At 36.4% G+C, this 129312-nt stretch overlaps 5 protein-coding genes and 2 long non-coding RNA genes across 9 annotated transcripts; 5 read left to right on the plus strand and 2 right to left on the minus strand.

Annotated features, from left to right (window-relative positions):
- The first annotated feature begins 6062 nt into the window (after positions 1–6062).
- LOC130641632 (uncharacterized) lies at positions 6063–10634 on the plus strand. Of its 2 annotated transcripts, none has more exons than XM_057448513.1 (4): positions 6063–6595; positions 7763–8865; positions 9510–9932; positions 10212–10634. In XM_057448513.1, exons 2-4 carry the CDS (start codon positions 8697–8699, stop codon positions 10430–10432), a joined length of 813 nt encoding a protein of 270 aa, XP_057304496.1. In that variant the 5' UTR covers positions 6063–6595; positions 7763–8696; the 3' UTR covers positions 10433–10634. The 2 variants fall into 2 exon arrangements, with proteins under 2 accessions (XP_057304496.1, XP_057304497.1); XM_057448514.1 differs by having other exon boundaries at positions 6063–6557.
- Positions 10635–11082: 448 nt separating this feature from the next.
- LOC130641633 (uncharacterized) lies at positions 11083–13347 on the plus strand. Its single transcript, XR_008982492.1, has 2 exons — positions 11083–11296; positions 12585–13347. It is a non-coding gene; the product is annotated as an uncharacterized LOC130641633 (long non-coding RNA).
- Positions 13194–18089, minus strand: LOC130641630 (uncharacterized). Of its 2 annotated transcripts, none has more exons than XM_057448511.1 (6): positions 17542–18089; positions 16179–16231; positions 15627–15983; positions 15214–15408; positions 15060–15135; positions 13194–14970 (listed from the first exon to the last, which is right to left on the minus strand). In XM_057448511.1, exons 1-6 carry the CDS (start codon positions 17543–17545, stop codon positions 13364–13366), a joined length of 2292 nt encoding a protein of 763 aa, XP_057304494.1. In that variant the 5' UTR covers positions 17546–18089; the 3' UTR covers positions 13194–13363. The 2 variants fall into 2 exon arrangements, with proteins under 2 accessions (XP_057304494.1, XP_057304493.1); XM_057448510.1 differs by having other exon boundaries at positions 16179–16415.
- Positions 18090–21939: 3850 nt separating this feature from the next.
- LOC130641631 (uncharacterized) lies at positions 21940–81703 on the plus strand. Its single transcript, XM_057448512.1, has 8 exons — positions 21940–22083; positions 25333–25466; positions 25555–25620; positions 25848–26055; positions 28691–28881; positions 38484–38534; positions 49500–49586; positions 80205–81703. The coding sequence occupies exons 1-8, from the start codon at positions 22026–22028 to the stop codon at positions 81456–81458; spliced, it is 2049 nt and encodes a 682-aa protein (XP_057304495.1). The 5' UTR covers positions 21940–22025; the 3' UTR covers positions 81459–81703.
- LOC130641634 (uncharacterized) lies at positions 66727–69669 on the minus strand. Its single transcript, XR_008982493.1, has 2 exons — positions 69444–69669; positions 66727–67155 (listed from the first exon to the last, which is right to left on the minus strand). It is a non-coding gene; the product is annotated as an uncharacterized LOC130641634 (long non-coding RNA).
- Positions 81704–98552: 16849 nt separating the features above from the next.
- On the plus strand, positions 98553–101714 carry LOC130642293 (uncharacterized). Its single transcript, XM_057449382.1, has 6 exons — positions 98553–99043; positions 99120–99738; positions 99807–100942; positions 101048–101100; positions 101261–101346; positions 101448–101714. The coding sequence occupies exons 1-6, from the start codon at positions 98553–98555 to the stop codon at positions 101712–101714; spliced, it is 2652 nt and encodes an 883-aa protein (XP_057305365.1).
- A 5745-nt stretch (positions 101715–107459) lies between these two features.
- LOC130642294 (keratin, type II cytoskeletal I-like) lies at positions 107460–108180 on the plus strand. The gene is made up of 2 exons (XM_057449384.1): positions 107460–107654; positions 107776–108180. Exons 1-2 carry the CDS (start codon positions 107460–107462, stop codon positions 108178–108180), a joined length of 600 nt encoding a protein of 199 aa, XP_057305367.1.
- Positions 108181–129312: the final 21132 nt, after the last annotated feature.

Genomic DNA, 129312 nt, shown 5'->3' on the forward strand with positions numbered 1-129312 from the left:
TTATGTATTTTTCATGAATTATGAAGGTATTATGCAGTATTATGCAGTATTATGCGATATTACGTTGGTATGGCCATCGACAGAAAATTTATGTATTTTTTATGAATTGTGAAGGTATTATGCAGTATTATGCAGTATTATGCAGTATTATGCGATATTACTTTGGTATGGCCATCGACAGAAAAAATATGTATTTTTTATGTAACGACAGAGAGTATTATGAAGGTATTATGCAGTATTATGCGATATTACGTTGGTATGGCCATCGACAGAAAATTTATGTATTTTTTATGAATTATGAAGGTATTATGCAGTATTATGCAGTATTATGAGATATTACATTGGTATGGCCATCGACAGAAAAAATATGTATTTTTTATGTAACGACAGAGAGTATTATGAAGGTATTATGCAGTATTATGCGATATTACGTTGGTATGGCCATCGACAGAAAATTTATGTATTTTTTATGAATTATGAAGGTATTATGCAGTATTATGCAGTATTATGAGATATTACGTTGGTATGGCCATCGACAGAAAAAATATGTATTCTTTATGGAACGATAGAGAGTATTATGAAGGCATTATGCAGTATTATGCGATATTACGTTGGTATGGCCATCGACAGAAAATTTATGTATTTTTTATGAATTATGAAGGTATTATGCAGTATTATGCAGTATTATGCGATATTACGTGGGTATGGCCATCGACAGAAAATTTATGTATTTTTCATGAATTATGAAGGTATTATGCAGTATTATGCAGTATTATGCGATATTACGTTGGTATGGCCATCGACAGAAAATTTATGTATTTTTTATGAATTATGAAGGTATTATGCAGTATTATGCAGTATTATGCGATATTACGTTGGTATGGCCATCGACAGAAAATTTATGTATTTTTTATGAATTATGAAGGTATTATGCAGTATTATGCAGTATTATGCGATATTACGTTGGTATGGCCATCGACAGAAAAAATATGTATTTTTTATGTAACGACAGAGAGTATTATGAAGGTATTATGCAGTATTATGCGATATTACGTTGGTATGGCCATCGACAGAAAATTTATGTATTTTTTATGAATTATGAAGGTATTATGCAGTATTATGCAGTATTATGAGATATTACGTTGGTATGGCCATCGACAGAAAAAATATGTATTTTTTATGGAACGATAGAGAGTATTATGAAGGCATTATGCAGTATTATGCGATATTACGTTGGTATGGCCATCGACAGAAAATTTATGTATTTTTTATGAATTATGAAGGTATTATGCAGTATTATGCAGTATTATGCGATATTACGTGGGTATGGCCATCGACAGAAAATTTATGTGTTTTTCATGAATTATGAAGGTATTATGCAGTATTATGCAGTATTATGCGATATTACGTTGGTATGGCCATCGACAGAAAATTTATGTATTTTTTATGAATTATGAAGGTATTATGCAGTATTATGCAGTATTATGCGATATTACGTTGGTATGGCCATCGACAGAAAAAATATGTATTTTTTATGGAACGATAGAGAGTATTATGAAGGCATTATGCAGTATTATGCGATATTACGTTGGTATGGCCATCGACAGAAAATTTATGTACTTTTTATGAATTATGAAGGTATTATGCAGTATTATGCAGTATTATGCGATATTACGTTGGTTATGGATTATTAACAGAAAAAATATGTATTTGTTATGTAGCGACAGAGAGTATTATGAAGGTATTATGCAGTATTATGCGATATTACGTTGGTATGGCCATCGACAGAAAATTTATGTATTTTTTATGAATTATGAAGGTATTATGCAGTATTATGCAGTATTATGCGATATTACGTTGGTATGGCCATCGACAGAAAAAATATGTATTTTTTATGTAACGACAGAGAGTATTATGAAGGTATTATGCAGTATTATGCGATATTACGTTGGTATGGCCATCGACAGAAAATTTATGTATTTTTTATGAATTATGAAGGTATTATGCAGTATTATGCAGTATTATGAGATATTACGTTGGTATGGCCATCGACAGAAAAAATATGTATTTTTTATGGAACGATAGAGAGTATTATGAAGGCATTATGCAGTATTATGCGATATTACGTTGGTATGGCCATCGACAGAAAATTTATGTATTTTTTATGAATTATGAAGGTATTATGCAGTATTATGCAGTATTATGCGATATTACGTGGGTATGGCCATCGACAGAAAATTTATGTATTTTTCATGAATTATGAAGGTATTATGCAGTATTATGCAGTATTATGCGATATTACGTTGGTATGGCCATCGACAGAAAATTTATGTATCTTTTATGAATTATGAAGGTATTATGCAGTATTATGCAGTATTATGCGATATTACGTTGGTATGGCCATCGACAGAAAAAATATGTATTTTTTATGTAACGACAGAGAGTATTATGAAGGTATTATGCAGTATTATGCGATATTACGTTGGTATGGCCATCGACAGAAAATTTATGTATTTTTTATGAATTATGAAGGTATTATGCAGTATTATGCAGTATTATGCGATATTACGTTGGTATGGCCATCGACAGAAAAAATATGGATTTTTTATGGAACGATAGAGAGTATTATGAAGGCATTATGCAGTATTATGCGATATTACGTTGGTATGGCCATCGACAGAAAATTTATGTACTTTTTTTAAATTATGAAGGTATTATGCAGTATTATGCAGTATTATGCGATATTACGTTGGTATGGCCATCGACAGAAAATTTATGTGTTTTTTATGAATTATGAAGGTATTATGCAGTATTATGCAGTATTATGCGATATTACGTTGGTATGGCCATCGACAGAAAATTTATGTATTTTTTATGAATTGTGAAGGTATTATGCAGTATTATGCAGTATTATGCGATATTACTTTGGTATGGCCATCGACAGAAAAAATATGTATTTTTTATGTAACGACAGAGAGTATTATGAAGGTATTATGCAGTATTATGCGATATTACGTTGGTATGGCCATCGACAGAAAATTTATGTATTTTTTATGAATTATGAAGGTATTATGCAGTATTATGCAGTATTATGCGATATTACGTTGGTTATGGATTATTAACAGAAAAAATATGTATTTGTTATGTAGCGACAGAGAGTATTATGAAGGTATTATGCAGTATTATGCGATATTACGTTGGTATGGCCATCGACAGAAAATTTATGTATCTTTTATGAATTATGAAGGTATTATGCAGTATTATGCAGTATTATGCGATATTACGTTGGTATGGCCATCGACAGAAAAAATATGTATTTTTTATGTAACGACAGAGAGTATTATGAAGGTATTATGCAGTATTATGCGATATTACGTTGGTATGGCCATCGACAGAAAATTTATGTATTTTTTATGAATTATGAAGGTATTATGCAGTATTATGCAGTATTATGCGATATTACGTTGGTATGGCCATCGACAGAAAAAATATGGATTTTTTATGGAACGATAGAGAGTATTATGAAGGCATTATGCAGTATTATGCGATATTACGTTGGTATGGCCATCGACAGAAAATTTATGTACTTTTTTTAAATTATGAAGGTATTATGCAGTATTATGCAGTATTATGCGATATTACGTTGGTATGGCCATCGACAGAAAATTTATGTGTTTTTTATGAATTATGAAGGTATTATGCAGTATTATGCAGTATTATGCGATATTACGTTGGTATGGCCATCGACAGAAAATTTATGTATTTTTTATGAATTGTGAAGGTATTATGCAGTATTATGCAGTATTATGCGATATTACTTTGGTATGGCCATCGACAGAAAAAATATGTATTTTTTATGTAACGACAGAGAGTATTATGAAGGTATTATGCAGTATTATGCGATATTACGTTGGTATGGCCATCGACAGAAAATTTATGTATTTTTTATGAATTATGAAGGTATTATGCAGTATTATGCAGTATTATGAGATATTACGTTGGTATGGCCATCGACAGAAAAAATATGTATTTTTTATGGAACGATAGAGAGTATTATGAAGGCATTATGCAGTATTATGCGATATTACGTTGGTATGGCCATCGACAGAAAATTTATGTATTTTTTATGAATTATGAAGGTATTATGCAGTATTATGCAGTATTATGCGATATTACGTGGGTATGGCCATCGACAGAAAATTTATGTATTTTTCATGAATTATGAAGGTATTATGCAGTATTATGCGATATTACATTGGTATGGCCATCGACAGAAAATTTATGTGTTTTTTATGATTTATGAAGGTATTAAGCAGTATTATGCAGTATTATGCGATATTACGTTGGTATGGCCATCGACAGAAAATTTATGTATTTTTTATGTAACAACAGAGAGTATTATGAAGGTATTATGCAGTATTATGCGATATTACGTTGGTATGGCCATCGACAGAAAATTTATGTATTTTTTATGAATTATGAAGGTATTATGCAGTATTATGCGATATTACGTTGGTATGGCCATCGACAGAAAATTTATGTGTTTTTTATGAATTATGAAGGTATTATGCAGTATTATGCAGTATTATGCGATATTACATTGGTATGGCCATCGACAGAAAATTTATGTGTTTTTTATGAATTATGAAGGTATTATGCAGTATTATGCGATATTACGTTGGTATGGCCATCGACAGAAAAAATATGTATTTTTTATGTAACAACAGAGAGTATTATGAAGGTATTATGCAGTATTATGCGATATTACGTTGGTATGGCCATCGACAGAAAATTTATGTATTTTTTATGAATTATGAAGGTATTATGCAGTATTATGCAGTATTATGCGATATTACGTTGGTACGACCATCGACAGAAAATTTATGTATTTTTTATGAATTATGAAGGTATTATGCAGTATTATGCAGTATTATGCGATATTACGTTGGTATGGCCATCGACAGAAAATTTATGTGTTTTTTATGAATTATGAAGGTATTATGCAGTATTATGCGATATTACGTTGTTATGGCCATCGACAGAAAATTTAAGTACTTTTTTTGAATTATAAAGGTATTATGCAGTATTATGCAGTATTATGCGATATTACGTTGGTTATGGATTATTGACAGAAAAAATATGTATTTTTTATGGAACGATAGAGAGTATTATGAAGGTATTATGCAGTATTATGCGATATTACGTTGTTATGGTCATCGACAGAAAATTTATGTACTTTTTTTGAATTATAAAGGTATTATGCAGTATTATGCAGTATTATGCGATATTACGTTGGTTATGGATTATTGACAGAAAAAATATGTATTTTTTATGGAACGATAGAGAGTATTATGAAGGCATTATTCAGTATTATGCGATATTACGTTGGTATGGCCATCGACAGAAAATTTATGTATTTTTTATGAATTATGAAGGTATTATGCAGTATTATGCAGTATTATGCGATATTACGTTGGTATGGCCATCGACAGAAAATTTAAGTATTTTTTATGAATTATGAAGGTATTATGCAGTATTATGCAGTATTATGCGATATTACGTTGGTATGGCCATCGACAGAAAAAATATGTATTTTTTATGGAACGATAGAGAGTATTATGAAGGCATTATGCAGTATTATGCGATATTACGTTGGTATGGCCATCGACAGAAAATTTATGTACTTTTTTTAAATTATGAAGGTATTATGCAGTATTATGCAGTATTATGCGATATTACGTTGGTATGGCCATCGACAGAAAATTTATGTGTTTTTTATGAATTATGAAGGTATTATGCAGTATTATGCAGTATTATGCGATATTACGTTGGTATGGCCATCGACAGAAAATTTATGTATTTTTTATGAATTATGAAGGTATTATGCAGTATTATGCAGTATTATGCGATATTACGTTGGTATGGCCATCGACAGAAAAAATATGTATTTTTTATGGAACGATAGAGAGTATTATGAAGGCATTATGCAGTATTATGCGATATTACGTTGGTATGGCCATCGACAGAAAATTTATGTACTTTTTTTAAATTATGAAGGTATTATGCAGTATTATGCAGTATTATGCGATATTACGTTGGTTATGGATTATTAACAGAAAAAATATGTATTTGTTATGTAGCGACAGAGAGTATTATGAAGGTATTATGCAGTATTATGCGATATTACGTTGGTATGGCCATCGACAGAAAATTTATGTATTTTTTATGAATTATGAAGGTATTATGCAGTATTATGCAGTATTATGCGATATTACGTTGGTATGGCCATCGACAGAAAAAATATGTATTTTTTATGTAACGACAGAGAGTATTATGCAGTATTATGCAGTATTATGCGATATTACGTTGGTATGGCCATCGGAGGGAATTACGGTCACAGTTTTGTATCTCAAATTTTCAGCCTCCTGATTGGCTAGAGATGCCGTACGGGTTGTGGTGTACGTAACGTCCGTGAAAGTAAAAAGGCAAACAAAGATGGCAGAAAAGATGTAGCGTAGCTGCAAAATTCCACTGGCATCAGGCACAAAAAACGCGAAGTAAGCTGTCTATAGCTAACACACCTGAAGATAGGAATGTAAGCCTTTGTTATTATCGCCTTTAGCTATAACTTTTTAAGTTGATGAAGCTAAATGTGTCGAGAACTGACTAGCCCAATCAACTTCCAGCACCTTCAAATAGCCCACATCCTCACATCAGTCTCAGTTAGGTTAACCTATCATCATCATCATCATTCCTGGCTTAACGTCCGTTTTCCATGCTAGCATGGGTTGGACGGGGTATATTAATGACCCTCTTCCAATCTGATCTAGACTGTGTTAGATCTAAACTCAACTTCCGCTGTATCAAGTCTGTCCTTATAACCTCCTGCCAAGTCTTTCTCAGTCTGCCTCTGGGCTTTGCCCCAGGAACTATCAAGTCTCTACACTTTCTTACCCAATTATCCTCCTCCATTCTTTCCAAGAGCCCCAGCCAATTCAATCTTCTTATCTGGATAACATCTTTAATTCTACTGATACTTATCCTGCTTCTTAGCTCATCTGAACTCTTTCTGTCTCTCAGACTGGCGTTACACATCCACCTAACCATTCTTATATCATTCCTTTTTAAAAAGTCAAGATCTTCCTGCTTCACTGCCCATGCCTCACTACCGTACAACATAACACTTCTTACACAGGGCAATGGTAATATTTACTTACACATATGGAATCAACGCCAATATATATCTATATCCATCGACAGCAAAAAGTAATACCAACATCTTGTGGATAGTTCATGTGTATGAAATCTGTACAATAAATGAATTTCCAAAATTACTCAAAATTTATGAATTTTTGTACACATGCTATTTAGTAGGTAAAAAAGCGAAACCACAGAGGGCTAAATGAAATGTAAATCGTAGATTTTTTAGAGGCAAGATCTAAAAGGCACTGGAATTAATCTTTTTAGTAAATAGTTTTTTTTTGATTTATTTCTATGATTACTTCAATTCTTTGCTTTTATGTGTTTATTGTGCTTAATGCGAAATCAAAATAATGAGTTGCACAGAAAGTCATTTAAACAATATATACTCTATTTAATTTATGGACTACTTATTATTATTGAGATACAAAAGGGTAGAATCTGAACCGAATAAAGGAAAAAAAGTTTTTGGAACCTAGGGGTCATGGACCTGATCCTCACATTATATTGGATAACCTCTATTTGCACATCAATCATTTATATTTTGTTATTTTTGTTTTAGTCTAACATCAAGCACCAGCAGGTATGTGTGAATATGCAGTTTGTGATGGAATTTATTCATTACAACCTGATTGTAAGAAAAACAACCGATTAAAACGTTATGATGGAAGAACAGCAAAATAGCATATTATAAGCATGAAAGTCGTTTTTGTTCTATGGTAATAGTTGTTGTGATTGTTATAAATAAATATATATAAAAATGAGTAAAATTTGAAAAACCAGAAAGAGACGATTGCTGTAATAATATCTCCTATATAATTTGAAAAAAGTCCGTCTGGGTGTGAGGCAAGGTAAATTATATTTTCTACAATTTTCTTTGCCTAAAGAAACATCTTCTAAAACTATGTTCTGTATTTTGAAACTTTAATTGTCTAAAACAAATCACATGATAAAATGAAATAATTTCATTAGCTGGGAATTTTGGCAGTTTTACCCTAATTTAAATTTGCTAAAGGTTTTTTAAAATGGAATACGAATTTATGTTTTGCGTTTGAATGACGTTTTTATATGTCGAATATCCCAAATAGAAATTACTATCTGCAAGGAATCTTTTTACTCCTTGATGGTTACTCATGTTTCTAATCAAATATTGGTAGAGCTTAGAGATATTTTATAATTTTGTTGTTTTGTACAACCTATACTCAATTTATTTTGTTTTGTAATTATCTAAAAAATAGAAAGTAACGAGCTGTGACTATTGAAGACTGTTTACTTTTTGTTCTCATTTTCTTGTAATTTGAGTTATTGTCGTGAGTTTTGTGAAAAATAATACCTTAAATTTTGTTTTATGGTAAAGAAATATTGTACACGAATTCGTTTTTTTATTCTTAACACCAGCAGGTTTAATGTAGTTATATTTCCGTTTATTAATTCGACCTGTTATCCCCTTTCACAGAGATAGTTATTTTTTTAATTTCATAGTTAGTAAGTTAAGTATGGACGCCATAAGTACGGATGAAGTAGAATATGATGCAATGCTGACATCATTAGAAGAAGTTCCAGAGGTGTTAGTTGAAGACATGGAGGTTGCTTCCAATGTTATTATTGACAGTGGTTTAGAAGATACTAATTTCAGTATCACGTCAACAGATCTTGCCAACTCGTGTAGGTGATTAATATACTGTCAACTCCCGAAACTCTAAACAACTCGAAATTTTATGACCTCCAACACTAGCGTCGTTATCATGAGTATTCCTTAAAGATAATACTTACCCGTTAACTCTGACCTCGGGTACCTTGCAAACCGCTCTTAAGCCTACTCTTAGTTATAATGTTCAGTAAATCGAACTGTTCACTGAGGAAAGTAAAATTTACTAAAACGACGAAAAGAAATTATTGTAAACATTTTAAGTGTTAACTTTCCGGTTGGATATAATGTATTGCATACTTACGCAAAGTTAGTACGCTTTAAGATTATCATGCTAAACTGTATCAAGAATGCATTACCATACATAAAATTGAAGCATGTTCCACTCGACAGTAAAAAGATTAGAGTTAGAGGGAGTTGACTGTAGTTTACATTTTCTTCAAAGGAAGCAATATATATATAAATATTTTTCATATTTTCCCACTTCATATCTTGCGACTAAAAGATGGCAGATTTAAGAATGTTGATACATATTGTCAGTAATGTTAACCCATCGTTCACTACTTTGCTAATATGACAACAGCTAAACTTTGCGTTGTCACCATATTAAAAGAATTACTGAGTATTGTGTTCTATATCATATTTACCTTGTCATATTTAGCCCATTCAGTGGAGGCAGAGACAGATAAAAAGAAAATCGCATTGGCAAATTTAAATAAATGCCACGAAGCGTTAGATTTGGAAACTTCAATAACAACGGCAATGCTTTCATCTTGTTTTAAAGCGAGCAACGCGATAATAAAAGCAGAGGACACTTGCTTGACAATGGCAGCATCTGGTTATTATGATGATGTGTTTTATTGCTCTGTTTTGCAAATAGAAGTACCAGTTGGAAGAGTTTATGTGTGCCGCCTTTTTGAATCTGGTGGATTTCAAGGGTATTTTCATAACGAAGGGCAGTGTTTTATTCAGCAACGCTTAGGTTTAACGAATGACCTGTTACCCTACCATGTCTATACAATGGATGATGTCAACATGGAAAAAATCAGATCTAGAAAATTATACCAAACAATGCGCAATTCTGGTAATTCGTATTAAGTAATCGTTATTATAATCTGGTAGAAGAGTGTTTTAAATTTAAGGTAGAATAAAAGAAAGTTGCAAGGCTTTTTTTATTTCCAAATCCATTTTAGAAGTTGATGTATCGCTGCAGTTTCTGCGTATCTTGGACGAATGTGCTTTTCTTAACGCATCATACTTTCCAATAACCAAGTTGCGATTGCTTTGTCAGATTATTGAAATTAGAAACAAACTTTTGCTGTCGTAAATTATAATTTAAAGAGCCGTATCTTTATTTCTTTAGAAAATTGCAACGAAAAAAAGAAGAATGTAACTTCAAGGAATATAAAAGGCAACAAAAATAGTTTTTACAATACTATGAGCTCGATTATGCCAACCATACAATCAGAAAAAGTGAAATGTCTATTTGTTTTTGGTATTACGTTGCACAACAGCCAAAAGTTTGAGGCAAATGAAAATAAAATTGAGAATCGGTACGTATGTAACCTTGCGCGCATGCGATGAAATGATTATACTGAATTATCCTTCTGTTTCCTATTATTTCTGTGTTTTTTTTTTGTATTTTAGTCACGTTATATGCGATAATAAAGAAATTTGTTCAACACTCCAACCTCAAATTGTCAAATATCGTTCCAAGTCACTTTTTCACAAAGCATACGGAGATGTCTCCTTCAGCAATATCCCTCTGTGATTTCTCTGAACGATCAGTTTTCTATTATTTCATCTTTATCAAACCACCATCAGTGGGACTGGCCTGCTAGTTTCTCACAATTGAAGTATGAACAACGGTTTTCCACATCTATGAAGTACTATCCCGGGTCACCAAGAAACCGGATCATACAAGCATGGTGTTACAGAAATAACCCAGGAAATATAATTGACGCGTGCCTGAAAAATTTGTTCGGTTCCAAATGCGAAATTCCGTATTCAAAAAAGAGGTCTGGAGAACCTTATCGGAAACGATATCCTGTTGCAGTAAGGTCAAAACAAGCGGCAACTATAACACCAGCCATTTATCCAAACTTGGCAGATGATTACGGAACAAATCTTTATAAATATTTCTGTGGTGAATTATTCCGTCATAACCGTCTTCACTGGAGATTAAGAAACGAAAATAAACAAGTTGTTGCTATGGGTGGTTACAACAGCTACCACACCGTTACAGTCACAGTTTCGTATCTCAAGATTTGTCCCATATATGGTGAAATTGTGTCCATATAAGGCAAATGTTTTCGTCTAGGAAAAAAATAATGGCGCGACAGCTGCAGCAGAATGTAAAGGCAGTTCTGGCTCGGATTTTAAACGTTCCTGCTGAAAAAACTGAATATTATGGGAGTCACAAGGAATGCTAACTATATACAACAGGATGTATGTATAGTTACCTTTACTTTTTACCTTTTTTGGTAGCTAAACATTTTTTGTTGAGGTAATTACAACACAAAATCTATAGCTAGCTAGCTAGCTTTACTCTAGCCTAGCTGATGACACAATACAGGGTATAGTCACCCAACTTTCCTTTTTCTTTTGGCTAGCTTAATGGCAATTTGCATAAAAATGTAGCTGCTATGTTGCCATCAGTGCTATTGTAGCTCTGCAGCTACAATATCAGCACTCACTGATGATACGCACTCTAGTGTAGAGTACTCCAAAGCCTTTCTAATGCACTTCAAAAGGACATGTACTTTGTACACATAGGTGTTATTAAGTATGAGTGTTACTTAATCCTACTAAATAAATGCGCTTATTTTACATGGCTTGCCTCACAAATTTAAGGGATATACCCTGTCTATTACTTCCAGGAAAGGCCTGGAAGTAATATAGATGCGGAGTCTTAGAGTATTTGTGGCGCCGTAGATTAGTGGTTATAGCTGTGCGGGAGACCAGGGTTCGATTCCTCTTGACAGCGATTCAACATGGGCGAGTGAATGTTACCATAGCCCCGGGTTAACCCAAGCCATGTGAGGGAATTTGGAGAGATAGCACACTGTGTGGGCCGTTGGATGTTGCCAGGAGTTGTCTGGTAGAGCGTGGGCCCTAATTTGGTCTGCGTAGGTCAAAATGAGCATTAAATACTCGAGGACTCTCCATCTAAGCCATGGCCCCTCCTGGAAATAATAGACAGGGTATATCCCTTGATATTTGTGAGGCTAGCCATGTAAAATATGCACATCTATCTATCTATTTAATGCTCATTTTGAGTTACGCAGACTTTTTGATAAAGCCCGACTCCCACCAGACATAAACATTTCAGAAAAAACGTGTCATGAACTGTTGTGTACATTGTAACATGTTGCGCATTCGAAGCGGTAGTTGCATTCATTTCGTTTTTATCTACTTAACTAAACGTTCTCTTGTGGTTAATTAAAAAACTGCTGGTTCTCTGTTGGTTAGTTCAAAATACTGCTGGTTACTGCTGATTCCTACTTTAGGAAAAGCAGCCATGCCCCAATTTCCCTCACATGGCTTGGGTTGTGATAACATTTTCTTGCCCATATTAAATCGCTACCAAGAGAAATTGAGCCCCAGTCTCCCACACAAATTGTGAGAGTTAAAACCACTAACCTACGGCGCCACAATAATTATTTACATATTTGGCGATTGACAATGTGAAACTGTGTATTTATTATTAGATAATATATTTTCCTTATTTGTATAGCTTGGGAAGAAATGACATTTGCGATGTGAATAATGAGACATGAAATGGATCTACGAAAAGATTGGCATACAAATTTAGCAGCACATTCTATGGTCATAGAGGAAGACAATATGTTACCTTAGTTATATATATTTTTTTCATTTGTTATATATCTTATACTCAGTAGCAGCATGAACACTGAATATGAAAAAGCTAGACACGAAACTTATAAAAACTTAAATTAATCTTTGTTCCAATGCAGTCAAGCATGTATATATGTAAACCAAAAACATATTTGCTTTATTTTATGTATATAAAATAGTTTTATTGAAAGCACTTCTTTTCTATTCCTAAGGCAGATTTTCAAATAGAATTTATTAAGTATTTAAACACATTGAAGTCAGTAAGAAGTCTGTGTTAAATATCAAGAGCTTTGTTAGCTGAACTTTGACATTATATATAGAAAAAGTTATTAACACCTTTTACACCTACACACACTACATATCTTGGTAAAGTCGTAACGATGTTAGCTCCTTGGTGTGAACAAGGCGATAAGATCAGTGACAATAACAATTTCATGACAGTTAGATATTATGTCAACAAAATTATGAAACAAACAATGATAGAAGCTCCAGTACAGTAATTGTATTATAATATACGTGGATATTTTTTACTTTTGTAAATATTCAGGCTTCTATATAAAATCACGCACCATATTTAATAATAGATTTTAGGCTTAGCACTTTTGTAACCTGATAATGTTACTTTATATCGTTTTGCACAATCTTCTTAGTCAGTGTCTACTCAAACGCACCGTAGTAACCAATCTTCATTCTAGTCCGGCTACTATTAAAAACTTTAATGTTCCACTGGTGTATGAAGAATTGAACGTAAAACGTAAAATGCGCTTGTCCCATTAATTTTGCCGAGGCTTTAATTCTTTGCAGAAAGCTGTTAAATTGTTCACAGATACTTGTGTTCGGTGAGTTCATTCCACTTAACCTGCTACTGTTGTAGCCTTGAGAGCATTTATGGCTGAATCCGTGGAACACGTCATGAAAAAAACGCGTGTCTTGAAAATACCCAGATTCTCGATTTTTGGCGTACTCGCTTAAGCCACAAGCAAAATCGTAAAAAATGGTTTCGGGCCCTTTTTCCAAATGGGTATACAATGATGCCAGTGCGTCCTTTCTTCCTTCACTTCCTGTTATAATGTGAAACCCAAGACAGTGACCATGATAAGGACAAAACCATAAAAAAAGATATGTTGTCCCTTTTTTTGACACGTCCGGGTACACCTTCCGACATTTAACATCTGGGGTGTCATCATTTGCGGTGTCTTTTATTTCCCTTTTATCCATGGAAAAACTTCGCATTTTTCTTATTTGCTCTCCATTCTCAGTAAAGTAGTACGCTCGACCGTACTTCGCCGGGTTATAAGTACCTTCTAATTTCTGAGTTGGTGCAGGTGGAGTATTAAAAGAATGTATAGATTTTACACGCTCGCATACGTGTACGAAAAAGCTAAGCGTGTCCTCGGGAATCGTCCCATTATGAACGAGGAATGATTGTATCATTAACCATGCCATCTCAGGACAATATGTCTTAACATCTTCGGCAAACGCCAAAGTGTCCATACTGCTAGTGCTAAAAAAACTGTTCAGCTTTTCTGCTAAAGCGATAGGACATATGACATCAACGGAACAATCAGTAAACAGCATCGATAACAACTTGGCGGCGGCCAGTTGTTCGTTTCGATCTATACCTTCCTGTTGTATGTTAAAAACGCGAGAAATAAAAGGTACAACTCGATCATCAAGTAACTGCACATATTCTTTGAACATAAGTGACGAAATCTGGTTGTAATCCCCATCAATTATAAATCGACACATTTGTTGAAAAGTGTCTCGCGCCAATTTGCAAAATGCTGCGGTGTTGTTCATGGATGTGGGAATAAAGCACCGATCCAATCGTCTCAGTTTCGTTTCCAAAATTTCAGATTCGTTGGAGCGTTCAATGGGTGAAACAAATGCTTGTTTAAAATTTAATCCAATTTTCGTTCCATCACAAGCAAGTGAACTGCATTTTCCGCCGCACCAAGAGCAGGACATACGAAAGTCGATTTTCATATGCGATGCCCATGCAAACCACCACGCAATAAAAGTCCGACTGGACATAAAAGATTTGCCTGTCGGAAACAGGCGCTTGTACGTTTTATTCATGCACATGGTAAATCCTGAAAATGTTTGTTTTCCGCTATTTACAGCATCAACAAACATCCAACCAATTTCATATCCGGCACACGTGTGAGCGGAAAGCCTGAATATACACTCATCCTCTCCAGTCCATGATCTCATGCATGTACCTTGAAGACATTTTCTTTTCCAGACTTTTGCTTCTACGGCGCCTAAAAAGATTGGATTGGTAAATCTGGCTATTTTGATGGAAAATGGCTTCGTTTTGGAAAAGGGCTTCTCAAAATTGATAATCTTTTACCTAAGCTTAAAAACAGCGTAGTCTTTCCGACTTCTTCCAATAGACCATCTGGATTTTCGTCAGACGTCCATCCGGCCTAAGTATCAAAACATATTAACCTTAATCAACTAATTGTAAGAGAGTAATAGTTTTTCTAAATGGTTGAAAAATTTACCTGGCAAGTACACGTTCCATTAGCACTAGGAACGAACAATGGGAAAGTTTCTGGTTCTTTAATATCTATTCTACTTCGTTGATAGAATTGTATACTTAAGTTGTTTGAATCTGGATTGGAATCAACAATTTGAGTAGAAGGACAATTCTTGCCAAAGGTCCATAACCCACATGCAACATCAAATATATCTTCCCACTACGAAGAAAAGATGTGTGTAAAATGCCGAATGTCCATAGATTCAAAATAATTCTGACAAAAAATGTTTACTTTCTAAAGTCAAGCTCAAACTTTGAAGGATTTTTTTTTTTACTTTTTTCTCAATTTTTAACGTTGCTTTGTTTCCTCAAAAAATTATTTTTTAAGTCTGCTTTTATAAGTACATAGGTTTGGCTGTAATAAGTAAAACTAACAACCTTTTCAGAGGGTAAAGTATCATCTTCATCACTGCTATCACCATAGTTACCATCATCAACCTCGATATCCATCTCCATCCTCGTTGGCACTTCGTCAAAACTTTCTTTTAGCAATTTAAGATGTTGACAAAGTGATGAACAATCAGTTAAATTTCTTACATTTCGTTTTGTTGATTGGTTCTTTGATAAACGACATTGAGTTGAGTGACATGTTGCGATTTGTTTGTGAGTCTTATCAACATTACACACTGTAACAAATTCAACTTGATCTGCAACAATAGAAAAACGTTTAACGCCTGTTTTGGCGGGAAGTGAAATGACTTGATCGTTCGTACATTCAAGAGCTTCCAGAACAATCTAAGATTTTAAATAAAAAAAATTAAAACAGACTTACACAGATTTATAACAACCCTTTCTGTCAGAGTTTCTTATTGACACAACACATATAGTTAATTAAGGAGATTATTTTCAAAATTTGACCCCTTATGCTACCCAATAATTTGTCCGGTATTTCTTACAAATGTAGTTACAAATGAATATAACAAAACACACCTGTTTGTTAATATGTTCTGGAATAATCGCTGATTCGTTTAAACCGTCAAAATCTACAAATATCAATAATTCCTTCATTAAGCGACAATGGCAACACGTGACCCTCTCTCTCGCATTTGCATAATTTCCATGATCAACATCGATTGAGGCTTGCAGCGTACTAAAGATTTTACATTGGCATGTAATTATCGGTGTCGTCTCCGTTTTTACCGCAGTAACATGAACGTATTCATAATTCTAAAAATTCGGGAAATATAACGGACATTAAAATGTTATTTATAGATGGAGAACATTTTAAGGCAAAAAATCAGTATAAATAAAAGTTGGAAAAAAATTAATAGCTCGTAACCGTGTCTGTTGTTACCGTCCGTCTATGTCTGGCGTATATTGTTATGTAATGATTGCAAGAAGCTGAAAAAATGTACATAGCGATTACATAGAGAGTTGAAAACAGCTAAATTTAAACAAATTGAAATAAATTTGAACGTTAAGAGAAAGAAAAGGTTACCATAAAGTCTCCACTGTAGGAGGGAATTACGGTCACAGTTTTGTATCTCAAATTTTCAGCCTCCTGATTGGCTAGAGATGCCGTACGGGTTGTGGTGTACGTAACGTCCGTGAAAGTAAAAAGGCAAACAAAGATGGCAGAAAAGATGTAGCGTAGCTGCAAAATTCCACTGGCATCAGGCACAAAAAACGCGAAGTAAGCTGTCTATAGCTAACACACCTGAAGATAGGAATGTAAGCCTTTGTTATTATCGCCTTTAGCTATAACTTTTTAAGTTGATGAAGCTAAATGTGTCGAGAACTGACTAGCCCAATCAACTTCCAGCACCTTCAAATAGCCCACATCCTCACATCAGTCTCAGTTAGGTTAACCTATCATCATCATCATCATTCCTGGCTTAACGTCCGTTTTCCATGCTAGCATGGGTTGGACGGGGTATATTAATGACCCTCTTCCAATCTGATCTAGACTGTGTTAGATCTAAACTCAACTTCCGCTGTATCAAGTCTGTCCTTATAACCTCCTGCCAAGTCTTTCTCAGTCTGCCTCTGGGCTTTGCCCCAGGAACTATCAAGTCTCTACACTTTCTTACCCAATTATCCTCCTCCATTCTTTCCAAGAGCCCCAGCCAATTCAATCTTCTTATCTGGATAACATCTTTAATTCTACTGATACTTATCCTGCTTCTTAGCTCATCTGAACTCTTTCTGTCTCTCAGACTGGCGTTACACATCCACCTAACCATTCTTATATCATTCCTTTTTAAAAAGTCAAGATCTTCCTGCTTCACTGCCCATGCCTCACTACCGTACAACATAACACTTCTTACACAGGGCAATGGTAATATTTACTTACACATATGGAATCAACGCCAATATATATCTATATCCATCGACAGCAAAAAGTAATACCAACATCTTGTGGATAGTTCATGTGTATGAAATCTGTACAATAAATGAATTTCCAAAATTACTCAAAATTTATGAATTTTTGTACACATGCTATTTAGTAGGTAAAAAAGCGAAACCACAGAGGGCTAAATGAAATGTAAATCGTAGATTTTTTAGAGGCAAGATCTAAAAGGCACTGGAATTAATCTTTTTAGTAAATAGTTTTTTTTTGATTTATTTCTATGATTACTTCAATTCTTTGCTTTTATGTGTTTATTGTACTTAATGCGAAATCAAAATAATGAGTTGCACAGAAAGTCATTTAAACAATATATACTCTATTTAATTTATGGACTACTTATTATTATTGAGATACAAAAGGGTAGAATCTGAACCGAATAAAGGAAAAAAAGTTTTTGGAACCTAGGGGTCATGGACCTGATCCTCACATTATATTGGATAACCTCTATTTGCACATCAATCATTTATATTTTGTTATTTTTGTTTTAGTCTAACATCAAGCACCAGCAGGTATGTGTGAATATGCAGTTTGTGATGGAATTTATTCATTACAACCTGATTGTAAGAAAAACAACCGATTAAAACGTTATGATGGAAGAACAGCAAAATAGCATATTATAAGCATGAAAGTCGTTTTTGTTCTATGGTAATAGTTGTTGTGATTGTTATAAATAAATATATATAAAAATGAGTAAAATTTGAAAAACCAGAAAGAGACGATTGCTGTAATAATATCTCCTATATAATTTGAAAAAAGTCCGTCTGGGTGTGAGGCAAGGTAAATTATATTTTCTACAATTTTCTTTGCCTAAAGAAACATCTTCTAAAACTATGTTCTGTATTTTGAAACTTTAATTGTCTAAAACAAATCACATGATAAAATGAAATAATTTCATTAGCTGGGAATTTTGGCAGTTTTACCCTAATTTAAATTTGCTAAAGGTTTTTTAAAATGGAATACGAATTTATGTTTTGCGTTTGAACGTTTTTATATGTCGAATATCCCAAATAGAAATTACTATCTGCAAGGAATCTTTTTACTCCTTGATGGTTACTAAAAAATAGAAAGTAACGAGCTGTTATTGTCATTGATCTTATCGCCTTGTTCACACCAAGGAGCTAACATCGTTACGACTTTACCAAGATATGTAGTGTGTGTAGGTGTAAAAGGTGTTAATAACTTTTTCTATATATAATGTCAAAGTTCAGCTAACAAAGCTCTTGATATTTAACACAGACTTCTTACTGACTTCAATGTGTTTAAATACTTAATAAATTCTATTTGAAAATCTGCCTTAGGAATAGAAAAGAAGTGCTTTCAATAAAACTATTTTATATACATAAAATAAAGCAAATATGTTTTTGGTTTACATATATACATGCTTGACTGCATTGGAACAAAAATTAATTTAAGTTTTTATAAGTTTCGTGTCTAGCTTTTTCATATTCAGTGTTCATGCTGCTACTGAGTATAAGATATATAACAAATGAAAAAAAATATATATAACTAAGGTAACATATTGTCTTCCTCTATGACCATAGAATGTGCTGCTAAATTTGTATGCCAATCTTTTCGTAGATCCATTTCATGTCTCATTATTCACATCGCAAATGTCATTTCTTCCCAAGCTATACAAATAAGGAAAATATATTATCTAATAATAAATACACAGTTTCACATTGTCAATCGCCAAATATGTAAATAATTATTGTGGCGCCGTAGGTTAGTGGTTTTAACTCTCACAATTTGTGTGGGAGACTGGGGCTCAATTTCTCTTGGTAGCGATTTAATATGGGCAAGAAAATGTTATCACAACCCAAGCCATGTGAGGGAAATTGGGGCATGGCTGCTTTTCCTAAAGTAGGAATCAGCAGTAACCAGCAGTATTTTGAACTAACCAACAGAGAACCAGCAGTTTTTTAATTAACCACAAGAGAACGTTTAGTTAAGTAGATAAAAACGAAATGAATGCAACTACCGCTTCGAATGCGCAACATGTTACAATGTACACAACAGTTCATGACACGTTTTTTCTGAAATGTTTATGTCTGGTGGGAGTCGGGCTTTATCAAAAAGTCTGCGTAACTCAAAATGAGCATTAAATAGATAGATAGATGTGCATATTTTACATGGCTAGCCTCACAAATATCAAGGGATATACCCTGTCTATTATTTCCAGGAGGGGCCATGGCTTAGATGGAGAGTCCTCGAGTATTTAATGCTCATTTTGACCTACGCAGACCAAATTAGGGCCCACGCTCTACCAGACAACTCCTGGCAACATCCAACGGCCCACACAGTGTGCTATCTCTCCAAATTCCCTCACATGGCTTGGGTTAACCCGGGGCTATGGTAACATTCACTCGCCCATGTTGAATCGCTGTCAAGAGGAATCGAACCCTGGTCTCCCGCACAGCTATAACCACTAATCTACGGCGCCACAAATACTCTAAGACTCCGCATCTATATTACTTCCAGGCCTTTCCTGGAAGTAATAGACAGGGTATATCCCTTAAATTTGTGAGGCAAGCCATGTAAAATAAGCGCATTTATTTAGTAGGATTAAGTAACACTCATACTTAATAACACCTATGTGTACAAAGTACATGTCCTTTTGAAGTGCATTAGAAAGGCTTTGGAGTACTCTACACTAGAGTGCGTATCATCAGTGAGTGCTGATATTGTAGCTGCAGAGCTACAATAGCACTGATGGCAACATAGCAGCTACATTTTTATGCAAATTGCCATTAAGCTAGCCAAAAGAAAAAGGAAAGTTGGGTGACTATACCCTGTATTGTGTCATCAGCTAGGCTAGAGTAAAGCTAGCTAGCTAGCTATAGATTTTGTGTTGTAATTACCTCAACAAAAAATGTTTAGCTACCAAAAAAGGTAAAAAGTAAAGGTAACTATACATACATCCTGTTGTATATAGTTAGCATTCCTTGTGACTCCCATAATATTCAGTTTTTTCAGCAGGAACGTTTAAAATCCGAGCCAGAACTGCCTTTACATTCTGCTGCAGCTGTCGCGCCATTATTTTTTTCCTAGACGAAAACATTTGCCTTATATGGACACAATTTCACCATATATGGGACAAATCTTGAGATACGAAACTGTGACTGTAACGGTGTGTCGACAGAAAATTTATGTATTTTTTATGAATTATGAAGGTATTATGCAGTATTATGCAGTATTATGCGATATTACGTTGGTATGGCCATCGACAGAAAATTTATGTATTTTTTATGAATTATGAAGGTATTATGCAGTATTATGCAGTATTATGCGATATTACGTTGGTATGGCCATCGACAGAAAATTTATGTACTTTTTTTGAATTATGAAGGTATTATGCAGTATTATGCGATATTACGTTGGTTATGGATTATTGACAGAAAAAATATGTATATGCTATATAGAGAGGATGTCGGATAATGCGTTTTTATTTGTCGGGTCCATTTGGTTGGAGAAGTATGACTGAACGTCTGTCGGACTTTTAATATCGATAAAGTATGAAGGGTACTAGTTATGTTGTACGTCGTGTGTCGGGACCACTTAGCCCGGTGCTAAATGAAGTCGTTCCCCTGGTCTGTGTTAAATCTAGTGATGACGACACAAGATATATCGCATTTGCTTTTTCCTTTCCTCAGCAATGGCGGACGCGAAGCCAATGGTTATGTGGAAGTGTGGTATTTTTTAATTCCTTATATCCTTCAAAAACAACATTTTTAGTAAAAAGGAATGTTTTTTTCTTTATTAACTATATTTTACTTACCTAGTAAGCACAGCTTGTTTTTGCTCGGGAGGTAACCTTTAAAGTTTTAGGTGCTTCATTAATTTAATATAAGATATGTATTTGCGTTAAATTAATGTTATTGACGTTGTGATGTTTAATCAGTCGATTAGCATTTGAGACATGCGTTATTCGTCGACTTCAAAGAAAAATGAATGCATCCACTTTGCCTGTCACAGACAGACACACTCTCTTTATTATTATAACAGATTATTATTATTATTATTATTATTATTATTTGATAATATAATTTATGTATCTTTAATAAATATGTGAACAATTTTGTCTTAATTTTTTATTTGGGGTTATGATTATTTAAAAATGCTGAATATATTAATGTATATGTGTAATGTCATCATTCTGTCAGTGACTCTTGACAGTATCAACAATAACTTTTTGTCATTTACACATATATACTCCCATCTTCATCTTAGATTTGTTTGCAATAAAATGTTTCTTACTCTTTTTCATAATCTCCTTAGCTATATTTTTTCTTTTTTAATCGCAATTTAATTTTCATGAAGTTCCTTAAGCGAATATATATAGTTGTTTTTTTTGTTTTGACTATTATAGTTTGTTAATAATAAGTCATATTAAGCAGTGATTTAACTGAAATCAGCATGGACATAAACAGATGTGGTTAAAATACCAACAAGTTTCAACAAAAATGTCATCATTTGACCCAAGAGAAGGTGGGTTGTCTTATATGAGTACCATGAACATTTTTTATGACAGTGATGTTATGAGGTTTACCATGGCAGTGTTTTTGCGTTCTATGATTCAGTTTTGATTGTTTTTAAACCATTTACAGTAATGTTTTCACTTTCTATGATCTAGTTTTACTGTTTTCTAAAGGATTTATGGTGATGTTTTTGCTTTCTGCAACCATTTTGTTGGTTTTTAAATGATATACGGTACTGGAATCAGGACACCTAACATCGTGAGCGCGTATCATGCGCGACACGAATAATCCGCGATCCTATTGTGACCATCGCGATAAAAAAAAATGTTAACAAAGAGCTTTGCAATAGTCATGATGTATAAAAAAATAATGATGCTATCACAATGATGGATTGTGAATAACATTAAAAATATTAAACAATAGATGTGTATAGCTAATCTTGTGTTTTTGTTTTTGTTTTTTTACATTTAAAAATTCTTTTGCATCTTGTATTTTTATTAGAAATTGGATTTTAGAAATAAGGTGACTCCAACTTAATTACTTGTTCTATGGGCGAAGTAGATAGTAGTTTACGGTCTGTCGGTCGGCAAAATAACAATAAATTTATCGAGAATGTATAAATGGTCGGAACAACAAAAAATAAAAAAAACAACGGAGGAGGGTGTTAAGACAAGCATATTTTCTATGTATGTATGTTTTGCTTGTATAAGCGAATGTTAAGTTAGCGAATGTCTGATTTTATGAAAGTTCATGGAAAAATAAGAATGTATGGTCGGAACAACAACAAAAAAATAATAATAATAAAAAACAACGTAGGAGGGTGTTACGACAACCGTTTTCTATGTATTTTTGCATGACGCACGCAGTTTATATTTTTTAGTTGCGAAGGAAAAATAATAATAATTTGTCTCAATAAAAAAATATAACTAGTACTCAAGGTGAAAAGATAAAAATACTTGCATGTTAAAAAACTTGTTTTCAAAAGTTATGCAGCAAGTTCTTTTTGTGTTGTTTTGAAAGCTGTACAGTAAGAATTATTCTTGTGCTGTTTCGAAAGTGATACGGAATATACCTGAGTTGTTTTGAAAGATATACAGCAGGTTATACTTATAGGCTGTTTCGAAATTTATATACAGCAAGTTATTATTTTCCCATTTAAAATAATAAAGTACAAAAAAGTAAGTGTTCTTTTAATGTTTCTTGAGCTGTCTTAAAAGAAAATTAAAATTTAAGTGCAAAATTGCGACATTAAATTATATATTTATATGCATAACGGAGGAGAGTGTTACGGCATGCGTATTTTACGTTGCTTTAATTATTTTTCTAATATCATTGAAAAAGATTTAATGATATTAATTATTTTTCCTAATGATATCGACTAAGAAATTTAAGATTTTAGCAAGCAGCATAATTTTAAACATATATTAATCATAACGTAGGAGGGTGTTTTGACATTCATAATTTTTTTTTTCAGGAGATGGGATAAGAAAATGTTTGTTTGTTGATATTTTTATTATTTTTTTTATCATGAAAGTTAGGGTCGGCGGGCCCGTAGAACAACTAAATAAGTTAGAGTCTAAACAAGAAAAAAGCTTACGACAACGAAAATATTTTTGATTTTAAAACAAACAAAAAACAATTATTCATATTTAATTGCGTTATTCTCTCATGACATTAATTACGTGATTTTTATAATGTTTAAAAGTGTATCATGACATTATTCTGTCATGACATTAATTACGTGATTTTTATAATATTTAAAAATGTATCATGACGGTCGTGATATGGATCACGAAAGTCACGATACATCGTGAAAGTCGACCCCACGATGGATCGCGACTTTCATGATGCTAAAAAATTTTACTATTGCGACAGCATCGTGAATCGTGCGCGATGCGCATGATACACGATCCACAATGTTAGGTGTCCTGGTTCTAGTACTGTACAATGATGTCTTTACTACATATGATCCTTTTAATGGTAAACTTTTTCCTTATGTCAAAACCAAAATAATATTTTAAAATAATTTTCCTTAAGGGGAACTCAGAGGTATAAAATGATGTTGGACTTATATTTATAGAGTTTAAAAAGTTGGCTACCAAGTCTTTTTAATTTTTTTTAAAAGCTCTTTTCGTTCTCAAGATATTCACTTTTAAAAAATTTCAGATTTAATCTAAACTTCTTTAAATTTCATTCCACATTAACGATTAAGCATAAAATTGTTGTGTTAATTAGAAAAATCAGGCAGCAACTTGATAAACTTCAAGACCTTAGTTCTATCAAACTTTGTTTCAGTTCGCCTATCAGGACAGAATTACTTTTACAAATTCCTTAATCAGTAATTTTACATCCCTAAAGTGTGATATAAAAAAACAAAAACAAAACACAATTTACAATACTTTGCATACAGTAAGAAACAATTGCTATAGGTAATCAAATTAGTCATTTGAATTGTTTTTTTAAAGCAATTTAAATGGTTTAAAAAACAATTCAAATGAATTTACCTGTTACTAATTTGGTTACATACCTATAGCAATTTGAAATTAAAAACCAACAAGATTATTTTAAAATAATGGAAACTTTTTTGCAGAATTTTGAACAAATAAGGTCACTTTATATTCAAACAAACTTTTAACATGTGGAATAAGATTTGCACAAAACATGTTGTATAGACTTTTGCAAAAACAAAATTCAAAGTTTAAATATTGGTAAATTGCTTTAAGCTGCTTTGTATAAAAACAGCTTTTTAAAAACAAAAAACAAAAAACACTTTAAGCTATGAATTATTTTCCTTTTTACATAAAGTAGCAAAATTATTTAGGATTAAAATTCACCTAATGTTGCAAGGTTTTGTTCCTCATTAAAGTCATACTCTAGCAATCGCTCATCAGAACAAAACATAATTGTCAAAAACTGATTAGTTGATTGAGAAATTCCAAACCTTTGACTGTTTACAAAATGTCTGTGAACCCCCAACTGTCTAAAGCAAAGCAGTAATAATAAAAGTAAACATATTACCATTATCTATTATATACTTGTGAAACTAATTTTAACGATATAACCAGTATAATGGTATTACCCATGACACAGGTTTTAATATTTTCTTGAAACCTGCACATTTCTTTTAACTGTAAGACTTTCTTGTGGTAGTTTTACATTTATCGCTTTTTATGTTTTACATTCCTACTATTTAGTAGTTTTTTGACTATAATGTGAAGTACCAAGACCTAAATTATTTTCCTTTTGTATTTATGTTCAGTGATGCAAGGCAGAGATGGTGTAGTAACAAAGCACCCACTAAAACGATTTGAACCAACATTGCGTACATCACTTCAAGTTGTTATTCCAATGAATTTGGAAAGGTTGAAAAGGCATAGAATTAACATAAAAAAGGTAAAGTTTAGTCTTAACTTTGTAGGACATGTGTGCAAGAGGTAAATGGTTCAGTTTTGTTTAAACTTTCAGTGGTTTGTTTTTATAGTTTGCATATTCAAAGAATTGGACAGATTTAAACATGGAACAAATAAATGCATCTAGAACAGCACAGGTATTTCTTATAAGTTTACTTTAGCAAGCCCTTATTTATCCTTTCGTTTTGAAACTTTTGAATAATAAAGGCTTTAAATTTTACCTTCGGAAAAATGAATTTATCTTTCACTTTATTTTGACAAGTTAAATTTTTGTAAGTTTCTGTTATGACTTATTTAAAATCAAATATACAAGGCCTTAATTGTCAAAATTTCTATTGTCTGTTATTTGTACTTTCCTGTGTAGCAATTACAGGCCACAATTCGTGACCTTGGAAAAATAAAATATCAAATAAATGAGGATGACATAAACCAATTTGAAAAGCTAATTAGTCCAATGAAGCATGAAGCATTGGCAGCTTTTCATGAGTTCAGTTTGCTGCAAATCCTTATAACCTCAGAAGTGCAAAAGTCAATCAGTTTGAGTAATAATGGTGATAACACAAAAGTTGAAGGTAGGGTGTTAGTTTTGATAAAGCACGAAAATTGTTTAGGTATCGTTCTACAGTTAACACTGGATTTTGTGCTTATTATGTTATACATGTTCGTTTTGTGTTCAATATGTATGTTCCCCTAATGTTTCGTTGTTCTTTTATGGAGTATTGACTTGTGTGTTATGGTTGTGTCTCAAGTGTGCTATTTTCATTGATAGAATGTATATATGTAGTTTTTTCACATTTTTTTTTTATTTGTTCCCACTCAAAAAGTCAAGGTAGAAAGTTTGAATCAAATTTCAAAAATAAAGTTCTTTTTTATCAAGTTTCACACAATTTATGGCAATTCAAGAAGTTTGAAAAAGATTTAAATAACTCAACAATGTTCAATCCTTTAAAGCCCTGTAAAGAATAAATTGGTATACATTTGTTAATTATAGTTATTGTTTATTTTCAAATTTAGAGGTTTTCTTAGTATTTTCATATTTTCTGTGTATTTATTTTAGTTTGAACCTTGTTTGATGAAGTTACAAACATTTCTGTCAGGATTTTTTGCCATCCCAAGAAAACTAACAATTGTGAACAGATTAACACCAATAAGATAGTTTCTTTCGTTTATATTGAATGCTTATTAGCTACCTAGTGTAAATGGAATATTAAAATGTGCTCATACTGTACTCATATTGTAATTCTTTTTTTGTTTGTGTCTGAAAGAAATTTCCGATGAATATGTTGGAGGTCCAATCTTTTATGTCGGTAGTAAGGGTTCGTCTCCGAGATCGTTTCAAAAAAAAAAATCATTTCAAATCGTTTCACTTTTTAATTAGCATAGCATGTGATACGAATTTGAAATGATTTTAAAGTAATGTTTAATTTTTTGAAATCGTTTCAGATCGCGTTTCACTATTTTGTAAATCGTTTCGTTAAAAAATAAAATCGTTTCATAATCGTTTCAAGATTGTTTTATTATATTTACTTGAAATCGTTTCACATACCATAATTTGTTGCAAAATCGTATCATTATGATCGTTTCAGTATATTTATTTTAGATCGTTTCAAAATCGTTTCAAGGTGTTTCTTTTACATTCTTTTAACATAAAAGAATAAAAGAAATTATTAATCTAATAAAGGTCTCTCAATAAAATACGCGCTGTCACATGGGTAAATTTCCACATCGTAAAAAATCGCGTATATAAAAAACATTATTTATAAAGATTTGCTTTTGGAAATTTTTAAAATGCGATCTAAAAAAGCATTTCTATCGCCGCTTTTCGTTCTTAAACTTTTAAAATTCAATCTCAAGAAGCTTTTGTATCGCCTCATTTTGTTCTTAAATTTTTAAAATGCAATCTAAAAAAGCATTTCTATCGCCGTTCTTCATTCTTAAGTTTTTAAAATGCGATCTAACGAAGCATTTCTATCGCCGTTCTTCGTTCTTAAATTTTTAAAATGCGATCTAAAAAAGCATTTCTATCGCCGCATTTCGTTCCTAAATTTTTAATATCCGATCTAAAAAAGCATTTTTATTGCCGCTTTTTGTTCTTAAACTTTTAAAATGCGATCTCAAAAAGCTTTTTTATCATCGCATTTCGTTCTTAAATTTTTAAAATGTGATCTAAAAAAGCATTTCTATCGCCGCATTTCGTTCTTAAATTTTCAAAATGCGATCTAAAAAAGCATTTCTATCGCCGCTTTTCGTTCTTAAACTTTTAAAATGCAATCTCACAAAGCTTTTCTATCACCGTATTTCGTTCTTAAATTATTAAAATGCGATCTAAAAAAGCTTTTCTATTGCCGTTCTTCGTTCTTAAATTTTTTTTAATCGCAATATTTTCCATTTTAAAGGAAATTGTTAGTTTTAAGAAAAACTGTTTATTTTTAGTTTTGAAAAACTGTTTTACGATATTTACTATAAAAGATGTTGCTGATGATGTCGATGTGGTGTTGAATAAAAGAAAGAGAAGCAATAATTTTACATTTATATATAAGTTTAATTGGTTTTTAATTAGTACAACATTTTTCAAATTTTTTTTCAATAATTTCAAAGACTTTTACATCGTATCACAAATATTTTGACAATCGTATCAAATCGTTTCAGAATTTTTTCTAATCGTTTCAAAATAGTTTCAAAATCGTTTCACAATCGTTTCATTTTTACGTAGTTGATACAACATCGTTTCGCAAATAAAATATGAAACATTTAATTCGTTTCATGATACGATTATGAAACAATGTAAAAAAAATATTGAAACGATTTCCATAAGATTTCGTGTCAAAACTGAAACGATCTTGGAGGCGATCCCTAATTGAAAAATGTCACAAGTACTTCATGTTTATTTTATGAAAGAAATTACATTTCAAAGGCTGCTCTTTAAAAAATAAGACACATGTTGGAGAACATTTAAGAGGCTTTCAAAAGTTTAATCAAGTTCAAAATAATTAATTTTGACCAGAATCAACCCATATAAGCCATACCAGTATCATCAGCATTGTTGATTTGTGTGTGATAGAGAAATGGTAGTAGCTATCTTTTAGCAGTTGGATACATTTATTAGATCAAGTTGAAGTTTTAAAAGTCATAATTTGACCCATGGCTTTCAATATGTCGTTTACACTAATTTTCGTCATAATTGTATAAATTGTTGCTCTTTTTTAGAAAATATTACCACTGCTCAGCTGATCCACCGTCCATTTGCAACATCAGAAAAGGATCTTGATGAATTTGCTGAGTTATCAATATTTTTTCATGATAAACCAGCCAGCAGTCAAATACAACTTGGTGATCACATGGAGGATGATGTGAAAGTGGAACTTGCGGTGTGTCATTCTTGGGACCAATTACGTGATGTAAGTCTTCTGAGACAACCTTTTTTATTGATGGGGGGGGGGGGGGGGGGGCTCAACTTCTTCTCATAACTTTTTATGGAATAATATTTACGCCTTTAATTTTCCATTAAGCTGATCCGTAGATACTAAAGTAGGAACCAGCAGTAACCAACAGTAACCAGCAGTATTTCGAAGTAACCAACAGAGAACCACCAGTATTATGAAGTAACTACCAGAGAACCAGCTGTTTTTTAAGTAACTACAAGAGAACCAGCAGTTATTATTAATTTACTCCAGATAAGGCAGCCACGCCGGCGCAAAGGTGTTGTGATTTTTATGCACAACACTTCATGACCTTAAAACTACCAAATATGATAAATAAAAGGGCACCTAGCTCCCAGGGCTTTTTTCTGATACTTTATGCTCTTGCCAACTAGCTGCTTTTAAGTTGTTTTCACGAGGTCTAATAAATGCATTCCGCGAAGATTAATTTTCCAAATATAAATAAAATTTGCGGAATATGCAATAATTAACCAACTTAAGTTAATTATTTATTTTTTTCGCCTAAAGTCAGTAATGGAAACAAGAAGAACTGAACGAAAATAGTTTTTTGAGGATTAAAGTTCTTTCCTTAAAATCAAATGCAACACGTTTCAAGGAAAAAACGTTTATATCGAAAGTATAATTTTTTTACTTAAACAGAAACTATGTAAGAAAAACAAACGTATATTTTCTGCTGGATGCCACAATGTTTCTCCACAACAATAATTTATTCGAACTTTACTTTGTCTACCAAAAGAAAAAAATATCTCGTTCTTGACCCTCCTCCGTATAGCATTATATTTGGTTTACAATACACAAATTGCAAAATGAGAATCCTTCGGTCAAATACTTACTCTGATTAAGTGGATAATTATTCTTAGGAACCGTGGAAGGAAGTGTCTAATCGCTGCGAAAAATAAACTAAAATTTGATATGGATTCCTGAACAGTGGATACAATGGTAGTAGAGGTATCTCTCATGCTTGATGACTTCATACAATGCAGTTTAGTAATTCATTCAATTCATTCGAACCTTAACTCCTACCACAAGAAAACAATGTCTCGTTTGGGACTCTCCTCTGTATAGTGTTTTCCATTATATTTGGTTTACAATTCAGCCATTAGTTCGTTATTTAAAATATTAATTTTGTTTTTGTTAATTCTCCTGTGTGGTTTTAAAAGCCTTCTGTCTCAACTGTTGCATAAAGCTCGAGTCACACCAGATATAAACATTTCAGAAAATGGGTCATGAACTGTTATGTACATTATAAGATGTTTCACATTCGAAGTGGTAGTTGCGTTTATTTCGTTTTATCTATGTAACTGGTGGTTCTCTTGTGGTCACTTAAAAAAACTGCTGGTTCTCCGTTGGTTACTACAAAATATTGGTGGTTCTCTGGTGGTTACTTCAAAATACTGCTGGTTCCTGCTGGTTATTGCTCGTTCCTACTTTTAGTAAAAGTGAAGCTGATCCCCCTTTCTGCTGATGCAAGTCTGCTCTAATGTCAAGTCATTTTTTTATCTAGAGAATGACTGGGTTCTTTGCAGTAAAAAATTTCCATTTGAAATTCAGTGTAAACCTCAGGATGAGAGTTCTTTAGTTTAAGAAGGTTATCATGTCAACATACAATCCACTGAGTGTAATTTGTATGGTTCAGGTACTCTCAACTTCGCGGGGGACTTCAGCTCGAACATCCAACCTAGGTTTGATATAACACAACCTGTGTGTTTGGTACCATCAAGACAAAAAAACACTGATCGAGCAAAACTTATCTTGTCTCGGTTTCCTTGTTGTCTCTGAAGATTTGACTGCCATAAAAAATGTTAATCGAGATTCTTTTGTTAATTTTGTTAATTTGAAGCTTTGTAATATTGTCTTGTTTAATGTGCTTAAATGTTGCTGCAACTCACGTGAATTTATCTTCAAGAAAAGATTTGTTTTTGTTTGTCCATGTTGTTGCCAAACTTGTTAACAGTAAGTAAGTAGAAGGATTACTTATATCTTATATGAAATTAAACTCAGAACTGTTTATGGCGTTGATCCAAAGGCCGCAATTTATAAATGCATCACAATTTAAAGTCAATCAAGAACAGAACATTCCGTGTATGGCCATGACTAAAACTAACTACTTACATTTTGTTGGTCTTCCTTTTACGATGGTCTGGCTTGTCATAGTACCTTTACTGATGTAGCTAGGAAGCTAAATACTTATTTTTGAATTCTTGCATTTTATTAGGTAATAGTCGTAAAACTACTCTTACTTGTACTACAGCTATCAAGCTAGAACTGCACAAAATAGTGCTTTTATTAGAGTCCTTTTTTTCAGAAGTCGCCAGCAACAAAAAACTTTTATCCTGCCCTGTGTAATTTTATCAACGAGGGTGCTGATAAGCCACATACACTGTAAAAAGTACAGGCATTTTGGGTGAGTAAAATAACTTCTAAGGGAACCTTTGTGAGGCTACTATCAGGTATATATATAAAAAGATATTTGTTGAATCATGAAAAAATATTGTTGTTCATTGCACGGAACAGTCAACTTGAACTGATAAATTAACCAATAACATAACATAGTTAGCCCTTGCAGTATAACTAGATGCTACCCACAGTAGGTTACAGGTTTCTTTGTTTTCTTCAATTTTTCATGTTTTTTCTTGAAATTATAATATGATGTTGTTGATTTATCAAATATGACAAATTTATTAATTGAGTGTTTACCCTTTTTTGTATCAACTTGTTGAATTCAATTCAAAAACAATGACCAATCAATTTCCTCGATAATAAACAATCAAATTTGTATAATTCAATAAATCGATTTCGACAAAATAAGTCCTGTATTGTCCACAGGTTTGAATCAGAGAAGTCTTTCTCGGTCTGCCTCTGGGCTTTGCCCCAGGAACTATCAAGTCTCTACACTTTCTTACCCAATTATCCTCCTCCATTCTTTCCAAGTGCCCCAGCCAATTCAATCTTATCTGGATAACATCTTTAATTCTACGGAGACTTAGCCTGCTTCTTAGCTCATCTGAACTCTTTCTGTCTCTCAGACTGGCGTTACACATCCACCTAACCATTCTCATATTATTCCTTTCTAAACGGTCAAGATCTTCCTGCTTTACTGCCCATGTCTCACTACCGTACAACATAACACTTCTTACACAGGCCTTATACAACCTACCTTTTACCTCAATTGACAGGACTCTGCTAGTCAACAAAGGAAGTAACTCTCTGAACGTTTTCCAAGCAGAAACTATTCTGCAAGTAACACTTCTTCCAACACCCCCTTCACTGCCCAACATATCACCTAAGTAACAGAAGTTCTCAACTATCTCTAACGAGCCACTGTTGTACATCATTAAAGCTGGAAATACTTCATTCTCTATAATCTCACCTTTGCAACGCTTGCATACAAACTGAATGTCAGCTCTTAACCTTCCACTGATACTACTGCACTTCTTATGTACCCAATGCTTGCAAGTCTGACAAAAAATTGAGTTACTACCAACCCCTTTCTTGCAACTCTACAAGGCCACTTTCCAACTACAAGGTCACACTTGGCTGCAATGCTACTAATCATGACTTTAGACTTTGCTGTGTTTACCTTTAGCCCTTTCTCTTCTAGTCCTTTCTTCCACTTCTTAAACTTTTCAACTAATTCTTCCATTGACTCTGCTATGAGAACCAAATCATCTGCATACAATAACTCCCATAGACAACCTGTTCTGAACTCCATCGACAGCGCTTCTAAGACTAGAACAAACAGCAAAGGACTAAGTACAGAACCCTGATGTACACCAACATTTACACTAAATTCATCACTAAGTGAATCGTTAATCCTGACACGACTTCTAGCATTGCTGTACATAGACTGTACCATCGTAACTAGTCACTCATCCACACCTAATTTTCTCATAGCTCACCAAATAACTTTACGTGGCACTCTATCAAAAGCTTTCTCTAAATCTACAAAGGCAAAATAGAGATTCTTTCTCTTTCCTAAATACTTTTCCTGAAGCTGTCTGAGTAAAAATATTCGTAGTGCCACGCCCTGGAACAAAACCAAATTGCATCTTATCTATATCAATTCTTTCTCTAAGTAACTTATCAATCACTCTTTCAATAACTTTCATTACTTGATCAACCAACTTCAAACCTCTATAGTTACCCCTTTCTAATGCATCACCCTTGCCCTTGAAACAATTCACAATACCAACTTATTAAAAAAACATACATTAGGTACATGTAAACACCTGTAAGGGAAATTTTTTGCCAACTGTGTTATTATAAAACAAAAACTTCAGCATATCTGATTGGCATAGAAATAACAATTTTATTCTGCTTGTCAATTCCTTCTTTTCTTTCAAAAGGGTTCAAACCATGTGCATCCCTTTCTTCTATTTATGTGCCTTTGTTATTTGAAGGAAAAACCATTGTTTTAACGTGTTTCGTATACTTCAAGTATGGCTGACACAAAAGGAAACTCTTTCAACAGTTTTAAATTATAATGTAAGTGAGGTGATAGGCCGCAAAGTTATTATTAAGGATGGGACTATTACTCTTTTTTACAACAACTAAAGAAACAAATTGCTCAGGAGCGACTCTCCACAATGAGATAGAGGCAGAGGCGCAAGCGAACTGCTATGGCGCTGAGGACATAAAGATGAATACCATGAAGTCGAACACATTTAGTACATATTTGATGAAAGCAACACATGCTAGAGGATGGGGATCGTGTCAAGACATGGCAGTTCAACAAGAACCTCACCCAACCTCTCATGGGTGCTATATTGGCGAAAATCACCCCACACATAGACATGAGAGTAAAGGTTGTGTACAGTTTTAGTTGCACAATCACAAGGGGGGATCATCTGCCTACTGGAAGAGCACAGGCAGAAAGGCATTCTCAAGCATGGCGGATAAGGAAGCCTTCATAGAGCAATGTGAAATACAGTGCCTCGATCTTGAAGATGCGGAATTTTGAAGCGAAGTTTTCTTACCTGCAGTGAGAACCATAGAGACCGCATGTTCATACGATGGGAAAACGTCTTCAGCCATGTGCAGATAAAAAACATAGGTGCAAGGGAGCCACTGTTGGGTTGTGGTTCATTGCCAGACTGGCTAAGAAGACTGGCAATGGATGAACAGACAACCTATGCTTTTGAAGACGTTTGGCAGTTGAAAATAGGGCTGACGTAGAACGTTGAACAAAACGCCTTTCAAGGAAGCCCTCAAACCAGCATGCAAACACTCTCAGAACCCAAAACTAAAACGTAAGAATGTACACCCTACTAAGCTGGTAGATATGAAAGACATCGCCAAACACTTTACCATCAACAGAGTCTGAGCTGAAGAACTCAAAGAAAGCTTCTTGGAGGCTTGATCATGGACAGAATCAACATAAGAAAGGGATAGATGACATCACCCTATGTATGTTGGATGGACTCTACTTTTAGTACCTCAAAAAGATTGAGATTTTGACGAAGAATTTGGAGTGTAGAGTGTTAAGTTCAGCACCAGAAGACAAGGGGAACGGCTACAAAACGACAATCATCTGTAAAGGTGAGAAAGTGAAGCGAATGAAGATCAAGTCAGAGAAGGTCTTTTATTTGGAGAATTTATGCTGCCTTGCAATAGATAAAGTATATGTCAATGGAAACAGGAAGACATATACACCACTCTGTGGGAAAGGTAGAGAATGTGTGATACGGGAAAGAAAAGAGGAGCTCAAAGTAGACGGGTATGAACAACAGACCAATGCTGTCTACGAGTATCATGGCTGCAAATGACATGGGTGCTCATGTCAGACAGAACCCAATACATACTGCTACAAGAAGACTAAGAAAGGGAAAGCTTTATGAAAGCCTAGGGTATGACCATTTTTATATAAGTCACAATTTTTGCGAAGCAAAAAAGCATGCCAAAGCAGCTGGGGGCTTTTTTTTGGGGGGGGGGGGGGCAGGGGGGAGGGTGGGGGCGATGTAAGCCCCCCTAAATGGAGTGCTTGGATAACTTTTGGAGAAATAAAAGTGTCACTACGTTTCTCAGTCCAAAAACTAAGCTTTGACTGAACTGAAATTTTTTTGATAGGCACACAAGGCTTTTTTCTTTTTTTGTGAGGTTTCTTTCGCTTTGTACCATTAGGCACAAAAATTATAGGAACAAAATGATTAGATTTAAAGATGATACTTGAGTCAACATTAAAACTTTGTAAACAAAATAAAAATGTAAATGTCCTAAAAAAAGGAGTGGAATTTATTGGACTGATTATACAATTAAATAAAATTTTATCCTTTAAAGTCACCACAACCTGGAAAATATGTATTAATGTTAGCCAATGACACTGACGACAAAGCAAATATGCAAAGTAAGCTACACCACTTCTGATTTTTACAGTTACTTAACAGAGCACGAAGAAGCTGCAGCATCAAGAGCTTCGAAAAATGTTATCATTCGAAAAATGCTATCAACAGATTTAAATATTTTACCTTTGTGTTCTTTAAATAACGACAACAAAACAGGGTGCCTACTGTAATATTCAGAACACAGAAATAACTCCAATGACATTAAAATTCTAAGATCCTCAACCAACGAATTGTCACCAACAAGTAGGATGGAACCAGAACTATACAAGAAATTTCCAGTACTTTTAAAGCTAAATAAACACATACTGATCAACAGCTTTGTCAAAGCTATAGAGCTCCCATCTTTAAACTTTTATTTTTTTGACAAATCAACGGCTAGCAAGCACTGTGGGAGAGTGACTGAAGTTTGTTTACATTTGGGTTTAATTTAATTCAGCAAATCTTATCAAAGTTTAGCTTACAAGACCTATTGTATAAATTGACCTTTTATTATGCCCATAATCACTGTGACGTGGCAGACAGCTGCTAGCTACCTTAAAAGCAATGGAACAAGCTGAATAATTAAAAGACTAAAAAATATACATGGTTACTTAGCTGGCTAGCTATGATACAAAAAGTGTGAAAATAAGTAAAAACTTAACACCCTTACCTCCAGGCTACTGCACACTTGTTAAGTCTTTTCGTAAAATCTTTGGAAGATAAACTTCAGCATTAAAATTTCTCAATATGTTGTTGTTATTGATTGAGTCCAATATATGTTCGTTCGAGAAACGAAGGAAAATTCTTAATTTTATCACCATATTTCAAATATATATCTTGTATGCTAAACAGACTAGCTCAAACATGTTCTCTGCAGCCATGTTTTAACGAGAAAAATAAAATCAAGGGCAAACATATTAACCTTATCAAGGATCTGAGAGATCTTGGCCACTGAAGGGTCTGCAAGATGACATTACTGGTATCGGTTCTTCTATGTTTACAAAATTTTATACTCGCCTAAAAGTAATAGTGCTTTTGGCTGACCTTGAAATTAGGAATGTCAGTCAAAACCCAACAACCAACCAGAACAGCCAAATCAGCCGATTTGACCAATCAAATCAACAGAAAATATACGAATTCTAGTCGCTTTTTGACTTACATTGGCAGAAACGGCCAAAGGCAGAAGACAAATACACCATCCACAACCTAGTACACAGACCACGTTAATTTGATAAAACGCCACACGCGCAGGGTCCGGAACAAGATGCAAACAGTTAGTATAATTGCTATATATTGTCGTGATTGTAATTTTGTCTCACAATAATAGTTTTTATACTCAGGGAAAAACATAGCAAAATCGATAGTCATCCTGGAAAAAAGTATACTTTTCAAAGCAAAATTCAGGGTAAAGTATGTAGTTTTACAAAAAAACCCTGGAAGCAGCATTTGTGTCTGAACCCTGTTCTAATCCAAAATCCTGAATAAATGACCAGGGTAAATTTATATGCTGTATGCTGAGCACCATGCTTTACTTATGATAAATCGGATAGACGGTAGGTTAATGTTTGAAGCTGATCCACTTCAATCTTTTGTCTGTTTAAAGGGCACGCAACAAAGTGCTTAACACTGCACAATATTTAAGAGCACTTTTCCCGCACTGTTTCAGAAGTCAATCGTTTTTGAAACTTCTATGAATGCTGGAAGGGCTACAGTGTATAGTAATTATAATTTTATGACTTTGAACACTGAGTTTGCTTGAATCCATGCCATTTTTAGCTTGAGTACATATTTCTCTTATCAGGAGCTATTGTGCCGCTCACGTCGTACATACAGTAAATTTTTGGTTTCTCCATCATGATTTTCATTATTTCGCCTGCCTTAAAATCAAAGACACCCAAAAATGCTTTAAAAAAAGCCAGAAAAAGAAAAAAGAAATTTATTTTATGCATTACTTATTATAGGATACACACATACTTTGACTTATGTTGCCTTTTAGGTACACGATCCAAAAACAAATTATTTATTGTCTTAACCCTAACCCTAACCCAACAATAATATTGTTATAGCCAGGGGCTAATTTTTAAATGTACAGACTTGATGGAAGCATATTAGATAAGACTCGTTTTCGTGTGAATGTTTACTAAATGGAGAATGAAAGTACACCGCACAAGGAAAGAAGCTCTGAAAGTTTTGAAAACAACGTTGTGCTAGTACTTTGTATTTATTAATTTTTTTACCTGAATTTCGTTAATAGTTAATAGTATGTATTCTTTATGTAAAATAACTTTCAGTTTTTAGCAGACTTTACTGTTGTTTGCTGTGTTTCGCTTTAAAATGACCAAAACGCGTCCCTACGAAACTTACACACTGCTGTTTTTAGTTCTTACCAATCACTGTGTGCATGATAAAATGAATTGCAAAAAAAGGGTGTATATAATTGCGCCTGACTTGTATTTTTATTTTATTTTTTTCATATTTTAAGTGCCACCTGTTGCCTGAATGTGCAGAGATAAAATAGAAAGAGTGGGCTTAAGATGATTGCGAATGTCCGTTTCTCTTTTTATAAAAATGGTTTTCTTAATATTTGGAATTTTTTCATCCTGCTGGGTTTCTTAAACGTTTTTTTAAAATTTTGCTTATTTCTAAGTTTTCTGATACACTGGTTTCGTATGAAAAACGTGTATAGCTTGGAACAGCTACAAGGTGTTTAACATGATCTTAGATGATCTAGCATTAAGCTAATTACTTCACAATCGCCATCAGGATTTAAATAAATACAAGAATACCTGCTAAGACTAATTCAGAATCCTTGTAAGATATTTGTGAGAACTTCTATGAAAATTACAAGAAGGAAGATTCGTCAAGACTAGTTCCAAATCCTTGTAAGATTTTTAGACGAACTTTTAAAATCTAGGAACATTAGAACAACAGTCAAGACTAGTTCAGAATCATTGTAAGATCTTTGTAAGAACTTGTAAGGTCTTGACAGAAATATTGAACAAAAGATCCACCAAGACTACTTAATAATCTTCTTAGTAAATCTTTCTGGAACAAGATCTTTTAGAGTTGATAAGATTCTTGACAAGATCTTTTATGCTGGTTTTTGTTAGGAAAAATAACTGAAATTATGTAGGGAAGTCAGTAGTTTTGGTTTTGTTAAGGTGTGAACATCCTGTTACAGAGTTTGGTGGGTTTAGTTTATGTGTATGTAATGTGTAATTCTTTGTCATGTTTTTATAGGATTTAATGGAATTAAATGGATTAGTTAACGATTTTTCTGCTGAAGTACATGTGAGTATTTCTTTGTCGAACATATATTTTTACATTTACTGTAAATACTTAAACTTGCACCCCTTTTAATTAACTGCCCCTCTTAATTAAGCATCCCTTTGATTAAATGCTCCCGCCCTATTTTAGAATTTTTTTTAAAATAAGTACAACTCTTATTCTGACAGCCCAAGTTGTCTAATCGATTATGACCAAAGCAGGCCTTGCCATAAGTTTCAGCACTCTCTTGGCACTTAAAACTGAAGGACTTACAATGCTGGAAACAATGCTACGAATTACAATGTCAGAAATTCGTTGTTGAAAACAAGATACAGGTGATAATAGTGGAGATGCAACGGTGGTTGGTGTAAAGGGATCTAGCAGAACGAATAGGATATCGCACTTGTATATGACATTTTTTTGGTTGTCCAAGGCTACAAGTTCTCTGTTGTCACTTCACATGCTTCACAAATAACTTGTTTTTATAATCTTTTTGTCTTCCCTTGAAGATTCATCACTGCTAATTTTGTTTGCAATTTCAGCTACCATTTTGTCAAATTTAAGTCGATTTGATTGGTTTAATTTTTTTTTTTTCGCGAAACAGAGAAAAAGGTGAAAATTTTTGTTTTGATATACTGCGCATGTGCAAATCGGAAAATTTTTTTTCAGAGAAAAATTTTTTTGAGTGTTAATGGGCCTTTAGTTTGATATTTGATGACTTTGAATGGGGGCACTTATTTTAATTTTGACAAGGGTAATTGAAAACAACTGAAAAAATATCTTAATTGAACGCGCAGGGGCAGACGTTTTTTTAAAACATGAACTGGATTAACAAAAACACATGCTTGCTTGCATTATTCCAAACCAACCTTTAGTTTACCTGTTATAGTATGGAACAACCTTCGTATGAAAAAATAAGGAAGAAAATTAAATAAGAAAGGCCTAGGAAACTATTGTTGTTTTAGCAATCCATGTTGTTTGTCCTTTTTTATATTTACTGACTACAGGCTGGCTATTGCTTACAAGTTGCTGCAGTTTTTAAAGAATTTGATCCTTAGGTTGCTTATAAGACGTTGCTTATAGCACTTTATACTTATTAAAATCCTGTCAAACTTTCCCTAAATCATACTTTTTCTCCAAATTTCTGAATTAGTTTAAAATTTTTGGAAGTAAGGGATTAAGAACATGGTTTCAAAGTTGCATACGTATATCCCTAATAATAATAAATCCTAATACAAAGACAATTTTATGTTCAATACTATATAGTTTCATTAACGATAAGCAATTGTGAAACTTACCCAGTTTGATTTACGTGGTGAAAAATGACTGACGTCACCAGAAAGTCAGCCATGACGTCACCTGAAAGTCAGCCATTACACACCGTGTGTGTAACTAGAGACCACCTGGGACCAATTTGGGTAAGTTTCTCAAACCTGGGTTCCCGAATCTGTTTCGGAATGGACGGATTGTTGACGTCATCAAAAAACATTCACACCCCAATATCTGCAACCGTTTGTTAAAGATACATGATCCTATACATTTTCTTGATCAGCGTTTCAAGATCTATTCGATGAAGGCATCAGGTATATAAAATTCTAAAAAAACATTTTTGGGGTGTTTTTGTGGCTCTTTGCTGTCGTCAGCAAAATTTTCACACCCTTATATCTCCTTAGGCGTTTTCTAAAACATATGATCCTATACATTATTTTTATCAGCTTTCGAACCGCTAAACATCACAGGCTAACACAGATAAACTAAATTTCGCCACAAAAGTTTTGTATATACAATGCTGACGTCAGTAAAGCACCTTAAATGATCTATTTTTCCGAAAAAATATGTCCATTTTGCTAGCAGGTTTACTTTGTTTACATCACGTGATGAAAACGACTCAATTTGATTTGCTGAAATAAATTTAACAGCTAACTTTCGAAATATGGTGTCCTCCTGTGACCAAAAAAAACCACCAAAAGAACGATCCCTTAAAAAAAAATCAAAAACGCGTTTAAAAAAACACCTAGCCAGCATATTTGTTTACATACCTGCCGCGTAACTAATGTATTTGTCCTAAAATTCAAAATGCTACATAAAGCTGTAAGCATAAATAGCTAGCTTTAGATTTAGCTAAATGTCCCCAGTTTAAGTATATTTAATTTTTAGCCTTGGAGGCTAACAGTAGCTAAGACACATCCTATGGCTAACTGTAACCTATGACTTATGTTGTTATTCCTCTTTTTTAATTATCAATAGCTAGCTACCTTAGTTTCCAAACTTTTCTTTTTTATGAGGATAGTGTGATGTATTTTTATGCCCATAGAGTATAATTTTTTCACATTTGCTGTAAAATTTACAAGGGGACCACGTGCAATATGACAAGTGGAATAAATTTTTTTAGAATTTAAAGCATGTGTGTTATTTTATTGTTTTGTTTCTGACATCCTGTTAAACTTTTGTCAGCCAACATGTAAATTGCCAGGTTATTTTTACAGTGTGTTGTAGACATTTGATTAGAAATTTTTGTGGGTTTATGACTTTATTTTGATTTATGAGAGAATGGTATGGTTGTTCGTTTTTTTGTTCGTGTTGCAAACTTGTTTTTGAAAATTTTGTGCAAATTTATGTGGAAATGACCATATGCAATAAACAAATTTTTGTGGAATTGGACTCCACTGTAGGCTGTTGTGTAAGCTAATGGCTTTTTTATATTATTCGTATTATAAACTTTTGTTGGGGAGAACTAAACTTTATGTGATGTCATTTTTGCTGGAAGAAAATTCCATGGTTTCACGTTTTTGTTAATAATTTTAAAATTGTAGTACTAACTGTGTTTGGTGATGATGAAAAAATTACTAATTGTTCTGACTAAAACTCTTTTGTGTTTGATATTTTATGAAATGCCTGATTTTTATATAATTTGATGTGTTTCATAACCTTTTTGTGGAAGATTTATGGGCAATGGCAATATAGAACATGTTAAATGAACTGATTTTTGTTGATTTGGATGTGCTCCTCAAAAACCGATCTATTTTCCATTGTGTGTTAACTTTTGTGAGGATGGAATATACACTATGTTTTCCAAAAATAATATCTATGTTGATTCAAAATTTACTCCTTATTCTTTTTTGACATTTACGTTTAAAATGGTTGGTAAAGGTCAATACAGATCATCATACTAAGAAAAATTTTTGTGTGTTCTTAACCAGTTAATTTTTACATTTTGTGTATATTTTTGGGGAACAGGATAGTATGCAATTGAATAAATGATTTTCCAGATATAAATTTGATGTTTTTTAGCACTTCTGATTAAAATATTAAAGGTTTTCAACGTAATCAAACGTAATCACTTTATAGGATGTAAATATTTAAGTTGTGTTATTTCTGACTTCATTATTATTGTTGGTGTTGTACATGATTCTATACATTATTTTGATTAGCGGTTCAAGCTCTTCACATTGGGAGCAACATGTCAACAAATTTTAGGAAAAAAATATTGTGTATTGATGGATTTTGAAGTGGATTTTACAGTGCAAATTTCTAAAGAATTTTTTTTTGTATTTTAGAGGACTTTACTCACGTCTGAAAAATTTTAAAATTTTAAAACACTTCATCTCCTTATCCGTTTGCGAACACATATGATCCTATACATTGTTTTTATCAGCGTTTTAATCTGTACGCATTACAGGCAACAGATAAACTACATTTCGCCTTTTTTTTATTTTTGTATATACACTGAAGAGGTTAGCAAAACGTGCAAAAAAACCTAATCTTCTGCCTGAGTGGATTCTTCCGCCGGCCTTATCCACTAGTCTCTATAATAGTACAGAGAGTGTATGTACATGTACAGTGAGTATGTTTGTTTTTCTTTAAAGTGTCGAAAAATGCATGTCTCAAATGCTAGTCAACAAACTCAACATCGCGACCTCAATTTCACTACTTTAACGTCAATATATTACTTTAAATTAATGAAGCCATTACAGTGCACTTAAAACTTTGAGGCCAAATAACTTGGAAACGAGGTGGTGACGTCAGTCATTTTTTACCGCGTGGGTCACTAAGGACCACCTGTTCTCATTTTAGGTAATTTTCTCAAATCTGGGTCCCCAAATCTTTTTTGGAATGGACGGATTGTTGACGTCATCAAAAAGCCTTCGAACCCTTATATCTCTGCAACTGTTCGTCAAAAGTGCATGATCCTACACATTTTCTTGATCAGCGTTTCAAAATCTATACGATGAAGGCAACAGGGGTTTTTCAGGTTACTCATTAACCGTCCATCAAAAGCACATGATCATATATACATTATTTTGACTAGCGTTTCAACCTCTACACATAACATACATAGAATAAAAAAATTTAGCCAATTTTTTTTATCTGCACTGCACTGCCGACGTCAGCAAAACATCAAAAACAACCTATTTTTTCATTGTCCTTCTGCCTAAGTGGATCCAATAATCCAAGGCTCCCAATTTACATTCACAGGATCGGTCAATAGGTTAGTGGGAACTTTGATGGGGTACTTAGTGAACTGTAGGAAGGTCACGGAAATATGCTGAGTCGTACTCGCGTAGAGGTCTTGATGCTCCAAGTTAGTTACACCGAGAGGCCACTCACCTCTGTTGGACTTGTACTTTGCTCTCGGATTATATGAGTAAATGTTCATGTTTGTTTAAAGAAACATGAGACAGCTGTAGATTACAGATATAGAGAACCCTACGATATTTGGGGACTACCTAGGGCAGGACACAACGATCTCTCTAAAATCGATCAGTATCCGCCCTGCGTGGCTGAATCTTTTCAAAAAAAGAACAATATCAAGATTCATAAAGCGGTGTCTGGGTCGACCGAAGATGGGAACTTTAATGTTGGGGCTTTTGAAGCCCTCATCACGATCGAGAAGGGTCTATATAGGATCGAGGATCTCGCTGCCATAGTCAACGACCAAGCAAGGAACAGGATCAAGTTCTTCGTATTCAGAAATGGAGTGTGCAGGGTTAGGGTTAGCAAGGGGTACTTTGCAATAGTCGATAAATCACTGTTGGACCTTATGGGTTATAATCTTCATATCGAAGCAATGTTTACCGAGGGAGACCATGACGGCTTCTACAAGACTGACGTCTACCAGCGGCTGAGACTCACTTGTCACCAGCTCGATGAGGATGACTGCCTGCTTAACGGAGAGAAATCTAAAACTCTTGCCACCCTACCGACCACAGAGGTAACTGCCTGGGGAGATATGTTGACGTGGAGTTTCGATAACCCTGTTTACCTTCCTCTTAAAGGTTCAACAGACAGGCTGGAGTTCATGTTGACGGATGAACATCATCATGATAAGAACGTCTTGTTCGTGGGAATAACTATGCACCTATTGATAGATAGAATAAATGCCGGACATTGTTAAGGTTTATCCGAGCGTACCGAGTGCACCTGCGTAAGAGAGGCAGGATGATAGTTCACAAGTCTACAGACTGAAGAAAATCGAAGAAGTGGAGAAATACTTGCGAGCCTAGATTAGGGAGAGGGACAAACTCGCTAAAAAATTCAAAAGGCATGATACGTGGGTTAGATATATGGATCACTGGCTACTAGCGGTAAGTGTGATAACTTCCGGTGTTGGCATTGGTTGTATACTCTCAGGAATCGGTGTACCACTGGCCGTGGCTATGGGTGGAATTACGATTGCCGTAGGGTTGGGACAAGCGGGTCTGCGGAACGCCGGGAAGAGGTTGGGTGCAAAGAGTAGGAAGCATGAGCGCATCAGATTACTAGCGGAGACTAAGTTGCACTCTATCGTTGACTTGATCTCGAAAGCCGTGGAGAATGGTGTGATCAACGACTACGAGTTCAGCCTAATCATGCAGGAAAAGCAAAAGTACATGGTGCTGAAGGAGTAGATCAGACAGTGTGTCAAGAAGAAAGTGGACTCTATCAATGAACGGGAACGTATGCAGCTTGTAGCGAAAGGGCGTGAGGAGGCGAAGGACAAGCTTCTGAAAAAACTTCAATCTGCGCAGTATGTCAGCGGTACTTAGAGGAGCCGCCTGCTTATTCATAAATCTAGTGTGTTGTTCAACATACTAGACGATTTAGAGTACTTCTCCAGTATATCGATCGATGATGAGGTCACCATCTTGTACCACACGTTGCTGCTTTTCGGAGAGCTGTCTTGAATATTCATCGATATTCTTCTCCCAAGCGAGTGTGACGCAAGGTTCGCAATAAGGGCCGTCTGTTTGTGTAGAAGCGTCCTTGTACTTGACCTTGCGAATCGCTTTGAGAAGAGGACCCCTATTCATAGTTGAGTAGTTACGGATCTCCAGTGCTTTCGCTTCCTTTTACAGTTCGGGAACGTTCATGTTTGTTTATGTTGAATCTCAACATAGAACCTTGATAATCCACTTACAACTCAGTGACGCTCTGGGCGCTGATCAGGTAAACCCGAAGGTTCACCTGATTGAATGTCGTCTCCTACTCGAGGTCTACAGAGTCATCGGATGGTAGAGAGTCAAAGTTGTCGGCTTCATCGTCCGAAAAATCTCCTTCATCCACATCAATCATCAGCGATTAAACTGTCTTTTCTTGGTTTCATTTGATAAAGTTTTTCCAACAATATTTTTTCTTTTTCAGTTGAATTAAACTGCTTACACAGCATATCCTTATGGGTGGTTCTAACTTGATCAACATGACAAGCACAGTGGTTTCGCATCTCTTAGGTTGTTTTCAGATATTTTACGCTTGTCCTTAGGTTGTTCTAGCCTGTTCCAGGTTGTTCTTACAGTCTCCGGTAGAAGAGAAGACTCGTGTTTATTGTTCAAGATCTGGCGATTTCAGGCCAAAATTGCAAAATAGACTTTGTAAAATTAATTCTTGATAGAAATTTACTTCCCTTGACTTCGCGATTATTTCGACTTGCAAAGGTTTTTCCTACGAAAGTTTCTTCCTTCAAAGTATTTATACTTTATCAATTTATCCTTTTATCAATATATTTTCCAGAAATAATAAAATAAAATAGATTTCGCGCAGAAAGATATACACAATTTACAAAAATAATCCCTTCATAAAATATAATGAATTTAATATATACAGGAATTAAAAAACTTAGAAGATATCTTTCTTCTCCACTTTACTGATAAATGTAAAGCTACATTCACACACACACACACATTTTTTTGGCGTAAGGACTTTATTTTAACGTAAAGAACGTAAGAAAATTTTGCATTACATGAAGTTTTCATTCACATGATGTACGTTTTTTGTTTACACTTGTTACGTAGTTAACAAATATCAAGTAGCCTTTTTACCGATGTGCAATACAGTATACTTTTACTAAGCGCTTAGCCCAATGTTACGATGGGCTGTTTCCTGTGTTTCTATTCAATCAAAGTTGCAATACAGTTTTTTGGAAAAGGGTTTGTACCTATATGGGTGTGTAACATTGTTTACCTGTACTTAGCACTCAGCCTGGAGTAACATTTATTTTTGAACTTTCATTGGGAACATTTTTCGAAAAATAAAAAACCTTGGCCAGCTGTTTTTGCTATGATATTTTATTTCAGCTAAATATGCAGAAAATTTTTTTTTGTAATATATATTATACCTGAAACACCATAATGTTGTGTGCGATTGTACTTCTACTAGAGCATTCCACCTGAATGTATACCACAGTTTCGGTTTTTATTAATTGCTCCACTGGTTGTTCAACGTTGGGTAACACTTTTACTTGTGGCTTAACCCGTCGTTTCGACGCTGCCCCTCCAGCTAGTAAGATATATATCATAGTTAAGCGTGTTTTATTTTTCTAATGTTTACTATCCATTCAATGAAAATTTGACGGCATATGTAAAGAATAGAGACTTTGAATTTTTTAAAGTAGTTATATAAAACCAATTTTCACAAAAGCAAGAACTTTTTTGTCCTAAAATTTCATAGTCACTAAAAAGTGCATTAGCCTTTCTTTATTAAAAATGAAAAAGAGATATTTAATCACATTCAACACATCAAAATGCATCGAGACTGCTTATCGCTATGGTAGCTTCAACTTAAATTTTAGGGCAAAAAAATCTATTAACTATTTGATCACGTCGCAAGAGATATGCGATCCTCGATGTTAAGTTACATTTTTTACAGTACTGTTGTACATTTATTGTACATTGCAATTTCTAGCTTCACACATATTGCATTTTATCGCTTTAGAGTTTAGGACAAATTCGCCACACTTCTTTCGACAGTTCATTGTGTTTTGTACTCAGCTGGTTTGAAGGTTTTTTTTTGGTTCAGAAATAATTTTTTTTGTTAACTATTATTTTTAATACACACCGTTCCTTGTCAGTTACAATTTTATTCTGTTGATGTACTCTGGTTATTGATAACTTTATTGGAAACGCAATTAACAGAACGGTGAATCTATTATGATTTTGCACATAAAAATATCAAAAAATACAGCAGACCATCTTTTTTATAACGATTTTGGATCAGTGCTGATAGGTGTTCACAGAAGAATTTCAGAAATAAGAACAACGATTAGCACACAGAAGAAACATATGTATCGAAATACAGGACTTTATTTTAAACATCTTAATTTAGTAAATATTATTAATTGTGGTGCAAAAGTATTTCATCAAATGGTTTACTGAGCTGACAGTCGTAGGTTTCTTTGCGTGGACTAATTTTTGTAAGGACACATTTAAAGTTTTATGTCTAGTGTACTGGCTGTGGTTGACTAAAAAGGATTAAAGTTTTTACATGTTAGAGATAAAATACTAAACATAATAGGATATAATAGAAAGAAAATAGAACTATTGCAATAATTCTAAAGGCATAAATTTTACTGTGTTATTTAAAATTGGACGGTCACGCTCAATTAATGAGCTCTCCACCAGAGTAAGTTTAAAATCATTAGACTCTTCTGCAAGTATTGAGAAGTTGTGAAAGGATGCTGGAGAGTGATTACAAAACATCAAATGTTCGAGAACGGTACTGGCCTGGGGACCAAGTTTAACGCGTTTACCTGTAAGTGCAGAAATACCTAAATGCTCAGACATACGGACTTTAAAATGGCGTTTTGTTTTGCTATAATAAGTGGCTTTGCAGCCACTACACTAAAAGCAGTAAACGAGTCCGGAGCGTAACGATTCGGGCATTCTGTCCTTAAGGCAAAGCAGCTACGTAGCTTCCTCTTGGAAAAAAATATAAGTTTAACACAATGCGCCAATTTCTGGTTAAACCAACGGTGCAAACGTTTTCTAATTTGTAAGGAAATTTTTCCTAAAAAAGGTAAAACAAGGACTAACTCTTTCTTAGGATCAAGGGACACTTCTTTCTTCGGTTCGTAATTTCTGCTCTTGAAGATTGAGACAGAATTCAAAAACCTAAAGGCGTTGGCGAAAGCTTGCTGAAAGATATATTTTGGATATGTCGTAAATTTCGTCGTTTGCTCTACCAACAAGGATTAAAGTTGCCAGACCTGATTCTCACTGTACTTAAGCTTTCCTGTAACATTAATTTGGCTATGTAGATTGTGCCAAATATTATTTTCCTTCCAATCAAAGACAAGAACAGTTTGAGGTTTTTCCGTCGAATAACAAAATTTAAGTATATGTTAGAAGCTAATATTACCAAAACTATAACGGATTATCTCGCATGTTTGATAGGCTGTGTGTTTAATTATTTAAGGAAGACAGACATCGTTTAAGTAGTCAGAATGAATTAAGTAGTAGTCTAATGCCAGGCATTAACCCTACTTATGAAAATTTTCCAGGTCGAGCTTATCAACATTTGGCCTAAAAAGATAATGACAAGCTCATTTGATTTAAAATTTTCTTAGCATGTGCATTGGTTGTGTAGAAATGACTTTGCTCAAAAAATGTCAATAGAAAAATGTAATTTTTCTTCGTTATATGGTAAATTTGTTATTTTCTTTGAAAAGGGTCATCGCCCCATCATTCTGAAACTCAGAAAGTATAGCTATTACGAATTCATTTATATTGGCCTGAAAGCTCCCCATAATACCGTTCAAGTCAATTATCCACTTTATACTCAACTTAATGCTTTTTGATATTCACGAAATGGGTTTGAGGATGCTCAGTCATGACAATATAACCAGTACAGTGTAACTGATGAAATTCTTTGATCATCTTTTATATGTTGTCAACTGCTTGACTGATATGTGAGAGAATTTATTTCCTAGGAAGAGAAATAACAAACCTAAAACGGTGAAAATACATTCATTCTGTAGTGTTACATCCAGCGCGCGATGCAGAGTCTCGTTAATTTTTTATCAAATCCTGAGCTACAGTTGCCATTACATTTTTTATGTTTACGGTAGCTCTTCGTGACCCCCAAATGTTTCGAGGATAATTCTTTCCACAACAGTTGGACTTATTCCGCAGTTTTAGGCAATGTTAATTTCCAGTAACTTAAAGTATCTCATAATAACACAATCTGGCTTGATGGATTCTCGCATTCTTGCTTCTTCTTTTAAAACAAGAAGAGCTACCCAAGACAGTAATGTTTCAAGATCAGAAGGAGACATATAGTATTGAAAAAACCGTTTATGATCATATAGTTTTAAATCCTTTATCAGTAAATGAAACTCTCTCTTCTGCTTTCGTTCTGGGTATATTTGGCGTACCCAGAATCTATTTTTATATTTCCTACCCTTTAGTTTATTCTCCAAAGCCAAATACTTTAAAAGCTTATAATCTTTGCCTGCAATAATCAATAATAAACAATCAATAATCTTAGCCTGAACTTTATTTTGTTGTTTACATTGTAATGGCGCTTTTGGCACCATTTTCCAAGTGAAAATAAAATGTATTTGGCGTAGCGGAGACGTCCATTGCGCTGAACTCTGAGCGTGGAATATCACGCGTAGTGAAAATCCTGCTTAATACCCGTTTTTGTAACTCGACCATTTCGTCGACTCATTTCGTCGAATCTAATTTTATTATTTTTAACTTTTTTTAGCTTATTTTCTGTTTGTTTTTTATCACTTAGGCTCAGCAGGAATATGTGGACATTATTGAAGATAATGTTGATGATAGTCACAAAAACGTTCACAGTGCAGCTACGCTACTGGCTCAGGTAATTAGTTGAGTAACAATAAAACAAACATTTTGCTAACTAATTTGTTGGCTGACGATAACCTTTTCCGATTGGGAATGGCTGCTTTAGAAATACCGATCCTGCCTAAATTATCAGCTCAGTTCCTCTTCCTCGCTGATGTGTAAACCATACGTAGACACATAAGACACGATGGCTTAGCCAGGACACTTAGCATAACACCCAGAAAAAAATTACGCTGGCTCACAAATGAATTGCTGCGGTCAGAATGCTGACCGCGTTTTTGATTGGGCACTTCTATCGTTTTTTGCTCGCATGACTATTATCGGGAAAACCCTTTTCTTCTTTAATGTTATGAGGGAGAATGGTCTTATACTCACCCAAACAAACATGATTAATTCCCAAATTATTTAGGAAGGTAAGATTTGGCTACACTTCCTTTGTATCCAGTGGGTGATTTTAATTTGGGGTTTGCTCTGAGAAATTATTTTGTGTTTATTCCTAGATTTGAATCGGGAATTTGCTTTGGCACATTCGTTTGCATCTAAGCTTTCGTATAAAAAATAGATTTTGATATCCTCGAAGATAGCTTGTTAACGAGCGAAATAATTGTTATGGTATCAGACAAATTGCACAATCATTAATTAGGCAGAAGTGCTTAGTGAGGAAAGCAAGTTGTCCACCTAAAAATGTTTTGTTATCATGAACAACTTGTTACAAAATAATATGACAGGCAGCAAAAAAGATTAACATATTTCCATTGCGTTGTGTCTATTTAAAAAAGAATGTTTAATGTGAAAGTATCCAGTTTCATTTTTTTTATTATGGAGGAAGGGTTGATGTATGTAGGATTGTTTTTAATTCTACTTACACACCTCATCTTTCTCTGTGTTAATAATAGCTGTATTCTGTCTACCTATTAAAAGCGTGTTAGCTAATTTTGAAGTTACAGATATCAAATGCGATATATTTTTACCGACTTTGTTGTGATCACTCGCATGTAGTTAGTCAATCACAAGCCCTTATTCTTATGAATAACCAATTAAAGATTTTTACAGTCTTGGCATGCCGATGAAGCCATTATGAGTAAGACTGTTTTGATTTTGGAAGTTGGTCATGTTTAGTGTTAGGTTTGGACGTCTATTTTTGACTTCACTTAATTTGCCACATGCTGTTTTCCTCCGGATGTACGGCACGGTTTACATGAACCTAAGTGCTCAAACTGACGCTCAACCGCAGGAAAGCTTTATCATTGTAAGCGTTCCACTGAATCTTTAGAAACAACGTATACCTGTACTAAAGCTTCCAACCCATTTGTACAATATTGGTTACCTGCACTTAAGCACTCAACCTAGCGTTTAATGTTTCATTACTGGTGACTTGAGCCGTATAGGATGATATATACTTACAAGTGGGGGGACACTTTGTCCCTCGTGTGTACAGGCTTGTTAGAAGCATTTATGATTGAGATGAGTTAATTCATAGGTCAGAAGTAAAAAAAACTGAGTAGCATGTTTTTCTATTATGGGCGTTGTCCCTGGATGACGTTAAAAGTATGAAAATCAGGGGGTAAAGCTTACATAAAACTTGTTTCATTTTTGTGTGAATGTATTCAAAAAGCCCTCTAGTTTTTATTATTTGTTTGGATCACTACTGGCCTGATTTAAAAGACACCATTACATTCAATGACTGATATAAAATTGTAATTGTCATTCCAGAAACAATACCTCGTGCTTGTAACCCCCTAGAAATAGTAAAATGATAGTCAAAAGCCCATTTCTGCGAAAAAAAAGGTTTTGAAAAGTATTTTAAACGTTGAAAAAATATTATATACTATAGAAAATGGAAATATCATTAAGCAAAATCTAACCATTCGTCACGGGCGTCGGTTTTTGCACAATCTACACATTTGCACAAGTCTGTGCACCAAATTTTTTTTTACACTTACATCGATTGTTAACGCAAAAACAACAGTTCCAGAAGTGCCATGGGAGCAGGTAAGTTGTCAGTCGTAATGGGTGTCAACCCCGAATCAACATCTTCCCATCCATAATTAACTTGAAGGTAAAGAGAAGCGAAATTGTGCTAGAATCAACAGATGTTTTATGCATTATTCGCCTTTTTATATCCTCTCTTGCCTTATTTATTGTTATTCTTTTAAGGTTTTTCTTGATTTTTATATAAGAGCTTTTTATCCTGGCCAACATTATTGTGTTATCTTCACCAATTTGATTTTTACTTAGCTACATCTGGGGGTTGTAGCTGCTGCCCGGCGCATATCAACTATATTAGGCTACTTTTAGCCTAATACGGTTGGCTACAACAAATTATTAATCAATAATTCATATGCTGAATGCATTTAGGTACAAAATTTATATTACAGTAAAAGTTGTAGCTACAACCCTGGAAAAATATTTCGTTTTTTATGTCATAATTTCCTTTAACTGTTCCCCCTTTCTCCCAAAGTCAATGTTGTTTACCTCTAGGTAACTGGAGTACTTCTGCAAACATCAACTAAGCCAATACGATCTTTAACATTGACTTTTATGGGAAAATGGAAACTAAAATAAAATTCCCATTATATTTCAGGATTGTAGCTGCAACTTTTACTGTAATATAAATTTTGTAACTTTGGGAAAGTCCAAATTTTGTTGATTCAATGATAGAACAGTCTCCATTAACCTGTGATACTTAGGGTTTATTTTTTAACCGCAATTAATTGATTTCCGCCAGCACCACGCGGGGCGGAATCTTTAAAATCGGGACAAAGGGTATTTTCCAATCCGCATGAAACGCGCAGCATCCTGATAAAATTTGCTAAGGATCGAAGTACGAGCACGAAGCGAAAGGTTGTGTCGCTTGAAAAATTTTTGAGCCCAACCTCTGATGGCAATGAATGATGGATTGTGAGGTTGGACAACGTGCTTCGCTTTCTCTTGAAAGCTTATTACTGAAACTGGAAAATGCAAATCCCGTAAAACAAAAACCCACTTTAACAGTTGATCTTCTAATTCGGCAGGATAAGTTAACGGTCTACCAGCTCCAGGAAGATTACATTTGCTGGATAGCTTTTTGTTATCGGGTAGCGGGCGAGTATTGACTATTCCTCGGACTGTTGACTCATTGATATCAAATGCCCGTGCAGTGTTGGCAAAGCTGCCACTAACAGAATAGTGCAAGCGAATTTCTGCTTTCTTCTTTTGGGTGAAGCGTTTCCGGGTTTTGGAAGGTGGGTCAGGGTTGAGCGATGCAAGTGACGTGAAGTGAACGTGTAATAACTGCTCATAACATTGTGTGAAATTTACAATTTCGTGGAAGTCATGATACTTTTCCATCAAATGCTGAAACTGTTCCGACCGGAGTACCTTTTGATGGTCTACCAACGACGCGTTTCTTTGAAGGGGGTGGGAATCCTGAGGTCCCTAAGGAAAAATAATAAAACAGTTCATTATAACGTCTCGAAAAACAACATCAGGCTTTAACATGTTTGATACAAAAAGAAGTCAAAGTAATCATAAACACAGGAAAAGAGTTTCCTCCTGTTCAAATAACATCATCCATTTCGCTTTCATCCACGGGTTTCAGAAAACTTGAAATCTTCACTTGTTTGAGTGACACACTTGTAGCAGGCCGTTTATTAAAATAATTTTGAATCTTAGTTTGTGAAGCCATTTTCACGTGTCTCTTGCTTTGAAAAGCTGATGAGAATAATAGCGAGAAAAAAATCAAAAAATCGCAACATTCGAAACATGTGAAAAATCCAGACATTCGAAACGGAAAAACATTCGATTCGAAGCATAAAAATTCATTTACATTCGAAACACAACATTCATCGTTACACAACATGGAAAACTTGTCAAAGATTTGCTTCAGAGAACTTCTGCTAAATGCAAACGATCTACCCATTATGATAGAAAAGGAATTGTCTACGGATTGTTGTGTCAGAAGCCATCATGTATACCAGAGTGAATGGGAAGCGAAAGTGGACAGCAAGCTAACAGTCTGCCATGAAACACGACCTGGTGCATTTGTCGAAGATACGCAATGGCGTTGGCGTTGAAATACAGCGGTGTAACTGTGGGGCACGTACCAAAGTTCTTGTCAAAAATTACGTACTTTTACATAACGAATGGTGGTAAGCTTTTTGTGAGAATAACTGGGAAGAAGAAATTTTTAAAAAACCTTCCTCAAGGAGGAATGGAGCTCCCAGCCTTGTACATATTCAAGTCGAAGAATTCAGAGATTCATTAAAAATTACCAGGCCTTGTTGCGAAAGTTTTTAATGAGTACAAAGATGCAAGGGAACGTGCAACGAAGGCAAACAAGAACAAGAAGAAATAGCTTTGTAAAAAAATTATTTTGAAAAAAAATTAAGGAAAATTTTTTTTGAGCGGATTAGTTTATTTGCGCGGGTTGACCGTGCTCAAAAGTTTGTAATTTATCGCTTCTAATTATTTTTGCGGGGCGGTTAAAATAATTATTTTTACTGGCGCGTTAAATTAGAATAATTACGGTAACCAGTGGCGACTCTCTCACGTTTATGAACACGTTGAAAGGAACTCCTGCATATTGGAAACGATTTCTTTTTGAAATTTTGGCTATGGTAAAACAGCTAGGATTTCCAACGTTTTTTTATGACTTTGTCTTGTGCAGATTTTAGATGGAATGGACTGGTTAAAATCATCACTAAATAACAAGGAAATGACATATCCGAAGAAGAAATCGACAATCTAAATTACTATCAACGAACCGAGATTCTTAACAGTAATCCAGTTTTTTAGCAAAATCATTTGCAATACCGAGTTGAGACCTTTTTTAAAGCCATAGTTTTTAACGGACCGTTAGGGTAAACTACTACGCCATTGGAGTTTAATTCTGGTAAGAGGTAGCTCACACATCCACTCTTTATTATGGGTTGTTATGTACCGATTTTACGTAGCGATAATAAGGAAGAATATATTGCCCTTGTGGATAACATAGTTAAATGCCAGCTTCCTAGTAAAAAAAACAACCCGTTCTTCACAAACTAGTTTCGACATATCAAACACATTCTGATTCCAAATCTTGTGGTAAATATAAAAACAAGAATTCTCTAAGAAAAAAAGGGAAACACAATTAAAGATAAGGAAGACTATACTAGAAAAAGTAAAAACTTTTACATAGATTCAAATTTGAATCCAAGATTAACAATATTCTGCATCCAGATTAACCTAATTATACCCAACCAAGTACAATTGAAGAAATTCTTTAAAGTTTAGCCATAACAACAGAGTATGAAAACGCACTGAGCATATCTCCTAATAATGGATTTTAAATGAAATTTCGAAGGCTTCCAGATCCCTGTTTTATAAATAATTATTTTACCGAACACTTGATGGCATGGGAAGCTAACATAGACATTCAGCCTGTACTTGATTATTATAAAGCAATGTCTTACATGTGTGCTTATTTATCTAAAGCTGAAGACGAATCTTCAGAAGCAATGAAAAAAGCAGAATCGCAAGCATTAGAAACTGGTGATTTGAGAAGAGATATAGGGTATGTCGTAACGAGGGAGAGATTTTAAGTTTGTGACAAAACAGTACTGATATTTTTAAACGGAATATGTGGGATAGATACATGGATAGACCAAATCAAAAATTTAAAAAAGGAGATAGCCTATGTTAAAACAAATGTGGTATACTAAGTTCTTGTCAAGCTACTCTATGAAAATAAAACCGAAACCAGAAGATAAAAATGACAGCTAACTAGAAGTACTTAGGAAATAATAGCTGATATTCACGTGGAACCTTCTTATCCGAAAGCTCTACCTCTTATGTCCTCAAAAGAAATGTTGTCTTTACGAAAGGAAAAGTGTGTTCTAAGGTACTATGTGCCTAGTCTAGATAAAAATCCAGAAGTGTATGCACATCGTTTGCTCCTTATGTTTTATCCTTTTCGCCAGGAAGTAGAATTGCTAAGTGAAAACTCTGTACTTACTCAGAGAAATTATTGAAAAACGGTGTATTGGAAATTATGAATACAAATAAAAGAATATGCGAAACATTCGGTGAATTTGTTGAAGAAGCAATGATAAATTTTCACACGAATGTAAATAATCTTGATTCCTTCGCTGAACAAGTAAATGACGATGTTTTTGATGAGATGAGCTTTATAAATTACCATAGCGTTGACAAAGTTCCAAATGAAACCGAAAACGTCCCAGTTATTGGGAACAATTTTACATCGGTTAGTAAACCTGGAGTTTCCATGACGAACTCCATGAAAAAAATCGAACATTGAACGAAACTCAAAGTCAAGTTTTTGAAGTCGTAAATGATTGGCATGTAACGCACACAATAAAAATTGAGTCAATTCACATCTTTCTACGTTATAGTCAGAAATTTTCGAGACATTTTAATTTCGCGATAAAAATTTTGGGACAATTTCGCGATTTTTATTTTCGCGATTCGTTGCCTTGATTTTTTTTCGCGACATTCAATTTTCGCGAATTTCATAGAGTTACGAAGTTGAGGAAAACAAAATATGATTTTTAAGTACGTTTTTCTACTCAAATAATGACATCTGTAAAAGGAAGCTTTTTTTCAAAAAAGGTCAATGTTATAATCAATAAGGTAGCGGAAGAACCTTTAGTTTTGATCAAGCGGGGATAGTACAACCTTTCAAACTCGCCTCAGCTTTTGCCTAAATAATGGTATTGACGTTACAAATGTGCCTATACCGGCTGAAAATCGAAACTTCTCCACTGCCATAGGTAAATATTGAAGTGAATTTCAATGATGTAACATAAAACAACAAACAAAATATACTCTCAATAAGAGTTGGTAAAGTAGATGTTTATTACTATACGAACATAACAAACACGAATGTCCTTTGCTTTATAGCTTTACACAGCATGATACACCAAATTTCATACAGTGTTTTAATTTTTTAATCAAACAGATCAAACACGTTTCTTTCATACTTGTCTTCTTCTGATCCCTCCCAAGTCGAGGAATCTGAATCTGAGTGAGTTTCGATTATGGTACCATCAGGCGAGTGACTTTGTAAACGTCTGTACTGCGGGTAACATATCAATATCACGAAAAGGATCAAGTGAAGGAAGTTTAGAAATTCCTAACTTAATTGCATCAGTTTGTCTTTCTGGAGATGACATCTTGTTATAATACTCTATAAGCCATATCGCATGCAGAGGCTTCATGATTGTTAACTTAACATTAACTTTAACACTTTGAACATCAGCACCACCCTCGAGCTGTAATAAAATTTGCTTACTTTACCATTGAGAGAATTTGCTTCTCATGAAAGTTTTGAAATGTCCGTTCACGGTCAAGTCAAGAAGCTGGTATAAGTGTGTCATATTAGCAGGAACTCTAACCAGTAAAATGCTATTTTCCTTTAAAAGATTCAAAACATCGTCCGTCATTTGCCCCCCTGAAGACATCCATAACCAGTAACGCTTAAGGAGTTGGTAAAAGATTTAAGGAACTGCGTTCTTTTTCTAAATACGGGATAATGATTTTCTTTATCAACTTTATAGATTCGGCCGTGTTACTATAGTGTTTAGGGTTAGCAGATAATGAAAAGGTATCAGGGAAGTCAACTTTTGGATGGCTTTGAGACGTTTTCCCGGCGTATATCAACTGCATTGGTAGGAATTTGCCTTCTAATGTAATAGTGAAGGTACCTGTCATACTTCTTTTGTCAGTTGAGCCAGCAATCGGGATTTACTTGGTATTTTTTTTCTGTCATTGTCGTTTTTCCGACTGTCACATACTTCGAATTTGTTTGATCCAGGTTTAAGATCACCGATGGAGGAATTTCATACTTTTCAACTTTAGAAACAATGCCGTAGGTAAACGTTAACTCTGCTTCTTTTCGCGCACCTTCTGGTATTTTAACTTTACCGGTTGTTCCAACTCTTCTAACAAAATTCATACGTTTAAAAATACTTCTTGTCCAGGATCTGTTTCTAAATTGAATATGTTCCAGCTCATATTCCGGATATCTTTTTACCAAAGTATCAGCAACAGCCATGGAGACACTTGAGTTAACTACACCACCGCGCGATCTTGTTGATTTTAAAAACTTTTGCACCATCGCATCGATATTTCCAAGGAGCAAAGGTCTTCCACGTCTTTTAGCTTTCAAAATCTTGACTCCTTCAGCTCTTCTTGGTACTGCTTTTTGAATGTTCTAACAGTGCTTTCTTTTAGCGCAGCAAATTTGTTTTTAAAGTGAGTAATAGCTTTAGAGTTTCCGTTTTCACTTGCGTATTTTTCCTATTTCACTGTATAATTTATATTTTCCTCTTTTCTCTGACATTTTCGAAATGTTTGAACAGCTGCTTCGTAGTCTAGTAATCCTAAACCAGATACCGGCTGAGGTGGAAGCGAGGTAATTAATTTTTGTTGCTGGTTGTCTTCGCATTCTTTTGCCGTAGAAGTCTGCAAAGATTTCCGTTCATTTTTTTCTTGGCGTTCTTTTGCTTTTGCAAGACGGCGTATCATCGACATGTTGTTACCTCTGCTGTTATGATGTTCTTCCAACTTCGTATAACGGCAAAAGAAACTCGAAAGTGGTCGTTAACACATAATAGTTGGTATGGCTGACATGGTTTCTACTATTCATATGTATACCTGCTCCGCTATACAGGTGGCATGAAGTATCATTTCTATTACAATGTCACTATCATCTTTGCTGTTCAGCCTCAAGATTTTTTTACATTTCATCAAGTGTTATACAAGCCTTGGATATGTAATATATAATCAAGAGCTTATCAACAGCTTAACAAGAACAGGTTCTTCAGTAGCGATAATAGAAACCAGTCTTTTAATTTGAAATTTCACTTTCTTTGTTATAGACATGTTGCAACACTACGGGTAGTGTCAGTCTGATTTCCTGTCTGATTTTTTTTATAATTTTCTTTTTGCGTTACGAGTTTGATTGAGTTATGGTATCATACCTCAAAATCTTTGAATTTTCTGCGGACGTAAGAGGATTTCATTTTTACAGATCAATTTGGCAACCACAAGAACATCAGATTCTTAGCTGTGTTTTCAAATGTGGAAACCACTATGACATGTTTGCCGTCAAAACTTGTGATGAAAATGGAAGAACAGTGGGTCATCTTTTAAGAGAGATATCACGGATAACGAAGTTTATCATTGACAGAACGGCTAAAGTTACTGCTTGTATAATCTGAACTCATTACCGACGATCACCGCTAATGCAAGGAGGCTTAGAAATACCTTGTAAAATTTCAGTTCGTATACTTGGGACTTTTTCAATTTGCTACAATCATGTTCATAATAGTTTTGGAAAAACCACTTCCCCCCTCCCCCCACTGTTCAGTGTTGATTGGAGGTCTTTTCCAGAGTCGCCAGCAGCATTTTGGGGCACAAATCAACACAAAATCAACACTGACTGTAGGGGGAGAGGGGGAAACTCTGAAAAAAGCCTCAAAAGCCGTTTTTCCAATAATTTATGAACATGATTGTAGTTACGGAACGATATAAAGAGTTATGTAATGAACTTTACGTCGAACCCAAAAAACGAAGAAATGTTAGGGTCCTTTATGGTTAAGGCCTTTGAACCTGAACCGCCGGTGCCACCAGTGGGTAAAAAGAAGAGGCAAGAAAAAGGGCGAAAAACACACTTGTTGAAGAAGAACCATCCTTTGACATTAGACAATTTTTTGTCAACAGGCCCCGTGAGGAAGTTGGTCACAGTGATAACGGGAATGAGAATACATGATCTGTTAGAGTAATAGACCAATTTTCATTTCTTGTCTTGTCCTAATTATATCTCATCCCCATGTTATATAATGTTTTTATTCAAGACTTTCAAAACTTTGATCGCGTTCATTGGCTAAAATGGCATTTTTACGAAGTGGCATTATTTTAATATGGAAGTTTATTTCCTGGAGATCTCTTTCAAAAAAACTATCTGTGAAGTGCGACAAACATACATAAAAACTTTGATCGCTTGGTAGATCACCTGCACGACTTGTTTTGTTTAGCCATTTTTGTCTGAGTTCTTTCTTTTTTACAGACGGGATTCTGTGAAAACTGACTTCTTTGCACTTCTCAGATCGATTGGTACATCGAAACGCAGAGCAACTAACTATTTTTTAAAGATTTAAACGTAAATTACATACAAAACGCGATTTTAATGTAAGCTATAGGTCTTAACATGAACATTCTCTGCGCTCGCTTTCTGCACGATGTGATGTGTCATTATTTATAATCGGGTCCAGTCCTAAATGAAATCGCGCCTCTCTGTTTTTTTATGAGAAAAAAATTGAATATGCGAATGCTAGTACAACAATTTTAAATAAGGAAAACAAGTGAAGTAAGTTTTTTTTGATTTCTTATGCTTTTCTGAGTGCGTATAAAATAAAAAATATAAAAGTGATTTTTACTGGAGTTCCCCTTTAAGTTTTTATTCAGCATAGCGTATAAAAGGTGTATATTTAATACCCTGGAACTCACAAATGTTGTTTTGTCGTGGCTATGCTGCTAAAAAGTATAAAACCCATTTTTAAATGTATACTTGGCATTTTCTATATAGAAATGCGAGATCAGCGATCAAAAAGCAAGCACCGTTTTTTATTAAACTAGTCACGGTTAGGGTTTCGCGAAACTTTAAACGTATTTTAAAATCATAAACTTTTTAATCAACATGTGAGGCGAAGTTAACATTATTTGAGAACTATAGCCAATTTTCTATGAAAAATGAAATCACTGAAAGCCTATAAAGCTAAGAAAAACAAATAATTTGCCTAACGCGTTCGGTATGGAAGACGTAAAATACGAAACCTGAAATTATATATAGCTAAATTTGCCACAAAATTGACTGAAAATTGTTCTTTGCGAACCAATATTTCTGTGTTTATATTTCTTTCATTGTCTCTCACTAGCTGTAGCAACATTTCGTAAACTATCTACATGCACATTGGAATATCCAACAAAAAATCCAACTTACGATGTAAAAATTTAATATAAAAATGTTAAAAAAAAGAAAAAAATAATCAGCACAATCTACAACGTTTCGGTTGTCATACACCAAATTTAAAGTATCACAATTTTTTTACAAATTATATAATAGATATGCTAATAAAAGAGATATAATGGTGCTGAGGTGATGTTATTAAACTCGGACTCATTAGATAAATAAGGTTTCCTTATTCTCCACTGCGAAACGGCTATTCCCATGAGCCAAAACCTAGAAATTTTTTAATTGATGGTATGTGATTACAATGCTTCAGGTGATTTTTATTGCCAAATGGTGTGTTAATGTCGATGGCTTACCTGTTAAAAAAGTCACACCAGTGTGCTCGCCTACTCAAATCTTTAACGTTTCTCCAATATAGGGGGCGTTGCAGCCACCGCACTTAAAATTATAAATAATACTAGATAATAGATCTTTAGATATCTGGTCTTTAAAACCGAGAAGATTTGCGAGTGTGTGTCCTGAAAATATCAGTGATTTCACAGCATTAATGTTTCACGTATTAGTTTTTGAAGTTTAATCCTAGTTCGGAATGATAAAATGCCTAAATAGAAACATATTTTTTAAGTGTCCGTAACGTTTTTATTATGGTGGAAAACATCAAAAAATCTCTTGATGACTTTATCTAAAAAATTAGGCAGATAACTATTTCTCAAGAAAATTTCTTTAAGTTTTATGACGTTATATTGCAAAATAATGTAAAAAAAGGGAAACCAATTTTGTTTGCTACAACGACTATAAAGCTTCACTAAGATTACGTTCCTCTTTAATGCAGCCACCCAAAGTCGCTTTGCTTTCAGGTCTACGCGATGCTTACCTACATCTTAGTCCTGGATCGTTCTATCGTACAGTTTGCGTTTTACACCAGAAAAGAACTGGTGTAAATAGTAAACCCGGCACCGACACAAAAGATTAATTATATTTTGAAGAACGAAAGAGCGGCGATTTGTATTTTTAGACAGAAGCAAGACCATCGAACCCAGGCGTGGGCGCGGAAAGGGGTACTCTTAAACCAGTTTTATACGCCGAGGGCGTGCGCACGGGTGTAGTCCTGATTTGTTCAGACTTTGGGCGTAAAATCTAGAAGAAACAGGCTTCAGTGATACACCTTGATTTTTTGAGACAAATTTAATGGAGTATTTACACCAGTACAGAATAGCTAAATCCGACCTTGCACGTAAAAAAACTTTAATCCGCCCCTGCACGTAGAAAAACTTTAATTCGCCCCTGCACGTAAAAAAACTTTAATCCGCCTCTGCACGTAAAAAAAACTTTAATTCGCGCCTGTACGTAAAAGAACTTTAATCCGCCTCCGCCCGTAAAAAAAACTTTAATTCGCGCCTGTACGTAAAAAAACTTTAATCCCCCCCTGCACGTAAAACAACTTTAATTCGCCTAATATGCAGGAAAGAAACGTTCAAATTTTTCTGAATGTACGTCTAAAAAAGAATTGCGACAGATAAATATTTTATTTGATGTAGTTCAATTGCCCTTAGCTTTTCTTAATTTCGCAGGATTTATTACACAGGAAAAACTTAGACACGTGCTCTGTCCTATTGTTGAACTTATCTGTTTGCTTCCTCAGCAAAATTTTTTTTTTCATTTGACTCAGTTTGATTTTATTATAGGCTACCAAGTACAAGGCAGCTGTGATACCATTAGCTGGTGCAGTGGTTGGCGGTCTTGTTGGCGGACCTATCGGTTTGTTAGCAGGTTTTAAATTAGCTGGTGCAGCTGCAGCGGTAGGAGGAGGCATAGCGGGTTATCAAGGTGGTAAGTACTTAAAGAAAAAACATGATCACAAAGTTGAAACAGAACTGGAAAACTTAAGTACGCCTTGATAAAAAAAATGTTGGCTGATAAAACACCGTGATCAATGATTGCGTCGAGTTAATTAGTTGAAGTTGGTTTAGAATATTTATATATTGGGGAAGATATCACGCTACGGACAAATAATTTGTATATTTGTATATAATTTTAATAATGTATACATTAATGAAAGTATGTTTAGGCAATATGTATACAGCTGAATTGGAAAAAGTAAATATATAATAAAAGAGTTGGTTTAAAAATGCTATCAGTAAACTATATAGCACCGTGTCGGCACCAGTGACAGCAACTCGCGACGCTCTTGCCGATGGACTACAGAGTGTGCGGATTACCGTTGCCTTCTACTACAGCAAGGCAAGGGAACAAATTTCGGGAGTGACAACGCTTCACGACGAGATTGAACAGGAGGCAAGGGAGGACTACGCGGAGGATATTAAATATCAAGGCCCCGGGGACGATATCCATATGTTGGAGGATGGAAATCGGGTCAAAACATGGAGGTTCAATAAAGCTAAAAATCACCCCCTGAGGGACGCGATTGTGCAAAAAATTACGACACATATAGAAGTGCGCGTTAAGGTTGTGTATAGCTTCCGCTGTGATATCTACAAGGGTTGGGGGCGATGTACAAATCAAGGTGATAAGCACGTGTGAACCTCTGCTGGGATGCGGCTCTCTCCCGGTTTGGTTGTGAAACAAGAGGTGCATTTACGCCATGGATGGTAAAGATGCCAGAGCGGACAACCTATGCTTCTGGAGATGTCTTACGGTAAGGGAGAGGGCAGATGTTAGACGGGGAAAGGAACGTCTAACAAAAACAGCTCTCACCTTATCTCGAGAGTACTACAGGGTACCCCCAGCTTAAGCGTAAGGACGTGAGACCTACGAGGCTGGTGGATTTGGAGGGGGCTGCCAATCACTTCAAGGTCAACATTAGGTTATTTGAGCCCAAGACAAACTCTGATAAAGCACCATGGCGACTCGTCTATGGTCAAAAGCAACATAAAAAAGGTTTGGATGGCCTCAATCTTGATATGCTGGACTGTTTTTACATCAAGAATTTAGATGTGCTGACCCAACACTGGCAATGCGAGGTATGCGGCCAAGTTTTTAATGAGGTTTAGAATCTCACACGGCATAAGACCAATGAATGCGAGGACGTCAAGACGACTATCATTTGCAAAGGGGGGAATGTCAAACGTATGCCTGGCAGGGCGGAGAAGGTGTTTTACGATGAAGGTTTTAGTTATGAGGCCTCAAAATGGATAGAATATATGGCAGGGCAAACAGGTGGTGTGGTCATGGTGGTGAACGTGTTATCCGTGAGGGTAAAAAAGAATGGAAAGTTGATGCCCATGAGCCTGTCACAAAGACCGTTTATGACTACAACGGTTGTAAGTGGCACGGATGTCCCTGCATATCCGACAGAACCAAAGTGGACAAGGCTCATTACGCCGCAACCCAGTCCAAGGAAAGGATGATAGAGGAACAGGGGTGCAACTTCGTCACGGTCTGGGAATGTGAGAAACCACCAAAAATCAAGAGGTACTTTCTTCCGGGAACCATTCAAAGGGCCTACCTCTGGCATGCTTGAGAAACTGGTAAAAGGCAGTCACTTTCAGCCCATGGTCAAGGTACCATTTGAACACAGGGGTATACATAGTATTTTTTCAGCCTTTAGCATCCCCAAAAGCTTACGCGTAGCCGGAAAACGCTTGCAGCCTGTATTTTTTAAGTATTCGTGCATGTGCTCGGTGATTTGCTCGTCGGGTATCTCCTTGACGACAAACAGGGGAGCCATTTCATGAAATTTGTCACGCAGATACTCGGGTACCTCGATATCAACCTGGGCAAACGCAAACAACGATCCATCCATCACACCCTGCGCCAGAAGCTCGAGGTTATGTACCGATGTAGGTGTGGCCACCTTGATCAGTTGTTCCTTTCCACAAGGAAAGTCTTGCATCAGGGTACTCGGGTAGAGCATATTTGCGTCGTACCCTAGAATGGTCCTACACTTGCGGGGTTCGCTGTACATGTGAGATCTGATACCCGTCACGTCTCTTTCGTAGTATCTACAGAATAAAATCGCAGGACCACCCACCATCCCTGTCCGCAAAACGTCGTGGGCTTCATTCTTCTTACATTTTTCACATGCTCTCCGTACCTCCCTGCAGGCCTTACAAGTCTTGCTATAACAAGAGCCCTTACACCTATGTCTGCATGGGTCTCCTGGGGCGTATAGCTCTAACTTTGAGTTCAACCGTAGAGACAACACGTACAGCATTGATACACCAGGGATACTTACCGCATCCTTCAAAATATCTATCTCGTCATCGTAATACTGCAACCTCGTCTTGTCCACGGCTTCAATGAACGGTTCCACATCGGCTAGGTTGTACTCACGCAACCAGTCCATCATGGTGACGCAGCCTCGCATGCAAAACTCGACGCGGAATGTCTTGTACTCTTCGCGAGATAGTGTGTTCTTTCCACTTAGACGGCTATAAAAGTCCTCGTGGTCCTAAGGTCCGGCATGGTTCAACTTCTCGTGGCTCGTCAACCATTCATACGGAAACACAAGCTTTTCGAGCTTACATTCCAGCGACCTGCACCAACCGTCATAGCTTAGACCAGGAGCAAGGAAATTTTTTATATCTAGAATTTAAACCTCGGGGTAGTGAGGAACATGTAGTCATTATCTTTTTTCGCCACCTTGATCTTATTGTCTTGCGCGATCTCTTCGACAAAATACCGCTTGATCAGGTTGATGTCGTACTTGCCGGAATTAAACCTTATTACAGCTACTTGATTTACGCACCCATCTCACAACTCCTGGTTCTTTTTGGAGAGCATGTCAAAGTCGTCAGGCTTCGGGTACATTCTCTTGACCTCTTTCACAAAGAGTGCATGCCTCATTTCCAGCTCCTCCAAAAAAATTTTTTAACCCAAATCTTGGGGTCCTCGTGCTTCATGAACGTCGGGCGACTATTCAAACTATCGGCAATACCAACACCTATTGGAACATGTCTCGAAAAGAATGTTAGATCGGAGGTTTGCTGGTAATATAAAGGTGATAGGAGGGCTTCGAAATCAAATACAATATAGTGGGTGTAGGGGTTGAATTTCTTCTAAAAGTACCTCTTGATTTTGGGTGGTTTCTCACATTCCCAGACCGTGACGAAGTTGCACCCCTGTTCCTCTATCATCCTTTCCTTGGACTGGGTTGCGGCGTAATGAGCCTTGTCCACTTTGGTTCTGTCGGATATGCAGGGACATCCGTGCCACTTACAACCGTTGTAGTCATAAACGGTCTTTGTGACAGGCTCATGGCCATCAACTTTCCATTCTTTTTTACCCTCACGGATAACACGTTCACCACCATGACAACACCACCTGTTTGCCCTGCCATATATTCTATCCATTTTGAGGCCTCATAACTAAAACCTTCATCGTAAAACACCTTCTCCGCCCTGCCAGGCATACGTTTGACATTCCCCCCTTTGCAAATGATAGTCGTCTTGACGTCCTCGCATTCATTGGTCTTATGCCGTGTGAGATTCTAAACCTCATTAAAAACTTGGCCGCATACCTCGCATTGCCAGTGTTGGGTCAGCACATCTAAATCATTGATGTAAAAACAGGCCAGCATACTAAGATTGAGGCCATCCAAACCTTTTTTATGTTGCTTTTGGCCATAGACAACTCGCCATGGTGCTTTATCAGAGTTTGTCTTGACGTTCCTTTCCCCGTCTAACATCTGCCCTCTCCCTTACCGTAAGACATCTCCAGAAGCATAGGTTGTCCGCTCTGGCATCTTTACCATCCATGGCGTAAATGCACCTCTTGTTTCACAACCAAACCGGGAGAGAGCCGCATCCCAGCAGAGGTTCACACGTGCTTATCACCTTGATTTGTACATCGCCCCCAACCCTTGTAGATATCACAGCGGAAGCTATACACAACCTTAACGCGCACTTCTATATGTGTCGTAATTTTTTGCACAATCGCGTCCCTCAGGGGGTGATTTTTAGCTTTATTGAACCTCCATGTTTTGACCCGATTTCCATCCTCCAACATATGGATATCGTCCCCGGGGCCTTGATATTTAATATCCTCCGCGTAGTCCTCCCTTGCCTCCTGTTCAATCTCGTCGTGAAGCGTTGTCACTCCCGAAATTTGTTCCCTTGCCTTGCTGTAGTAGAAGGCAACGGTAATCCGCACACTCTGTAGTCCATCGGCAAGAGCGTCGCGAGTTGCTGTCACTGGTGCCGACACGGTGCTATATAGTTTACTGATAGCATTTTTAAACCAACTCTTTTATTATATATTTACTTTTTCCAATTCAGCTGTATACATATTGCCTAAACATACTTTCATTAATGTATACATTATTAAAATTATATACAAATATACAAATTATTTGTCCGTAGCGTGATATCTTCCCCAATATATAAATATTCTAAACCAACTTCAACTAATTAACTCGACGCAATCATTGATCACGGTGTTTTATCAGCCAACATTTTTTTTATCAAGGCGTACTTAAGTTTTCCAGTTCTGTTTCAACTTTGTGATCATGTTTTTTCTTTAAGTACTTACCACCTTGATAACCCGCTATGCCTCCTCCTACCGCTGCAGCTGCACCAGCTAATTTAAAACCTGCTAACAAACCGATAGGTCCGCCAACAAGACCGCCAACCACTGCACCAGCTAATGGTATCACAGCTGCCTTGTACTTGGTAGCCTATAATAAAATCAAACTGAGTCAAATGAAAAAAAAAATTTTGCTGAGGAAGCAAACAGATAAGTTCAACAATAGGACAGAGCACGTGTCTAAGTTTTTCCTGTGTAATAAATCCTGCGAAATTAAGAAAAGCTAAGGGCAATTGAACTACATCAAATAAAATATTTATCTGTCGCAATTCTTTTTTAGACGTACATTCAGAAAAATTTGAACGTTTCTTTCCTGCATATTAGGCGAATTAAAGTTGTTTTACGTGCAGGGGGGGATTAAAGTTTTTTTACGTACAGGCGCGAATTAAAGTTTTTTTTACGGGCGGAGGCGGATTAAAGTTCTTTTACGTACAGGCGCGAATTAAAGTTTTTTTTACGTGCAGAGGCGGATTAAAGTTTTTTTACGTGCAGGGGCGAATTAAAGTTTTTCTACGTGCAGGGGCGGATTAAAGTTTTTTTACGTGCAAGGTCGGATTTAGCTATTCTGTACTGGTGTAAATACTCCATTAAATTTGTCTCAAAAAATCAAGGTGTATCACTGAAGCCTGTTTCTTCTAGATTTTACGCCCAAAGTCTGAACAAATCAGGACTACACCCGTGCGCACGCCCTCGGCGTATAAAACTGGTTTAAGAGTACCCCTTTCCGCGCCCACGCCTGGGTTCGATGGTCTTGCTTCTGTCTAAAAATACAAATCGCCGCTCTTTCGTTCTTCAAAATATAATTAATCTTTTGTGTCGGTGCCGGGTTTACTATTTACACCAGTTCTTTTCTGGTGTAAAACGCAAACTGTACGATAGAACGATCCAGGACTAAGATGTAGGTAAGCATCGCGTAGACCTGAAAGCAAAGCGACTTTGGGTGGCTGCATTAAAGAGGAACGTAATCTTAGTGAAGCTTTATAGTCGTTGTAGCAAACAAAATTGGTTTCCCTTTTTTTACATTATTTTGCAATATAACGTCATAAAACTTAAAGAAATTTTCTTGAGAAATAGTTATCTGCCTAATTTTTTAGATAAAGTCATCAAGAGATTTTTTGATGTTTTCCACCATAATAAAAACGTTACGGACACTTAAAAAATATGTTTCTATTTAGGCATTTTATCATTCCGAACTAGGATTAAACTTCAAAAACTAATACGTGAAACATTAATGCTGTGAAATCACTGATATTTTCAGGACACACACTCGCAAATCTTCTCGGTTTTAAAGACCAGATATCTAAAGATCTATTATCTAGTATTATTTATAATTTTAAGTGCGGTGGCTGCAACGCCCCCTATATTGGAGAAACGTTAAAGATTTGAGTAGGCGAGCACACTGGTGTGACTTTTTTAACAGGTAAGCCATCGACATTAACACACCATTTGGCAATAAAAATCACCTGAAGCATTGTAATCACATACCATCAATTAAAAAATTTCTAGGTTTTGGCTCATGGGAATAGCCGTTTCGCAGTGGAGAATAAGGAAACCTTATTTATCTAATGAGTCCGAGTTTAATAACATCACCTCAGCACCATTATATCTCTTTTATTAGCATATCTATTATATAATTTGTAAAAAAATTGTGATACTTTAAATTTGGTGTATGACAACCGAAACGTTGTAGATTGTGCTGATTATTTTTTTCTTTTTTTTAACATTTTTATATTAAATTTTTACATCGTAAGTTGGATTTTTTGTTGGATATTCCAATGTGCATGTAGATAGTTTACGAAATGTTGCTACAGCTAGTGAGAGACAATGAAAGAAATATAAACACAGAAATATTGGTTCGCAAAGAACAATTTTCAGTCAATTTTGTGGCAAATTTAGCTATATATAATTTCAGGTTTCGTATTTTACGTCTTCCATACCGAACGCGTTAGGCAAATTATTTGTTTTTCTTAGCTTTATAGGCTTTCAGTGATTTCATTTTTCATAGAAAATTGGCTTTAGTTCTCAAATAATGTTAACTTCGCCTCACATGTTGATTAAAAAGTTTATGATTTTAAAATACGTTTAAAGTTTCGCGAAACCCTAACCGTGACTAGTTTAATAAAAAACGGTGCTTGCTTTTTGATCGCTGATCTCGCATTTCTATATAGAAAATGCCAAGTATACATTTAAAAATGGGTTTTATACTTTTTAGCAGCATAGCCACGACAAAACAACATTTGTGAGTTCCAGGGTATTAAATATACACCTTTTATACGCTATGCTGAATAAAAACTTAAAGGGGAACTCCAGTAAAAATCACTTTTATATTTTTTATTTTATACGCACTCAGAAAAGCATAAGAAATCAAAAAAAACTTACTTCACTTGTTTTCCTTATTTAAAATTGTTGTACTAGCATTCGCATATTCAATTTTTTTCTCATAAAAAAACAGAGAGGCGCGATTTCATTTAGGACTGGACCCGATTATAAATAATGACACATCACATCGTGCAGAAAGCGAGCGCAGAGAATGTTCATGTTAAGACCTATAGCTTACATTAAAATCGCGTTTTGTATGTAATTTAAGTTTAAATCTTTAAAAAATAGTTAGTTGCTCTGCGTTTCGATGTACCAATCGATCTGAGAAGTGCAAAGAAGTCAGTTTTCACAGAATCCCGTCTGTAAAAAAGAAAGAACTCAGACAAAAATGGCTAAACAAAACAAGTCGTGCAGGTGATCTACCAAGCGATCAAAGTTTTTATGTATGTTTGTCGCACTTCACAGATAGCTTTTTTGAAAGAGATCTCCAGGAAATAAACTTCCATTATTAAAATAATGCCACTTCGTAAAAATGCCATTTTAGCCAATGAACGCGATCAAAGTTTTGAAAGTCTTGAATAAAAACATTATATAACATGGGGATGAGATATAATTAGGACAAGACAAGAAATGAAAATTGGTCTATTACTCTAACAGATCATGTATTCTCATTCCCGTTATCACTGTGACCAACTTCCTCACGGGGCCTGTTGACAAAAAATTGTCTAATGTCAAAGGATGGTTCTTCTTCAACAAGTGTGTTTCTTCGCCCTTTTTCTTGCCTCTTCTTTTTACCCACTGGTGGTACCGGCGGTTCAGGTTCAAAGGCCTTAACCATAAATGATCCTTTAAGCTAGCTAACTACTAGTTTATTTGTTTGTATACTAGGTCTGTATACCTTATCCATATATAAAGTGATTAATTTTTTTGTGGTAAGCTGGAAAGCTAGCCACACCCCTTCACCAAAATGAGACTTTGAAGAGTTTGGAAAGAAAACATCATTATTGGCCTAAGAGGTGCGGGAGTTTTCCTGGAAAGATTGATGTTAAAGTATCAAGTATACCGTACTTCTCTGTTATTCCCGCCTCTAGTACGCCAGTTAGTTTTATAAAAGGGTGGAGCGATGGGGATTCTAAAGCCGCTATACCCTCGTTGTTTCCAGAGACTTAATTTCCGATGGAGTAACAAACCCAACATCAAAACTCGAAATTTTACCGACTTCGTTGCTATATGCAAAAAAAAATTCCCTAGGAGTCCCCTAAATTTTATTACTTTTATTTTTTATCAAAATAACTTTAATCTTTGCTGCTTTACGCGGGAGCTCTTATTTATAACTCACCTCCCGTGCAAAGACCAGTTTGGCTTCATACGAAACAGCTTTAAAAGTTGTCTATTAATCTTTTTACATTTTAGTAAAAAATCGCTTAGCAATTTTATTTTTCGGAATAAGTTTTTGTGAAATCAGCAAATTATCAGTGTAAATAATAAACACATCCTACTATTCTGATTACAACAAAAGGTGTAGCTACCATACTGCATTTAGCATAAGAATTATTAAAAATTTTGTTGTAGCCAACTACATTTGGCTACTTTAACTTTTTAGCCAGAGATATCTAACGAGCTAGCTAGATAGCCACAACACAAACATAAAAAAAATAATAACGTACCAAACTAACTGAAAACTTTAAAATAATAGAAATAAATAAGGCTTGTTCTAGCTAGCTGGCTTTAGCAGGAAGACGCGTTTCTTGTGGACAGACAGACAGAATACGGATATTATTAAGAGAGCTTTAGTACAGGTATACAGTGTGCCGTAAATCGAGTGAAGCGGACACAGCATGATAATGTTTCGGGCGTAATAAATTTTAAAAAAAATAACTTTCCTGCAACTTTAGCCGAAATAAAAACAGTTTATGACCTGTTGTTACCCCCGTTATATCTAAGTAGTACAGGTAAATCTTGTCGCACATACGGATAGGCCTAATACCCTTCCCCAAAAGAATTTTATCACAACATTGGTTTAAAATAAAAGCACATAATCAACCACTAAAATCACTTATAAGTTTTGTGAAATTAGCAAAATTGTCGGTGTAAAAAAAATACAACAAGAAGCCCGCTGGCCTAAAGATTTCCGCCATCAGCATAGATAATAAGTATGTAGTGCCAGACTATCCTCAGATAAGAAAAACGCCATGCTTGTTATCTGCAACCAAAGTTTAACAAGTTTAAAACAAAAAGAAAACAATAAAGTCAACCCAACGTAAATATCTTTCGTTCTGAGGATGAAATTGATTCGTACAAGGAGTAGCCCTTCTAGAAGATTTCGTAAACATCATGTCAGAGAAAGTTTAAGCCTGACTCCGTCATGATCACACTAATATACATTTTTGACAAGCGCACCGCTTCAAAGGTGTTGAGGACAATCTCATGGACATAGATGTGGTGAATAAGTGAACCAGATATGGATTGCAGAGGTTACAACTTGTTTATAGTGAAAAAATCAAGGAAATTGTTTTCGTCACTAAATGCATCTACATTAAAATCTCCGAGTATAACATCAACGATTTCGTTTCCGAAAAAAATGTTGAATGAGGTATAATGACTCATGTCGATTAAGAGAATTTTTACGATATAGAAGAAGAAAACTAACAGCATTCTTTTGAAACGTTTTCTTCGTTATTTTAAAAAAATATTGCACCTGGAATTTTTAACGATATCAAACAATTCTATGGTTTCATTATGACCAACTAAAAGACTAAAAAAACCTATCCACATTGTTGTTTGGAATTAAAGCAAGGTAATCTAGTTTTCTGTCGCAGTATGAATTAAATGGTATCTGAGTTTCTGTTAGGCATAATAATTCACTTTCCATGAGAACGCAGTCGGACTTAACATCATTTTTATGTTTGTTGTAGGATCTTTTATTAAGCAAAGTTACTATTATAGAATTTTCACTAATTACGCTAATATCTTTTGATGTCAAATTTGCGTGTTCTCGCATTTAATTGTATATCTCGGTTGCTTGTGTGTCTGATTTAATAGCTTATCTGGAAAATGTCCCCGTTAGGTATAAACCCTCTAAGCTTGTGGCTCGACTTAATGCAACATAGATTTGTCCTGAGTGAAAGGCTCGTTGCTTTATTGAATCAAAACAAACAACACTTTTATCAAACGTTTTTCCTTGAACCTTGTGAGCAGACCCATGACAGCATTAGTGGGAATTGCATTCGTCTCATAGTAGGTGAAGTTAGATTTTGTTTATTAAATTTGATTTCCTTTTCTACATTGCTTATTGGAATAACACTTTCTTGCATAGCATATGGATCTGTTCTCATAGCTTTAACTCCTGTACTTTTGTCTTTCATTTTCAAAAATATTTTTGTTACTTTTCCTAATCCATCGGTTTTTATACGATGAACAGTCCCAATCTGTCCATTAATAAGTTTATCTGATATGTCGATATTTGATGTCAACATGACTCTCGCGTCAAGTGTTAAAAGAAGGTTTTGTGCTAGTCCACCTGTCTCCATTTGAGTGCGGCTATGGATTTTTTGCACCAGCAAAGATGTGAATCGCATCTTTGGGGTAATTTGGGTCATTTTGAAAAATAAATTTAGATTTTAGTGCACCTTCGTGTTTCGTTTCTAAGTTTTCCACTCTGATATTGTTTAATAATTCAATCAAAAATTAATCACCACGCTGCTTCATAACTTCTCTTAGTTCAGCAATCTTAAAATATTTCCAGTAATGCGAAAGATTTAACAGTACATCTTTGTAGTCTGCATAAATTGGTCTTGCTTGAATTGATGGAAGTTGGTAGAAATCCCCACATGCTATAACTGATATTCCTGCAAATGGAATGTCATCTGAGCATCCAAATAATTCAGTTGGCGAATGTGCAACAGCAGCTTGTTTGAAACCATTGAGATTACGTCAATGACAATAATGCTTAGCTCTGAAAGCTTATTTCGCAACATGCATCTCTTTTTATCACTCAACTTAGAAATGTTTTTAGTAAAACTTCTATCAACTGGCATACCTAAGGCTGAATGTATCGTATTTCCCTCTACATCGATTGCAGCGCAACACTAGTGGGCGCCAGAATGAGAATCTTATCTTTTTCAAGTCCACTGCGAAATTAAAATGCCGCGAAAAAATTTAATTGACGAAATCGCAAAAATAAAAACCGCGAAATATTTTCTTTTTTTCTCCATTTTTTAGACTCCACAGGGTAGCAGACGTAAAATTTTCGCAAGAAAATAATTCTGGTGATACCCAGTTAATAAAACCCGGGAAAATTAAGGAAAAAATGCACTTTTAAACACAATTTTAGAAGGCGGTTTGCCTGTTAACCTAAATGGCATTTTGTGTTATAAATCATCGATCTCCTTTTTTATGAAATTTCCTCTTTTTTTAAACTTTCCTGTCTAACTCTTACACCTATAAAACCTCTTTAGTTTTAATTCTTTTATCCCTAGTGACATTCATAACTAGATAACAAAGCCCAGAAAAGAACAGGGGTCTAGAAGATAGTGTGGGATTTCGTTTCAACATTTTCCTATGGAGGTGGGTTTTGACCTTGATTTTATCTATTCCGGCTGCAATGAAGAACAAGACCTCTCCTCCCTAGATATAATGAGATATAATTAAGACAAGACAAGAAATGAAGATTAGTCTATTACTCTAACAGATTATGTATTCTCATTCCCGTTATCACTGTGACCAACTTCCTCACGGGGCCTGTTGACAAAAAATTGTCTAATGTCAAGGGATGGTTCTTCTTCAACAAGAGTGTTTCTTCGCCCTTTTTCTTGCCTCTTCTTTTTACCCACTGGTGGCACCGGCGGTTCAGGTTCAAAGGCCTTTACCATAAAGGACCCTAAAATTTCTTCGTTTTTTGGGTTCGACGTAAAGTTCATTACATAACTCTTTATATCGTTCCGTAACTAGCAAATTGAAAAAGTCCCAAGTATACGAACTGAAATTTTACAAGGTATTTCTAAGCCTCCTTGCATTAGCGGTGATCGTCGGTAATGAGTTCAGATTATACAAGCAGTAACTTTAGCCGTTCTGTCAATGATAAACTTCGTTATCCGTGATATCTCTCTTAAAAGATGACCCACTGTTCTTCCATTTTCATCACAAGTATTGACGGCAAACATGTCATAGTGGTTTCCACATTTGAAAACACAGCTAAGAATCTGATGTTCTTGTGGTTGCCAAATTGATCTGTAAAAATGAAATCCTCTTACGTCCGCAGAAAATTCAAAGATTTTGAGGTATGATACCATAACTCAATCAAACTCGTAACGCAAAAAGAAAATTATAAAAAAAATCAGACAGGAAATCAGACTGACACTACCCGTAGTGTTGCAACATGTCTATAACAAAGAAAGTGAAATTTCAAATTAAAAGACTGGTTTCTATTATCGCTACTGAAGAACCTGTTCTTGTTAAGCTGTTGATAAGCTCTTGATTATATATTACATATCCAAGGCTTGTATAACACTTGATGAAATGTAAAAAAATCTTGAGGCTGAACAGCAAAGATGATAGTGACATTGTAATAGAAATGATACTTCATGCCACCTGTATAGCGGAGCAGGTATACATATGAATAGTAGAAACCATGTCAGCCATACCAACTATTATGTGTTAACGACCACTTTCGAGTTTCTTTTGCCGTTATACGAAGTTGGAAGAACATCATAACAGCAGAGGTAACAACATGTCGATGATACGCCGTCTTGCAAAAGCAAAAGAACGCCAAGAAAAAAATGAACGGAAATCTTTGCAGACTTCTACGGCAAAAGAATGCGAAGACAACCAGCAACAAAAATTAATTACCTCGCTTCCACCTCAGCCGGTATCTGGTTTAGGATTACTAGACTACGAAGCAGCTGTTCAAACATTTCGAAAATGTCAGAGAAAAGAGGAAAATATAAATTATACAGTGAAATAGGAAAAATACGCAAGTGAAAACGGAAACTCTAAAGCTATTACTCACTTTAAAAACAAATTTGCTGCGCTAAAAGAAAGCACTGTTAGAACATTCAAAAAGCAGTACCAAGAAGAGCTGAAGGAGTCAAGATTTTGAAAGCTAAAAGACGTGGAAGACCTTTGCTCCTTGGAAATATCGATGCGATGGTGCAAAAGTTTTTAAAATCAACAAGATCGCGCGGTGGTGTAGTTAACTCAAGTGTCTCCATGGCTGTTGCTGATACTTTGGTAAAAAGATATCCGGAATATGAGCTGGAACATATTCAATTTAGAAACAGATCCTGGACAAGAAGTATTTTTAAACGTATGAATTTTGTTAGAAGAGTTGGAACAACCGGTAAAGTTAAAATACCAGAAGGTGCGCGAAAAGAAGCAGAGTTAACGTTTACCTACGGCATTGTTTCTAAAGTTGAAAAGTATGAAATTCCTCCATCGGTGATCTTAAACCTGGATCAAACAAATTCGAAGTATGTGACAGTCGGAAAAACGACAATGACAGAAAAAAATACCAAGTAAATCCCGATTGCTGGCTCAACTGACAAAAGAAGTATGACAGCTACCTTCACTATTACATTAGAAGGCAAATTCCTACCAATGCAGTTGATATACGCCGGGAAAACGTCTCAAAGCCATCCAAAAGTTGACTTCCCTGATACCTTTTCATTATCTGCTAACCCTAAACACTATAGTAACACGGCCGAATCTATAAAGTTGATAAAGAAAATCATTATCCCGTATTTAGAAAAAGAACGCAGTTCCTTAAATCTTTTACCAACTCCTTAAGCGTTACTGGTTATGGATGTCTTCAGGGGGGCAAATGACGGACGATGTTTTGAATCTTTTAAAAGAAAATAGCATTTTACTGGTTAGAGTTCCTGCTAATATGACACACTTATACCAGCTTCTTGACTTGACCGTGAACGGACATTTCAAAACTTTCATGAGAAGCAAATTCTCTCAATGGTAAAGTAAGCAAATTTTATTACAGCTCGAGGGTGGTGCTGATGTTCAAAGTGTTAAAGTTAATGTTAAGTTAACAATCATGAAGCCTCTGCATGCGATATGGCTTATAGAGTATTATAACAAGATGTCATCTCCAGAAAGACAAACTGATGCAATTAAGTTAGGAATTTCTAAACTTCCTTCACTTGATCCTTTTCGTGATATTGATATGTTACCCGCAGTACAGACGTTTACAAAGTCACTCGCCTGATGGTACCATAATCGAAACTCACTCAGATTCAGATTCCTTGACTTGGGAGGGATCAGAAGAAGACAAGTATGAAAGAAACGTGTTTGATCTGTTTGATTAAAAAATTAAAACACTGTATGAAATTTGGTGTATCATGCTGTGTAAAGCTATAAAGCAAAGGACATTCGTGTTTGTTATGTTCGTATAGTAATAAACATCTACTTTACCAACTCTTATTGAGAGTATATTTTGTTTGTTGTTTTATGTTACATCATTGAAATTCACTTCAATATTTACCTATGGCAGTGGAGAAGTTTCGATTTTCAGCCGGTATAGGCACATTTGTAACGTCAATACCATTATTTAGGCAAAAGCTGAGGCGAGTTTGAAAGGTTGTACTATCCCCGCTTGATCAAAACTAAAGGTTCTTCCGCTACCTTATTGATTATAACATTGACCTTTTTTGAAAAAAAGCTTCCTTTTACAGATGTCATTATTTGAGTAGAAAAACGTACTTAAAAATCATATTTTGTTTTCCTCAACTTCGTAACTCTATGAAATTCGCGAAAATTGAATGTCGCGAAAAAAAATCAAGGCAACGAATCGCGAAAATAAAAATCGCGAAATTGTCCCAAAATTTTTATCGCGAAATTAAAATGTCTCGAAAATTTCTGACTATAACGTAGAAAGATGTGAATTGACTCAATTTTTATTGTGTGCGTTACATGCCAATCATTTACGACTTCAAAAACTTGACTTTGAGTTTCGTTCAATGTTCGATTTTTTTCATGGAGTTCGTCATGGAAACTCCAGGTTTACTAACCGATGTAAAATTGTTCCCAATAACTGGGACGTTTTCGGTTTCATTTGGAACTTTGTCAACGCTATGGTAATTTATAAAGCTCATCTCATCAAAAACATCGTCATTTACTTGTTCAGCGAAGGAATCAAGATTATTTACATTCGTGTGAAAATTTATCATTGCTTCTTCAACAAATTCACCGAATGTTTCGCATATTCTTTTATTTGTATTCATAATTTCCAATACACCGTTTTTCAATAATTTCTCTGAGTAAGTACAGAGTTTTCACTTAGCAATTCTACTTCCTGGCGAAAAGGATAAAACATAAGGAGCAAACGATGTGCATACACTTCTGGATTTTTATCTAGACTAGGCACATAGTACCTTAGAACACACTTTTCCTTTCGTAAAGACAACATTTCTTTTGAGGACATAAGAGGTAGAGCTTTCGGATAAGAAGGTTCCACGTGAATATCAGCTATTATTTCCTAAGTACTTCTAGTTAGCTGTCATTTTTATCTTCTGGTTTCGGTTTTATTTTCATAGAGTAACTTGACAAGAACTTAGTATACCACATTTGTTTTAACATAGGCTATCTCCTTTTTTAAATTTTTGATTTGGTCTATCCATGTATCTATCCCACATATTCCGTTTAAAAATATCAGTACTGTTTTGTCACAAACTTAAAATCTCTCCCTCGTTACGACATACCCTATATCTCTTCTCAAATCACCAGTTTCTAATGCTTGCGATTCTGCTTTTTTCATTGCTTCTGAAGATTCGTCTTCAGCTTTAGATAAATAAGCACACATGTAAGACATTGCTTTATAATAATCAAGTACAGGCTGAATGTCTATGTTAGCTTCCCATGCCATCAAGTGTTCGGTAAAATAATTATTTATAAAACAGGGATCTGGAAGCCTTCGAAATTTCATTTAAAATCCATTATTAGGAGATATGCTCAGTGCGTTTTCATACTCTGTTGTTATGGCTAAACTTTAAAGAATTTCTTCAATTGTACTTGGTTGGGTATAATTAGGTTAATCTGGATGCAGAATATTGTTAATCTTGGATTCAAATTTGAATCTATGTAAAAGTTTTTACTTTTTCTAGTATAGTCTTCCTTATCTTTAATTGTGTTTCCCTTTTTTTCTTAGAGAATTCTTGTTTTTATATTTACCACAAGATTTGGAATCAGAATGTGTTTGATATGTCGAAACTAGTTTGTGAAGAACGGGTTGTTTTTTTTACTAGGAAGCTGGCATTTAACTATGTTATCCACAAGGGCAATATATTCTTCCTTATTATCGCTACGTAAAATCGGTACATAACAACCCATAATAAAGAGTGGATGTGTGAGCTACCTCTTACCAGAATTAAACTCCAATGGCGTAGTAGTTTACCCTAACGGTCCGTTAAAAACTATGGCTTTAAAAAAGGTCTCAACTCGGTATTGCAAATGATTTTGCTAAAAAACTGGATTACTGTTAAGAATCTCGGTTCGTTGATAGTAATTTAGATTGTCGATTTCTTCTTCGGATATGTCATTTCCTTGTTATTTAGTGATGATTTTAACCAGTCCATTCCATCTAAAATCTGCACAAGACAAAGTCATAAAAAAACGTTGGAAATCCTAGCTGTTTTACCATAGCCAAAATTTCAAAAAGAAATCGTTTCCAATATGCAGGAGTTCCTTTCAACGTGTTCATAAACGTGAGAGAGTCGCCACTGGTTACCGTAATTATTCTAATTTAACGCGCCAGTAAAAATAATTATTTTAACCGCCCCGCAAAAATAATTAGAAGCGATAAATTACAAACTTTTGAGCACGGTCAACCCGCGCAAATAAACTAATCCGCTCAAAAAAAATTTTCCTTAATTTTTTTTCAAAATAATTTTTTTACAAAGCTATTTCTTCTTGTTCTTGTTTGCCTTCGTTGCACGTTCCCTTGCATCTTTGTACTCATTAAAAACTTTCGCAACAAGGCCTGGTAATTTTTAATGAATCTCTGAATTCTTCGACTTGAATATGTACAAGGCTGGGAGCTCCATTCCTCCTTGAGGAAGGTTTTTTAAAAATTTCTTCTTCCCAGTTATTCTCACAAAAAGCTTACCACCATTCGTTATGTAAAAGTACGTAATTTTTGACAAGAACTTTGGTACGTGCCCCACAGTTACACCGCTGTATTTCAACGCCAACGCCATTGCGTATCTTCGACAAATGCACCAGGTCGTGTTTCATGGCAGACTGTTAGCTTGCTGTCCACTTTCGCTTCCCATTCACTCTGGTATACATGATGGCTTCTGACACAACAATCCGTAGACAATTCCTTTTCTATCATAATGGGTAGATCGTTTGCATTTAGCAGAAGTTCTCTGAAGCAAATCTTTGACAAGTTTTCCATGTTGTGTAACGATGAATGTTGTGTTTCGAATGTAAATGAATTTTTATGCTTCGAATCGAATGTTTTTCCGTTTCGAATGTCTGGATTTTTCACATGTTTCGAATGTTGCGATTTTTTGATTTTTTTCTCGCTATTATTCTCATCAGCTTTTCAAAGCAAGAGACACGTGAAAATGGCTTCACAAACTAAGATTCAAAATTATTTTAATAAACGGCCTGCTACAAGTGTGTCACTCAAACAAGTGAAGATTTCAAGTTTTCTGAAACCCGTGGATGAAAGCGAAATGGATGATGTTATTTGAACAGGAGGAAACTCTTTTCCTGTGTTTATGATTACTTTGACTTCTTTTTGTATCAAACATGTTAAAGCCTGATGTTGTTTTTCGAGACGTTATAATGAACTGTTTTATTATTTTTCCTTAGGGACCTCAGGATTCCCACCCCCTTCAAAGAAACGCGTCGTTGGTAGACCATCAAAAGGTACTCCGGTCGGAACAGTTTCAGCATTTGATGGAAAAGTATCATGACTTCCACGAAATTGTAAATTTCACACAATGTTATGAGCAGTTATTACACGTTCACTTCACGTCACTTGCATCGCTCAACCCTGACCCACCTTCCAAAACCCGGAAACGCTTCACCCAAAAGAAGAAAGCAGAAATTCGCTTGCACTATTCTGTTAGTGGCAGCTTTGCCAACACTGCACGGGCATTTGATATCAATGAGTCAACAGTCCGAGGAATAGTCAATACTCGCCCGCTACCCGATAACAAAAAGCTATCCAGCAAATGTAATCTTCCTGGAGCTGGTAGACCGTTAACTTATCCTGCCGAATTAGAAGATCAACTGTTAAAGTGGGTTTTTGTTTTACGGGATTTGCATTTTCCAGTTTCAGTAATAAGCTTTCAAGAGAAAGCGAAGCACGTTGTCCAACCTCACAATCCATCATTTATTGCCATCAGAGGTTGGGCTCACAAATTTTTCAAGCGACACAACCTTTCGCTTCGTGCTCGTACTTCGATCCTTAGCAAATTTTATCAGGATGCTGCGCGTTTCATGCGGATTGGAAAATACCCTTTGTCCCTAGTTGGTAACATGGACGAAACACCGGCGTTCTTTGACATGGTTCCAGCCAAGTGCATTTCGAAAAAAAGAGAGGAGTGCGTGGTTCGTTCTTCAGGAAGTGAGAAAAAGCATCTGACGGTCGTCCTATCAGCTAAGGGAGATGGGAAAATGATCCCACCTATGATTATCTTTAAAGGTAAAACTGAAAAAACTATCCGTGATTTAGAAATCCCTGCTGGATTTGTTGTCAAAACGCAGAGTAAAGCCTGGATGGATGATGAATTGATGAAGATCTGGGTTGAAGAGATCTGGCTAAAGCATGTACTCACTAAATGTAAAAAGCTTGGTTTCGAAAATTCCTTGTTATCATTTGATGCTTTCTCCGCTCATTTAACTGACGGAGTCAAGGACCAATTACTGGGAAATAATTCTGATATTCTCCAGATACCAGCAGGTTGTACTTCAAAATGTCAACCAATGGACGTCTGCCTTAACAAGCCATTTAAGTCTGTTTTGAGGAAGTGTTGGGTCAATTACGTTGCAACCGTCGTTAAAAGTTTCCCTGATGGAAATAGCAGTAGCAGCAAAATCCCCGTACCAACTTGCCAGTAGATGATTGGGTAGATAAAGGATGGATATGACTACCTTGCTCAGGACAAGGAAATGGTGAAACGATCATTTGAAGTTTGTGGTATTACTTCCTCAGATCCAGTGAAGATCCGCAATGGAGCATTTTACCAAAAATGTATGGAAAAAGCACAGGACGAGCTTGAGATGGACGAAGACGAAAATGATGATCCCTTTGCTTGATCTCAGTATCATAATATATCGAAATATATATGTTTATTTAATCTAAACCACTGCTTGTTTTTTTTAAAAAAAATACGATCCGTGTTAAATTAGAGGAAAACAAGAAGCCCTGTGGCTTAAAGATTTCCGCCATTAGCAATAATCTGAAAAAGTGCTGAACTTTGAAGAGGACTGGGGGAACAAAATCATTATATATTCTAAAATTTTAAAATTCAATTTTTGATTATTACTGTAACTGTAAATCATAGCTAACTTAACTTACATAAACTTCATTTCTCTATAGGAACAATTTTAAAAGAAAAATAATAATCCTGAAAATTGATGAACAATAAAAACAAAATAAGAACAACGGCAAGGCTGAAAATTTATCTATTTTCTCTTTTTCTCTGAAAAACAGCTTGGAAAATATCTTTAAAGGTGGCAGCAAATTTTTTTTACATAATCAGTTAGGAAAATTTATTTTTAGACTACATATTCTTATTTTTTCTTTTATGACACATTGTCACGATTTTATAGCTATAAATCTTTCACCAAAAATATTCACCCTCAACAATTCCTCTAAATTAAAATTCATGAATAATTAGCTTTAGTCTACGTGCTTGCAAAATTGTACAGAGGGAAATGATGGCGCATTATAAGGCGATCTTCATTATGCTACACTGCACGAGCTTTAACTTTCGATTATAAACTTTAAAATAAAGTAATGTTCATTGGATAATAAAACAATTTGTTGCACTATTAGGATTCTTATTGGCTTAAAGATAATTAAAGATAATTAACTCCTTTTTTTTTTGCGAATAGACTGCGCGAGTATTTAATGTGCGTGGGATATTCTTTTCAAAATGTGCGAGAAAATTAGATTACGCGAAACTAACAAAAACGAATAACGCGTGTTAAAATTTTGTACCGCCTTTTCCCACAGAATGATAAAAGTAAAGAGCGCAATACAAAATTACACTTTTAGCAGTATTCCGAAAGATATGTAATACATCGAGTTGTACAACCCGCAGAAGTTGGTCCTAACGTTAACGATTTCGTAAATGACCTTACAACAAAATAGTATTTTTTTCACGTAAAAATACCGGTACTAGAAGCCACAGAATCTGCTGGAACGAATTTCGAAAACTCACGGGAAACAATTAAAACAAAAACAAACAAATCAAAACAGTTTTTTAACTTTATCAAGATTTATTAAATAAATTTTTGGCAGAAAAAACAATAACGGTTTCGCTTTCTTTTCATCACACGCATTGAAAGATTGCATCACTCACTCCCATTGCACACAATCTAAAAGAAAAAGAAAACATTTTCATATAGTGAAGCTTCCAGTGCTTTTAAGGGATGGCCAAGTCAATGGAATTGAAAGCACTGTTTTTCATCTCATAAATAATTAAGGCTAATTCGAAAAAGTATAAAAGAAAAAAACTAAACAATCCGGCAACTTTACTAATTTTATATGCAAAGTTCCAACCATACCAACAATTTCCAAATTTGACAAAATCATTTTAAAAGTGTTTATTTCTTCAGAATTTGATTGATGCAAGGCCAAGGGAAATTAAATAAGTTTATTGTCCTATACCCATTCAAAAACACATGCTTCTCATCATTCAGGTTTTTTTTCAACCAACATTAATGTAATCACCCAGAGGAACTTATAATGTCTCTTGTCTGTGTTTTAGAAGCTGAGTACACAAATACAAAAATATTACAAGTGCTGAACTTTGGCAATCATATTTTGCAATCAGACATTTTTAAAAACTATGCTGAATCATGTCAATTATTAAATTCAGCACTAATAGAAAAGCACCTTGGATAGGATTCTTTTTGGAGGAATAAAATGACTGACAAGTGGTTTATCGTGAATAAAATAGTAATTTTTACACAAATAATTTAAAAAATAACGAACTTTTTTGTGTGGGTTGTTCTCAAACACACGTGGGCGGTGGACAAGAAACTGTGATGTAATTTCTTTTGGTCTATTATTTCTGAGAATATTCTAAAATAAGAGGGTGTCAATAAGCTGCAAATATACAAGAAGAGGAATTCTTAAGTAATTTTTGTTAATTGGATTTACAAGAATTTGAGGTACCCTACAATGAGAAGTAAAGAACAGAAACGCCGTTCCGATGTCTGATGATGAGGGATGGTCACATCTGGATAATATTTATTTTGTGATTTTAAGCTACCTAGCCAGTACCATGCCAGCACTCCAGGGCGCATTTGTTATTAAATAATTAAGTGATAAAGTACAAAAGCTAAATATATTGCTTTAATGTGGCTAGCTGCACAAAAGATTTTTTAAGGCATTCTGTCATTTTAAATAAAAAAAAGCTAGGTAGTTATTTGGACCTCCCATAACAGTGAACATTCAAGACTTGAGTATATAGCTAGTTAGGTATGCAAGACATTGCATGTTGGTAAACATGTTTCCACAACAAACTGAAACCTATATTTCATAAATAAATTTCTGCACATATATATAATTTTGTAGATTTTCAGTTTTCTTTTATGAAATAACAAAATTTGGGAAAGTATAGCCAGAAGTAATATTCACTTGAAGTGGGAAGACCTAAAGTCTTCAGGTTAAGACTTAGTAAAGCGTAAACTGTTTCACATGGAGGACACTTAGTGTAATGTGTTACAAATCCAGTGGAGCACTTATAGCATTAAGGGTATAATATCTTTTTCATAAACCAACATTCACACGACTTATGATAAAGATAAAGCCTATTGTTACTTCTGCAAAGCAAATACAGTTGTTTAGCATTTTTCATTTTGCATAAAAAGTTCCTGTGGATATTCAAAAATTAATTGTGAGTGGCACCAGACTGGGCGATTAGTGCAAAGTAAACGTGTTGCAGATCCAAGTGTACAAAAAATAACTTTTTAACCACTTTGTATTTATACGGCATAAAATTTAGATTATGTATTTAACACTGTGCTTTAGAAGCTCATTCCCACTTTCTCTGAGCTGGATAAGGTATTTAGTCCTAAACCTGGGACACATTTTATCTGTTTGAATTATTTTTAATCCTGAGAATCACTTAGAATGTTTTCGGTACACATGGCTTGTCAAAATTGATATGCTGTCAAAAAAAGTTTATCGGCGTCTCCAAAAATGGCCAAAATTAAGAACTCAGAAGCTATAATAGTAGTAAAAAAAATTTTTTGGTTCATTTCATCAAACTGGTCTAAAAACATGTAATACTAAGTTTCAAGTCATTATTTCAATTTTTACTGAAGTAATAGGACTTTTACTTAGTATAGTTGCATAGTTTTTCATACCGCTGACACCAAAATGACTGCAGGGACTAATCGGTTTGAAATTAATCTATATTATAATACCCGTATACATCTGTCTGTCACGCAAAATGGTAGCTTAGCTGTGCAATAGCGAGAAGCACGCAATGCAGTATAAAAAGGATGGGCGAACCGTGGATTTTCCACGGGCTAACAACTAGTTTATAATATTTTAAAAAACAAACTTTTTCTCTTGATGTGTTTTTATTTTCCTGCAAAAGTTGTTGCACAACTCATGTATTAACATTAGGATAAGAACGAAAAAGTTACTGTGAGACATGGGCTTTAAACCTTACAAATTTCCAGCGAGAAATTTGAAAACTAATGAATGACAAAATCGCAAAAGTTTATCTTCAAATTTTAAATTTTTGTTAATGTAAAAGTAATCCACATGAAAAAAGTTTTGATGCTTTTTATGAAGAAATCTTCCATATTAGCCATATGGGGTAACTTGATGAACAATGCATTTTTCAGGTGTTCTCAAATATGTGTAGTATAATCTTAAAAAATGTGATGTAATTTTCCTCTTTAAGTTTTGACTTTTAACCCAGCTCCTTTCATGCTTAGTCTAGCTAGCTATAGCGAAAAAGTTTAATATTCAAACTTGACCTATTTTACTGAGTATTAAGTAATAAATGCTAGTTTAATCCTAAATGTAACTATAGTAGCTAAGCTACCTGTAAGAACAACATCAAACAACATCGAGGCTGTTTTCTTTGTAAACAAACCCATTGGTATTTTTGTAATAAGTACCAAATTTTATGTGTTCATTTCTTGCGCTTATTAGTGTAACCAAAGTGCCCTGTACGTAAGTCCTAAAAATTTATGTCATTGGCTCACTCTTTACGAATGACACAACGTAACAAAGGAAAACCATGCTTTGCTATTTCCCGTAACCTATACCGAGATTTGGTTGTGATATATATCAGAATTAATTGTCTTTAAAACTAAATTTAGCCTCGTTCTCAGAAAAGAATCTGTCAAAACAAGGATTTAAGCTTTAGCCCGGACAAGTTTTAGGCGTCCAGGCTCTGGGCTGTCTCTATCTATCTATCTCTCTATCTTCCCAGGCGATATTAAAGATTCCGCCTTCGCCGGCGGAAATCAATAAAACACGCCAAATTTTTGACCTGCGTTAATAATTATAAGCGATAAATTACAAACTTTTGGCCATTTTTGTCCGTCCGCGTCAGCGTTAAATTAGAATAATTGCAGTAGTTACCTTAAGAGAAGAAATTATTTGTGGAAGAGATTTGTGCGATTTGTGAGTGACCCAAAAATGGCATATTTTGCGGAATAAATTTTTGCGGATAGCGACCTCAAAAGAAATATTGCAGAGTTAATTTTTGCGGATGGAAGATATTTGGTAAATCGAAAGTCGGGAAAAACCTAATTTAGTACCTAATTCCGACTTATCCGTCCGATTTATGGAATATCATCTCTCTATTTTTCATCAAAATGAAAAAAAAAGAACATTAAGCTGTAACAAATGTAAAATCAAATATCGTCGCTGAAAATATCGAAAATATTTGCAGAATTTATTTTTGCGGATAAAAAATTTCAAAAGTTTTGCGGAATTTATTTTTACGGAGGACCAAAATTTCTTCACTTCTGCGGAATTAATGTTTGCGGATTTGAGCAAAATTCCACAAAAATTAATTCCGCAAAAAAAAGTCCTGCACAAATTTCTTCCCTTCAGGTAGCTTGTTGAAATCAACGAATTCGCTGGTGCCACATATTCTGGTCAAGTTAGGTTGTTGGATAAGTATATATACCGGTTAGCAATGACCCGTCCATATATGGAAAAAAATTTAGAAACTATATGATCATGTGCTTTCCACAAACTCTAAGACATCAGTAAAAACCAGCCAATATACACAAAACTTAATCCAGAAATGTGTTTACCTATTGCATCTGTGTAAAGCGTGAAACTCTGATCAAGAAAATGTCTCGGATCATGCGCTTTTGACAAACGGTTAATAAAACATACAGGTTTTAAAATTTTGCTGACGTCAGCAGTTCTTTTCCAAAAAAGAAAAAAAAATTGTATACCTGTTAGTTCATCTTAAAAATCTGAAAACACTGATTAACAAGCTGTATAGGATTTTTGATGACGTCAACAATGTTTCGATTCAGCAACGGATTCCGAGACCCCGGTTCGGAAATCTTACCCAATTTATTCCCAGGTTGTCCCTAGTTACCAACGCAGTGATAAATGACTGACCTTACCATCTAGTTTCCATGTTATTTGGCCTCAAAGCTATGATTGCATTGTAATAGCTTTATTAATTTAAATTTAAGCTATTAGTAAGTAAGTAAGTAAGTAAGTAAGTAAGTAAGTAAGTAAGTTAGTAAGTAAGTAAGTAAAATATATTTTCAGGGCTTATCCATTTACAATAAAATGGCTCTTTATCCCAATAAAAATTAACAAGAAATATATTACAGATAAAATACAAGTAAATGATAAATAAATAAATAAATAATAAATAAATAAATGCCATTGCAACATCTAACAAGTAGCCTTTAACGTTCTTGCAGAAGGTCGAATAAACGTCTTCGTTTTTTAGTTTTGATGGAAGCTCATTGAATAATTTACTAGCAAAATCTTGGAAAGTTCCTGATACAACTGATGGTTTGACACGGGTATCAGGGTTCCGCAATGTTCTTGTGTGCACTTTAACATCTAAACGACATGTAGAAGGCCAGTATACTGAGTTTAAGGCATTATGTGTAGTTTTGAACAAGTTAAAACTTATAACACGACAAGCCCTGCAGCTCCCGCGATGGCCATGTACAGATGCTTTACGGCATATATAACTATAGTTGACATTACTCTTAGAAGGAACGAGACTACGGTGCCGATGACCCCGGGCAATGCGGCACCTGCTTTACCTACCAATTTTTAAGGAAGTTTCCAAGCCTCTCGAGTTGCTTTTGTACGAACCCTTTTTCACCACTCGCTCCGGCTCTTCCTCATACAGCACCCCCAGCGGTTCCCCCTGTAACAGAGAGTACGATGGTGGAAATTAGTAGACCCACAGCGGAGACTACGCTTGCAATGATAAGACCTTGCTCTTTGAAGAGTATTTTCAATTTTTCAAGCAGAGTTGTATCATCCCCAGAGATCTTCAACAGCGTATCCTTCATATGTCTCAGTTGGCCATAAATATCACGGTTAAGCTCCTTCACTTTCTCCTGCAAAACACCTCTTTCTTCCTTCATCCTTTTAATACCCTTCTCAAGCTTTTCAGTGGCTTCATTTGAGCCTTCATAGATCTGACCATCACCTGATTACCTATCCTTTTGATAGTATCCTCCGAATTTCTAATATTTACATTATACGCGGCTATCTTGTTTTCCAGACTTTTAATATTGCCCTTGTAGGTTTGAAGTTCAAGATCAAGTCCCTTCAATTCACGGTCGGGTGAATTTGCCGGAAAAGGAAATATCCTCCGTAAGGGTTCCCGCATTGGAGAATGGAGTCTCCTCCGTAAGAGTCTCAACGTCATGCATAATTCTCCTTATATTATTTACGGTATCAGAATTATCTCACCGGAGTCCTCCTCGCCCTCATTAACAATAGTATCAACCTCCATCGCAAGCTTCCAGACTACCTCCGCCTTGTTGGACGTGGTGATAAACGTCCTAAAACCAAAGTCACGTATGGGGCCTGCTCCCAAATTACTTATAATAGACTAGGGGCTTCGTAAGCCTACACCCCTAGCCTTGTATACTTTTTCAGTAATATCCTCACCTTTACAAAAAAGACGTTTTCCCTCCACGCGAAAATCTTCATACGGGATTACATGGACCTCCACCGATTCCATCCTTGGGTCATTTCTATTTTGGTCATATAATCCATCGACCCTGTGAACCAGCAACTGCCTACCCGTATCAATACCCGTCATGGTATGTTGTTGCTGCCCCGATGTTGATGGAAGTTGCTGCGTCCCGGGGAGATGAGTTGAGTGTCCTGTTTGTCGCCTTTATCATCCTCATCATGCTTACCTATATCCTCCTCGGGTGTGAATACTGGATTATCAGTCATCCTTTTTTTACAATATTTTTCCTCCTATAATAAATATGAATGCGTTTGGAACCATACTAGATCCATCTACGGAGACCAAGCAACTTATGGGTATGAAAGGTAGGAGACAGAGGGTTCAAATTTCACACACCCCAGCAACCATCAACCAGAATGAAGACCTCTTTATTGACATACCCAACATTCCGCAGAATGATGTCATCTTTCCGGGTAGTCTAAAACTCCTATTTGACCTGGCTCGGACGGGGACCAATACAACAAGAACCATCGTGTCGAACATAGGCAAATCTCGGGTGAAAAGACTACTTATTACCCTGAATGGCAAGGAGGTCAAGAACATTAGCGAATACAACATTATAGCCGTATATAGAGATCTCTGGCTGTCCAAGTTTGACCGTGACAACAACCTCTTCCTGCAAGGTATTAATCCAAACGATGGGACCATTAGGGCCTTACAAGTAAGTGCTAGTGGCCATGTGGGGACCGATGAAGAAAAGGCAATCGTGGCGGCCTATGGGAACACCTTTTGCATACCCCTTGGAAGAATGTTTGAATTGACCCGGGATCTCCCATTCTACCCGGCGGGACTCTATGACCGTTTCAATTCATCAATTTCGCGCCTTACGTTGACGTCATCAAGGATGCAGGTACAGCAGCTTCAGGGTCTACAGCAGCCAAGCCGGCTGATGCTTCGTACAAGATCACCAATATCAGATCGGAGTTTCACAAGATCACCCATGAAGGCTTGGCAGGTGCTATGATGTCAAAATATGCAAGACTCGATTTACCCTATGAACGAATTTTGAGGATGAAGGTGGTCAACATGAAGAAAGCAGATACCAGTTACAACCTCCAGATTGATGCCCCCGCCAAGTCCTTCAAAGGTGTGCTGCTATTATTTATAGACCCTGGAAAAGTGAAGGCTTACGTGAGTGCAAGACGGCGCAAAGAAATGACCCTGGTCCAGGCTGGCTAAAATCAGCACACTTCGTGCTGATTATTAATTTTTTCAAAATTTGATCATTTTGTTAAGAGTTGCATGCGGACCGCCGAGAACACTGTATTGCAATAATTTATGTTTTATTTTTAATCAGAGACAAGTTAGCTAAAGTGTTTGGAGTTTTTGCTTCGAGAAAACATGAACATGCAGTGTTGCCTTCGCTTTTTTTTGGCTACAAACAAATTTTAAATATATATTTATTTTAAAGTTTTCAGCCATCTATAGCTAGCTAGCTAGCAAAGGCCTAAGACGTACTTTTGTAGCTACAAAGGTTGTGCAAACCAAGGTAGTTATGATTTTTATTTATCTTTATTTTATATTATAGTTAAAAGTGAAAGTACTTTTAGCTAGCCACAGAATTATGAGAGGGTTTTTTGATTAGAATCACACTGAAGATGCCCAGCTATAGCTAGTTAAGTTTTTAGTATTTTTTAGGAACATGCAGTCTTTCTAATTCCATTTTTGTCTTGCAGGCGACTTATTGCTGACATAAACCTCTATAAACCTAAGTTGAGACTTTATTACGCCGGCATTATGGTCGCGTGTAGCTATGTATTATACTAGTATTGAGTCATCAAACATCATCAACGTAACCATGTGTCAGATACAGATCAGATATATACATTTAGACGTATATAATAACTGGCTCCTTTTGTCTGTTATTGTTGTTGTAACGTGCATATATATACACCTAAATAAAATCGTATTGTCAAAGTTTTTTACCTAACTTGTTATTGTTAGGTCAAAATTTATATTTGTCTTTAAAAAAATCTTATCGCCCTGCTTTAAATGCCTAAATTCTGAAATTCGGAAAGTATAGCTATTACAGAATCACTTTTTATGCTATTACCATCAGACCAGCCTAAAAGCATCTCCTAACAAGTTTTAGCTCAATATCTTTCTTTTTCATCTTTCTTTTTCATCATATTGCACTTTTGGTTTTTCACAACACGGGTCCCTGGAAACTCATTTACAACTAAATGGCCACTACGGTCAAATCAATTGACTTTTTTCAAAAATTTTATGTTTGTTGGTTTACTAACTGATTAAAAGTCATAAAACATTGGATGTTACATTTCATGCAGTCAGAGAAAATTGTTATTTAATCTGTAATCGATTGTCATTTAAAATCTTTAACCGATTGTTATTTTATCTGTAACAGATTAATTAAGACTAATTAGAAGGTACGTACAGATTAATTAAGCGTATAACTATTTGGTTAATTAAATGGTATGAACTTCTTAATCCAGTTTTTTAACCTTTTTCAACCAAATCAACAGCATGTGATTTTATTTTTTTGTTTATGTTTATTTTTTTTTATTTTTATGATTATGTGTTCTGCCTCCTTTAGAAAAAAAAATGGCTAGAGTGTAAAAGAAGGTCTGTTCGTGAGAAATAGGATTAGTTATGTATACCTGTATATACCTTGTGTTGTATTTGAGCTAGCTAGATAGCTGCTAAACATGTGTTCGAGCAAACCTACATTGTGTTTTTTACTACACCCTGTGCACAAAAGCTAGCATAGCTAGCCTTTCTAGCTCTAGTCTAGTAGCTACCTCCTCAACTGCACTGCAAAAAAAACAGAACCTTACTTTAACAGTCGCTAAAAGTACAACTAAAAGCTATTTAATTTTGTTTGCACGTTAAGCTATACTAACAATGCCAAAATATTTTATTTTTCACAAAAATAAATTCAGTCGAGCAGAACATAAACATTCCAGCGTCCCTTTCGCACATAAACTTAGACTACATTTTTGTTTTTCTGTTATTATTCAATTTTTTACGCATAAATTAATTTATGTTCATAATTAACGGAAACTTGAGAAACCAATCAGATAGCAGAACTGACCAGTGTGGCCCAGGGTCATTTCTTCTCGCCGTCCGAGATTGTCAGAAAGAGAAAAATGGGCCTGGGGACGAGGTTGACGTGAGTGAAAACGAAACGTTTCTTAATCCCAAAATCGAAAAGATATCGGTGACGGTTGAGGGCTAACCCAATGAACTCTACTCCCACGCAATGTTACCTTAGGATCATTTGGAACAAGTCGTGAACCTTTTTGGAAGCCCTCTTCATCAACTTTCTCCCGACAATATTTTGCAAGGTAGTAGAAGACCTCTGCAACGTCTAAGTGATGGTATTACCCAGCACATTACAAAGAAAGCAGATGGAACCGGTGATTGTAGGTGCTATGTATATCTGTTACAAGATGCCCATCTGAATGTCCTGGACGGTAGGAGGAGTGGAGTATTAACAAAATGGCTACCACAGCAGTGATTGTGGCCGGTGCGACAATCAACGTATTAGCTTTCAGTGGATCAAATTTTCTATTCAGCAAATACAGCCCAGGTCCAATAGATACGAGATAGACAGAAAAAATTAGACTGGTTTGCGACAGAACGAGAGAAGCAACTTAAGGCGGGTAAGAGTTTGAGGGAGCTCGATGACTCTATCCCAGCCGACACACCAACGTTGCAGAGACGTCGTATCGACGTCGAGTTTTACGTCGGTGCGACGCCCGCTCACCGTCAGAATGGAAAGTCGCGTAGACGTCGGACTTTGACGTCTGTGCGACGTCATAGCACAACGTCCTATTGACGTCGTGGCTACGTTGTAAAGACAGGCGTATAACTGCGAAGTTAACCGACGTTATATCGACAACAAAGACAACAAAGAGTCTCTGTAAAACGAAAAGTGATTTGAAAATTATTTTTTTTATAATCAACTAGTATTCACATTCGTTAAATTACACTAGTATCAGAAGACACTTGATAACTCATATTTATTTACAATAACTTTACGTTCCCAAGCATAAACCATTTTCATCACCACTGCATTTTTCACGTGCGTCTTCAGTATTGAAACGATTTTTCATCAACATTTTTTCTATTTGCTATAGAAAGAAAGTAAAGGTATTAAACTATGATCTAACAAGTGATTTCTTTAGTAAAGAACTTTTGCGCTTTCTCTCTTAAAAATAAAATTATAATAAAAACGTATCCCTCGTACAATCTCTAAAAGTCAGTCAGTTAATTTTCTAAGAAAATTTTAAGAATAATTTTCCCCGAAAGAGTTATCGAATCTTGCGTTGATGCGACGTTGGTACAACGTCGTGTTGAAGTATAAATCCGACGTCTGATAACCTAACGTTGGATCGACGTCTGTTTATGGTCGATATGCGACGTCGGAAATTCTGACGTTGGATCGACGTCGGTTTATGGTCGATATGCAACGTCGGAAATCCTGACGTTGGATCGACGTCGGTTTATGGTCGAATTACGACGTTGGAAATTACGACGTCGAAGCGACGTTGTAACAACGAAGCCAACGTCACGACGTAGCAGCGACTAGCCACAGACGTCTGTACGACGTCGTGTGCCTGCTGGGATGTATCAGTATTACATCAACTCGGACAAAAAAGCTTCGCAATTGAAGGATTTTTACACCCCTTCAATAACCCAACAAGATGGTGAACTCACGTTCATCCTTGGCTCCTTATCCCTACTAGGCTTCATTGCCTATAAATATCTGTAACAACGTGCGTTTTAACAAGTATGAATAAAGGACATGTCAAAAGCGGCATCACATATCGTTACAGAGGAGGAGGCTGAAAGGCTAGGCAACATCTACTATACCCCGGAACATTTGTGGACTGGCTGCAAAGCTATCGGGTTACTCGCTGCAGAAGCGGCCTATCCAGGAAGAAAGGTTACTCATTGGTTGTCCCGTCAACTCCTGTGGTTGAGACACATTCGAGGCCCAAAACGTCTTGAACACCCACATTTTACCATTATGATACCCAACGAGATGCACCAATTCGATCTTTTATGCATGCCACATGACAAACTATATGGCAATACGTACAAGTATGTTCTGACGGGGATTGATATGGCTTCACGTTATAAGGTAGCGAGACCCCTATGAACGAAGAGAGCTAGCGAAGTCGTCGAGATGATCAAAGATATTTACAAAGCAGGACCTTTACACTACACCAAGATTTTTCAGTGTGATAACGGTTCTGAATTCAAGTCAGATGCAACCAAGCTGCTAGAGGGCAAAGGTGTTCAGATCAAGAGGGCTACCACGAAGTATCACCATACGTTCCCGGCTTTCGTTGAATTGTAAAATAAGGTCCTTGCGGAAAGACTCTCCAAGCCTCAAGATGCCCAGGAATTAGCATCCAATGAGACTAGTAGCACCTGGGTCAAACATCTGTATACCATCGTCAAAAGCCTTAACAATTCCAAGACTACTATGATAAACATGAAACCTAACAAGGCGATCAAGCTCGAAGATGTCCCACTTGCAAAAGGTCAGCAATATCCCGAAGAGAACCCCCTTTCCAGAGGATGGTCTCTACCTCTATCTTCTACAACCCAGAGAGGAGCATAGTGACTCTAAAAGACGCGCCACTGATGCCTGGTGGAGTAAAAAGATGTATAGGCTTGATAGGATCGTGACAGGTAGTCGTATTCAGTCGTGTCAGAAGAGTTGATGCTTATTCCTGAAGATGTTAAAGTGCCTCCAGAACATGTTAAAGAGTGGTAGGGCCCATGGTGGATGCCCCACGAACCCATAATTTTGAATACTGCTCTCATGGGAGTAGTATTAAAAAGCGTCAGCCTACGACATGTCGATGTCAAACATACCTTCGAATAGCTCCCGCGTATCATCTACGGGCAACGTGAAATAGTTGAGGTAACAATTATCGCTACCAGGACAATCAACCCTGAATCGGCAACAGTCATGTACGGCTTCAGGGTCGTCACATTCCGGTTTTCTCACGGTCATCTCGGGTTAGATTACCTTTAATATATTTACCCTTGTGTCGAGCTGCCTGCGTTGGCATCGTATCATATAATGCTCATGTATGCCTTTTTTTCCATGCTCATGGGGGTTTTTATCAACCACACATAGTATGTTATCATATTGATGAGGACGTAGTACATGTCTCTGCCGCAGTTCTGAGTTCTCCTGCTTAAGGGCACTAAGCTTTTCATCCCTATCCTCGAGCTCATCACCGAGTGCCAGGAATTGGTTGCCCCTCTCCTCAATTTCATGACCAAGTATGGCCATCGACCCATCCCTGTCCTCAAGGGCTTGACGCTGCTCCTTAATTACATCTTGTAGTTTTTGAACACCTGCCCTAGCCAACCATTTAATGACCCCAACGGCTTTTGGCTTTTTTGATCTACGCACAATTTCTAGGGCGCCCTCGAGCGTGACAAAGACGTTGTGCCCATTTTTCCCTCCTCCACGCATACCTGATTGGGGAAGGGTGGCTTTTTCCTATAATTTCTTGCCTTGTTATGACTCCCTCAACATACTGAAAATTGCTCTTTATAACAGCAATACCTAGAAAACGTCCAATATCTGCTCTTTTGAACAGGAGTTGATTTTGTTCATCGAGCAGGGTCTCGATGGCTCCTGTGTTGAACATAACTTGTGACGACATCTTTCTATATACCAATACTTGGGCGGGAGGTTTTCATCCTGCTCAATTTAAAATTTTCCAACTTCTAGGGTGCTCGAGCCTTATGTATAGACACGCGTGCCTAGATTTTTTCAGCTCAACTTTGATCTCGTCCCAGGCCGGGATGAGATTCGTCTCTTCGTCAATTAGCCTCATATCCGATTTTTCATGTGGGTACCAAAAAACAGGGATTTTTTCTGTCTCCTCAGATTCTTGGGCAGGGCAGTATACGATTGGGTTAAGAGCCACAAACTATGCATTCTATGCCTACCAATGATAGCTAATTCAAGCAAGGGCTGCCTTTTTTTTATCAAGATCCTCGTTGGCGATGACGTCATCAATAACAAACAACGTGTTCTCGCCCGCTAGCAACAACGACAATTTCTGAATCCATTCGAAAAGTTGGTCCTTGGGGTCTATCAGGAACACATAGCTATGCTTCCAAAGTGAGAACCTTTCAAGATAAGATTCATTCCACCGTATAGTTGAACACAAAATGACTATGTTATCATAGTGGTGTCTGTATTCGGTTTCAAGTAGATCCAGGACGCGTTCTGTTTTTCCGCAGCTTGTGGGCCCTCTGAAAGTTGATGTATTTGGGTCCCTTACGACGTCTAGTAGGACCATTTCTTATTATGAACCTTCGGATATACCCCAAAGCATGACCCACATACACACGTACCCCCGTGGTTATTCACCAAGGACCCTCGACAGGCAGGGCAGAGCTTAGTTCCCCGAGCCTTGTATTCGATATATTAGGGTATAATGTTATATGTCAATAAGTCATACAGTATGAGACAGTTTTCATCCTGTTGAATAATTTGAATTTCCGTATCAATAGCAAGGGGGTCTATTTCAACGTCTTCAATGACCCTATTTTTAGGGGTCACCCGCCTTTTTTAGCTTTATCAAGGCAGGCCAAGCAGGTCTTAGTCCGAATATTGCCCCTGACCTTGAAATTGTGCAGGTGTAATATTTGCTTACATACTCTGCAACATTCGATGTCCATTTGTTATGGCATACTGTGCCCGCCGTAATGCATTGGTGACCTCGGCAAGCGTTGGACGATTGAAAGTCTCGTCGTACCTGAAGCGTATCCTATTATTTACATGCCTTTCATAATTCTCCCAGGTATACCCCTCATTAAATTGGGCTTGAATATGATCTTGCAGGAGGATGATCAATTCATATAAGGGTTGCATGTAGATGCGACGTATCATCGTACCTTTTGATACCCTCCCAAGATGAAGGCATGGAATGCATGTTTTTGTAAGTTGCCCTTTGCCCTTTGACTTGAACTGGTTTAATGGTAGGGATTTTGAGCATTTAAGGCACTGTATGGCCTCCTCTTCCATTATTTCTATTTGTCTCTATGACAAATAAAAATTTTACCGAGTAGTTCTCATTTTGTTTAGGCACGATGCTTGCGGGTAGCCATCCTTTGGATACCGCCATTTCACGACTTCCTCTCCCTGCTGAAAAATAGGCAACCATCTTAATAACATCGCTGGTGTCCATTTTTGTAGATGGCGTTGTTATGTCAAAAAATTTTTTACCTGCCATGGCATAGGCAAAGGTGAAACCAAGGTTTACGACTGTCTCGTAAAGCATATCTAAAATCTCCTTTTCCTTCGGTGTTACGTTACTTGTCATTTTATTAGGTGTTATTTTTTAGCAAAAGTATTGCATCTTGAAGATGTCAATCTGAGGCCGGGTTTTGTCCTGTTTCCCCTGTTGGGGCTCTGGTGCGGTGTTTTGAGGTTTGTTTTTACCCTTGCCAAACATAAACCAGACGCCTACCCCCGCAGCAATTACGGCTATCGCTCCAACTCCATAGATGTATATATTATCCATCGACTTGCTGGAACCTGCCGCACGTTCCTTATCATCATGTGAGGTACCTTTGCTCACGTTCTTCTTTAAGTCGGCCTTGTTGGCTGCCACACGACCCTCGTTTTTTGGTGGTTTTGTTATAACTCTCTCCTCTTGTTTTTGTTACTCTTCACCCATTTTATTTATGGTGCTGTCTCTGCCGTCTCCGGCTCCTTCTCCGCGTTCTCTTTCTTTTTGGTACTGATATGTCTTACCGTATGCCCAAGTTCGCGAAGGAGTCTTTAATAATAGGGTCATTATTGATATCATTTTTCAAGGCCTCAAGACTCGTCCAATTAGAAGTAAGATAGAGCCACATGTACTTACATTCGAGGAAATGAATGAGTTTCAACGTCAGGAGCTGAAGAGAACACGTCCAATAGTCAAAAGCAAGCTGCGTAAGTGGTCAGAGTGGCTTATGGACTATATACCAGAGAGCATTAAAAAGCCGGTGCAAAATATATATGCATCAGTAAAAAATCGCATCCTTGCCCTTTATGATTGAGCAAGAAAGACCCTGGTCGGTGAGATCGAGGAAGAAGCTAAGGAAGATCATACTTCAGAGCAATCTAACCAAGATTTTACGCCTTAGGAACATAAGCATGCGATTCATAAGACCCTTAGAAGTTATCGTATAGCTGGCATTGATAGAACAGATATTGATGGCTACTTGGGTATGGTTCGATCAAATGTAAAAACACTTATTGAAAACCAAGTGGAAGAAATGGGCTCTGCGAAAATCCAGTGCTCCCTATGGATTTTATGGAGGAAGCCAATTGATGATACTAATGAGTTTATCGAGGTGGATAAGGTCCTTCATAGCAATATGACATCTATATTCCAAGGCACCATCGTGGATTAATCGCTGGGCACGATGTTTGCTCAAATTAGAACGCATGTGGAGAATCCCGCGCTGCCCAAGAGTGGTTTTAGTATTGGCCGCATCCTACATCTCGACGTGGACTTTCACAAACTGAAGCTGACGAGAGGTTCCTCGTATATCGAGGCACCAAGATGGATCGCAATGAAGAAGGCTATCATCAACTCAAATAACAACGATGAAGAGTGTTTCAAGTGGGCTGTGATTGCAGCGTTGCATAATGAAGATATTGGCATTCATCCAGAACGCATAAGCAAGCTTTGATCATTTGCGGAGGTCTATAACTGGCACGGCATCGAGTAGCGAGATATCGAAGAATCATTTAAAGATGCACTTCTGCCTGAACTTTCTGCATGCCTTTCCAACAATCGAGGCGCGTGATAAACACTATGCATACTGCAAAGACAATGAAGCGGTCAAAATCACGATGCCAAGTGAGAAGGAAAAATGGTTATCCTACCAATACAGTCAATGCCAATTCAAGGTCCCATTTATAATCTGTTTGGACTTTGAAAGCTTATTGATACCAATGAAAGAGAATGCTCGGGATACTAAGACCAAGACGCTGAATAAGCATGTACCATGCGGGTGGGCCATATACTCCACTTTCGCATATGGAGAAGTGCCAGACCCCCTAACAGTATACAGGGGCGAGGACTGTGTAAAACGCTTTGTAAACCACCTGGAGGATGAGGTAAAACGGCTCTACGCTACATTCCCACAGACGCGTATGACGGAACTGACGGAGGATCAGAAGAATGCATATGATGCTGCTGAAACATGTCAAATATGCATGAAGCCATTCAACGATGTAAAAAGGTAAAGTTCGAGACCACTGCCATTACACAAGCTTATACCGAGGAGCGGCTCACAATACCTGCAATCTGAAATACAGGATACCAAACCATGTACCAGTCATGTTTCACAACCTATCAGGTTACGATGCCCACTTGTTCATCCGTAAGCTCGATGAAAAATACGACACCCAAGATATCGGCTGCATCGCTGAGAAAACCGAGAAATATATATCATTCAATGTGAAGATCAAGATCCCAATAGCGGGTATGGGGTACGGTGACGGTGAATTTTACAAAAAGATTGAAATAAGATTCATTGATAGTTGCCGATTCATGGCATCCTCATTGGAGATATTGGCAAGTAACCTTATTGGTACGAACACGGCAGGTATGAAATGCCAGCAGTGTGCAGATACATGCTTGGAATTTAAGAACATCGATTATGAGTATGTAGGAAGATTGTGGTGTAAAAATTTTGACTCTGATACCACGAAGCAGTTAAACAAGGATCAGGTAAAGGCTAATACACCAGTCATGAGCTACTACTTTAGCAATGATGAGTTATTCCGGCTCATGCTTCGAAAAGACATATATCCCTACGAATACATGAATGGTTGGCGAAGATTCGAGGATACTGAGCTTCCACCTAGAGAGGTCTTCTATAGCAATTTAAATATTAAGGGAATAAGCGATCACGATTATGCTCATGCTCAGAAGGTATGGAATTCTATTACTCCGACGCATATCTGGTGGTGGACGTCCTGTTGCTTACTGACATCTTCCAGAATTTTCGGGGAGTGTGCCACGCTAATTATGCGCTCGGTCCTGTTCATTACTATAGCGCACCCGGCTTAGCATGGAAAGCCGCATTCAAGTACACGAATATCAAGCTGGAGCTCTTAACAGACCCCGACATGCTCCTCATGTTCGAGAAGGGTATAAGAGGTGGTATAACGCAGAGTGTTCACAGGTACGCGAGGGCCAACAACAAATATATGGGTGATCAATATGATCCTGATAAGGAGTCGTCATACTTAATAGTTAGTCGTCATAACAATCTTTATGGCTGGGCCATGCAACAACCCCTCCCAACCCATGGCTTCAAATGGGTGTCGAATATTGAGGTTATCAATGAAAAGAAGATCGAGAAGCTCGTTGCTGACAACAAGCATGGCTACCTCCTGGAGGTCGATGTTGATTACCCGAAGGATTTACACGACAAGCACGACGAGCTACCCTTCCTGCCGGAGCGTAGGATGATTCACAGAGTTGAAAAGCTCATACCAAATCTCGAGCATAAACGGAAGTACGTAGTTCATATTGCAGCTCTTTATCAAGCTCTGAAACATGGGCTTGAGCTTAACAAGGTCCACCGCGCTTTACCATTTAAACAAAGCGCGTGGCTGCGAGGTTATATTTATCACAACACGAAGCTGAGAACTGCCGCCAAAAATGATTTTGAAAAGGAATTTTATAAACTAATGAACCTGTCAGTGTTTGGAAAGACCATGGAAAACATCCACAATCACCGCAATATTAAGTTAGTAACCAATGAAGCAGCCTATACGAAGCTGACCATGCAACCAAACTTTAAAAGCGGCACTTGCTTCAGTGAGAACCTCATGGGTATTGAGATGGGTAGGACGGGTATTAAGATGAACAAACCCGTGTATATTGGTCAAGTGATTCTGGATCAATCAAAAACCGTCATGTACAACTTCCACTATGAATTTATGAAGCCAAAGTACGGTAGTGTGGGCTTGATGAAGAATGAACTTGGGGGTAAGATCATTACGCATTTCATAACACTTAAGCCTAACTCTTATGCATACAAAGCATTAACGAAAGAGGGTGATGATCGAAAAGCAAAGGGTGTGAAGAGGGTCGTGACTAAAAAATGTATCACTTTCGAAGATTACGAGTAATGCTTCAAAGAAGGCATTGATATTAACAAAACTTGGCGTTGTATTAATAACAAAGGTCACAATATATACACACAGGAAGTCACAAAAATCGCTCTTAATAGAACTGATGACAAAAGGATTGTACAAGCTGATCAAATAACAACGCTTGCACGAGGTCATTACAGGTTAAAGAAGAAATAAAAATGGAATTATTGCTACTGATCGCGATATTGCTCCCATACATATTGATACTTACATTCATCTATAGGTACCGCCTTATAATAAATAAAATGTCTGAATTGGCTGATATTTTTAATATTGTCGATACACCACAGAGGCTGTTGATCAACCTATAGATAAGCGTCAAGTTCTTTTGCCGAAAAAATGTAGCGAAGGTTTCCTGGACAAAGCATCACCTGAGGTTACGAAAAAATATACAATGATTTTACTGAACGAGAGTTGGTTGAGAAAGGGCCGAATACTGTCAGAGCTCTTTCGTGTCACGCTATTAGCTTATGCTAGAAGGCTATAGCCAACGTGGTAACCTTCGATAGCCCTGAAGGTTCGAGAAGAGACATAGAGGAAGATCCTGTTATTAGGGAGAGCATGGCTGACCTGGGTATATTGGTTTACACAGCCTTTGGTCGATTCCTCGCAACCTTGTTGGTGGTTGCGCACACAGTTAACCACACCCAGCTCTCAAAGTCCAAAATGAATGAAAATAAGGTTGATATAGAACAAGAAAACAATGGGGAATACTCTATCAAAGATATGCAATGGCAATCGTGAATTCTTTGATAAATGGAGTAGGATAGTAGATTCAAAAAACAAAAACAGACTAAAGGCGCCGTATACGGATTGGATCTCAATATATGGTGATTCCAATAGAATACCTCTTGTGAAAATTCTAACACCGACAGAAAACCGATTTCCACCACAATCACATGATTTGATCGTGGTTCCACAGATTAGTAAATTAAGATGCCTTGGTGGTTATAAAAAATGAGTGAAGTGATTTTGTAACTCCAACGAGTTATAAAAAATGAGTGAAGAGACTAACCAAGTAATTACCAAGAAAAACGAAGGACGTGTTGCTGCTGGCATAAGACTTGCGGAACGGAATCGCAAGAACAAGGCCGACTTGCAGAAGAACATGGGTAAAAGTACTACTCAAGAGAGTCAGGAACCTGCCACAAGTACCTCCATATACATTGGTGGAAGCCTACTCGCTATCGCCTGTATAGGAGGTGCCTACTATTTTATCCGTAGAAAATCTACAGGTACCCAGAAGCTTCCTGAAACACATACACCAGCGGCTCAGCAAAAACCTTCAAAGCCAGATATTAATATATTTTCACATGCGATAAGCTTATAATAAATGTCTACAAATGTTACCCCTCAGCAAAAGTAAATCATCGATATGGTGTACGAAAGTGTTGTGGGCCTTGGATTCACTCTCGCTTACGCAATGCTCGGTAAACGATTTTTAGGAATCTCGAGTCCTAGTACAAAACTCGACACGAACGACGTGATGAAGATGATCGCATATTTTACAGCTGGTCGAGGAAGTCGTGAGATGGCGGTAGCAAGGGGCTGGATACCTGCCTCCATAGTACCTTAACCTAAGTAAGCACATACAAATTTCGTATATACCATGTGGTATATACGAAGAATAAATGCTAGACATTGTTAAAGAACCTCACACAGCTATTTTCACTGGGCCCACCTCATGTGGGAAAACGCAAAGAGTCCTGGGTTTGCTTGAAGACGAATACCGACATCATTTTCAAAATATCATTATCCTTCGCCCTACTCTCCGATGGAATGCCACTTACTTGGAGAGATCTTCACTTTGGAAGGATGATTATGTGTTTTTGATAGAACCGCAGGATCAATTGTTTGAATGGATTGAGCAACTATCGAGGTTTTTAGCAGGTGAAGAAAGCCTATTCATTATAGATGATATGATAGCCAACGAGAGTATAGATAAGAAGCGTCAACCCTTACTTGAGCTCGCGATCAGTGGAAGGCATAGGAAACACTCGTTGTGGTTGTTAACTCAGAGTTATACCGCTTTACCTAAGAACATCCGACGACAGAAAGAGCAGTTGCTTATGTGGTATCCCTCGGAGCGTTCTGATATGAAGCTCATCCAATAGACGATAGACGATAGACGATTGGAACACCATCAAGAATCAGTTAAAAAAATCCAAACATGCCTGTTTGTATATTAAGCTTGAGCACCCAAGGACATGGAGTATAATAGAATAAACATGTCATATATCAGAATATTAGAAAGTCAATTGGAAAATTGTTATGAAGAGCTCGATCGCATACCCCATTTGGAGAGGAGTCTGGAGGCTCTTGACGAAGAGATCCGTGATGTATTAGAAAGGGAAAGGGATACTAAGTATTTTTTCATAACCGTCCTAATTATATGGACCCTGGTTAGGCTAATGTAAATTAAATAAATATGTCCTCAATTACATTATTTAACACATTGCCCGCTGGAGCCATCGGGACTCTATTCAATGCGCAAAATCAGCCTCTTTTTAAACGTTCTGATCTCGGGAAGTTTCTTGCGATTGAGAAGATTGCAGAGTTATATCGGGATATTCCCACCATCTCCCGTGATGAAATAGTGTTGGTTTCAAACCAACCCCTTGGAAAAACTAAAAATCCTTATGATGCTTTCATTACATTGAATGCTGCTCGCTGGATATCATGAAATGGCTTGCGGTAAAGGGTATCGAAAAATTACAAGAAGCCATCGAAGAACATAGTCAAGACCTGGCAATGCTCACTGATGACCTGAACGAGAGAGAAAAACAGCTTTATCTTCGAACTTTAGAAAATGCGGAGCTTCGTGATCGGTATGTACCCACAGGTTATCCATATGATAATGTGATATGTATTATTGACAAGAACGATCCTAATGAAGGTGGGAAAAAGGGGCAACATCCTCACTATATCTTTCGTTGTCAGCGCAGATCTTTAAACGATCAGCTTCGTACACTAAGGCAGATGTATCCTAATATGATAGAAAGAAATCCAATACTATTTATATATACTAATACTAATAATATTTTTTACTGGCCGTAATGCTAAATCAGTTTACTATGGTACAGAAACTTTATCCTTCATCGGTTACAAAATCTGGCAACAAATTCCGATAAGAATCAAAGAAATGTCATCCCTGCAATCCTTTAAATCCCAAATTAAAAAGTGGGTACCAAACTGCTCCTGCAGACTATGTAAAAAATACATCCCACAAATTGGTTTTATATGACTCGCAGAAGTACTCTCGCTAATTTCATATTTGCTTATACACTTACTTAATTTATACAACCACAAATGTTAAAAAATTGCATATATCTAAAAATATTTTATGCCTTATATTTATACTGTATATTTTAAAATCTTTCTTTTCAAGTTGACATTAACTAGCTTTTATTCGCTATATATGTATTTATACTTAGTCAATAAATAAATAAATGAATAATAATAATAATGATAATAATAATAATAATATGTGACGATGCCAACGCTGCAAATACATGGAACAGGTTCAGGGATGATAATCTCGGGATAGAGAATTCATGGCGAAATCATTTCAGCTTACCCGATGACGCCACACGCGAGTTATTCGAAGGGTTGTACGATATCGATATGGCATAATGTGTTTTTGTAGCTCTCATGAGCCACAAAAAAATCGAGAAAATATTACCATTCTTTTACACCCTCCGGCGGCACCTGAACATCCTCCGGGATCAGCATGAGTTCCTCAGACACAAAACTTTGATCAGGCCCGTCTTTTAAATAGTACAGAAGACGGGTACCAGTTACAATACGATCGATTCTATATATTTTCTTACTCCACCAAGGATCCGGGGCACGTCTCCGAGTATCCCCGTGCTCTTCTCCCGGTTGTAGGAGGTACAAGTATAGACCATCATCCGGGAGATTTTTCTCATCGGGGTGCTGCTCACTTTTAGTGAGTGGTACATCGTCAAGCTAGATGGCAGATGAAGGTTTAATACCGATCATCTTGGTCTTGGTGTTGTTCATGGTTTTTACAATGTTGTATAGGTGTTTGACCCATATAGAACTGGTTTCATCAGATGCAAGCTCTTGCGCATCTTGAGGTTTGAAAAGCCTTTCCGCGAGTACTTTGTTGTAGCTTTCAACAAAGGCTGTGAATATATGGTGATACTTGGTGGTGGCCCGCTTGATCTAGACACTTTTTCTTTCAAGCAGCTTCGCCACGTCCGATTTAAACTCACTACCATTATCACATTGGAAGATACTCGGATATTTCAGAGGCCCGGCTTTATAGATATCCTTGAGCATGTCAGCTACCTCACGGGCTTTCTTGCTACGTAACGGCCGCGCTACTTTGTATCGTGAGGCTACGTCAATACCCGTCAAAATGTATTTGTACGTATTACCATATATTTTATCATGGGGCATATACAAGAGGTCGAAATGGTGCATCTCGTTGGGTTTCGTGATGGTGAAATGTGGATAATTGATGCGCTTGGGGCCTTTGATATGCCTGAGCCACAGGAGTTGCCGAGATAGCCAATGTATGACTTTCTTTTTGGAAAAACTACTCTGCTCAGTGAGCTTAGCGATCACTTGACGTCCAGTCCATAAATGTTCGGGCTGGTAGTATATTTGACTCAGCTTTTCAGCTTCCTTCTCGGTAACAATATGCTTTGCTTTTAACATATTTATTACATATCTAAAAAAGATTACATATATTTATACGCTACAAAACCCAAAAGAGCCAAGGAGCCAAGAACGAACGTCAACTCACCGTCTTGTTGCTGTTTGGAGGGTGTGTAGAAATCGGATAACTTAGGTGCTTTCTCGATCGTCGCGATATAGTATTGTCGCATGCCTTCATCCAACTCTTTCAAACTTTCTCCAGCTTGGCGCTTAAGCTCTCGCTGTTGATTGTACCAATCGATCTTTGCTTGTCTATCACGTACCCATTGGCTTTGAGCAGCTTGTAATTTTTCAACCGCAAGGTCATGCCGTTTCCTTTCTTCGTCGCTATGTCTTGACAGTTTTGAAAACAGAACATTTGATCCGCTGAACGCTAATGCATTTATAGCAGTACCCGCTACGAGGACGCCGATTCTTGCCATGTTTATTCTATAGTTTATGAACCATAGAATAACGCGTGGTACTGAATATCTTAATATTCCACCGAGTGAAAACTCCCATCCAAAATACTCAATTGAGCAACCATCAATAAGTACACGTAGCATTTTATATCACCTGTGCCATCTGGCTTCTTTGTCATATGGAGAGTGATGCCGTCCGACAATCTCTTCAAGGGCCTTCCAGAACCATGCAATCTGTGATCTGGACTACTGCGGAAGTTGATGAATAATCCATACGTCTCGGTGAAGAACTACCCGATCGTTACGATCGAGTCATGTTGACCGAAGAGCTCAGAGATTTGCTCGAGATGATCTTTCAGCAACATCGCGTGGCTATAGAGTTGATTAGGTTCACCTTCAACGGTTACACTGACCGATGTAATTTTGGGATTATAGAATTTTTCATTATTACCAGCATATGCCTTAACCACTGCAAGGTCCTGGAATAGGAGTAAGACGCCCTTCAAACTTTTCTGCGGGTGTATCTAGTTGAAGATTGTAGGAGGTTTCGGCCTTTTTCATGGTCACCACTTTGCTACGAAGTATACGCTCATAGGGCAACGCGAGACGACTGTATCTCGACATCATAGCGCTCGCGAGATCCTTGTTTATAACCTTGTAAAATTCTAAGCAAATGTTGGTGATCTTGTAGGTAGCATCGGCTGGCTTGGCTGCCGTGCTTCCAACGGTGAGGTTCCTGAATCTTTGATGACTTGGTCATAGCGAGCGAAGTGGATCACAAATTGCAACCGATCATACATTCCCGCTTGATAGAAGGGCAAGTCTCTAGTGAGTTCGAACATGGAGCCAAGAGGTATTGCAAAGGTCTTTCCATACGCTGCAGCAATCGCTTTTTCTTCGTCCGTTCCAACATGGTCAGACGCCCCTACCTGCAACGCCCTTACGGTGCCGTCGTTGGGATTAATGCCTCGAAGGATCAGGTTATTCTCGCGCTCAAATTTGGGCAACCAGAGATCTCTATACACTGCGAGTATGTTGTAGTCGGCCATGTTTTGTATTTCATTCGCATTCAGGGTAATGCGGAGATTTTGCACTAATGCTTTGCCGATATTGCTCACATTTGTGCGGTTGGTGTTTGTGCCAGTCAAATCCAAGTCAAACAGCAACTTGATTGAGCCGGGAAAAATTACATCATCTTCACCAAGATTGGGCACATCAACGTGAAGGTCCTCATTTTGATTAATCGTGCTTGGTACGTGCGATATCTTGACTCTTTGCCTCTTACCTTTCATCGCCATCATCGTTTTGATTTCCTTATTGGGATCTAATTTACCAAAAACACTCATTTATTAATATAGGTCCGACTATTGGACAGCTGCGGAAACTGTTGGGTAGTACACGCATGAAAGCGATAGGGTTTGATGACTATCAAACACCAAACAAGGGTAGTAGGACACAGGCCCAAAACCTCGCGCTGGAGGCTGATGTTCTTGTTAAGAAAGACGATGAGGAGGCTTCGGGTAAAGAGGAGGGTGAGACGATTGAAATACAAATAATTGATAGCATTCAAAATTTTGCTCGTGACGTAGAGGGTTATGTAGATACTTCGTTCACGGGAGGAGATCTCTGATATAAAGCTCGAAATTGAAAACCTGCAGAAGGCTATAAAGGAGGTGAAGGATAAACTTGTATAATATGATAGCGAAATAAATATTAAGGAGGGTAAGTTAAAAGAACTTAAAAAGCAGAAGCCCGGGGTGCGAAGGCTTCAGAATATTAATGATCTTGAGAAGGAATTGAGGAAATTGAAGGATGATAAGAAGGATGAGCTGGGTAGGCACGGTCTACTATCATCCAAAATTCACAATCAGTTGAAAAATATCAAAGACACCCTCATTAAAATAGCTGGAGATGATACCTCATTACGGGAGAAGCTCAGTATTCTCTTCAAAGAACAGGGTATTACTATTGCCAGCATTGTCTCAGCCGTGGGCTTATTAATATCAACCCTGGTCCTGGCGCTAAAAGGTGGTGGGGCAGCAGGAGGAAGTGCTGGAGGAGGTAGTGGTAGCAAAGGGTTTGTGAGAAAGCAGCTGGAGAGACTGGGAAAATTCCTTAAATAACTTGCAGGTAAAGCGGGTGCAGTCCTTCCTGGAATCATAGGAAGTGTGGTTTCATTATTTTTCGGAGTAGCTGCCACAGTCGTGGAATATGTAGCGAGGCATCTGTACATGGTCATCGCGGGTGCTGTGGGTATCATCGTTGCGTATGTGGGTAACAGGAGGAGTAAGAATCGATGAAGAGTCTAGTATGTTGTTTAAAACACTAGATTTACTTAAACCATATGTACATTAAAATAAGTCCTACTCCTACCGTAACCAGCGTGGCTTTGGTATCCTCATGCTGTATGTGGGCTTCCTTGGTATCTGGCGTGTTTTTCTCGATATGTTGCCTAGGAGGTGTGGTGAAGGATGCCTTGACAGCCATGGTATTCAGATCTAGCTCCACACCTACGTCTACGTTATAGGGTGCGATAAGAATGTTATTGTTATACCCCACAATTTTACCAATGCGAAGATCCATGTTGGAGGGAAGCATGTACACGCTAGGCATTACGACGAAGTTTACTGAAGTTCGTGCATACTGGAGTACCTTTTGATACTCGTTGATGTCATGGCCTACATTTTCCTCACGTTTGACCATGGCCTCAAATTTCTGTAATAATATTTGCCTCGCTGTATAGTTATCAGCGTTAGAGCCTAAGATTGAGGCCTTTGCACTCGCTTGAGATCCTAGCAATAAGACAACATAGACGCGAATACTTTCGCTTAGCTTGGTCAGACCCTCCGATGTTACACCCTGGCTAGTGGGAATGATAAACTTGGCCCAATCCCCATTAACCTGTGGCCACCATCTACCACTCGTTAGCGATGACATCAGGGCTTTGAACTTGTATAAAGCGTTGGGGTCTGCACCATATTCGCGGCATACCTGTGCGTATCCTCTGTTGGACTTGTTGTTGACCTTGGGATTATAGCTATATATATTCATGTTTGTTATAACAAACATGAAGCAGTTATACGTTACAAATATAGACAAGCCAATAGTCTTTGATGAATATCTAAGCGATGATACGAGGATAGCTCTGAAGTCGATCAGCATTCGACCTACGTTTCTAAACCTTTTCAAAAAAAAGAATGAGATCAATATTTATAAAGCGGCGGCTGGGTCGACCAATAATGATGACTTTAGTGTAGGGGATTTTGCTGCTCTCATATCAATTGAGCCAGGGTATACAAGATTTAGCGATTATCGTCAACAGTCAGGCAGAGGACAAAATCAAGCTCTTCGTACTAAGGAACGGAGCGTGCAGGCTTAGAGTTAGTAAAGGGTACGTTGCGATAGTCGATCAATCATTGCAGGATCTTATTGGATATAATTTTGATACCAAACTTATGTTTACCGAGGGAGACCATGACAGCTTTTACAAGACTGATGTTTACCAGCGACTGAGACTCACTTGTCACCAGCTGGATCCGGATTATTCTCTTTTAAACGGTGAGAAATCCAATATACTAGCCGTGCTTACAATGAAAGAGTTAACTAACTGGGGAGATATGGTGACATGGAGTTTCGATTGCCCTGTTTACCGTCCTTTGAAAGGTTCAACGGTCGTTTTACAATTCATTTGGACGGATGAGTATCACCAGGATAAGAATGTTTTGTTTGTTGGAATTACCATGCATATACTGATAGAATAAATGACTGATATTACAAAGCTATACATGAGCTTACCGTCGAGTGTACCGGATCATGAGCCTGATGAAAGTCAGTTCCATCGCCTCAAAAAGATCGGGGAGATCGAAATATACCTAAGAAATGAAATTAAACAGCGTGAAAAACTCGCTAAAAAATTTGGAATGCATGGATCGTGGGTACACTACATGGATCACGGGCTATTAGTAATAAGCGTTATTACCTCAGGTGTTGGAATTGGTAGTATGCTATCGGAGTTCCCCTAGCAGTGGCAATGGGTGGTATAGCCATCGCTGTTGAATTGGGGCAAACAGCCCTAAAACAGGGTGGCAAGAAATTGAACTACAAACGCAAAAAACATGATAGTATAAAATTATTAGCGGAAACGAAGCTGAATAGTATTGTCAATTTGATTTCGAAAGCCATCGAGAATGGAGTGATAAGTGATTATGAATTCAGTCTAATAAACCAAGAGAAGCAAAAATATCTCCTATTGAAAGAGCAAATCCGTTAATGTACTAAAAGATCGTTTCCACGATCAATGAACAGGAGAGACAAGCACTTGTCGTTCAGGGAAGACAGGAGGCGAAAGATGAACTGCTCAAAAAACTTCAATCTGTTCAACTTGTAAGCGGTATCTAGATGAGCCGCCGACTTATTCATAATTTAATGTTTTGTACAAAACACTAAATGACACCAAGCAATTCACCGGTACTAGCGTCAACCATAAAATCACCGTCGTATAAGACAGTTCGTTTTTGCTTTTCCTCCAGGCCTCTGATGTACTCATCGATTATTTTCATAGCCGCGATATCTGAGCATGGCTTTCAATAAGGCCCAAGGGTTTGTGTTGCAATATCTTTATATTTTACTTATGAATCGCAGATATAAGATCAGCCGTCTTGAGAGTGGAGTATTCACGTATACCCAGCTCCTTTGCCTCTTTTTTAAGCTCATTCATGTTTACTTTGTATACAACATTGCATATGCATACAAAATCTATCGAGTTTTTACTATACTATAACAAATGGTTCTTTGTCGTCATCTGAATCAATAAGATGTCTAATCCTTAAGGTTACAGGTACCGGCCTGTATTTGCACTCTTCAAGCAAGACCTGTAGATAATTTTTAGATCCCTGCCTGTAAATGCTGGATAAAATACATCTGCATTCGCATGGCTGCTTCAGTGGTACTATAGCATCATAGAAATCGGTCGTTACCTCCTCATTCCATTCCTTGACCTTTGTGTTCAGATACCGATCGTTCTTTATTGGTGAGGTTGAGAATGTACTACCATATAATTCTTCAATCTTGGCTAGGATAATCTGATATTTTTCAAGCCATTCTGAATGTTTATTCGCATCGAATGACATTGTGAGTGACGAGCTATCAATGTCTCTGGATGCACCATGGCTATATAAGCCTTTTGGTGTTCGAATCAATAGCGATGATATCTTGCTACCATTCTTGTACTCTATCACAACTCTTGCATCCTTACCCTTATAAGCTTAGGTTGGATCGCTAAGTAAAATGTTCTCAATTTGAACCTCATCAATGCTTAGTACTGATGACTCGCTGTAAAAATTCTTGGTATCTACGGAGTCTTTATAGAATTTGAACATCCTTTTTTATGGAAATTGGACTCCAACTAAGGCATTTTCACAAGCACAGTATCCACCGTTGTAGGTAATCCACATGATATAGTGCTGCAAACACAGAATCCTTCCTTTGATGATTAGTCTCCGTCCACACTTCTCGCATCTATCATAGTTATCAAGATCAATCCCGCATTCGTCGCAATACTCGATCATTTATTTGAGAGGGCTCTGAAATGATCTGGAACATATTCGAGGAGCGCTGGATTGTCACGTACTGCCTCATCACATAGTTCCTGTGTTTTTAAATGATCGGGTACATACCTGAACATCAGGCTCTCCATTCTGAATGCATCATTACACATCTCCTGTGTCTTTAAATGATCGTGTACTAACATTAATGTCCAGGTATGTTCACGAACTACGGCAGTACACATTTCCTGCGTTTTGAAATGATCGGGTACGAACATTAGTGTCCATGAATTAGCACGATTCGATCAGGCATTATGAGATGATCATTAATGGTCATCTTTATATATATTTTTTTTTTTTTTAGATTCCAACCAACAATTTTTTCTAGCACGGTCATGATAATTTTTACTCATATTCTGTATAATAGCAGAAATAGTATATATGTTATTGCGCATGCGTTGATGATGTCATATATTTCTATTTTTGTTGATGTCAGCATATATTACTATTATTACGTGTTAGGATTAATATTTTGGGAATTTCCCTTACTCATATTCTGTATAATATGAATATATACTATTATATATGATTTCATATGAGTTTGTGTTGGTTATTGGCATTTATATATCATTTCATTATGAGTTTGTGTTGGTTACTAGCATTTTAGGGAATTTCCTTTTATGTGCGTGCGCTGTCCTAGAACGAACATTTCTCTATCTCTGCCTGAAGACATCATCCTTGTCGATAAATTTGGCCATGGATGGCACATTCGTCTTCACCTGATCCCGGTTAACTTGCTTGGTGGTACTTGAATCGCAATTTTTACACCAAAAGCTTGCTATGTATTCGGCGTCTATGCTCCGGAATTCAAGGCAAGTATCTGCACATTGCTTACATTGCATACTGGCAGTGTTTGTACCAATGAGATTGCTTGCCAATTTGACCAGAGAGGATGCAATAAATCGACAGCTATCGATAAACCTAATGTCAATCTTTTTGTACTTCTCGCCGTCGCCATATCCCATACCTCCAAGGGGTACCTTAATTTGTACTTCTCGGTGTTTTCGGCTATGCAACCGATGTCCTGCATGTTGTACTTCTCACCCAGTTCCCGGATAAACAGGTGTGCGTCGTATCCCGAGAGATTGTGAAATATGATGGGAATATGGCTGGGTATCTTGTACTTCAAATTACAGCTGTTATGCGCGGCACCCCTGTACAGCCCTGTGACAATGGTCCCGAACTTAGCGGTTATTCTCACAGTCATCGAAGGGCTTTAAACAGATATTGCATTTCGATGCCTCGTCATGTTCTCTTTTTAGGACCTCTGTTGGCAGCATGTCTTGCTGAGGGTAGCTATAGTATAGTCTTTTCACCTTATCCTCCAGATGGTTGACGAAGCGGGTGACGCAATCCTTGCCACGGTACAACGTTAGGGGATTTGGTACATCCCCATAGGCAAATGTACCATACGTGAACCACCCAGATGGTACGTGCTTGCTCAGCTTTTTAGTCTTGGGATCCTTGTATTGATTTTGTGGGGGTTGCTCTGGTATGAGGGACGATGTAGCGTATTTTAGGGGTATAGATGGCATGGCATGTATAGTTTGATCAGTAGTATGCATGGGAGGTGTTGTATGCTTCGTGGGTCTTGTGCTGGCTGCCCCGCAATGGAGTCCCATAACCATGCGTTTGAATGCTGCATAATTACTCACGAACCCTTCTTTTATAGGCTTTAGGACAACATCAACTAGCCCGTTATACCGTTGGATTTCACGATCATTCGATTTTTCGATAGCTCCTGCCTCTCAAATATGTCCATGGCCTCTGGCGTTGGTAGTAGGGTTACAGGGCCTTACAGGCTTTCGTTTTCCGGTACTTCTGGGTGGCCCCTGTGGTACGTCCAACAAGGCAATCAATTCAGCTTTACGTAGCTTATAATACCCTGTTAATCCGCGAGTTTTTGCAATATCACGTAATTGTTTAACCGTTTGTGATTCCATTTGTTATAGAATTTTTACATTGTCAAACGATTTCATAATGGTCAAAAACTAACACAGTTATTTCCCTCAAGGGAAATTCCCTCTTTACTGCGCATGCTTGATATTTTGATGAATATCAGGGAATTTCCCCTGAGATGTGCGCGTTGATTATTAGGGAATTGTGTTAAAATTTTAGGGGGGTCTTTTTATCTACTTTTGATGAGAATACTAGGTCCTATGTAGATTAATATGGAATAGTCTTTGATGGATGCGGTGATTAATATGGCTAAGCATGGCATGGCACCAGATGTTGATGGATTTGTTGTGTTTGACCGTGTTCGCGCAAGCGACTGTGCCAGAACATACATTTTCGTATCTCTACATTTTATATTCTCTAAAAATTGAAATTTGTTCAAAATGCCACTATCTGCTTAAAATTCAATTACTTTAGTTCTAGAGCTAATTTTTGCATTCTGTTTGAAGTTTCGGATTGGTAAATAAAAGTTACTTTGCATATGCTCCGGTTTTTACATGAATCGCATGAAAAATTGCCAAATATTACCCGAAATCCGTTTTTTCCGATTTTCAGGTAAAATCCAAAAAATTCGGGAAGTCGGATTATTCACGTGACCAAAACATGGAAAAAAATTTTCTTAATGAAACAAAGTTGTGTTGTAAGTTTCAAGTTCTAAAAATAATAATTCTAACAAGAGTTATTGCGAAGCAATTGAGCTTCGCGAGCGAAGCGAAATTGTGGAGCACCGTTTACTACGCGAGGCATACCAAGAGAATTATTGAGATTCTTAAAATTTCGATAGAAAAAATCATATAAAATCAGCGTAAGGAAATATGACTGATATTTTGAAAATATTTTTTGCTGTCGTCCTTCAATCGAATCAGCTAGCTAGCTACCTCTAGCCTAGCTACAGTCAGAAGAAGAAAACTCAATCTACAAGTCTAGTCTAGCTACAGTCAGAAGAAGAAAACTCAATCCACAAGTATTAACAAAACTTTTTCGTTTTAAATTTAATTATGCTATTTTTAAATATTTCCTAAAACTCCAGTTGCTTCTTTTTTTTTGCATCGTGAAAATAAATTTAAGTCGCCAATCCAAAAATAACAGGGAAAAATACACCTTCCCATGTGCTCATGTGTGGTTAAAAACTTTTGTACTGTCTCTACTAGCGCCTTTTTACTGATATATGTTCTAAATCTGAACTATTTTATTAAACGGTGCCTTTACCTAGAAGTTTTACTTTGTTTACCTACTTTCGCATGTTAGTAAATTTTTCAAAACTGAAACCTTGCAATAAATTTTTCAAGAAGTGAGCTATGAAGAAGTGAGCGACGTGTGTGAAGTCACGAATGACCAAGTTGACTTTTGTTCGATAATTGTGGTGACCGGTAATGTAATTATTGTTTTTGGGAGATCAAGTTTGGACATATATAAAAATATTTAAAAAAATTTAGGGCTTCCTCATTTTCTTTACACATCTAACCCTATGTTTTTGCATTGTGTTTCATGAGCTTACAATAATGTGGTATAGCTAAGTTATGATACGTAAAAACTACTCTTAAATGACCCTTAAGGATGCAAAACCACATAATAGACCTTAACCAAATTTCGTGTTTTTCGTAACTTTTGTGTTCAGTATGGTAGATTACTATGCGTGTCAGTTTTACAGTCTCAGGAAATCTTTTTGTGGTGCATTATTATTACTTTCGATTGCTGAATTTCTTGAGTTTTTTTTATATTGTGGCAGGTTTTTTTTAACAAAATAAATAAATAACCATAGTTAAAGTTCATTTATTATTTTTTGCAATAATAAACATACTAGACTTATTAATTAATTTATAAGAAGAATAACGCTTGCCACCAATACTACTTAGTAAATAAACTAGTGGACAAATTCTCCTCATCTAATAGGAATTGTGAAAACGAAAAAAATAGGAACATTGGTTTGTAAACCTTAACATACTTTTCAGCCAAAACCAGTCGATTTATTAATTTGTTTTTTATTAAGTTACAGTTAAAAGTTCTTGTGATATCAGTCTGCTGTTTCTTGTGATCATGTTTCTTATTATAAAAACATTTTTTTTTGTTTACAATAAGTCAGACAAACTGATATTTATTAGAATGAAACTAGGCCTTGTATGTGCACTCATATGTATAAAAACGATTGTTGTAACTTGTAAATTTCAGTGTGATTATGCCTTGAATTAGTTTTTGTCGTTTTCTTATGGGTTTTTTAGGATTTCTTTTGGTTTTTTAGGTCATCTAGCTACACATGGGAAAGCTGGAAGTTTAATGTATAGACAAGAATGTAATCTAACTAAGCGCGAGACGTGATTAAACAAACAAATTAAACCCTATATGATGTTGTCATTATTATTTTGTAAATTTTTAGATTTAAAAGATTGAATTCAAAATCACGTTTTATTTACAAAAAATGAAAGTTAATTTCAAATGTTTTGTATCGTTAGAATGCTTTCAGAAATGTTTAAAACCCACGCGATTAAAATTTTCAGAGGATAGATTTTGTTATATTATTATCTGCACCCGATTTCGTCTGATTTGTTCTTGCGTTGTTTTAATGCCTACACAACTTCCGAATTAAGTCCTACTTTGTTCTCACTTATGAAACTTTACGGTGATGATCCTATGTTTTGTCCCATCCTGGCAGGGAGGGGGAGGGTGCTAACAGCTTCAAGGCCCATATCCCCGCGAACATTGCCGCATCTGGTTTTTGATAAACAAATTTAGCTTGCAACTTTTAAAGGTTTACACCGCAAGCACTTCATAAGATGTAAATATGTGTTATTTCTGACTTTTCTAGTATTGTCAGTGTTGTAAGTGTTTTACACCTTCTAAGCTGTTGTTTTTCGTATTTTGTGTAAGGCTTTTTTGGGTGTATTTCGTGGGATTTGACATTTCATATTTGTGTAAGATTTTTAGAACTTCTTTGGAAACAGTCTTTTTTTGCATTTTCAGTTTATTTTTGTGGTTAAAAGGCATTATTCAATACACTGAAATATTTGTTGATGTCATTAAAATTTACATGACAGATCTTTTCTATAGACCTTTTTACTGATAGTGCTATCATTTTTAAATTTATGAATGCGCAATGCAGTATGGGAAAATCAGGGTATCTTATGTAGTTTCGGCGACGGTTACTTACTGTAAACATTGTTAAGAAACTGTCTAACAATGGTGCATTCACAAGAAGAGTTAAACAAGTGGAGTGTTGAAAACTTAAGGAGTTATTTGTTAGCTAGGGGGGGGGGGGGTCCTTTAAGGGGGATACTCAAAGCTGATTTAATTAAGAAAGTGCTTGCAGCAGAATTGCTTAATCTCCCTGTATCTTCATCGTTGGAATGAAAACAAGAAGACATTTAACACCGACGTGTGTCTAAATTAACTATCGCATGTATCAAAATACCCTTTCCAGAACAGATAACCACTGGATGGATGACTGAATATGTGTACTATCCTGATATCACAATCAAATGCCTTCTGGAGTATGCACAGAAAAGTCTAGCTGTCAAAGCTTGAAATGAGTGATAGAATTTAATAAATGCTGGACATGCTAAAAAAGTTGAATTCAATAAACATATCCCAATGTCTGCGTTATTGTTTTGTTCGTGGAGATGTTATACAACAAACACGGGTTTATGAAACTCCTTATAAAACCTGGGTGTGTATGAACATTGATAACCATGAAGTTTTACCTGGTGAATGTGGTTGCATTGCTGGATACAGTGAAAGCTGCAAACATGTTTTTGCACTTCTTCATCTTGTTGTACATCAGGTTGCATTGGGTATAAAAAAACATGTACTTCCAGAACTCAAGTTTGGAACAAAACAGTGGCTAAAGGTTGACAAAACGTTTATCTTCCTGAAAAAATTTCGTCAAATGTTTGTTACTGGTTCTCCATACACAGATTTTGTTGTTTATCTACTCAAAGAGTCATGCACAGTGAGAGTTTTTAAAGATTCAGAATTCATTAACGTTATTCCGCTTTTGAAGGGTTTTTTCAATACGCATATCTTGCCAGAAATGTTTGAAAAAAGAATACATAATATTGTTACATGCAAGGATATTTTAAAAGAAATTATTATTATTATTATTATTATTATTATTATTATTATTATTATTATTATTATTATTATTATTATTATTATTATTATTATTATTATTATTATTATTATTATTATTATTATTATTATTATTATTATTATTATTATTATTATTATTATTATTATTATTATTATTATTATTATTATTATTATTATTATTATTATTATTATTATTATTATTATTATTATTATTATTATTATTATTATTATTATTATTATTATTATTATTATTATTATTATTATTATTATTATTATTATTATTATTATTATTATTATTATTATTATTATTATTATTATTATTATTATTATTATTATTATTATTATTATTATTATTATTATTATTATTATTATTATTATTATTATTATTATTATTATTATTATTATTATTATTATTATTATTATTATTATTATTATTATTATTATTATTATTATTATTATTATTATTATTATTATTATTATTATTATTATTATTATTATTATTGTTATTATTATTATTGTTATTGTTATTATTGTTATTGTTATTATTATTATTGTTATTATTATTATTATTATTATTATTATTATTATTATTATTATTATTATTATTATTATTATTATTATTATTATTATTATTATTATTATTATTATTATTATTATTATTATTATTATTATTATTAACAATTATAATTTTACAGGTTGACTACGTCAGAAATATTTACAATCCTGGTATCAATGTAGGACCTGTTGAAACAAAAAATAGTAATAAATGAAATTTTAAAATAGGTAATAATTTAGGTAAATTTTTTTTTTCTATACATATAATACAAAAACAAATAAATAAATAAGGTAATCGAAAATAAATAAATTAATTAGATAGGTTAGATGGAAAAAAGAAAACTGGTACACTGATGACACTGGTACACTGATGACGTAAGAATGGGATCGCACGAAAATTATTCTACACTGCTTAGTCAAAACACTCACACACAGGCAACAAAATCAATAGAGAGAGAATCCTAGAATAAAATGAAAGGCAATTAGGATACAAAAGTGATTCAAATTGGATCAAATAGCATGAGACAAACAAAGTTATGGAGGAAAGAAATTATACATAGTAACGATACTAATAGAATGATCAGAAAAATATATACATATAAATTACTACATTGCTTAGTCAAAACATTCTCAGGCAACAAAATCGATAAAGAGAGAAACTTAGAACAAAATGAAAGGCAATCAGGATACAAAAGTGATTCAAATTGGATCAAATAGCATGAGACAAACAAGGTTTTGAGGAAAGAAATTAAACAATGCAAGAAAACCAAAAATCAAAACAAAATATACATAGTAACGATAAACATGACTTGAACTAGAAAAACAAACAGACAGTAAAAATAAATTGAATAACTAAGACAAATTAACTACGTTGATATTTCTTTTAAAATAATAAATGACTTTTCGTTTCTCAAAGGTAAATCAAGTTTATTGAACAGCAAGGTTCCTTGATAACAAGTGGTTTTGCGACCAGCTTCGGTTCGAACACGTGGTACTCTGAGTAACGATTTGTTACCACGTGTGTTGATTCGATGTTCTATAAATTCGTATTGAACATTTTGAATTGGTTCCAGGTTGTGAATCGATTTAAATAAATCGGTTACCATTTTTCGATTTCTTTGTAGATCAATTTCCGGCCAGGACATTGCAGAATCTGTGTCAATGATCCTTTTTGCTTTATTTTGTTGCGCTTGAAACTTGATTTTCCAGGTTAAGTTCAAGCCAGAAAATAGAGGGTAGCAATAATGAAACAGTGGATTAATCATGGATTTGTAGATAGTTTTTGCCACCGTTGGTGGTAAAGTATAACGAATTCGACTGAGCAATGTAACACGTGAGCATATTCTCTTGTAAACCGAATTATAATGAAAATTCAAATTCAAATGTTGATCTAATGTTACTCCAAGATATTGGTACGATTCAGGTCGGTTCAATTCTACAGTATTGATATTGATCAAACAAATTGGTTGTTTGGATGGACGGGAACCATATAATACAAATTCAGTTTTTCCTTTTTTAAGGTTAAGTAGCAAACAATTGTCGTTCACCCATCTTTGAACAATTTCAGCTTCTTCATTTATAAGTTTCTCGATGTTGGATGAAAAATTGTCGGAAAAATATAGTACAGTGTCATCAGCATACATCAACAAGGAACATATGGTAAGCTGGGACTGGAGGTCTTTAACTAAGATAAGAAACAACAAGGGTCCAAGAATGGAACGTTGTGGTACACCATGTGTTATAAGTAATGAAGTATCAGAGGAATTTAACCAATTGTTTCCCCTTTGAGCCCTTTAGCTAACAATACTCCTAATTAAACGGCTTTTTTTTAAAGCCACACATTTTTAAAAAAACATTGCTTTGGTATATGTATATGTTTATGTATATACGACTATCAGCAACGTTAATGGCTAAGAGGAGTATAAACAAATTTAAAATTAATTTGGAATGTTGTGGAAACAACAAAGTATTGTCCACGATTTTCTCCAACGACAACTATCACACCTATATAAAATGGTTCTAAACTAAATTTTCAAAAAAAACAACCGCGAAATGAAAATGACTGCAAAAGTTTCACGCAATAAGTAATAATAATTTAATAATTATGCTTGTGAAAACATGATCAAAATTAATATTTTTTATAAATTTGTGGCTTTAAAAAAAGCCTGATAATATGTCAAGAAGCCTTATGTAATTGCAATTAATTGGGGCCAGAACTACTTTACTAAAGGGGGATGCAATTAACAATAGCTGCAGCAATTGTCCAAATGTGATGACACATATAGATCATTGATATTGGTAATGTGTTTTCTAATAATTGGAATTCTTTCAACCATCCATTAGCCCTTTCAATGTGTATTCTTACGTGTGTAAAAGATACCATGGTAAACATCTGATCCTGTAAATTTTCTTTCTTGGCGAACAAAAGGAGGTAGAACACATGTTACTTGGTGGGGCAGAAACAAATCCTGAACATTGAAACCTTTATCAAACAGAACCATAAAACCAGGATGAAATTTTGAATCAACATTTGTATCTTCATTAATAAAACGATCTGTGCTAGATCCAGTGTAGGCAGGAGATATGTAAGAGATTGACCCCAATTTTGTACAAAATATAAGTTTTTTTTAGTGTGTTTTGACTTTTGTAGGTGCTGTATGTTTGGTATTGTGCTGCAATGTTTTCTGAATGAAACATACTGTTCAGTGCAGTCAGCAATACCTTCACATTTGTTGAAAGTACCAGAAAAATGATGGTGCTTATATGCCAGTGTTTCATCAGGTGTTGGCCAATATATTAGTTGTTCAAGTTCCAAACTAAGAAAAATGACGAATGTTGTAATAATGTTGGAGGCATGTCCAGTCGATATTCCAAATCTAAAAGTTAAGTCAGCAACAGGCGCATGAAGTCTTAACCTCATCAACGTTATTAATGTTTCATCCTCTAAGCTCAAAGAACGGCTTGGACCAGGTTTTCTTTGACAAAACAATTTGGCTGGACTGTACTGATACTGTTTAGGTTTTCCAGAATTGTCACCTTTGTAATATTGGAGCTTTAAATGTTTCGGCCGAACATGCTCAACAATAAATCGAAAAACTTTTGATGATGGACATCCAGTGTTTAATTTTGTAATTTTTTTATTACTCTGGATGCAATCCCATGACATTCTTGTATCAATTGTATTTAATGACAATTTACTGCAAGTTGTGGATGCTGTAAACAACGTAGGTGATAAAATATTGGCATTACTAGTTGATGATAGCATTGGAATATCTAATTCTAAAGCAGAAATTAACGAGGTTGATGACATGGGTGCTAACAGAGTTGTCCCACTAGCTGGTGATAACAATGTAAGATCTGTTGATAAACTGGTTGGTGATATTGACAAAGAAGAATTTTTAGGAGAAGTTAGATCAAGTGTGACACCAAAGTCAATTTTATCTACATTGTCTGCTTCTGTTTTGACACCATCTGAAGCAGTTAAAGATGGAACAAATTTATCTCTTTTGCACTTTTTGTTAGGAAGAAACACTCTTTCTTTTGGTGCTTTTCTCTTTTTTGTGTTTTCATCGGTATCATAACCTTTAAATACAATGTGGGTAAAGGGCTTGCATCTGTCGGTTTTCCATATTCAAATGATTTGAACAGATCACATGATGTTTTTTACACACAAAATACTTTCTATTACAAGCGGACCCCCACTTAGTATACAACTTAGGGTTTCAACAAGTGTAAAAACGTAGCTCTTAACTCCCATTAAATGCAGTGGTTTGCGGCTTAAATGAAGAAATTAGGAAATGTATGTTCTAGCGCAGTCGCGTGCGCGTACACAGTGACGTCACAACAAATCCAACTTAAGGGGTATTATAGGCTAAGTAAGGCTGATCTTTTTCAACAAATCAAGAACGATATGTTGAGAACAATTACAAGACAGGAAAATTGGATCAAGGTTGTTGAGGAGAAGTTCTATGCGATCATGGCCATCCCGAACCGTTTTAAGACCCAAGGCATGTGTAAAGAGGTCATTGCAAAGGACCCCCACATGTTTTGGTGCGTACCGGATAGGTTTAAAACGCAAGACATGTGCAATAGGGCTGTTGAGGATGATCCCCTTTTGCTCATGTATGTACCGGATCAATTCAAGACGCAACACTTTTGTAACAGGGTAGTTAAAAAATGTTCCTGGGCGCTCGAATATGTCCTGGATTGGTTTGTCACCGGGGCAATGTTGAAAAATAAAAAAAATTAGGACCGAGTGGCGGAAAGGATATCATCAGAGGAAAGCTGAAAAGGCCGGGATTAAGGAGGAGTTGGCTCCAATAAAATGGCATCCAGATAGCGTTATAGGTTGGTGCTTTTCGGAGGATGAAAGGGCAGATCTTGAAAAGTTGTGGGGGTTGGCCTGAAACGTTATCTTGCAGCAAAATTGTTGCGAGATAATACTATTAATAAAGATGAGTTTCAAGACCCAAGACATGTGCAACAAAGCTGTTGAAAAGCAGACCTATGCGCTCGAGTATGTACCGGATCAATTCATGACCCAAGACATGTGCAATAAAGCCGTTGAAAAAAATCCCTGGGTGCTCGAATATGTACCGGATCAATTAATGACACAGGACATGTGCATCAAGGTTGTTGAAAAAAATTACGAAGTGCTCGAGCATGTCCCGGATCAATTCAGGACGCAAGACATGTGGACTGCGGTTGTTGAAAAGAATCCCTTCATGCTCAAATATATGTAGTTCTCCGGACCTTACTGGGATGTATATAAAATGGTACTCTGTTACTGGTGCTCCGTAGAACTGTGCGACATCGTCAGGTGCCCCATGAGATACAACCCCCACATGCTAGTCCAAAACATACAGCGAAATCAGGCTTTTTTCATGTGATGGAAAACATGGATGCCGATATGAGGGATGGTGGTGAGTACATATACGAGGGCTACTTTTGTAGTAATGCATGCTTCCTGTCCTACGTGGAAGAGCGAAAGTTGTATGACAGCGCGTACGAAATGTCAGTATGGTTGTTGAAAAGGCGCTATAAAGGAGGGCCTGCACCGGATTGGAGACGCCTCGAAAGATTTGGGGGTGACCTGACGCAAGAGGAATTTTTGGGGTTGGTTTGAAATATCTTACAACATGGTTGTAAGAAATAATAAACCTGTATTAACTGTCAATATAGTTCTAAAAGTATGTTATTCCGCTATTGGCCTATCCCTAGTACTTGTAACTCTAGCATGCGTACAGGAGGAGGAGAAAAAGAAATATAATAAGCAGAGAACTCGGGACCTACAGAACCGTCTTGATGACCTGGAGTATGATCGCTCCTGTAGCTGTGATAGAGTGAATGGAACAATGTAATGAGTGTGAAATGGTACTCGATGCATATGACAGATGTACCTGCGGGCGTAAGTTCGCGGTAAGCGGTAAAATGTTATGCTGGTACTGTTTTACTGAGCATATCACATATAACGGGGGTGGCTGCGTATGTACAATGACATGCAATTCTCTGCAGTATTTTAAAATATATAATAAACAAGATGTTGAAATTTGAGAACGAACTTGTCAGCCCCAAATTATTCTATAATCTTGCCTCTACGTTTACAAATATAGATGATATCAATGTAGACTATCTAACAGTGTCTGATGCCATGCCTGCTAACGGGGGCAAGGACAAACGATATATCGTAGGGTACCATGCACGGGACATTGTGGTAGCTCTCAGGGTGAAAACACCTAAAATCTGGTCCGCATGGAGTGACACGGTACAACGCCAATGCCGTACCAGCAATGAGCCTCGATTTCGAAGAGTATCCGAACTGGATCGCGAAGTATCGTCAAATATGGTCAAAGGTCGAAGAGTTGATTTCCGACCAACTGACGACAGAGCCTGTGAAAAAGGACCGATATGTGAACGCCAAACTCCGGTACTACAAGAGTACAATTATCACTAAATTTTATGGTATGTCTGTACCCTATGATGAGCCCTGCCAAGCTAGTGCAATTCTGGGTATTTCAACGGTATATGTGCAGGGTAAAAACTACTACCCTCAAGTGCATATCATGGAATGTCGGTACAAGGACTTTAGGAAGGAATGGTTGCTAAGCGAGGATTAAAAAAGCCATATATTTTTAGGCCCTGTATGACCTAAAAATATATATATAAAATTAAGGCCTATATTCAGGTGGAGACTCTACATAGTGCTTACATACTGTACAGATTGAAGTTTTTTTAAACGTCTTGTCTACCTTCTTCCCGACCTTTGACAACTAGCTGGGCACGCTCTTGTTCATTGATACTATTCACAATCCTATTAAACCGCTGCCGCATCTGTTCCTTTAGCAGCATATACTTTTCCTTTTCACGGCTAATCAGGCTATACTCGTAGTCGCTGATCACGTCGCTTTCCATTGCTTTGCTGATCAGGTCAACGATACTGTTCAACTTGCTTGCCGCCATCAGTCTGATCCCCTCATGTTTTTTTGGATTTTACACGCAACCGTTTTGAAGCGTTTCGGAGACCGGTTTGCCCTATTCCGGCAGCGATCGCGAGTCCTCCCATTGCATTCCAATGGGACCCACAAGCCTGACACCATAGCCCCAATCCCGAGCCCTGAAGTAATAACGCTTACGCCAAATAGACCATGGTCACAGAGGCGTACCCATCCATTGTGCATCTTCAGTCTATTTTCCAATCTATTACGCTTCTTTATTTCACCCCGGAGATATTGTTCTATTTCCTCAATCTTCTTGAATCTGAATACCTGTCCCTCATCCTGATCAGAGCCTTGCGCGGGTACACTCGGTAAATTTGGGTACAGCTTAGCTATGTCGCTCATCTTAATTCTATCAGGAACGTGACATTTTTTTCATGGTGGTAGACGTCTGTTAGCATAAACTCTAGACGGTCCGTGGAGGTCTTCAGTGGAAGGTATACAGGGGTATGTCTCCCCAGGCGTTCAATTCATTGGTGGGAAGCAAGGCCAGAATTTTGGACTTTTTGTCATCAAGGAGGCAATCATCCTCATCCAACTGGGGACAAAAGAGTCTTAGCCTGTGGTAAATGTCGGTCATATAGTACCCATCATAGTCGCCCTTCAAATAATACTTCTTACTAGGGTCATATGGCAGCCCTAACAGCTCTTGTAATTGCCGATTCATCACCACTGAGTACCCACCACTGACACGGAGCCTGCAGTAGCCACTTTTAAGTACGAAAAGTTTCATCTTATTCTCTGCCTGACTGTTGACAATAGTCGCAATATCTTCTATACTGTATAAACCACTGATAATCTCAATCCGAGTCACCCTCCGGTTAGGCCCAACCTTACGTATAGTAAACTCCGTATTGCTATACAAATTCAGCCATCCAGGCCTAATGCTGATGGATTTCAGGGCTATACGGGTGTTCTGTCCCAGGTAGTCTTCGAATACGGTAGGTTTATGGATGTCTGTAATATACAGTTGTTTCATTCTTTGTTTTAAAACAAAGGATGAATATATATGAATATAACCCCAAGGCAAAGTGCAAAAGTAACGGATGAAATAGACACTTGGTGTTATAAATTTGGAGCACCAGGACCTATACGTGAGTACGGGGTCCCTTATTTCTGTGGTCTTTCCCGAATTCACGAAGTACGCCATCATGGTTCCAACAACCTACCTCAATGACACTGTTAGTGTGAATTGGAAAGGGCAGGCATTGGACTATTGGAACAATCAGGTTAATTGCGCTACCCATTGCGCACGGCTCTGGGCATATGTGCCAAGCACATGACGGGTTCAGTACACCTCATCAACTCAATCTTCAAATTCCACGTGTACTATCACATACGCCGTATTATTGCCAGGCTTCAAGTACCCATGCCGTATGATGATGGCTTCTCACAGTACAAAAATCCCTACTTAACCTCCGGATACGCGCAGGTCTGTTGCGAATACAGTGCAGGTGCTAATGCCTTGTACAGGTTTAAGGCTGCCATGTCGTCATTGACAAATAGTAGATAATGGTCCCAGGTTGACAACGACTGGGCGAAGTTCAACATGCCCACAAGTCAGGGCTTGACCTCCGAAGGTCTTACCAAACTAAGCGAGAGTATCGGGGTTTACGTGGTCTTGTTGCTGGGATCGCAAGCAGGGGCCAAGGCATCCTTAATCAGGATCGGTGCCGATAATTATACAGCAAGGCAAATGCTGGTACAGAAATTTGAGGCTATGGTAGAACGTCAGGAGAATGTAAGTCATGACATCACCGAATTCCAGAAGGTATTGCAATATGCCCGGACCACGGTGAACTTCGCCATCATGTACCACGTGTACATGCTACCATCCAATATGAACTTGCGCACAGGCAAAATTGTCGGTGCAACAACAATATTTTGATTGCGCCCTTGAATGCAATTATCGGCATACGGCTTGATTTGAATAACAAACCCATTGCGAGACATGCGTCTGCCGCACCCCTCAAGCAAATACCCATACATACCCCAAAGCATGACAAACCATCTATGCCTCCGAAGGATACCACACCCCCTATACCTCCTGATCATACCATACAGGCCATACCATCTATACCTCCCGGGCCTACTACATCGCCCCCAAAACATCAACAGAACCAAAACGATGATACCAAGACCACCATAATTATAACGGGAGTAAGTATCATCCTTGCCTATATATGGCTGCGAAAAAAATAAGGTTTATTTCACGTATAGCACGACAAACCTGACAGCAGCGGCGGCTGCCATGTAGAGATGCTTAGCGGCATATGTAACGATGGTCGACGCTACCCTCAGAAAGAACGGGAATACCGTACCGATGATCCCAGGTAATGCGGCACCTGCTTTACCTGCCAGATATTTAAGGAAATTTCCAAGCCTCTCAAGTTGCTTCTACACAAACTCTTTTTCACCATCCCCCACGGTACCTGCAGCACCTACTGCCGCACCATTTCCTCCCGTAACGGCAACGACAATGGTGGAAACCAGTAGGCCAATAGCAGACACTATACTAGCTATAGTTTGACCCTCCTCCCGGAAAAGTGTTTTAAGTTTCTCCAGCAAAGGCATGTCATCCCCGGCAATCCTCATCAATTCGGACTTAACATTCCTTAGATGCTTAAGTACACCATGCATACCCAGTGCAACCTTCTTATCCCCCCTTTAATTTATCAATCTCTTTTCGAGCTCGACAATATCCTGAAGCCTTCGAACACCAGCCTTCTGCTTCTAAAGTTCTTTCAGTTTACCCTCCCTATTACTTATTTTGGTATCATATTTAATGATTTTATCTTTCACCTCCTTTAAATTCCCCTGCAGGTTTTTAATCTCTAATTTTAATGTTTTCATATTAATCTCCTCATCATCGTCGATGTCTGCAAATGAAGTATCCATGTAGCCCTCTACGTCGCGCGCAAAATTTTGAATACTATCAATCGTTTCCATTTTGATCACTTCACCCCCCATAAAAGGGGCCCTCTCTTCATCCTTATTCACAAGTATATTAACATCATATACCAGATTCTGGGCCTCCGCCCTCCTACCCTTGTTGGGTGTCTGATAATCATCAATACCTATCGCTTTCATACGCGTACTACTCAACAACCTCCTGAGCTGATTAATAGTTAGAAAGTTACCATCTTGCAACGTGAGTACTACCTCCGGTAGGGATTTTTTCCCTGTCACAAGCTTTTTAATAACAAGTTGACCATCTTCCTTAATTCTAAACCTGTCGTAATGTATCGCATTGGGCATAAGCCCAGCCCGTCCCTAAGATTCGTGTATAGACTATCAACCTTCGATTTTAATAATGTAGTCTCGGCCGACTCTGTACTCAACTCCAGTTGCCTGCGCACACCTCCCTGCTGCTGCCCGGCGTTAAAGTCCTGGATGTTCCAGGTAGTTGCGTTGATTGCTGGGTATCCTCTTTGTCACCTTTATCATCTTTGCCAAAATCCTCCTCCGGTGTAAATACTTGATTGTTAGCAATTTATTTACAACATTTTCATCCCATATAATACACATCAATGAATTCATACGGTACGTTGATGGACCCCTACGCTGAGAGCAAGCAGCAACTAGGTATGAAAGGTAGGAAAAAGAGGGTTCATATCTCCCATAAACCCTCGACCATCGGCCAGAATGAGCATCTGTACGTCGACATACCCATCATGCCACAAAATGATGTCATTATCCCGGGTAGTCTCAAGCTCCTATTTGATCTGACGCTGACCGGGCTGATTACGAAACGTACCATGGTGTCAAACATAAGAAAAAGTCTAGTGAAGAATTTACGCATAACGTTGAATGGAAAGGAAGTCCAAAACATATCGGATTTCAATATCTTGGCTGTGTATTGGGACTTGTGGTTACTGAAATTTGACCGGGATAACAATCTTATTCTGCAAGGTATCAATCCCAATGATGGTACCATTAAGGCCCTGCAAGTCAAAGCCTGTGATCATGTAGGGACAGATGAAAAAAAGGTCATCGTTAAGGCCTATGGGAACACCTTGTGCATCCCCCTTGGAAAGATGTTCGAGTTGACCCGAGAACTCCCATTCTATGCACGACTGTACGACCGGTTGCAATTTATCATCAATTTTGCGCCTTACGGTGACGTCATAAAGGATGCGGGTACGGCAGCCTCGGGAGCACAGCAGCCAAGGCAGCCGATGCTGGGTACCGGATCACCAATATCAGGCTTGAATTTGACAAAATCACCCACGAGGGTCTCGCTTCTGCGATGATGTGCCGTTATGCAAGGCTTGCTCTGCCTTATGAAAGGATACTCAGGATGAAGGTTGTTGACATGAAAAAATCAGCACCAGCCACAACCTCCAGATCGATTCTCCATCAAAATCGTTCAAGGGCGTACTGCTACTGTTTATAGACACCGGAAAAGTGAAGTCTTATGCCGGCGTTAACGAGGTCTTCTATAACCCCACGATTGAGAAAATTAGCGTCACTGTCGGGGGAGAGCCTAATGAGTTGTACTCCCATGCGATGTTACCCAAGGACCATCTCGAACAGATCGTTAATATCTTATCAAGTATCACGA

Source organism: Hydractinia symbiolongicarpus, chromosome 4, assembly GCF_029227915.1.
Source record: "Hydractinia symbiolongicarpus strain clone_291-10 chromosome 4, HSymV2.1, whole genome shotgun sequence".
Lineage (NCBI taxonomy): Eukaryota > Metazoa > Cnidaria > Hydrozoa > Anthoathecata > Hydractiniidae > Hydractinia > Hydractinia symbiolongicarpus.

Bases quoted from the DNA above. Each gene is read 5' to 3' on its own strand.
- LOC130641632 (XM_057448513.1), top strand. From the start codon at position 8,697: ATGGACGCCATAAGTACGGATGAAGTAGAATATGATGCAATGCTGACA. The intron at 8,866-9,509 runs GTAGGTGATTAA...TGTCATATTTAG, and splicing joins AACAGATCTTGCCAACTCGT to CCCATTCAGTGGAGGCAGAG. The intron at 9,933-10,211 runs GTAATTCGTATT...TTATTTCTTTAG, and splicing joins CCAAACAATGCGCAATTCTG to AAAATTGCAACGAAAAAAAG.
- LOC130641630 (XM_057448510.1), bottom strand. From the start codon at position 16,256: ATGAAGGAATTATTGATATTTGTAGATTTTGACGGTTTAAACGAATCA. The intron at 15,984-16,178 runs GTGTGTTTTGTT...TTAAAATCTTAG, and splicing joins CAGAACATATTAACAAACAG to ATTGTTCTGGAAGCTCTTGA. The intron at 15,409-15,626 runs GTTGTTAGTTTT...TTTTCTTCGTAG, and splicing joins ATACTTTACCCTCTGAAAAG to TGGGAAGATATATTTGATGT.
- LOC130641631 (XM_057448512.1), top strand. From the start codon at position 22,026: ATGTGGTTAAAATACCAACAAGTTTCAACAAAAATGTCATCATTTGAC. The intron at 26,056-28,690 runs GTAGGGTGTTAG...GCTCTTTTTTAG, and splicing joins TGATAACACAAAAGTTGAAG to AAAATATTACCACTGCTCAG. The intron at 28,882-38,483 runs GTAAGTCTTCTG...ATGTTTTTATAG, and splicing joins CTTGGGACCAATTACGTGAT to GATTTAATGGAATTAAATGG.
- LOC130642293 (XM_057449382.1), top strand. From the start codon at position 98,553: ATGCACTTCTGCCTGAACTTTCTGCATGCCTTTCCAACAATCGAGGCG. The intron at 101,101-101,260 runs GTCATTACAGGT...GATACACCACAG, and splicing joins AATAACAACGCTTGCACGAG to AGGCTGTTGATCAACCTATA. The intron at 101,347-101,447 runs GTTACGAAAAAA...AGCTTATGCTAG, and splicing joins TGGACAAAGCATCACCTGAG to AAGGCTATAGCCAACGTGGT.
- LOC130642294 (XM_057449384.1), top strand. From the start codon at position 107,460: ATGAAAGCGATAGGGTTTGATGACTATCAAACACCAAACAAGGGTAGT. The intron at 107,655-107,775 runs GTAGATACTTCG...ATAAATATTAAG, and splicing joins CTCGTGACGTAGAGGGTTAT to GAGGGTAAGTTAAAAGAACT.